Below are 135689 nucleotides of genomic sequence, written 5' to 3'. Positions count from 1 at the left end.
AATGTCCCTTCCCCTAAACTACAAATCTCTGGATTCTATAGGACAGAACCTTGGCAGTTAAACTGGAATTGTAGCAGTATACCTATATAGTGTGAAAAACCTCCTCAACATGGGGATAACTAAATATGGACAGGCTCCCAAGGAAAGGGGAAACATGAAGAGAGTTTTCAGGTGGATTTCTAGCAGCTCAGAAGCAAAGCAAATGCTTTGAAAACAGAAGGTGACAGAGTCAATCTCAGGCATCTCCATTTAAAAAAAAATAGGGGGTGGGGGAGAGAAATAAAGTAGCGGCTAACTGGAAAGTCCTCTGCCTAATACCTTGGAAATCCAAAGTGGGCATTACTTGATCTTAGTGGACCATTGGTCTGATATAGCATAAGGCAGCTTCCCATGGGGGCTGCTGATTATGTGAATTGAATCTCAGATGGATTTACAAGTACCAAACTAAAAATCTCACTGAATGTGATGAAACAGCAGAAAAGGTCATTGTACTTGTATACATTCAAAGTGCCATACACTTCAAGGGCACACAATACAAAATTAGTCCAAAGCTTAAGGGCCCAGCACCATTTCTACTGAATGCAATAGGGGAACTAAGGACTCTTCTGAATGAGCTGTTCTTGCGACAGTCATGCTACTAAAATAAAATGGGAACACACCATTCCCAAGGCAGCCATCATCACACCTCATTCACATTACTGGGGCTACTGTCCCCATCATGCTTTCTGCCTGCCTTAACCCCACCTCCCTGCTTTTTGCCCTACCCAGCATGCCTGTTAGGGATTTTTTAAAAATCAGACTTTTGTTCCTGCTATTCTCGAGCTCTCCTACCCTGACTGAAGTCAAAAGAAAAAAAGAAAAAAACATAGGTAAAAAAATTAAAGGTACTAAAGCTAATCCAGAATAGTGAAAGGGAGGGGGACACTGACTCCATGTAATTCACAATCACACAATTTCCCTAGGAGTGATGTTTCACACCTGGGAACTTGAGCAACTGACAGGTCATTGATGGGTTCCCCCATCCATGAAAATGGATAGGTCAGGGACAGTGTAGCTACAGATCGGAGGCATCATCGTGCAATGATTACGGCTAATGCTGCTTCTTTCCTGGTGTGATTGCAGTTTAAAAGCTGCATGTAGTAATGTCCCAAAAGAAAATGGCAGCAAAGATATGGGGAGCAGGCAGTAGGTGGCATAACAGAAACAATAAATACCACCACCATGCAGCCATACCTCTCACAGAAGACACAGGAGCCCTCCACATGCAGAGATAAACACTCAGTCTCCCTCAGAAAGCAAAGAGAGAAGGATGGAGAGAGAAAGCATACTCACACAGAGTACATACACACAGAGAAAGCCTGTCACTCCCCAGCTTCATTTACACACCCACCATCTCCTTTAATTTTTATACCAATTTACCCATGTCCTGAGTCTACATGTAAGTATACTATGCAAATTGGTGTGCATTTTTGCACATTAGCATTGACAGTCATTTCCACTTTCCTGTGCAAATTCACTTCTATTTGCATCTATTCACCCTCTCTGCCAAAAATACTCAGCCATTCAAATGCATGCACAGCAAACGAATGTGCATTTCTGTAGATTTCAGTGGATTCTCTGGTTAAAAATGGCAAAGCCTTTTCCTACTGAGTTTAGGGAGCTTCCTATAGGGGCACAAAAAGCCAAAACTCCTGAGAATTGCCTGTGGCCAGATGACATTGTATCCGAATGGAATGAGGTTTGTTTTAAATGTGTAGACTGAGCCAGTGTGGTGTAGCTGTTTGAGTGTTGGACTGCGACTCTGAAGACCAGGGTTTGATTCCCCACTCAGCCATGGAACTTACTGGGTGACCTAGGGCAAGTCACACACTCTCTCAGCCTCAGGGGAAGGCAATGGCAAACCTACTCTGAACAAGTATTGCCAAGAAAACGCCATGATAGGTTCACTTTAGGGTTGCCAAAAGTCAGAAATGACTAGAGGGGGAACAACAACAATAACTTTACTAGCCACTGGAGAACCCAAAAGGCTACACCAATTTTGCTTTGAAAATCTGTTCCTAACAAGTCACTAATCAGAAGCAACTAGGATTAAATTACTTTTGAACAAAGTAACGCTAAGTCTAACGCATTCATTTTTGCAATAACATTTCCAAGCTATAGGCATGTGAGATTCAAATTTATCACTTTATGGGAGGCAGGGAGAATGTTTCTTACCCATGCCTTGCCTTCTCTGCTCCTACATCTGCTTTCTGGGTTTCTCCAAATCACTGAGGGAGTACAATGAACATGCACTGCCCTCGTGAACATAATCAATAGCTCTTTGGAAAGAAAAGGAGCCTCAGGAAGCAAGCTGGGGGAAAGCAAAAGGAAGCAAACTAGACTTTTCCCCTCAGATTATAGGGAGGTCTGTGAAAAAGTGAAAACATAATATAACATTGGGCTATCTCTTCTGTTTCTAATGAATCAATCCTGGGGAGGGGGGTATTAAAAAGAAGACACCTTTATTTTTTTTCTCTCTCTCTTTAATTAATTTATACTCTGCCTTTCCACCCCAAAAACTCCTCAAGTAGTAACCTGTTGTTGTTTTGTGTCTTTAAGTCATTTCTGATTTATGACAACCTATCATTGGGTTTTCCTGGCATGTTTCTTCAGAGAGAGTTTGCCATTGCCATCCTCTGAGGCTGAGAGAGTGTGACTTGCCCAAGGTCACCAAATGCATTTCCATGACTGAGCCAGGATTCAAACCCTAGTCTTCACAATCATAGTCTGTGGTCAAATCAATATACCACATTAGCTCAGTAACTTCTAAGTGAAGCTATTTTTTACTCCACATAGGGTATGGTAAAGTTAAATGGACTTGTGTTTTCTGTTCAAGACATCAGTATCATAACAACCTGGGATTGGCCCTGTCCACTTAATAGCTTTTTACTGATTATTCCCTTTAAAAACCTAATTGACCTAGTTCTTGTATATATTCATTGATCATAATTAAATGCATTAAGCTTCTTAACATCCCTGAGAAACAATAATGAAGGCACAGCAGCCATGAGCAGCTGTCAACCTTATAGGGACAATACGATGAAGAAGGAATAGAGGGGGAAGTATGGATTATATCTTTGATTTGTTAAAGAAAAAAGTGTTAAAATGCATTGTAATGGGAAATGTTATGAATGAGTACAGGTGAACTATGTGAGAAGAAAAAAAGAATCAGGCTTAGTGTCCCAGCTGAATTATACAGTAACTACCTGTAGGACACAGGCTTGTCACGTACATTCACAGGCAGACATGCTTTCTGGCCTTTATGTAGCACCTCTTGTTTAAGATTAGAATTTGAACATGCAGAATGAAGCTAAGCAACGGCAGAAAAAAGTAGTCTACTGTCTGCAGTGAGTAGGTTTCAAGAGACACACCTCAGTCTGTCTTGACGCTCCAAGCCGATCCATACACACACACTTACCAAAGTGTATTGGAAAAAAATCCTCTCCAAAAATTAAGCAGCATGCATCTCATCACAAACTTTTCACAACGGGACTTTTATCGTGAATGACAATGTAAGCCTCTACGTTGCTTGACAACCTTTGGCCAGAGAAACACCTGGACCATTCACAACAGCAATAAAACTTGAGGCTTACTATCTTCACACAAGTGTGAAATATTGAACTAGAGCAAACACTGTGCGCTCTGCAGATGTCAGCTGTCATGGTGTTTTTTTTAAAAAAAAAGGAGAGAGAGAGAGGAGAAAGAAGGAAGGAAGGAAGGAAGGAAGGAAGGAAGCAAGCAAGCAAGCAAGCAAGCAGGCAGGCAGGCAGGCAGGCAGGCAGGCAGGCAGGTCATTATGGGTTCTATACTGAGAGAAAGACATAATAAAAAAGAAAGAAAGAAAGAAAGAAAGAAAGAAAGAAAGAAAGAAAGAAAGAAAGAAAGGCCTGTTACAGACTGCCAAAATAAAGCTGCTTCGGGTCTCTTTGGAGGTATGCTGTTTAAATGATGCATGCATCCTAAGAATCTGGAAGCTGCACCAAAGCTGCACTCCAGTGCTTAGGAATGGAGTGTGGCTTTGGCGCAACCTCCGGACTCTTAGGACCCATGCATCGTTTAAATAGCATACCTCCAAAGAGACCCGAAGCAGCTTTATTTTGGCAGTCTGTAACAGGCCAAAGAAAGAAAGAAAAGTTAAGGCAGACTTCAAACTGGGCAAATATGAAATCTTAAGAAGACAGTATCCTGCTTCTCCTCCCAGCAGTTATACAAAATAAGGAAACATTTGCATGTTTCCTGACATTATATGATCTATACAGACTGTGGAATTCAGATTTGTTTCTAAGCACAGAATAAAGGTTACCTGGTAAACAAGAAACAACAGTGTTTTTTTTAAAAAAAAAAAGTCGTGTAAGACAATCATGGGGAGCCAGTGTGGTCTGAGCTTTGTACTAGGACTCTGGAGACCAGAGTTCAAATCCCTGCTTAGCCATAAGTCTGAAACAACTTGAAGGAGCACAATAACAATATACAGAAGCATGTTGCTGTAGCATCTGTGTTGAACTAACCTTAGCCTAGAGCAGACCAAAGTAGTAAAAGCAGGAGAAAGGGCTGCCTAAAACTGGAGAATTTCAGGAGGAACTAGTTAAACAGGAAAAAATGTCAAGGCAGAACACAAACGGCATCTTCACCACTAGAGTCCTTGGATAATGTGAAAGAGAAGTAACCATGCCTTTACACACCCCGTTCAATACCCAGTGTTACTCCAATAAGTGGACAGAATTCACAGCAGAAGTATTCTTGCTTTGCTTTGCAAGAAGCAAGTTTCTTGCTTCAGACAAGTAAAGGAGGCTGCAGATCGGGGACACCTTGAAAGGAGAAAACACCACCACCATTTAACAAGAAACAGGGGAGCTGCCAAATTAATTTGTTTAGAGCAGCAAAACAGTTTGAGGGACAAACTGCATGCTGACTGAATGCAAGGAAGAAAGAGAAACCTGAACAGCTCCTTCCCCCAGCATGAAGAGGAGAGGTTTAACTCTCTTTACCGCCAGCTTTGCAGTGGGTAGGGAATATGTCTTAAAAGTCGCTATTAGCATTCCAATGACACTAATGGGACAGGTGAGTTGGTCCCCCCTTGCCAATATTAGCAGTTATCAGAAGAAAGATACACATTCTCCCCATTACAGAAAACATACACATCCATTCCATTCACTCTGTGCCTACCTGCCTCACATTCAAACCCTATGCCTTTATTACTGTCATTATGTGTCTTGATTCTGACTTATTCTAAGCTTTTCTTGGCAAGATTTCTTCATAGGAGGTTTGTCCTTGCCTTCATCTGGGGCTGAGAAAGTACGGTTTGCCTAAGGTCATTCTGGGAGTTCCTGTAGCTGAGTAGGGATTTGAACCCTTGTCTCTCAGAGGCCTGTTCCAACATTCAGACCACTATACCATGCTGCCTCCTATCTCTTTAGACTGCATTCCTCTAAAGTGGCTCATCACAGCCACACGCACATCTTCGATGCACCTCCTCCCATGACTGCCCTATAATAAACTTTTTGTTCACACACTGGCACACGTCCCATTTTGTTTCACCCACCTGACTGGCACTGGTGCGACAGAATGAGCCCAGATTCCTTTCCAACAACTGACCATCCCATCCTTTCGTGCACAGCCAGTGTGTGTGTGTGTGTGTGTGTGTGTGTGTGCGCGCGCGTGTGTGTGTATAAATAGTTGGGAAAGTTTTTCAAGGTCTAAGGCCCTGTGCCCAAATGTGCTAATGCTCCCAACCTGAACCAACAATAAAATGTGCACAACCTCTAAGAATGCACCATGTGCTTTTGCCTCTCAGGAACCACAAACACCTTGTTTTGCACATCTACTGATCACGGCAAGGAGCTCTGGATGATGAGGATGTAACTTCAGATAAACCTGTGTACTCCTCAGTGTTGGAAGCATCGCAAGAGCAGTTTTGAAATAAAAGGCAGGCCTTTTTAAAAATAAATAAATAAAAAAATCTGCTGCCAGCTGCAGCCGTCCTTTGCCCTCAGTGCTCTAAGCAACCTCCACCCAGTAGAGTTTATATTCAGTTCAGTTCATCAGGATCCAACCTGGATTGCCTCCTCAACACGGCTGTCCTCGCACAAACACATTAGGTGTATTCACATTGCAGAATTAAAGCAGTTTGGCCCCACTTTAACTACCATGACCTTACCCTACAGAATTCTGGGATTTTTGGTTTGGTGAGGTATTGAGTCCGGTCTGTCAGATTGCTTTGGTGCCTCATCAAGCCACAAATCCCAGGACAGAGTGGTGGCAGTTAACGTGGTGTCAAACCTTTTTAATCCTGTAGTGTGGCTACACCCATTAGCTTACTTCAAGACACTACCTGACCAGTCCTGAACTTCTATTAGATTGTGAGACAAGATAGAACCATCATGGGAGAGGGAGCCCACCCAGTGTAATACTTTCAAGTTGGCTAAAGGGAGAAGGTGTGCCTCTGAGCACATGCAGAGAGTCGTTCTGCCCACCCCCTCGAAGCGTCAGCGGGATGATGCCCGGCTTCCAAGGATGCCAAAGGGATCTTGTACCCCCTTTGAGACTAACTGAAGGAAAGAAAGAAACTGGGTGCAGGAGCTTTCCTGGGCTTGAGATGACTTCCTCAGGAGAAGGCAAAGGTACCAAAGCAACTCAGCACTAATAATAATAATCTTGAAGCCCCTTTGAGAGGGAGAGGAAGAAGCTGGGAGCCTGAGCTTTCCTAGACTTGAGTCTGCTTCCTCAGGAGAAAGGAAACGTACCAAAGCAACTCAGCACTAATAATAATAATAATAATAATAAGGCATCAAAGCAGCACAGCACTAATAATAACAACCATAATAAGATATCAAAGCAACTCAGTACTAATAATGTTAGAAATAATAAGGCATTAAAGCAACTCTGCACCTATAATAATAATAACAATAAGGTATCAAAGCAACACAGTGCTAATAATAATAAGGCATTAAAGCAACTCAGCACTAATAATACTAATAATAATAATAATAATAATAAGGCATTAAAGCAACTCAGGGCTAATAATAATAAGGTATCAAAGCAACACAGTGACGATAATAATAATAATAAGACATCAAAGCAACTCAGCACTAATAATAATATTAAAAATAATAAGGCATCAAAGCAACTCAGCAGTAATAATAATAATACTAATAAGACATCAAAGCAACACAGCACTAATAATAACAATAATAGTAAGGCATTAAAGCAACTCAGCCATAATAATAATAATAAGGCATGAAAGCAACTCAGCACTAATAAGAGGAATAGTATGGAAAGGGAGCTTGTTCTGGGGTCTCCAAGAAGAAGCAGAAGCGGAAGCCGAAGCAGAAGCGCCCTGGTGTAAAGCGCCTCACCTGCGGCGAGAGGGGCGCAGGCGGCGGCCAGGAGGGGCAGCAGGAGCAGGGGCGCCCGCCGCATGGCCCCTGGCTGGAGAAGGAGAGGCAGCAGCAGCAGCAGCAGCAGGAGCCCTGGAGCTGGGGCCAAGGAGGCGAGGGAGCCAAGGAGGCAGGCAGGGCTTCCCAGGAGGAGACGCCGCCTCCAGCTCCCTGCCTGCAAGCCCTTTCCCCCTTCTCTTGGTGGCCAGTGCCTTCAGAGAGAGTGGGGTCGTGACTTGCCCCTCAGTGGGATTCGAACCCTGCTCCCCAGAGCCAGAGTCCAAGGCGGAAGCCACTGCGCCACGCTGGCTCTCTCAGCGAGCTTTCTCCAGGCTGAGGAGGGGCAGCCAAGGCAGGTGGCCGGGCAGCCTCCTTTGCCCCTTTGCCAGCTGATGCCCAAGGTGCCCAGAGGTCCTCCTTTTCCTTTTCCACTGCGCGGGAAGGCAAAGGACCACAAAATGGAGGGCACTGAAGAAAAAGAAAGGAGGGCATCACCAAAGGAAAAGTGACAAAGGGGGCTATAAAGTAGGAGTCCATGCTTCTAGGTCCTGCTCCAAATGGAGGACTCCTCCTGGCAGAAGGTTGAAATGGAGGACAGCTTCTGGGCACCCTGCATGCCCTTCTATCCAGCAGGAATCCCAAAATGCCCTCCATTTGGAGCATGGCAAAGAAGCATGGAGCTATAGTTCTGTTATAGTGTATAGTTTTGTTTATAGTTTAGCTTTTCCTTTTTAAAAAAACATCCTCTCTTTTCCTCAAAGGCCCTCCATTTTGTAGTGACTTCTCGTTTTGAAAAGCTCAGCCGTGTAAACCCTCAACTAGGTGACCTTGGGCAAGTCACACTCTCTCAGCCTCACAGGATAACGACAAAGAAGCCTGCCAAGAAAACCCTATGGAATTTATCACACAAAGGAGATTGGGAGTTTACCCTGTGAATATCCCGGGGGGGGGGGGGGAATCACGTAATTCCATGTAACAATTTCACACGACAGCACACAAACCCCGCCATTAAAGTGGTCACAAAGAATCATCAATGCACATCTTTTTACTTTTGGGATTTCAGTGACAATACATTTCCAATATCACTTTATTTGCCAAATCATGTGTGATAATCATTCATGCAATTACTCGCCACTTTTGCTTTATTTGCAGGATGCTTTAATGCGCTTTAATGCCGAAATTAGCCCCAGTGTAATAAACTCCTATGATAGGGCTGCCATGAGTCAGAAATGACTTGAAGGAACACAACAACAACAACACAAAGTTGTTTATGTCACAACTATTGCCCTTACATTCAGTGTGATATACAGGAATTGCAATTGATGAGGAACATTAGTGCCAAAATAACATTATTAAGGATTCTCTATGCTCTCTGAGGGGAAGGCAATGGCAAACCTCCTCTGAAGAAATCTTGCCAAGAAAACCCCATGATAGGTTCACCTTAGGGTCGCCATAAGTCAGAAGCAACTTGAAGGCATACAACAACAACATGGTGTGGTACAGGAAGAGGTCAATGAGGAGGGTGACACCATGAGTTACTGCACCAAGTAACTAACCTTAGTGATGCCCTGGTCCCTGTACCAATGAGCAGGAGTTTCTATCAACAGCATTGGCCTTTCCAGTTAAGGAAAGGATGAGGACCACAAGGCTCTCCAAATGTTCTTCCTGCATTGCAGTCAGCATTCTTCACCTTTGGTTATGCTGGCCAGGGCTGCTGAGACTTGCAGTCCAAGAACTGGAGGGCTGCTTGATTCCCATCCATAACCTTTAGCTTTCTCCCTTCCCCACCTGTTCAGCCAAATGCTGAATATGCAGGTAAAAAGCTTCCCTAGAGACAAGAAAGTGCCATTGGTCCAAAAGACACACTGCAGAAAATAATCCAGTTTGAGACCGCTTCAACTGCCTTGGCTCAGTGCTATGTAATCCTGGAAACTGCAGTTTATTGTAGCACCAGAGCTCTCTGGCAGAGAAGGTTAAATGTCTCACAAAACTACATCTCCCAGGATTCCCTAGCATTGAGCCAGGGCACAGCAGTCTCAAATTGGATTGTGTCTGCAGTGTGTTTTAGTGTGGTGGAATGGTTGTGTGTTGGTTTAAGACTCTGGGAGACCAGGTTCAAATCCCTTCTCAGCCATGGAAACCTTCCTTGGACAAGTCACACCCTCACACATCTGCAGAGCTCATGCTTGCAACTTCCTTCCGTTCTCTCAGAGGTGCTACAAGATTGCATACCGACCAGACTAACAAGGCTATGCCTTTGAATTTTGCCAGGAAAAAACTGTGATAGATTCCCTATAAGTCTGCATCAACGTGACAACAAAGAAAAAACAAATCTGAAGTGAAAACGTATTATACAGTAAGCCCTCCACATTCGCTGGGGTTAGGGGCCTGCGAAAGAAAAGCCACAAATTAAAAACCCACTTTTTTTTTAACCTGAGAGAATCTGTAGGTCCTCCAGCGCAACTCTATGTCATAAATTGACGATAGGATTACACTGAAGGACCTACAATGCTAAAAGAAGTGTTCTCTCTAGGAATCTAAGTCCTCCAATGCAATTTATGATGTATATGACCATAGAGTTGTGCTGGAGGACCTAGAGATTCCTAGAGAGAATATATTAATCAAATCCATGAATAATCAAAGCTGCAAATGTGGAGGGCTGACTGTAATCCCGAACAGTCTTATTACAGAAGTCTCCCAACGATACTCTGTTGCATTCTCCTATCCCTCATTATATAGATAGGGATTCCCTCTCTCATTCTATCTATCATGTGGCTCCTGTCATTCAGTCTTGGAGACAGTTTAACAGCTCTCTCCCAAGATTCTAAACTGCCAGTAACTAGGGTTGCCATAAGCCAGGACCTCCGAACCGGGACAAATGTAGGACAAATGTAGGACAACATCTTCAAATGTAGGACACGTTTTTTTATAAAAATGGAGGACACGCAAAAAAAATTGATGCTTTTTAAAAAATGTTAATCTAAATGCATGTTTCTAAGGCATGATCAAAATGGAGGACATTTTGGCATTATTCCTAGACAAAAAAAATAAAAATCAAGACAGGGGTGTATATATTTAAAAATAAAAATAATGAAAAAATAAATAAAAATCAAGATGGGGGTGTATATATTTAATAATAAAAATAATGAAAAAATAAATAAAAAACGAGACAAGGGTGTATATATTTAATAATGAAAATAATGAAAAAAGCAATAATAAAAATTAATAAAATAAAAAACATGAAATAATAAAAATTAATAAAATAAAACCAAGAAATAATAAAAAATAATAAAATAAAATAAAATAAGTATTTTATATTTTTAAAAAATAATTAAAAAAACAAAAAAAAAACAAGGCAGACCTAATGGTCACTGACTCAGCTTTCCTCCTCCTCCTCCTCTGCCCCTATTCTGCCCTTCAAGGAACCCTTCCTCCGGCTCCTTCCTCCTCTTGCTCCCCCCTCCTTCTGCTCCCCCTCCTCCTCCTCCTTTTTATCAGGCAGGCGCGCGCACGCGGAGGGAAGCGGGGTAGGCGCCTGTGCGCAGTGAGAAGCGGGGCAGGTGCGGGCGGAGGGAAGCGGGGCAGGCGCGTGCGCTGCCGCTGGCCCCGCGCCGAGGAGCCCATCCCCTTTGGCCAGCTGGCCATTGGCCACCTGGCCAAAGCAGGGGACGAGCTCCTGCTTTAGAGCCCCCTGCGCGCGCGGGCAGGAAAGCCCTGGCCTTGGCGCAGGAGGCGCGACTGCTGCTGAGGAGGAGGAGGAGGAAGGCAGAGCTGGAGGAAGAGGTGGGTTGGCGCTGCCCATGTTCCCCCACCACTCCAGGAAGAGCAGGAGGAGGTGGTTTGGCGCCGCGGCCGGCCGCATTAGCAGCAGCGGCAATGGCCGCAGGAGCGGGCCCCGAACCAGGACCAAGGCACGGCTGGGGGCCAAACCATTCTGGGACCTGGAGGGGCCCCCAAAAGCGGGTTTTTCCCGGCGGCCACCGGGTTATGGCATCCCTACCGGTAACTGTAGTCAGCAGTCAGTAAGCAGTAAATTGTCCCATCTTCCTGCTATCTTAAAAGATAGTGAGATTTATTTCTCCTTATCCAAACCATCCCCAGTTAGATTAGGTTTTAGTTATTTTATGTATATATTTATTAAAGGCATTACTGCTTGTTTTTTAAACTACAAACTGTATGTTTGGTGTTGTTTTCCTGAGTAAGGGTTGAAACAGACTGCAGAAATAATCCATCTTGAAACAGCTTTAACGACCCTGGTTTAATGCTAGGGAATTGTGGGAACTGTAGTTTTGTAAGACATTTAGCCTTCTGTTAGAGAGCTCTGGTGCCACAACAAACTATACTTCCCAAAATTCTCTAGTACTGAGCCAGGGCAGTTAAAGCGGTTTCACGATGGATTATTTCTGCAGTCTGTTTCAGCCCTAATTTTTTAGGAAGACAGATTTAAATAATAGTCTGACCCACACTTTCATTGTTCTGCTGATGAAAGATGATCTCAAACAAGTTTAAATTTCAAACTTTCATATTTTTGTTTCCCTTTAAAAGAGTTAACACCCTGGTAAACTCAAATTGCACCCCACATACTCAATGGCTGTATTCGCACTGCAGAAATAATCCAGTTTGATACTGCTTTAACTGCCATGGCTCAATGCTATGGAATTCTAGAAAGTGTAGTTTTGTGAGACCTTTAGCATTATTTGCCAGAGTTCTGGTGCCACAACTAATTATGATTCCCAGAATTCCACAGCATCAAGCCATGGTGCTGTCGAGATGGATTATTTCTGCAGCACAGATACAGCCAACCTGAGCTTTACAGAAGCCATGTCTCACTTTTGTCTAAGTTGGGAACCAAAAGAAAAATATATTTTAGTCAAAATATATGTAAATTAATCAAGAAAAACAACAGAAGATTATAAGGCAACCTTAGCTGTGTTTCATTATCAACCATGGAGGCTAAATTAAGTGATATATTCTATAAATATAAATAATGAACACAGAGGAATGTGGGCTGATACATACATTAGTAGCAAACCTGTTTGCTCCAATGAATATGTGCATCTTTCTTTGCACATTACAATATATTCTGAAAGACAGAAAGTAAGGAAGGAGGAAAACCTTGGGAACCCCCCCCCCCATTGCAGATCGGGGGGGGGGGGTACAAAGCATGGCCCTGCTCTGTCCACGTTATAGCGTAGGATGACAATGGTGTAGGAGATGGTTATTAAAGGATTATGCTTATAAACAAATATGTTAAAATTATATTTTAAATATATTGTCAACCTTCTCAACTTAACTACATAATGGAACATTTAGGATCTAGTTGTCTAAGCTGTGAACATATATGTATTTTGATGGAATATAATACATTAGGATGCCATCCATTATTTGTATTATTGGGATTAGTGTCTTGAACTATCTGTGATTGCTAATTTTTGCTATTTGTATTAACCAGCCATGTGCTGTAAATAAAAGTCATTCATTCAAAACATTATATATGAATATAAGGTCTTATTTATCCCCCCTCCCCCCCGAAGCTCTCTGCCGTACACCAGCAACATCAGAAACAACCACTTTTCTCCCTCGGCAGCACTAGAAGCAGAAGGAGTACTGGAAGCAAATGGAGCAAAATTGCAGTGCCGCATCATGGAAAATGTGGCACCTTGGAAGTTGTGGGGTGGTGTACCGGGACCAAAGCAAAGTTGCATTCCACACCAAGACTAATTCGAGTTGGATTCGAATTGACCTTGGAAAAAGATTTGTGAATTTGCTAGTTCACCGAATTCACCTACTTCTGGAGTGACTTTGGATTGACTTAGGATCGGGCTCAGAATGACACCACATAGACATCAATCGCGTGTGATAATCTATCACGTAATAATGTGATTTCACATGATTGGGTCCGGAATGGCTTTGGATCGGAGTTCCAAAAATCGTGTGATAAGGGCCATAGTTTCATTCAGCCAGGTGTCCACCATCCTATATCTGTGCATTTCATTTTTCCTCCTTAAGTGCAGTACCTTACATTTCTCCTTGTTGAATTTCATTTTGTTAGCTTTGGCCCAGCTTTCTAGTATAATAATAATAATAATAATAATAATATTTATTTGTATCCCACCCCTCTGAGAACAATCGGGGTGGCTAACAAAGTTAAAAATACAAAACATATAAAATCCCTGGTACCCTCCCCTCCTTAAAAAAGTATTAAATCCAATGCAATATTTAAAAAAACAGAACAAACAACAACAAACAAACAAACATACAAGTTAAAAACTGACCAGAAGGTCAATAACTTCACACCAGCAAACAATCAGTCGGTGCAGCAGTATCTTTCCCAGACATTTTTCTAAGGCCGGGTTCAGGTCATTCAGGTCATTTTGAATTTTGATCCTGTCTTCTGGGGTGTTAGGTACTCCTCCTACTTTGGCGTCATCTGCAAATTTGATAAGTATGCCCCCAATTCTGTCATCCAAGTCATTGATAAAGATGTTGAATAGCACTGGTCCAAGGATAGAGCCCTGTGGGACCCCACTGGTCACTTCTCTCCAGGGTGAAAAGGAGCCATTGTTGGGCACCCTTTGGGTTCGGCCGGTCAACCAATTTCAAATCCATGTAACAGTTACCTTGTCTAGCCCACATTTTACTAGCATGTTTGCAAATCTTGCCAGGGTTGCCATAAATTGAAGTTGCCTTGAAGTCATGTAACAATGTTAGCCCTCCACATTTGCAGCTTGGAAATTTGCAGATTTATTTAATATGTTCTCTCTAGGTATCTCTAAGTCCTTCAGAACAATTCTGCTGGAAGTTGACCATAGAGTTGTTCTGGAGGATCCAGGGATTACTAGGGAAGTTTTTCCGCTTTCAAGGGGGTCCCATGCGTCTAACCCCAGAAAATGTGGAGGATCCACTGTACTTAGTTTTATACACAATGCATACAGTTTCATTTTAAAAAAAGCACAGTTCATCATAAGTAATAAATATACTATACGACAATCCTTTGGTTGCACTGTTTAAATTCCATCAAGTCACATGAAGAGGCCTTATTAAGCAGCTCTTGATTTCCCGGAATGCAGTTTTCCTAGAGTCATTTATTCTGGACATGTTATTTAAATCTCTTAAGCATCAGCTAGTAATATTTATTGTATCACCCCTGTTTCTTCCTGCCCCCTACTGGCCTCTGGTGTTAAATGAGCCTTCACTTCCATTTCCCCACCAGAACAGCAAAAACCTATTGCAGCTGTCACACAGCCATGGTTGTGTTACAGTGAAAGGTGAAGAAAGGTGCTCTCCTTCTCCCCAACATTTAGGCAAAACAAGGAGTGGTCTTAACAATGCAGTTGCATAACAGGCACACGCCATAGTCCTCTGAGAGGTCATGGATTTGTATGTAAATTTGTTTCTTGATTTATTGTGGGAGTAAAGTGCTAGCATGGCATAGAGAGCCAAAGTGGCATCATGGACCTTGACTCTGGAGACCAGAGTTCAATTGCCCACTTGGCCATGAAACCCACTGGGTGACCTTAGGCAAGTCACATTCTTTCAGCCTCAGGAAGGCAGTCGCAAACCTCTGAGCAAATCTTGACAAGAAAACCCCACAATAGGTTTGCCTTTGGGTTGCCATAAGCTGGAAACGACTTGAAGGTGCACAACACACACATGAGGTAAGTAGCTGTCGGGAAGGGGAAAATAATGCAGTGCTGAGATGGATGCCGACTGATTCAATATTTTAGGAGATTTGCATGAGGCAGTTAGCAAATGATAATTTTAATCTGAGTGAAGAGCAGTTTAGCCAGGGGCTTGAGAAGAGTGCAGCATGAAAAAGTGGTTGAAAAGGGTTTGAGTTAGACTAGGGTTGAAATGAGAGAAATGGGTTTGAATTGAGTAATTGGTAAGGGTCTGATTTAGCTTGACAGGAGAAAGTGTGGTGTCATAAATACAATAAATAATATGCTGTTTGATATTTAACTTCTGTAAATAGAAGTTTGTTTTTGTTTTTATACACTATTGACCTCTGGAAACACTATGGAGTTTATCAAACGGGAGGAATTTAAATTAAATTCGAATGTAAAGAAAGTGGGGCCAGAACGCATTCACTTAAAGTTGCTAGTTTCGCGCAATTATGTGAATATGCATTGTATTTGAACTGGCTCCCCATTGCCCGAAAATTGCATGCCATTGCCCGATTTGCATGTGGCAGTCTATCACGCAATAACGTAAAACCCCATGATTGCGTTCAGACTGACTTCCCATTGCCCAAATTTGTGTGTAGTGGGTTATCACGCAATAACGTTAAACCCCATGATTGCGTTCAGATTGCCATCGGATTATACTTCCAATTCCCCTTGTCTGATAAACTCCTATCATTCTGAGAGCTTGGTTTCAGACAACGTGTCTGTCTGTCATGGCAGCATTGAAGTTGGAAGGGTGGAGTATAAATCCTTATAGGAAACTTGAGGTCATTTAGACTGATCCTACAATTGGCGTCATACAAAGGGGACAGGGAGAAGTCCTTATGTGTAGTGGAGGGGAGGATCAAGAGAAGCCCTCACACTGATTGTTTACAGAAAACACTGGGAAGGCTTACTATTTGGTAGGTTAAGTGTAAAGACCTGCACATTTAGTAACAGTGGTGGAGAAGAATCCTCACAGTTCATGACACTGGAAGAATATAAGTTAACGTTTATTGTACTAGCCAAAGGCCATGACAAAATGAACTTATGAGTAAGCAAAGATCTCATCCCAAGTTCCTGAAGGGGTAGCTCAAGTACAGGATCAATCCTATTGTGAAGCAATGCGATGATGGCTTCAGGCTGCGAGTAGTACAGATAGCAGAAAATTGTACCTGTTTTTATTTTGTATTTATTAATGTATTTTTACTGCAGAGAGAAAGGAAGTGGAGCTTTCAGTGGGATTTTGGGTCTTGGTGCCCAAATAAATTGCTTGGCTTTGGGCATATACAGTTATAAACATCTGAAAGAGTTCTGTTAGTACACAGTGGTGATGGCTGTTAATTGCCATCAAGTCTCCTTTGGCTTACAGTGACCTTATGAATGAGAAACCTTCAAGACAGTCAGTCATCAACAGCCCTGCTTAGGTCTGCAAACCCAGGTCTGTGACTTCTTTGATTAAGTCTCTCCACATGAAATGTGGTCTTCATCTTTTTCTAGTGCCTTCCATTTTACTGAGCATTATTGTCTTTTCCAATGAGTTTTGCCATCTCAAGATATGTCCAAAGTATGATAGCCTCAGTTTGGACATCTTGGCTTCTAGGAAACGTTCAAGACTGATTTGCTCTAGGACCCATTTATTTGTCTTTAGTAGTCCATAGTATCTGTCAGTAGTGTCACTGGTTGGGTGCAGGGGGTGCAGAGTGCACCAAGTGAAACCCCACAAGAGGGATGACACCCTGGTGGAGTCTTCCTCCTGCTGTGGCAGAGGGACAAGTGTACCCCTTGTGGCTTTGCTGCAGTGAGCCAAGTCAGCGGTGGAGGGGCAAGTGTACTCTCATGGCTTTGTTGTGAGCCTGGCTCCCTTCCTGGGGAAGGAGTTGAAGCAGCAGCAAGCACTGTGGAAGGGCGACTGTACCCCTTGTGGGTTCATAGCTGGCCCAGGGCGGGAGCTAGATCAACAATGAAACCATGAGGGGCAAGCAGCAAGGGACAAGCCACTGCTACAGCCCCCCCGCCCCCCATGCTCCCAGACACACTGGGTGTCATAAAACCTGGTGACACCAGTGGTATCCATAGAACCTTCCTCCAGCGCTGTATTTCAAATGAGTTGATTCTCTTCCCGACAGCTTTTTTCAACATCCACCTTTCACAACCATGCATAGAAATCAGAAAGACGATGACATGAACAAACCTTATTTTATTATTTAATTATATATCTTTGCACTTGAGGATCTTTTCTAGTTTCTTCACAGCTGCATTTCCAAATCCTACTCTACAATTTCATTGTTGCCACCACTGCCATAGTGCAGCCCTTATAGCAAGTAGCAAGTACATTTTTATACTGCTTATCAGTGCACTTAAGCAAGCTGCCCCCAACAATCTGGGTACTCATTTTAGTGATCTCCTAGGAAGGATGCAAACCTGAGCTTGAGCCCTTTTGCTGGTATTGAACTCACAGCCTTAGGGTTTTGAGTGAGTGGATGCAGTACAGGCATTTAACCACTGCACCACCAGGACTCCTTCAGTTGGGTTCTTTGTTTGGTAGGACTCAATTTAATATTTCCACTGACAATGTAGTAGTCACTATTCCGCTCATTTCAAGACCCCTAGATACTTAGAAAACAAGAGGATAATTTGGGTCTATTGAGCTCAGGAGTAAGGTTGGAGTCTAGAGAAAATTCAAGCACGTTAGCATTCTGTGCTAAAAACTCCTTTCTCTTTCTTAACAGGAGAATCATAGAATCACAGAGTTGGACGAGACCACAGGAGTCATTCAGCCTAACCCCCTGCCATGCAGGAACACACAATCAAAGCACTTCTAACAGATGGCCATCCAGCCTCTGTTTAAAAACTTCCCAGGAAATAGAATCCACCACTATTTTATCTTGAGAAGACATTCCAAATATCACTCCTGCGGTCAGTTTCTCTTTCCTGTTCCTTCCTTCTACCCTTATGGCATCATACAGTGTCTCTTGCCTCTGGAAGGAAGACTGTGATTGTGGGTTGATATGGGTGGAGAAATCGCCACAGGAATACCATTTTTAGTATTGGCAGTTACATGATGGCATGGGTAACTGTTCCCACTGTTGATGAACTTCTGCATTCTAATGCTAAACGCTGGTGGTGGGAATTAATATCTAAGTCACAGCTATCCCTACACAATGAAAGCATCAGATCAGTTATCAATGACAGTGTTTTTCCCCAATGCACTATGCATCAAATGAAGTCCATTGTATCACTTAACAAGGCAACTGTGAGCTGTAATCGCAACCAACTGTATTAAAATTGGCCCTCAGAGGAAAGGTAGTAACAGCAGCAGCAGACCCAACAATTACATTCTCTTTCAAATCTCTTTGCTTCACTGCTTTGAAATGTGGTGAGAAACCACAGTCAGTCATCATAGAAATAAAAGTTGGAGTCTTTCATACCTCATAATTTATGGGAAATGTAAAGCTATGGTAATCACAAGTGTCCCTTAATAATAATAGTGCCTTGTTTAGTTCTGGCAATGCAAAAACTAGCAAGCATGTTGTAGTGGTTACAGTGTCAGACTCAAATGGGAAAGTCCTACATTCAAACTTCAACTTATCTATGAAACCCACTGGCTGACCTTGGACTAGTTTCTCTTACCTCATTTTCTTTCTCTTCCTGTCTCGCCTTGAGTCCCATTCTGGGAGAAGGCAGGATATAAATTGAATCAATAAACACAAATAAATCCATCTCATCCTATTTCACAGGATATTTGTGAGTATTGAAGTGGGCAGGATTGTAAAGAATGGAGCAGGATCCGCTAAACAGATATCCAACTGATATATTTGTGTAATGTAGATACACTCTTTGAATCTAAATTTTGGACCAAGGTAGGATGTCAACATTTTAAAATATCATTTTTAAATTCTAGTCTAGAAAGCTGCTGTCTCTAATTTATTATATTCCCCCAAAAAACAACTTACCCTTCCTGGGATAGAGTGGCTTCCAGGATGCAGCCAGAAATTATCACAAGAAACATGTCTTCAATGCCACCAGGTGACTGCATCCCGGTAGCATCCCGGCTCCCAGCTATGCTCAGCCAACCGATTTTCAAAGCCGGCTTTGAAAATCGGCTGGCTGAGTGCGGCTGGGAGTATAGATGGATGTCCCCTGGCGGCATCGGTGCCATTTTCGAAGCAATAATTCCTGGCTGAATTCTGGAAGTGACTCTATTCGGGGTAAGTCACTTTTTGGGGGGAATGGGATAAACTCCTTAGATTCCTTATAGGAATCCTGTGCCATTGCATGATGATATATCCCCATAGAAATTTTAAAATAAACTTTCATGAAAATGATTAAGTATAATGTTAACAATTAATGTATGTATAAGTCTAGAAATTTTAGTTTAAAAATTGATGCCAAAAACCTAGGTCGACTTATCCACAGGTCAATGTAAATACTATACTTTAACTCTTAATAAAAAGGAAACTATCCCCTGGTGAAAGGCAAAAATGCAATCTGTTCTAGAAGCACTGACCTCTCTCTACTTTCTCTTCCATCCAGCCTTTAGTGTGAGCCAAAACAGTTATGCCTGCCATAATTTTGTAGGTTCTTTGACATTGTTTTCCTTTGTTTTCTTTTGCTTCATCATTTAAACCCTTTGTTGCATGTCTTTAAGTTTTACCTCAGCTTATCCAAGGGTCATATCAATATTCATAATTTTGACCCCAAAACCTGCCCTCGACTTATACATGAGGTCAACTTATAATCAAGTATATAGGTTGTGTACATGTTTTACTAGAAAAATATATAGTCTTTTACAATCAATGTTTTTATTTTAAAAAATCCTCCTTTGATTTAGAAACATCCATGGATTTTAATAGATTTTAAAATTGCATTCTCATCTAACACAATTCCCTTGGATAATTCCTTTTGTTTGGCCGTGTGTGTATATGTGTGTGTGTGTGTACATATTTATATATTAAAAATTGTTTTATATGGAAACATTATATAAAATAATGACAGCATATTAAATACATCTATCATACTTATCAGAGGCTTTAGCCACTTTTTATGTCAATCATACTACTACTTCAAAACAATGAAAAATAACATTTTGTATTTTAATACATTAACTCAGTAGTTCCCAAATGGTGGAGCAAGACTTGGGGGGAGCTAGACTTAGAAGGACCTGATCCCTCTTCCTCTTCTTCTCAATTTTTCCTATCCCAGCGATAAGGGAAGGGCAAGGAGGGTGCTTGGAGATTCTGCCTTATATTTCCTTATAAAATGTTAAAATATGAAAATATATGAATGCCTGAAAAAAAAACACTAAACAAACAAAACAGTTTTATTCATCTACTACATCGAGCTGGTATGTGTGTGATATCTGCATGCAAATGTAAAGAGGGTCACAAGGGTAAAAAGTTTGAGGACTACTGCATTAACTTCTTTTTCACAATGGGCCCATTCCCACTAGGATAGGAACTGATTTCCTGGTTGATTTATATGTGTGTCATTCACACAGGGAAACATTTCAGACCCAATTGCGTTCAAGTTAGAGCAGGGGTTGGCAACCTCTGGCCCGCGGGCCGGATGCGGCCCGCCGAGGCCTTCCTACCAGCCCCGGCGTGGTCCTGCCGCCGATTGCCGCCCCGCCTCCGCACCGCTCCAGGCACCATTTTGTTTTAGAAAATGGCGACGGAAGTCGCACGAGACTTCACCGCCATTTTCAAAAACAAAATGGCAGTGGGCCTCGGGAGGCCCGTTGCGCTGGCCAGGGCCCTGCTACAGGGCTCCAGCGGCGGGCCTCCAGGAGGCCAGTGTGCTAGCCAGGGTCCTGTTACAGGCTTCCAGCGGCGGCAGCGGGCCTCTGGGAGGCCCGTTGCGCTGGCCAGGGCCCTGCTACAGGGCTCCGGCGGCGGCAGCGGGCCTCCGGGAGGCCCGTTGCAGTGGCCAGGGCCCTGCTACAGTGCTCTGGCAGTGGCAGCGGGCCCCTGGGAGGCCCGTTGCGGTGGCTGGGGTCCTGCAACAGGACTCCGGTGGTGGCAGTGGGCCTCTGGGAGGCCCGTTGCGGTGGCCGGGGCCCTGCTACAGGGCTCCAGCGGTGGGCCTCCAGGAGGCCAGTGTGCTGGCCAGGGTCCTGTTATAGGCTTCCAGCGGCGGCAGCGGGCCTCTGGGAGGCCCGTTGTGCTGGCCAGGGCCCTGCTACAGAGCTCCGGCGGCGGCAGTGGGCCTCCGGGAGGCCCGTTGCAGTGGCCAGGGCCCTGCTACAATGCTCTGGCAGCGGCAGCGGGCCCCTGGGAGGCCCGTTGCGGTGGCTGGGGTCCTGCAACAGGACTCCGGTGGTGGCAGTGGGCCTCTGGGAGGCCCGTTGCGGTGGCCGGGACCCTGCTACAGGGCTCCAGCGGTGGGCCTCCAGGAGGCCAGTGTGCTGGCCAGGGTCCTGCTACAGGGTTCCAGCGGCGGCAGTGGGCCTCCGGAAGGCCCGTTGCGATGGCCGGGGCCCTGCAACAGGACTCCGGTGGTGGCAGTGGGCCTTTGGGAGGCCCATTGCCGTTGCTGGGGTCCTCCAATAGGGCTCCGGCGGCGGCAGCGGGCCTCTAGGACTTTTTTGCTGGCCTCTGACAGGGCCTGGGACCCTGTCAGGGGCCAGCAAAGACGGGGAGGCCTCCAGCACTGGCAGCCCCCGCCAGCTTTTTTGCCAGAGGAGACCTCCAGCACTGGTGGCCCCCACCGGCTTTTTTGCTGGCCTCTAATGGGGCCTGGGGCCCCGTCAGGGGCCGGCAAAGAGGGGGAGGCCTCCAGAGCTGGTGGCCCCCGCCAGCTTTTTTCCGGCCTCTGACAGGGTCTGGGGCCCCGTCAGGGGCCGGCAAAGAGGAGGAGGCCTGGCCCCCGGAGGGTGGAAGCTCCACCCCTGGCACGCAGCCCCCCAGTTGTCTGAGGGACAGCAACCCAGCCCCCGGCTCAAAAAGGTTGCCTACCCCTGAATTAGAGTCATGTGCAGCAAAGAGGGGCAGCATTTCACCACCCGTATATACAGCCCCTAAGTCATCAAAAGCAAAGCATCAAACAGAGATGGTTCAATATACATAATAATTTTCTTACTATCAAAAGAGTTAATTATGTGGGGTAATTTATGTTTCCAAAGCCTTCAACTTTTGGTAAGGAGCAAAAATACTGAATATGAAAAATGTCAAAGCCAAGCCTGTTAGGGTCTAGCTTTAAATTAGCAGTGTAGCAGAAATGTGCTCTTGTCTAACTATGGCCAGTACAGACTGCTGGTTTGCGGCAGCCTGTGGCCAATTCTAGGGTTCCGGAGCATGTAGCATCCACACACCCAGGAACCCTAGCACATATGGGCGGCACCATCTTTACGCAGCACCATCCATACGGTGTGCATGTTCTTGACATGTCTTGTGTGACGCGTACAAAAGACGTGGTGCACAAGACATGTCACCGCGACACCCCAGGGCGCAAATGGCAGCTTGGCAACATCGCGGGAAGGAGCTCCATTTCAGAGCTCCTTTTTGCAGCAGATCACTGTCGCGGCTGTGCAATTGCCACAGCAACAATCTGGAGAAGAAAGTAACAGCCTCTGGCTACCACTTTCTCCTAATCTGTACCGGGCCTATGCTTTCCTAAGAACTGAGACTGACTCCAAAAAACAACAAACACGTGGTTTGTAGTTTAAAACAAAAGTTTACTTATGCCTTTAATCTATATTTATATAGAAGCTATATCCTAATCTAGCTAGTGAATAGTTCAAGAAAAAGAAATATTTATCCCATCCTCTTTCCAAAGAAAGTTGAGAGAGCAGGAAGATGGAAAAAACAACAGCTCATCGAAAATATTTTTATAGAAAAATGTATTTTAGTCTCAAAGGGGGAGTGACCTAAGTCACATGGCTAATTTGAATGAATGTATGCGAGAAAGAGATACAGAGAGTTTGCATGCAGGAATTCCCTATCTATCTAAGAGTGGGGCAAGAGAATGGAAAGATCTTCCAACAAGTTCCAAGATCATTTCATTTGAAATGTGGTGTAGAAGAAACATTCTATGGATACTGTGGATTGCCAATTTTTTTTTTACTGTAAATGGGTCCTGGAATAAATCAAACCTGAACTCTCCCCTAGAAGCTTAAGGGCTTGACAGACAGGCAGCTCCAAGCCACCAATGTTTGCCCCACATTGTTACCACAGCCACCAAATGGCGTGGCAATGATGCACTCCCTCCCTGGAGCAAAAAGAAGCTGCCTAAAGCTGCTTCCTGGAAGGGGCATGCTTGGTGTGCATGTTTGCCCCAATCATGTCACTTCGTGCCAGTGCCGTTTGGCCTCTGTGCGACACTCACACCATCATGGTGCCACCCATGTGGACATCAGCAAGCCATGATGGTGGCGGCTCACAGACTAGGGCTGCTGGGCATGAAAATGCCCAGCCTCATCTAGTCCTAGTTTACCGGGGAGGACTCTACAAACTGCCCGTCTGTACCAGGCCTTAGGTGAATAAATTGAGACTGTTGTACTTTGGCCATATCATGAGAAGACATGATTAGAAAAGAATAATGCATGGAAAAGCAGAATGCAGTAGGAAAGCAGGAATATGGCACTGCAGATGGATAGACTCAGTCAAGGCCATCTGTCGGGTATGCTTTGATTGAGAGTTCCTGCATGGCTGGGGTTTGGACTGGATAGCCCTTGTGGTCTCTTCCAACTCTGTAATTCTATGGTTCTATGATTCTAAGGAACCCATGGCTGCCTTGAATCTGCAAGACCTGACTAGGGCAGTTGAAGACAGGGTGACTTCGAGGTCTCTCATTTATGAGGTCACCATAAGTTGAAGTTGACTTGATAGCAGTTAACAAAAATGTCTAATTCCTAGATAAATAGCTTATCTACTTAAACAGAAATTATTCTTTACCAATGTTCACCTATATCTGTGTAATCAGAAGATGGTTTTTCTTGGGAGCTTTGTTTGTTACACAAAGAAAGTGTACAACAATAACAAAAATGACATGGATAAATAAAAAGTGGGGGGAGAGAAGCCATCATTCTGAGTTGCTATAAATCTGCCTTAAGAAAACACTGTTAACAAGTGACAAAGTTGGACATTGGTCCAACTATCCTAATAATGTCTAATCTGACAGGGAGAGGCTCTTCAGTCTCTAAGGCACAAGTATTTCAAAAATTGATTTTGATGGTCTTTTAAACTCAGGATGGACAACTTGTGACCTTCCAGATATTGTTGCTCTGCAAATCCCATTATCATTCACATTGACTATACAGATGGGGATGGGAGCTTCATTCTGAGAACATCTGCAAGTCCTAAATTGCCTATCCTTTTAAACTGAGTTCATGCTAAATGAAATGCTGAGTAGTATATACTAAGTTCCGATTTCCACTAAACCCAGACAGAGCTAGTTAGGGCACCATTTATACTAGAATTACCGGTTATTCCATTCCTCAGTAGTGTAGCAAGCACAGCTGTATCATGTCAATGCACAGAAATTCATTTATTTTTTTTTAGTATATAGTCCCGTCCCCCCCCCCCCCCAATTTTGTTTGTTGATACTGAAGCTAAGCATGACCCTTACCATGGGTTTTTATGACATTTCCCTTGTGTGTATTTCAGATGTACCCTGAAAGCAGGAAGAAAAAACTGCCAGAGTAGCTAATTAAAATCTGTGTCACCATTCAGTCCTCTAACCCATCACCCGCTTAGGTCTATGCATCTCACAGCCTTCCAAGAATGTCCTTTGTGGCTTGCTTACATGCAGTAGCAGAGGGTAGAACTTGTTATCTGGAGAATTAAGTTTCGGTGCTAGAGTTGGACACACAAAAGCTGCTTTGTATTCCATCTGCATGGGCTCTCCATCAGCTTCCATCTCAGGAAAGCAACATGCACATATTCATCTTAGACCTTAAGACTGGTGGTTGGATCCAAGTCTCCAGGAAAGCATGAAGTCTCTTTGGACATGGCTGCCTCTACTGCTGCTTGGAAACTGGCCAACTTAACCAAACTGTGGTCATAAAAACAAAAAAGTGCAGAGTTCAAACATGAGGCTCTTGAATGTATGTGTGTGGACACTTTCACCCACTGTGAAGAGTGGTCCTTTCAGGCTACAATGCTATTGCAGGCATACATATCATCAGATCAATCTTTATCTAGAATGGAGTTGGGCTACATTCAGCCTTTATGCTGGACTGCAACTCTAAGTCCTAGCACTCCTCCCCATCAGTTGTGCTGACTAGGGCTGCTGGGAGTTGCAGTCTAGCAGCATCTGTAGGGCTACCACATTCCCACCCTTGATGTTGACTTCATTTTCATGACTGTAGGACTTACTTGAGTAGACATGTATAGGAGTACAATGGTGACATGTGGAAGAGAGGCTTCACAGCTGAAGAAAGGATGTATGCACCAGATATAAAGGCAGCTGGTAAAATCTCAGTTACTTTAGCTGTCTCCATATGGCACCTGGGGAAAGTACTGTTACTGGTTGTCAGTCATCTGAACATATTTCCTTTTCTAGTTATGGTTGTTCCTTCCATGCTTCCCCTTCTTAGGGTGTTCCTATAAGAACAAAAGCATTTTAAAAAGAGGGGATATATGACCAAAAAAATTGAATTGAGGACATAATATGCACTCAGTTTGCATATGGTTACTTACATGTAAGCATGTAAATTTAGAAATACTTCAATTTAAAAAGACCGAGATTTGTGTAGTGTTGAGCTAGGAACTGAGCAGTTGTTGTTCTGTACCTTGAAGTCATTTCTGACTTATGGTGATCCAAAGGCCACCCTCTCATGGGGTTTCCTTGGAAAGATTTGTTCAGAGATAATTTGCCTTTGCCTTCCTCTTGGCTTGCCCAAAGTCACCCAGCGGGTTTCCATAGCTGAATAGAATTTGAACCCTAGAATCACAGTCCAGTGTTGACGCTGCTAGAGCACACTGGCTCTCTGGGAGACCTAATCCCATGGAAATCCACTGAGTGGCCTTAGCCAAGTCACACTTATATCAACCTTAGAGGTAAAGCTCCTCGGAATCAATGGTGTTACAGTGTGTGTGTGTGAGGGGTGTAGACTGTACTGGGTGATACCATGAGAGGGAGTGACACAGAAATGATGTCTAACCATTTATTTTATTGATAGTCAGTTTGGTCTACACCAACCTCCTTTCTCCAACCTGGGAAGATCCAGTCTACCTCCACCCAAGCAGGCCCACGTGAGTAGATTGGACTACGCCCTCACCACTAATTTTGTGGCTGGGTGCCTTGTACTGGCTGAAGGCTTTGGCCACATAGAGCTGCTTGACTTTGGAGAAACATTGTGAGTGGGGCTGCACTGGGGAGACTGCATTGGCTCCAAAGAGAAGGAGTGGGGGGGAAATGGTCAAAGACTTCAGGCAGAATGAGGTGCTCAACCATGAGATCAATGATGAGGGAACTAGCCAGGTCCTCCTAGGGTAGAACAGGTCCTCCCAGGTTGGTGGAAGCATGTTGGTGTAGACTTGGTCTACCCATTTATGTTTCTGCATATATGTGTAACAAACCTAAATAACTCTTGCCAAGAAAACCCTAGGATAGGGTTGCCATAAGAGGAAGTCAGCTCTTATACATAACAACAATTATTAAAACAGAGATACATCTCACCACAGTAGGAAAGACTGGACCAATGACCAAAGTGCCAGGGCAGCCCAGTTGGTGGTTAATGGACAACTTCCAGGGCTTTCTCCTCCACTCATATCTGTCTTTGTTGTGGCAAATAAAAAGTTGCCATGAAAAGTGAGTAAAGCATATCATGGTGGCAAGAAAAGTTTAGAAGGCTTTTTGTTTAGATGACATATGCTTAATGAACTGTGCCTATGAGTGGGAAGATATTTGTGAAATGCATTTATCTAACAACTGGATTCACAGTGGTTCGCAAATTTTGGTTCTCATCTTGTTTTGGACTTCAACTCCCAGAACCCCCAGCCAACTTGGCCAACAGAAATTCTGGGAGCTGAAGTCCAAAATATATGAAGGACCAAAGTTTAGGAACCACTGTGCTGAGATTCCAATTGATTCTTTCTAAAAGCTGGTTATATAAAAAAACTAATGCGGACTGCAGTCCTCATCAGAAATGATTAATAAAAGGGGTCTGCACCCACCAAAGCTTATGCCAAATAAAACTTTAGCTCAACTGGCATAGTAAATGTCAGATAGCAGGAACCATAAAAGACTGGATCTATTAGGCCTGAAATGTATCTCAAACCAAAACCTATAAGTCATCAACCAGGCTTCAGTTTCAAGAGCATTTAATCCCAGTTCCACATAGAGTCAGATGGTGTACACATGGAGGTACAGATAACAGTCTTCCGAAAAAATGTGTCTGCAAACGTTCAATCTCCTTATTAAAGGCTGGAATCCAGGTAAATATGCTGTAAAGTAATTGCGGTCTTAATTTGGCTTTGTAAATTTTTAAGGCTGCTAGAATATCCTGGTTGCCTTTTTTATAATAAAAAGATTGTATAACCACCAACGATCTTTTCCCTGTTTGTATTACTTTATCTCTCTGTTTACTCCATTGCCCGTTAAAATGAAAAAGGACACCAAAGTAAACATACTTTTTGACCTGCTCAATTGTTTGATTACCAACTTTCCATGTTCTAAGTACAAATCTCTTAGAAAATACCAATATTTTGGATTTCTCAAAGTTTACCAGTAGGTGAAATTTTGTCACAATCTTCAGAGAATCTTTTCAAGGCTCTTACCATACCCACCTGAGATAGAGAGAGTAATAAAGTATCGTCAGCATATTGGAGTACAAAAAGCGGACAATTTCCCAGTGAAGGTGGGTGAGAATCTACTGTAGTCATAAAGGTAGAGAGATCAGCCACAAATAGATTAAACAATTGAGGAGCCAACACACAACCCTGTCTGACTCTTATACCAGAGTAGATAGGGTCTGGTAATAGGCCCGATTCAGAAAATTTCACTCTACAATGATTATTTGTATGGATTTGGCTTAAAAGAAACAACAATCAAGGATCTATATTAAGCCTAGCCAACTTGTTCCAAAGTAAAGGCCCATGAATTGAATCAAAAGCAGATCAATATTCAGATCAATAAAAGCTGCATGTAGTTTACCTTTAGGGCATGCCAGGTATTTGTTTATGAGGAATAAAAGCACTGTTATGTGATCCACAGTGGACATATGTCTTCTAAAACCCACTTGCTCTGGACCTATCAAAGCTTGTGCATTCATCCAACTCTCTAATTTCAAATCCAAATAACTGGCATATAGTTTGCCCACTACAGATAGAAGACTTATTGGGCGATAGTTACCAGGATCCTATCCGTCCCCTTTTTAAAAGATTGGAATTATGATGGAATCCTTCCAATCGGCTGGAATCATGCCAGAGTTATTTGCAAGAGTAAACAAATTAGCCAATGCCCTTGTCCATTGCTCGGGGCAGAATTTCAAAATTTCTGCAGCAGGCCATCCTATCCAGGAGATTTGCCAAATTTTAATTTAAGGATCAATTGATGCACCTCATCAACCAAAACTGAGCTCCAAAAATTAGGAGGGTTTTTTATTAATAGATTATTATCAAATGTTTGGGTTCCCATTTTATTGGTAAAATACCAAAACCAAATCTGAGGAGATATACTAGGATGGACCATAGAGATGGCATTGTTCATATGTTTCCTAACTGCCACCCAGAAGGTTTTAGCGTCTTTGGATTTTAAAGTGTTATCCAGAGACGCCCAATTTTGTTGGAAAAATATCTTCCTTTTTCCCTCCACCAGATTTGAATATTCTTTATGGGCCTTGTAATAGGGCCCAAATTTAACCTCTGGATTGGCCAAAGCCTGATGGAACATTTATCTTAATTCCCTTTTACAGATAAGACAACTCTTATCAAACCATGTTCTTCTACCTTTAAAATGACTGAAGGGATAGGAGGCCTCATTTTGAAAGATAGTCACAATATCCATATAAGTCAACAAGGCATCATCTATCCTAGTGCTAGTAGTTAAAACATTAAAACCATTTAAAATCCGTACATTCTTAAAACTATTGCTAATAATATCTTCCATTTTAGGATCCCAATGAATATGCTTCAATCTCTCATATCTATGGGCTGTTAAATCGCTCCTAGAAGATGGAGAAACTGGCTCAGATAGACCAAAGGAGACATATAAAGGCAAATGGTCACTTTCAGTCTTGTGACAAATTCCAAAATCGACAATTAAACTCAACAAATCAGGATAATTATCACATAATCGATAGTGCTTCTCCCTATGGGTGAGTTAAATGTAAAACCATCAGTTTTTGTGAACCCTTCAGAGCCATTTAATATTTAAAAGGTGTAACTAATACAAAGATTAATCAGGAATGACCCATTATTATTGACTTTTATATTTTTTCCAACATGAGGGAGATTTAAGAGAAAGGGAGCAAACTTGGATCAATCATGAATTGCTCACAAAGAAATTCATTAGAGGGCCCAATTCTTGCTTTTTTTTTTAAATTTTATTTTATTGATTAAAAACAACATACATTGAAATTCCAACAATTTCAAATGTTTCTGTTACATCTTATTTTCTGTTGTCCCAGCCAATTACAATCACGTAAACCACATATAAACCATCCTTGCTTTCATTTCTCTTATTAACAAAATACACCATAATTCATCATTCTATTCATTTATGTTATCATCCTTCTGGATTTCTTTTTCACTCACGTATAGTAATTGTCATCATATTATTGCTTTCTATTTAAATGCCAGTATTTCTTCAAAAAGTCTTCTACAATCTTCCAATCATCCACCTCTTCTTTTTTGTTTTTTAATATCAATGTCAACTCGTCCATATTCTTTAAGTCCAAAACTTTTTGTAACCATTCCTCTATGTCCGGTATTATCTTATTCTTCCAATTTTTTGCTAGCAGTATTCTAGCAGCTGTTATAAGGTAGAGCATAATTCTCCAATATTTTTTTTCATTTTCTTTTCCCAAAAATACTGTCATATTCAATATGTAAATTTCCGGTCGCATAGTGTACTGTATGTCTAACATTATTTGTATCATATTATGTATCTTTTTCCAAAAGTACTTAATTCGGGAACAACTCCACCACATGTGATAGTAGGATCCCTTTTCATTTTCACATTTCCAGCATTTGTCTTTACTCAATTTATACATCTTAGCAATTTTCACCGGTGTAAAATACCAGCGATTATACACTTTCAGATAATTTTCTTTTAAGTCTTGTGCTACTGTGAACTTGGCAGTTCTTTCCCAAGAATTCTCCCAATTTTCCATCAAAATTACTCGCCCATCTCTTGAGCCCATGTCGTCATATTATCAGTAACATTTTCATTTTCTAATTCATATGCCATAAGGATCTTATATAACTTTGCAATTTTACCTTTATCCTTTCCCCATAGAATTTTATCCAAATTATTTTCTTTTGTTTCAAATCCTTCATTCATTACATCTTGTTTAAACTTAGATTTAATTTGTAAGTATCCAAACCATTGTGCATTTTTCCCTTCTTTTTCCAACTCTTCTTTAGTTTTTATGTCTATTTCCCCATTCTGTTTTATCTTTAACAAATACCTATATCTTAACCAATCATTCTTCGTTTCCCATCTACTAAAGAATGCCTCCTGAGTTGATATCCACAAAGGGATTTTTGAGTAGTATTGTTTCCTAATTATATTCCATATTCTAAATAGAGGTTTACGAATCGCATGAGGTAAAAAATCTATATTAATCTGATGTCTCTGGTACCATAGGTACGCATGCCAGCCAAATCGCATATTACATGATTCAACATTCAGCAATGTAGTTTTATCCACTTTTATCCAATCCTGAATCCACAATAACCCACAAGCCCAAAAATAAATTTTTAAATCCGGCAAGGCACATCCTCCTTTTTCACTTCCCTTCTTTAAAATTTGATGCTTAATTCTGGCTTTTTTTCCTTTCCATAAGAATTTTTTAATATCTTTGTCCCATTCTGTAAATACTTCATCTTTAACAATATTAGGTATGTTTTGATATAAAAACATAATTTTTGGCAATACATTCATTTTTAGAGTTGCCACTCTGCCCAATAGTGACAAATCCAAATTATCCCACATCAATAGATCTTTCTTAATTTGTATCCAAACTTTTTTATAGTTGTTTTCAAACAATTCTATATTTTTGTTGGTTAACCAAATACCCAAATATTTTACCTTCTTCACAACTTTAATTCCTGCTTTATTAGCCAATTCCATCTCCTTTTCCTTTTTCATATTTTTTGTAATCATCTGAGTTTTTTCTTTATTTATTTTGATACCGGAGTATTTTCCAAATTCTTTCAATTCCATTAACAAGCTGTCTATACTTTCTAATGGGTCCTCCAAAATTATAACCATATCATCCGCATAAGCGCGGAGTTTGTATTCACACCCTTTAATCTTGGTTCCCCTTATTTTCCTATTATCCCTAATCACATTGTTTAGAACTTCAAGAGTTGCTATAAAAAGTAAAGGGGAAAGCGGACATCCTTGTTTTGTTCCTTTTTCCACTGGAATATAGTCCGTTTTTTGTCTGTTTATTATTAATTGTATTTTCTGTTTTGTATATAAATGAGATATATTTGTCAAGAAGCGAGACTCTATTCCCATACTTTGTAATACTTTTAACATAAACTCCCATCATATACTGTCGAAAGCCTTTTCGGCATCAACAAATACGAATGCCATTTCTTTATCCTTATTAATTGTATAATATTCTATTATATTTATTATCGTTCTTGTATTGTATTTCAATTGTCTTTCCGGTAAAAAACCATTCTGATCATTATCAATAACCTTACATAATATCTTTTTCAGCCTATTAGCTAGTAATCCCGTAAATATTTTATAATCAATATTCAGTAAGGCTATTGGCCTATAATTTGACATATTTGTAATATCTTTTCCTTCCTTTGGAATAAGCGAGACGTTGGCCATATGCCACGTATCCGGAGTCCCTTCTTCTATTATATTATTGAATACTATATTTAATGCGTTTACCACTTCTTCTTCAAAAAATTTATAAAATACTGGTGTAAAGCCATCTGCTCCAGGGGATTTATCCTCCTTTAGTGATCTTATTACTTGTATCATTTCCTCCTTTCGTATGGGTCTTTCCAAATCTTCTATTTGTTCTTTCGTGAGTTTGTTTATTTTCTTCTTTTCTAAATAATTCTTTATTTTCCCGTCCATGTCACTATCGTTTATTTTTTCTTTAAATAATTCTTTGTAATACTCTTGAAATACTTTCATAATTTTATCTTGTTTAGTTATAATTTTCTCACCCATCTTGATCTTATTTATCCTTTTATTATCCCTTTCCTTTTTTAATTTGTATGCGAGCCATCTTCCAGTTTTATTTGCACCATCGAAATATTTTTGTCTTGTAAATTTTAACTTGTTGGCTAGTTCTGTATTTTTCCGTTGTATTTTATGTTTTACCAGGATATATTGTTTTTTAATTTTGTTGGTAGCTTTATTTTGTCCTATTGCTTCTTCTAATTTTTTTAATTCTTGTCTATCTTTTTCCTCTACGTTTTGTTTTTGTCTTTTTATTTCTGCACCTCTTTTAATTAACAATCCTCGTGCCACTGATTTAAATGTATCCCATACTGTTTTTGCTTGTACTTCTTCTGTAAAGTTTTGTTTAAAAAAATATTTTATTTCCTTCCTCATAGTTTCTTTAAATTTTTCATCTTTGATTATTCTATCATTTAATCTCCAATGCCATTGTTTCTTTTCAACGGGTAGTCTCAAAGTCAATTCTATTTGATTGTGGTCAGATAACACCCTAGGTGCGATATCCATTTTTTCTGTTTTTATAAGCATATTCCCAGTAACTAAAAATAAGTCTATCCTGGAAAGCGAGGTATATGATTCTGAACAGAAAGTAAATCCTTTTTTGTTCTCATATAGAAATGACCAAACATCTGTCAAATTGTATTCCTCTATCATCTCAGGTAACTTTCCCTGATTATTTTTAATTTTTCTTTTAGATTGCCTATCTCTCTTTGGTTTCAAAACTCCATTGAAGTCACCGGCCATAATTATGTTATTTCCAGTACATTTTATCAAGTCTTTATTTAAATTTTTAAAAAATGCATTCTTATTTTCTAGGGGAGCATATACATTAATTATTTCTATTTTTTCATTTCCAACTGTAATTTCAATGGCAACATATCTGCCTTCTTTATCTTTAAAGATCTCTGTTGCCTCGTATTTTCTACTAACAAATACTGCGACTCCTCTTCTCTTTTTTTTCTCATCAGAAGAATAAAAGAGACTTCCTAATTTTGGGTTTCTTAAGTATTTTATTTCATTGTCCCTAATTTTTGTCTCTTGAATACATATTATGTCCAATTGACTTTTTTCCAAATAATTAAATATCTCCCTTCTTTTCTGGTTTTTATTCAAACCTTTTACATTAAGGGATCCAATTTTAATTTTGATTCCTTTTGTCACCATCCTATAATCATATATCTCTTTCCAATCACTCTTCTACCAGGTTTACTTCACCTTCTTCCAACTCTTCTCCTATTGAACTTTGTCTTTCTAAATCAGTGTCAAGTATGTCTTCCTCTTCTCCTAATTCTGATGGCTCTATATCCTCGTTACTTTTATTCCTTTCTTCCTGAATTTTTTCTTTTTTTTCTATTCCCGTCTCTTTCTTTTATAGGGTCCCCCTCTTTCTCTTTTCTCATCTGTCCTCTTAATCTCTTAAAGAATTCCTTTGCTTTATCTATAGTGTTTATTTTATATCTTCTCTGTTTGTATGTCAATGTAATGCCTTCTACCTTTTCCCAACGGTATCTTATGTCTTTTCTTTGTAAAAGTTGGGTGAGGAATCTGTATTCTTGCCTTTTTTTTAACACATATGCAGGTAAATCTCGAAATACCTCAATTTCTTTCCCCTCAATCACTAACTTCCCTTCATAACTTGACTGACATAATCTCTCTCGAATTCTTATATTTGTAAAGCAAATTGCCACGTCCCTAGGCAAGTTTCTTTCCCTTGCAAATGTTGAGTTTATTCTAAATATTTTTTCAACTTGCATATCCAAAAAATCATCTGTCATATCCATGATTTTTGCTAATTCCGGTATCAGTCTTTCAAATAATTGCTCATTCTCTCTTTCTGGTAATCCTCTAATCTTGGCACTCCTTTCTCTGTATCTTACATCCTGCAATAATATATCTCTCTTGTCCTGCTCTCTGTCTTTTTTTTTTATTTTCTCTGTCTTTTTATCTAATTCTTTAGTTTTCCCTGTTAATTCCTCTACCTCCTCTCTTATTTCCATTACTTCTCTTGTAATCTTGTCTATTTTTTTCGCTAGTCCCTCAATTTCTTTATGCATGTCAGACCTAATTTCTTCCCTGGTCTCCTTGAGTTCTTGTCTACTCTGTGTTTTAAATTCTCTCAATTCTTTTAATATTGTCATTGTGATATCAGTTTGTTTAGTCGGTAATTCCATTGACCACCTTCTTGAATTTGAGTTTGAAAAAATTTTTGTTTGGCCAAATGTTTGCAATTGAGTTTGTATTTCAGTTTGTGTTTTAGATCTAGTGCCTGTTGCCATATCTTTGCTAGTTACCAATTTACTAGGCCAGTTTATCATCAAATCTTTCTTCTTATTTATGACTTTTCCCTTCCTTGCAGCAATAATATCATTCAAATCAACAGTCACTCAATGTTTATCCCAGTTTACACTAAGAAGAATGATTTACAGTCCGGGCCGTTTATCATGCAATTGAATTAGAACTTCTTTCCTTATTTCTTCCTTTCTTGTAGATGCTAAAAGTAAAACAGAAAAAAAAGGCAAACTGGAGCCAAAGGCTTTCTGCAGTGATAATGGCTACTCTGCGGCCCTCTCTACCTCCCCCACCAATTTCCCCATGAATATCAGTGTCAGGAAGGTAGCACAGGCCCCCTGCGAGCCCCCCAAAATAACCCCCCTTCGTGGGGCGGAAACCCAGAATCCTAGTAAGGACCTGACTTACCACTAACAGAAGGGCTAGTGAGATTATATCTCACATCACCTCTCGTCTGCCTTCCCAATACGTGGCACCGGGGTGGCTGATGTACAAAAGGGCGCCTATTCTCACCACTAAAACGTGGGAGATCGCTGGAGTCGGGAGCGTTGGGGGCTTTATGGCCCCAGCTGTTCTGGCCACACCTCCTCCCTCCGCGCCGCCGTCCACAAGTGCCGCCGCCGCTGGAGTCGGGAGCGTTGGGGGCTTTATGGCCCTGGCTGTTCCGGCCACACCTCCTCCCTCTGCGCCACCGCCCACAAGCGCCGCCGCCGCTGGAGTCAGGAGCGTTGGGGGTTTTATGGCCCTGGCTGTTCCGGCCACACCTCCTCCCTCCGTGCCGCCGCCCACAAGCGCCGCCGCCCCAATTCTTGCTTTAAAATCCCCCATTAAGATGCACCTCGAAGAACAAACCTAGTGGTGATATCTTCAACAAAGCTAAACAGTTGGTCCCAATAAGTGGCTAAATTAGGCTCTTTTGAGGCAGAGGGAATATAGATATTAAACAAAAATATCTTAACATTTCTTGATTGCAAAGAAATAACAAAAATATCTTAACATTTCTTGATTGCAAAGAAATAACTTGGGCTATTGGTGCACATAGTGTCCGTACTGTATACTTGAGACCACTAGAAAGTTTTTAAAGTATGGCCATTCCCCCCTTATATCTACCCCAGTTAGAGGACCTACATGCAGGCACATACAAATACAGTGGTAAGGCTTCCACCCCAGAACTGTCCCTCTCTATGTTTTTGGCTGAAAATAATGAAAAGTAGTGATGTGATAATCACTTCCAGTATGTGGCATCCTTGTGAATCTCACAAGGGTTCCACCACGCATCTTAGACTCCCTGTGCCTTACACAGTTGCCCAACCATGCACTAGAGTATCCTTTGTGTTTTATCAGCAACAGATTCACACAGATCTCTCCCTAGGGAAGAAGAGATGTTTGAAGAATGTTAATGCAATCATCCAATTGCCAATTTATCTATCATACACTCATAGAGAAGTAACAAAACATACACACATGCTCCGCCACTCACAATAAAATAAAGATGAGACAGAGAGGAAAAGGAAAGGATGAGGAATCCATGGACAGCAGGACCAAATAAGCTGGGGGTGAATCTGCACTGTAGAAATAATACAGTTTGATATCACTGCTATAGCTCCATCCTGGGATCTGTAGTTTTATAGTCTTTATTGGCCTTCTCTGCCAAAGAGTCCTAGTTGCTCAGAAAACTACCAATCCCAGGATTCTGTAGGATGGAGCCATGACAGCTAAAGTGGTGTTGAATTGCATTATTTCTACAGTGTAGATGCCGCCTGAGAAGGAGTAAATGAATGGCAACACCACATTACCCTTGTGTTTATTGAAACATTATTGCTCCTCTGCCATTGATTGTTGGGTAAATCACAACAGGACCCCTCTTGATGATGAAAGCACTACAATGTAATCCTATCGTGATGGCAACACAATCCATTTGTTCCTTCTCTACCCTGGAGAACATTAGCTAACTCCAGAAGACCTCCACCTCTGCCAACTGCTGCTAGCCTAAGAGGTGGAGTGGGAGCAATCAGGACAAGAGCTACTTGACATTTCTAGAGATGGATATTTGCAATCTTTTAGTCTGGAAATACTATACAAAATTCAGACTTGCCTAGAAGTAATCTAACAAACATACTTGGCCATCCAATGCATGGTTCTCCTGAACTCTTCACAGGTGCCACTTGACGTTTTCTACCTTTTTTACAAAAAGCTATGACTGGTGTTATACAAACTGGGGAACAAGTAAAACCTAAAGAACTGTCTCACACTGGGAAGCCTACATTAAAACCAACCATATTGACATTCCTTTTCTCTTACCTCATATATATGGTTTTCAGTAAATTAGATGTAGGTCCAAAACATATGGCAAAAATAATCCAGTTTGAGACTGCTTTAATTGCCCTGCCTCAGTGCTAAGGAATTCTGGGAAGCGTAGTTTTGTGAGACATTTAGCCTTCTCTGTCAGGGAGCTCTGGTGCCACAATAAACTACAATTCCCAGATTTCCCTAGCACTGAGCCAGGGCAGTTAAAGCGATGCTAAACTGGATTATTTCTACAGTGTGTTTGGAGAGACAGTAAAGGTTTAGACAGGTTGAGTCTCCCTTATCTGATATGCTTGAGGCCAGAAGTGTTTTGGGATTATTTATTTAGGATTTTGGAATACCTGTATTTACATATGCATACACAATGCACTATCTTGGAGATGGGTCCTAAGACTAAATGCAAAATTCATTTATGTTTCATGTACACTTTAAACACATAGCCCAGAGGTAATTTCACACAGTATTTTAAATAATTTTGTGCACGAAAGAAAGTATGTGTACACTGAAAGCAAAGATGTCACTATCTCTGCCACCCATGAAAAAAGTTTTGGGTCTTGGAAAATGTCAGATTCCAGAATTCTGGATAAGGAAGACTTAAACTGTATCGGAGAAAGAGGAAGTTAGGCAGTAGCAGTTCATGAAGCCAATCTGGGATGTTGTGAATGAGCAGCATATTGTTATTTAGCTGATACTTAATATATTTTTCCTACTGGGGAAGGAAGAACTATGGGGGGCTATTACACTCTCAAACAATTTCACTAGCTTTGGGTATTATACATCTGGATTGGTAAGGGATAATGTACATGTCATGCTCTGTCTCAGGCAGTAAAATATATTTCATCAATGGAATAAGTAGTCCACACATGACCATTTAATATTAATATCTGAGGTAGCTAATTACTTCAAAAATAATAAAGGGCATCACTTTAAATTTTAAATAATGAGCTGTTTCATAAATGCTCATAAATGCATCTTCCATTCGCTGCTGAGAAAATTTCCTTAAATGTAATCACCACAGAATAGCACTTGACTCAAGAAGCAAACAGGTTCTGTGCACTTTTACTTCTTGAAAGGAATAGTTGTACTTTTAAAATCCAGTACTTGATTTAGCATCATCAAAATGCCACTGTTGTCTCATCTGATTTGAACTGTAAGGCTTTTGGTACCCTTAGTGGCAAACCAACTGTGGCCATTTCGTACCCAACTGAAGGGTGGGCCATTTTCACAGGTTCACCTCCTCTCAGGGACTATGCTGCTCCTCTCAGGGAAAATTAAAGCAAAATTGTCACTTCTGAGGCCCCTTCACCCTAATTGATTCAACAATAGCAAATTCCCACTGATTCAGCTTTGACTACTGTGGGTGAATCTGGTGGAATTCTGGGATTTCTAGTTTGATCAGAGGCACGAGAGGAGCTTTCTGGCTGAGAATTTTCAGTAATCCTCCTGAAACTGGAAATCCCAGGATTCCTCTGAATGATGCCATGACAATTAAAATGGAATTATAGTTTTATAATGGTGTAGCGTGAAAGGGTTTCAGGTTTTGCTTTAGTTTTATTTTTGGCCCCATCTTCTTCACTGGGGGAAGCTGTAGGGACAAATGAAGGACAAACATACATTAGTGCAAATTTGGTCAATTTTGGTTTGGTCAATTTGAGGAAGGTTTTTTTTTTTTTAAATACAGTGCTACCTCGGGTTACGAAATTAATTCGTTCCGCGGCGCCGTTCGTAACCCGATAAATTTCGCAACCCGAAAAGGCGCTGGAAAGCCGCTGGAAAGCCGCTAGCCGCGCTTCCGATTTGAATTTCGTGCCGAAACGTGCCGAAATTAATTTCGTAACCCGAAAAATCTTTCGTTACCCGGAACAGTTTTTTTAAATCTAACTTTTTCGTACCCCGGAAATTTCGTAACGCGGTCAATTCGTATCCCGGGGTACCACTGTATTTGAAGGCTGAAGATCTTTCAGGTGTCCTTGGGAGTTGGAAGACCACAAAATGGGGGTTTAGGGGCTGCACTTTCCCCCACTCCCTGCCTTCAGCAGAGGTACAGCAACAGATCACCATGACAGTCTTAACAGGGTACCTATTGAAAACCTGTGATTGATCAGAACAGATATCACTCAATAAATATTTTTCAGAGACAGCCATGTTAGTCTGGAATATCAGTGTGCAAAGGGATCTTTTGTAGCACCTTTGAGACCAACTTTACAATAGAAGTTGTAGCATGAGTTTCTATAGACATGGTCTACCTCCTCAGATACATGGTCTACTTCCTCATATTCTACCTCCATATATATAAGGAGATGATGGTGCAGTAGACCGCCCAAAAAGTGCGACCTGCTGGCGCCTATTTTTCCACTGGAGGGAAGCCTCAACCGCCAAACTGTGTGACTTCCCACCGGCGGAAAAAGAACCTGCAAAAAGTGGGTTCTTTTTCTGCCACAGTGGCAGCTTAATGAGTTACATAAGTGGCATGTGGTGCCATGCAGACGCCATGTGGCGCTTACGTAACAATGGCGGTGCCCATGTAAACAGGGCGCCACCATTGTTATGCCCTCGTCACATGCGAGGGTTGCAGGGTGTGTGGTCGCTCTGCCCCCCAGGCAACCCTCGCACGTGACGAGGGTGCTGCAAAGCCTGTTATGTACCAGGTCCAAGTCTACAAAAGCTTATCTACAACTTCTTTTATACAGTTAGTCTCAAAGGTGCTACAAGATCCTTTTGTGTACTGACGCACCTTATATTTTTAGTGTACACATTCAGCATCTGAAGACATACTCTGTATAGTGTGTGTGTGCACGTGTGCATGTGTGCTTCTGCTCTACCCATCCCTATGAACTGAGAACAAAGATCCTAAAATGCTGCTTCTGCTTTGCACCAACATATAGCTCATAGGGGCCAGCATGGCATAGTGGTTTGAGTGTTGGACTAAGACTCTTTCAGCCTCAGAAGAAAGGCAATGGCAAACCTCCTCTGAACAAATCTTGCCCCCAAAAGCCCACAATAAGGTCATCTTAGGGTTGCCATAAGTCAGAAACAACTTGAAGGCAACACACAAGGCACACATATGGCTCATGCTTTTCACTGCATTAAGAATTCAGGAATCCCTTCTCACCATCCATTGGGGGCAGTCATTTGGACTCCAAGAACACTCCAGCTCTCCTGTGCAACTCAAGAGGCATTCTTAAAATGCTGTCTCCTTAGTGGCTGTTTGCAAATTTTCCTCAGTGAAAATGTCACTCCCCAAGATTTACAGCTTTGTGTATCTGCTCCAGCTAGCTAAGGGAATAAACCTTGGACTTTGGAGCCCAGAACAGTTAGGTTTGCCTGGCATCTTGGAAATAATGGTGTATTGATTTCCCCTATGAGACACATTTCTTATCAGTCTATTTGTTTTGGAAAGTTTCTGGTGGCCAATTCATTTTCTGCAAGCGTGCTATTCCCCATGCGTGACAATCTTGGGGCTGGGAAGGTATTTTGCAAATGTCAGTGATGAGAAGGGGCAGTTGCAGAACACAGAAAAAAAGAATTAGACAAAAGTTTGATTGCAAGATATTAGCTCATCAGGAATGCTGCACCACAGAGACCCTAGCTGAACATTTAAGTAGGACCACAGGCACTCCATATAGCCCCTTCATAAGAATAAGATTGATTGGCAGATGCTCTTTAAAGGCTGGCGCAATTACTAAAGGTAGTGTTGCACTCATTAACTCAACACTATTAATGGAAATTTGGACACATTGCACCCATAGCACCTTCAACTATTAGAAACTTCAAAACCAATTAAAAAAATAGCTTTGCATTATTGGGGAACATGACTAAATACATATGGGCATTATTTTATTTTTAAGATAGGCTCCCTGCCCCCCTTATTTCCAAGTATCCAACATCCCCTGGAGACAGAGAATAAAGTTTGGCAGTACAATTAAGCATGGCAGGGAATATTTGCTGGCTGCTTGTAAGCATTCATCCATGTACATTGGGGTTGGCATCTGCAATGGGTTCAAGAGCCAATTTTTTTTCCTCCAGCCCTCCAATGGGCATGTGGGTGCCAACAATGCAGCTCTGTGAATTTTTATTCCACAATTATTTTAGGTTTTATTTGGGGGGGGGGGGGGGGAATGGCAAATAAATGGCTAAAACTGCAGCACATATGCATGTTGTGCTTTTATTAATTCACATTGAATCAACTATGTTAGAATCCTGTTGGCAAACTGTATTAAGCAGGGTCAGCCCTGGTTAGTAGTTGGAAGACTGCCAACAACATCTAATGCTGTAGATTACATTTCAAAGTTCTGGCCTAAATCAGCAAGGTTGGTAGTTAATGACGACAGAGGCCTTGTAGGCATCCTTGAAGCCAGATGTTTCTAGCACAGGTACAGGAACTTTTTAAAAGTATCTAGTTACACCACTCATTGTTTGGATCAACCAACATGTTACCATTACTGTACTCAAAAAACCAAGTCAGAACACATTACTATTACTAATAGCATTGAGCCACATTAAAAAACAAAAATAAAAAATAGAATTCACTGTTTTGCCCATTTCAGATCATCATTCTGTGTGTACTATGATGTCTGGCTTTCTCCCCCACCAGGCACAACATATATCATGTAACTGCCATGTGCACTGCACTCAGATGCTTTGGAAGAGGGCACAGAAGCAATCAATTACTCTTCCTTGCCCATTTCCCTCTCCCCTAGACAATTTAAATGTCCATCCAACCAATGCAAGTTCAAGGCCGGTGCTGTTGTTTGGAGCGGCCCGCTTGCCAAGGCAACTGCTTCTCCTTATACTCACATTGTCTTTTTCTGGTGCCAGCAGCCGTTTCTTTCATTTGACCAGAATGGAATAAGGTAGAAAAGAAAATCTAACTTTAGAATAACAAGCAGAAAACCCTTTACGATATTCTGAGAAGTTGCAAATTATAGTCCTGGTGGTTACAGGCAAAAAAAAAGGAATAACATTCTAACTCATTATTGTAAAAAGCAAATAGTCACCAAAATAACTTGTTGCAAGTTAATACGTTATTTCCAACTTGTGGTATGTCACAACCAGACAACACAATAATCACTACATTAAAAATGAAGTTAAGTGGAGAGCTATATTTGTGGATCAAGCTGCAATTTCAGTGTGCACAATTTACACTAATGGCTATACTCTCCCCGCCTCATCCCCCAAGGCCCTTAAAAATGAAGATGAAGGGAAAATTACAAAACACAAACATTCCAGACAGCAATATATTCATCAGCATTTATCCTTTAACAACAAGAAGTGCCCACTCCAGTTAATAGAGCTATGAGGGCATGTTGCTACTCATTTTGCTGTCATTACCCTGTACATATTTTGGGAAATTGTCTCCAAAAGGCCTATCAGCAGTGGTTTCATGTTCATTTTTGATGGGATGATGCTCATTGTAACAGGTCCCATACCCAGGCTCCAAAGGAGGACACAAATGGAGGCAGTTTGGCTAATCTGTGTCAACAAATCAGTTCTAGCAGTTTTCTCTTTACCAGGGCCAGGCCCTTTCCTCAAGTAATTGGGTAATGAAATAAGATGAAGTTCGTTAGAATAACATGTGCACTTCCAAATCCAATAACCATACAAACAAGTTAAAAACTAAATGTTTATTATTGGGACAACCACTTCCCACCTCAAGGTTCATTATTATTAATCTGACAGATCATTTTTAAGGGATAATTTCAACTTTTTTATTTGGTTAAATTTTCACCAAAAACCAAACATATAACAGAATTATTTGGACAAGCGATCTCTCTCTCTCCTCAAAAACAATGAGCTGCATAGCAAAAGATGGAAATATTAAAATAATAAAAATAAGTATTAGGAACACATATGTCAACCCTAATTGTTCCTTGGACTTCTTCCAGGATGACCTTTCCCTACTTAGGCAGTTGCCTGAATGTGTTCTAAAATCACAGAACAAGTGAGCTTTCCCAATTATAGCACTACTATTCCACTTTAACTGCCATGGCAACATCCTGTGTTATCCTGGGATTTGAAATGTAGGGAAGGTTTGTTAGAAAGCTCAGCTAGAGAGTTTCTCTGGTGCTCCTCACGATTACAAACCCCATGATCTACAGGTTGTAGTTATTGCAGATAAATAAAGAATAAATAATAATAATAATAAAGTGAAATCATAATACTGTAATTGTGTAGTGTGAAAGGGCCCAGCTTTCACCATGCAGAAAAGCAACCATGCCCTTCCAAGACTGTACAAATTCAAATTATAGATTGAAGACTGTATGTTCCTGTGTGTTAAAATTAGTGAAACACAGAACCTAAGCTTTCAGGAAGAGATGGTTTTGCCACGTTTCTTCATGCACAGGTTTTTTTCAGGTGAGTGATCATTCCAATGAAGTGCAATTAATTCAGACAATAGCGTGTGATGATTTGGATCCACATGGTTCCATTACACACTGCAGCTGAATATGCAGTTTCCACTGAAGAACTGGACAGAAGATTACAGATATGAACCTCAGGACAGAAAATCATGACCTATGTTCCTAGGCCAAGATTTCATCTTCATTCAGTGACAATAAACAGCATAAATAAGAACTGTACTAATCAAGGCAGGCCCTTGCACACGTTTCCCATTAAGGCAGCTGAAGCACATAATAGAGAGGATGGGCAAAACAGAAGTCATTATTGCCCTGGCTCTTTTAAGACAACTCCATCTGAAATAAAGCTTTTCTAGCTTGCTTTTCAAGAACCATGTGGCACTGAGATAGTTTAAAATATCTAAATCACCCACAATTAACATTCAACTGGCTTTTACTATGGACATTTCATGAGGAGAACAACTTCTGCAGTTGCAAGGCAAGGCAAGGCACTGGGATCAAAACGTTTTGCTCAAGAAACTCAAAATTAAAAAAAAAAAACCATAGAATAACATGATCCATACATCATCATCACACAAGAATTCATGTCATTGAGAAGTCACATCTCCAGGAGGAATGCTCATTGGCACCATCACATGCATGAAGGATTATTGTGGAATTCCTTAGTGATGTTCCATCTACCTTGCAGGTCTGTTGAAATTGCATCTGACTTGCCAACATAGCAAACATCAGGAATTATACATTGATATATGCTGGTAATGCAAAATTGTATGGCCTTTCCCTTTAGCCGTCAAGAGGCACTAACAGAACTAGGGAGCACTGTCTTCAGTTTGAAAATATTCTCTTTTCTACACTTAACCACTAAATACAAAAAGTAAATTTTTTAAAAAATAACTTTCCCCCCTGACAGAGTTTAAAAGCATATCATATATAGCTTAGAAGAAAAATGCATCTTCCTATAAGAACTATGACATACCAATTCTACCATTTTCCTCTGTTGCTCCCCTCCACTAGAAGACGAATAAGGTACTAGATGTGGCATCATTTGGGTAATGGTTTTATATTTGAGATATATAATAATAATTATAATAATCATAATCATAATATATTTATATATAAACGTTCTGCATATTTTGAACTGAAAATATATGTTACAGACCACACACGTATAAAATGTGAAGCAATTAAAATGTGATTAAAATGTCTAATTGATAATATGGGTGGAGGGAAGGGGATAGAAGTGGGATTATTTCAGATTATACCATGTCATGGTAAAAGTCTGTAAGAAACAATGATAGAAGCCACATAAAAATAAGCTTTTAACTGTTTGCACCTTTTCTTGTTTTTTTTAAAAAACGTTAAGCGCACATCTAATAAATAAAATCTGCACGTTTCCTTATAAACAGTAATTCCTAGTGTCCAGCATTATTGTAAACAGTACACTTGTGTAAAATGCAGCTTAACAAAGAAAGAGAGAGAGAGAGAAGATAAAGAGCCAGTTACGGGTTCAATTCCCCATGTTGATTTCTTACTGTTAAAAAAAAAGATCAATGAGTACACAGCCAATCCTATTTTTGGCAAGTCATGTCTTTAAAAACTAAACAGTAACAGTGCAAGTAAGGAATGCAAAGAATCCCTAGTGCAATAAAGAAAAGAAGCGCAGGAAATGACGCTGATTATTGACCGCTTCCATGTGTTTTTAAACTTGGGAGCAACAAGGAAACACTTTGTTTATTTTTATGAAATTAAAAAAGCCACAATTAAAAGCCATGGTTTTAATGCCCCAGTTTTGTCTTAGAACTTTCTCTGTCTTACTCCCATAGGCCACTCCAGGTTCAGCATTAAGTCTTTAGAGATTGGCCATTTGTAAAACGTTGTGGACAGTCACCAATTAAGGCTCCATGGTTTCATTTCCTCTCAAATGGCTGGTTCAGGTAAACAACTTCATCTAGGCCTGAAGCCACGTAGGAGTGAATCCTAGAATCATCAGGCTGTAGTTTTGAGCTGGACACAACCTTTATGTCTTTGTAGGGTCATGTATTTTCAACAGTCAGCTTTGAGCTTATCTAGGGAATTATCAATTTTGGTCAAGGTCTTTTTAATTCGCAGAGCTGTTAATCTTGCAGATGGATTGTGATACCAGCATTCTTTCATCAACTTGGCAAGGGAAGTTAACGTCTGGAAAAGAAAAAGAAGTACACATTAAGAACATTCAGATTTCTGAACCACTGTCAGTGTTAATTTCACAGGTAGAAACTATTTAAGCCTAGTTCAGACATAGTGCCAACTATGCTGAATAAATCTTGATTTGGCATAGCTGAATTATCTGGATGAATGCCATACAAGTACTGAGAAACTAGAATCTGGCATAATTTCTGAACTGACAAACCAACAGAAAACAAAAAACACAAGTTACTCTAAAATGGTTTCTGCACACCTTGATTTGGCATTAGCTAAGCTACAGACAGTATGGTCTTCAGAAATTTCTGCACCAGCACCAATGCCAATTCACATAGCATCTTGTGGAAGAGTTCTCTTCTTCTTTTTCTTTGTTGTTGTCATCTTCTATTTCTCTGCACTGATTATTATAGTTCTTGTTCCTGTGTAAGACTCACTGAACAATGTAAAGTTGAAGGCTCTCATGGCCAGAATCCAGGTTTTTTGTGGGTTTTTCGGGCTATGTGGCCATGTTCCACAGATGCTGGCGAAACGTCAGGAAGAATCTTTTCTGGAACATGGCCACATAGCCTGAAAAATTCACAAAAAACTATTCACTGAACAGTTTATTTGAGGGTTCTTACCCTATTTCTGTCACTTTTTACTTTTGCTTCTCATCTCTCCTTAACTGCTTGAAGAGTTTCATCTGTTATCTGGTAAGGCTTCTCTTTCTTTTTGGCTGTGCAGTATCTTTTTGCACACCTCTCTGACAATTCCCATGGCTTCAGTCAAGTTCTTCTGGCTCTTGGTCAATTAAGCAAACAGTGCAAATCTATTATTTACATTATCTTTAAATTTTATGGTAATGTTCTTCAGGTTGTATTTGGGCACGATGGCTGATTTAACGTTCTTCTTTAGCTTTACTCTAATTTTTTTTTATATTAACAGTTCATGGTCTATGCCACAATCTGCTTCTGGTCTTGTTTTTGCACAGAGAATGGAGCTTCTCCATCTTCTACTTCTGATTATATAATCTATTTGATTGCTATATTGGTCATCAGGTGATGTTCATGTATACAGTCAACTCTTGAGTTGTTTGCAATGAACAAACAGTTGGCCTTGCAAAATTGAATCAGTTGCTCTTCTTGATCCTAGGCTAATTTTTCCTGCAACCTTGTTTATGTTTCATTTTTTGTTTTACTATGTTTAGCTTCCTCAGATTCATGCTTCTCACATTCCATGTCCCTGTAATATGTGTTGTGGAGCTTCAGACTTTCCTTTTACCCTCTGAGTCTGTCACCAGATGAACATCCCAGTTGTGACATCAGCCACAGTGGTATTCGTAGTTGTTCTGTGCCATATCCCAGTAGTACACTGAGTGCTCTCCAACCTTTGAGTCTCATCTTCCGGCACTCTCTCTTATTTCATTTTAGATTGTATCATCGTAAGGTCTTCATGGTAAAACACATTCAAAAGAAGTTTACTGGTGCCTCCTTGTGCAATATTAACAAGTGTTAGCTATGGTGCCATTCTGAGATCCTCTGTAAGTATCGCCCCACCCCTCTCTGAGAAAGGAGGAGAAGGCGGTGCTTCTCTTCTTTGTCCAAGACTTGGGGCAGAGGAAAAGCTATGACAAAGAGGAAGGTCACAACTGATGATAGTTTTGGCTATTTAATAGTGAAATGGAACAAATGAAAAAGCCAGGAAGATGCACAGACTTTTACCTAAAAAGGAGAAGACTAAATGTCGGAGTGCACCATATAAGAATCTCTAACCCTGCTGCAATGGAGGCACGAAGCTTGTGTCAAGTTAGTATCAATTGCAGAAGAATGCCTTTTCAAAAAACATAAGCATTTCATATTTAAAGGCAGAAACTAAGAAGGTTCTCAAGAGGGGCTCACTTTTAAAAAATAAAACAAAAAGACATGCGATCTCTTTGGTCCAAGAGTTTTCAAAAATATGTTGGGCTTTTATAAATAACTTTCCTCATTTACTGCCCGCTTAATGTTTGCTTTTGATGTTTATCACACTATAACCTTAAAGTGCCACAATTCCAGTTTGACTCTTCTAGCTGCCTCCTGTTGCATTCTGGGATTGGCAGTTTTAAGAGGGGTATTTAGAATTCTCAGGCAGAGAAACTGCAAATCCCAGAATGCAACAGGAGGAAGCTAGAGGAGTCAAACTGGAATTGTGGCACTTTAAGGGTATAGTGTGATAAACATCAATGTGTAGGTCTGCCACCTTCTTGATGACCTAAGTACATGCTAATAGATGCTACCTAATAAAGCCATAGATGTTTTAGAACTGTAAGGGGTTTTAACAGGGAAACAATAGGGTAGGGGACACTAAGCAATTTCTCTGTTCCCAGTTCCCCAAATGACTTTCCCAAAGCTTCCAAGAGCATGTTTACCACAGCAAACTTTTGAAATGGGGTAAGAATATTTGCTTTATATGAGAGCAGACATACAGGTGAATGTAACTGTCATTGTAACATTAGATTTGGCTGATAACTGAATAGGAAAATATAACAGGTGTATGTGTGTGTTTTAAAGTACTCTTAACAGATGTTCAAGTACAAGAAAATATGTTTGAACGTTATAATCAGGCATACTTACAGGGTCTGAAAACCATCTGTTGGGAATGTTTGGTCTTTGCTGATCCACACAGACTACTTTTCTCATATCTTCAAAACTAGGATCATTAGGAACTACGTCATAAAATGGAGGTTTGTAATCTTCAACGATACCTATGACCAAAATATAAACCAAAACAAGATTGACCATATTTTACTGGTATGTTTTGAAGTGTTCATTAGCAAGACAAAGTTCACTATCTTATTACAATAGTAGTAAGCTCAGCCAACATGAAGCACTTGTGACATTTAGTCAGTATTATGAAATGAAGTCCTTAATAGCACAATGCAGCTGAGGCATTTATCAACCAGTCGTCCCTGTGGGCTAGAACACAGTTCATTATTCTGCAAGCCAAATCAAAAGCACATGTACACAAGACAAATCAATTAGTTGACAAGATTATAAAGCCTTGTGGAAACTGAAGGAGAAAAAAATAGAATTTCTAAATGCACACTTTTGTACATGAAACAAAATTGGTGTGTACTGAACCATCACAAAGCAAAGGTGTTCTTATTGCTGCCACCCATGTGGACGATTTTGGGGTATTTCAGATTTCTGGATAAGGGAGACTCAACCCTCAATTATTAATCAAAAGAGAGAGAAACTCAATAGTTTCAGGCAATGTGACCTAATGAGGTTCATGTTGGTGCAGCAGTACATCTATAACAACTATAACGTTTTATTCTAAACATTAAATGACCTAGCCCCAAGATATGTTCGGTACTTTGGATAACTCCTTTAAAAGTATACTTCAGATTCTGCTTTAGAGTAACTCTTCAGTAATGTTCTTAACAATCCACATTGGAAAAAACATGGTAATGATAAACAAAAATCAACACTTTAACATAATGGAACTGACAGTTTGCTTTTAGTATCACTACGTTTCAAAACTTGCAGTTCATGATCAACTATGTTTTTTAAAAAAGTATTTGTCCAACAAAGTTTGATGGAGATAAACATACAGCTTTATTAGTTTACACTACAAATTTTGACAGACGTTGACAGTGAAAGAACATATGGTCTTCCCTGTGTGCTTGGGGGATGGGGAGGAACCCAAAACTGTATTTCTCATTAAACCTAGACATCTGGCATCCCATGAAAACCTGGGTATCTATAAACACAATATATTTTTGGGAAATGGGAGGGGGAAGTGACAAGAAATGTTGTGGCAAAAATGCATATCACTGCATATTTCCCAAAAATATCACTGAAAATATTTCTGTGAATCTTACTAGAACTCCATATTAAACTTTTCTGAATGTCAACTTTTCCTTTCCCAAGTACGGATTAAAGGCCCCCAATGGCTTGGGACTAGCATACCCCAGAAACTTCTACTTCTGGGAAGACATTGCTCTATGGGAAAGGAAAGCTGTTAACCAACAGAGGAAAACCTTTTAACTCCTAGCACCCATGCAGTAGAACAGCTTCCCTTAAGACCAGACAAGGCAGGCAATCATTTTTCTGTAGACATTGCAAATCGTGCTTTACATCTGGCCAGACTAGAATTATTGTTTAAAGTAGGGCAACCACAATGTAGGGCTTGAAACCCCATTCAACCCTCTTTGGTTATTTTAATGTATCGTTTTTAACTGTTGTTGTGTTTAATTGATATTTTAAGGGGAGGGAGGGAATAATTGGGTAACCATGTATGTAATGTATGGATTTTTAACTGTAAGCTGCTTCAATTGTCTTTGGACAGAGAAGCAGGGTATAAATAAAGCTTTTATTATTTATTATTTATTATTAAAAAATGAAGAACAACAGATCTGTCAACACTGGTCCTGCTCCCTGGATCACCCAGCACCTTCAGTCCCTGGCCCTGCCACATTAGATCTCCATACTTCCATTTGCCTGAACACAAATGGGGTGACATATGCTGTTGGCAAGCATAATAAAGGTCTCTCGGAAAGCCAAGATGACTAAACTGAGGCTATCGTATTTTGGCCACATCGTGGGGTGTGACGGAGTCACTATAGAGCCCTGGTAGCGCAGTGGTTAAATGCCAGTACTGTAGCCACTCACTCACAAACCACAAGGTTGTGAGTTCAATCCCAGCCAGGGTTCAGGGTCGACTCAGCCTGGCATCCTTCCAAGATCACTAAAATGAGTACCCAGCTTGATAGGGCAAATTAGCTTACACATTGTAAACTGCTTAGGGAGTGCTTAAATGCATTGATAAGCTATATAGAAATATACTTGCTATTACTAGGCAGATTTGATTTCCCAACAGCTAATCCTGGATCAGGCTGGCTGTAGGGGAGGGGCTGTTGTGGGAAGAGTGGGTATAAAGGGAGGCGTGAGTGATGGTTAACAATCAGTTGCGAGTCAGTTAAAGATGATTTTCATACCTGGCTCCATCGCTGGTCAAACGTGGCTCAAATGCCTTTAAACGATGGAGGAAGCGTGCACATCTGGAAGCCAGGCGCACTTCCTCAATCGTCGGGGCATTATCGCTCCCTCTAGCATCCCTGAATTGTTGCAAGGGGAGTAGATTTCCTATGAATGCAAAGCTTGCATTCGTAGGCAATCCACTCCCCTTGTGATGATTCAGGGACGCTAGAGGGAGCGACGATTCCCTGACGATTAAGGAAGCGCGCCTGGCTTCCAGACATGCATGCTTCCTCCACCTTTTAAGGATGTTTGAGCCACGTCTGACCAGTGATGGCGCCAGATATGGAAATCTTCAAAGTCAGCTGAGGTTGAGTACAGAGTTCCCTTGGTGGAATTCAGAATTCCGTTAAAGGAATAGGGAGTTGAGAGGCAGAAGAGAATAATTCAGATACTGAAAGGAACAGTTTGTTAGAGGAGTTTAGTGAAAAGAAATTGAGTAATGAAGTACACGCAACTGCTGAGTTATTGTAACTATTGTAACCATACCATCTATGAAACCATCCTGAATAAGCTACATTCTTGCTAAAGGTAAAGGTAAAGGTAAAGGTAGTCCCTTGACATGAATGTGTAGTTCTATCCAACTGTAGGGAATGGTGCTCATCTCCATTTCTAAGCCGAAGAGCCAGCTTTGTCCAAGAACTGCTCTGGTGGTCATGTGGCCAGCATGACTGCACCAAACACTGTTACCTTCCCACTGAAGTGGTACCAATTTACTTGCATTTGCATGCTTTTGAACTACTAGGTTGGCAGACCTAGTGACAGGAGCTCACCCCATCATGTGGCACTCAGGCCTCGAACTACCAACCTGCCGATCTTCCTATCATCAGAATTGTCATTTTAACCACTAAGCCACATGCCTGTAAATAAAGTTAATGTTTGTTTGTTTCAAGAAAAGCATTTGTCTGAGTGAGTTCCTAACCATAAAAGCACAAGAAACACACTACCACAAATGTAAAACTTGTAAGAGAAAAACACTGGGGACCCTAGCCCAGTGATGGTAAACCTATGGCACACGTGCCAGAGGTGGCACTCAGAGCCCTCTCTGTGGGCACATGTGCCATCGTCCCAGCACAGAGTTTGCCAGAGTTTGTTACTAGAAAGCCAGAGGGACATGGCACTTTGCAATTAATAAGTGGGTTTTGGGTTGCAGTTTGGGCACTTGGCCTCTAAAAGGTTCACCATCACTGCCCTAGCCCTTAAACATTTAAAATGTATTATGGGTGGATGTTGGGTCAGTGTCATTCACAGGGAGCTTCGGATGTTCCTGAGGTAAAACAGTGGCCTCGAGGCATTGGCAAAAAGAAGCCTTGTGGTATATGATGTCGGCAGCCATAACAAAGGGGTCTCTGGAAGCCAAAATGACTAAACTGAGGCTGTCGCATTTTGGCCACATCATGGGGCAAACTGAATCATTAGAAAAGACAAAGGTGGAAGACAGTAGAAAGAGAGGAAGGCCACACGCCAGATGGACAGGCTCAATCAGGGAGACTACAGATTTGGGCCTACTGGGCCTGGGCAGGGAAGTCAGTGACAGGGGATCTTGGAGATGCCTCATCCACAAGGATGCCATGAGTCAAAATCAACTTGAGGGCAGCTAACAACAAACAACAATATATTTATAATCTATGTGTCCCTTGGGTGTTTATAATCTATGTGTTCCTTCCTATGCTTCACATTTATTATTTTAAAACTGCCTTGTGGGAACAATGGCCCTCAGAAAAGTGGGTTATAAACGTTTTAAATTAAATTCTGTAGTATCTTTTCGCCTTTCATCCTATATGATAATTGCATTTTATCCACTGATCATTCATGTGCCTTTAAAAAAAAGTTCCTGTTAACTGTATTACAGTAATAGAAGTGGTCTAGCTTTTTCTCTAATTTAAGCAAAAAACAATTAACAAAGCCAAATTTTTATGCAACCTACAGGGACTGAGTTTGGATCCAGAACTACTAACAAAAGCCAGCAAGGCACCATAAAATATCATCTCCACAGCCCTTACAAACCTTTGACACATCTTTTTGTTCTACCAGAAAACAAGAATATGCATCATATTCCTTGCCATATTCATATATCTTTGAAGCCCACAAAATATAATCTCTAAAATCTCTAAAATTAGTACTAAGGAGAGTTTAAATGACCACACAATGTTTGCACCCTTACTGTAGGCAAAACCACTGTTCCTTAAAACTACATCTTAAGATTTCTGCATCTCCAAATATTAATCTTCCCTAACTACTCCTAATAGACTACTCAACACAGTGCAGAGGAGAAAGTCTGAAACTGAAGTCATCTAAGGATAGACGCTGCTGAACAGTATTGGCATCTTCTTTGGCCCGTCCACAAGGTCCTCTGGGTTTTTTGATTTCGCAGAAAGGATTGCAGCATTCATTCCAACACATCGAAAACCCAGGGGGAGATGACAGGTTGGCAAGAAGCCCGTGGCTGCTACTGTTCTTTCTCCTCTTATCTGGCCAACAATCCATCTCCTATACTGGAGGAATAGGAGGAGAAGCACCAGCTACAGCAGAATATCAAATAAGACTCACTGCTCAATGTTTGGTGTGATAAGGCTGCTATGCATGTTCAAAGGATGACAACCAACAAAACTTTTGTTCCATGCCCAAATTGAATCCCCAACCTTCATATCCACCCTCTCCCTCGGGAAGACCCAGACTAAATGGAAAGACTGTGAGGGTATCTAACTTTAATGTCTTAAATTCATGATGTCAGTATTGGTGTTAACTGCCCTCGAGTCAACCCTGTATCATGGCGAACATGTGGAGGAAACATCTCCAAGACCTAAGCACCATTGTTCTGATTAGGTCCTGCAGACTCAGACCTGTGCTCTCTTTAATTGAGTCTATCCACTTAGCATGTGCTCTTCCTCTGTTTCTACTTCCCTCTACTGTGCCACGTGGCATCTGGCATGTGGTCTTCCTCACTTTTTACTATTACTTTACCTAGCATTATTGTCTTTTCTAGTGAGTCATGCCTTCTCATGTGGTCAAAATATGACAGCCTCAGTTTTGTCCTCTTGGCTTCCAGGGACACTGTAGGCTTGAACTGTACTAGGATCCAGATGTATGACTTTTTGGCCATCCACTCTTATCCAGCACTACATCTCAAATGAGTTGATTTTCTTCCGATCTGCTTTCTGGTTTGAGGATTGTTACAGAGTAAGGATTCAACAAATTAATCTATTAATTTTGTATTATTTTCCATGTAACCTCTTGCTAATATATTTTATTCATTTTTTATGATTCAAGGTTAAAATGTTAGTGCTAATGTTAGATGCTTTCAAGCTCTGAGAGGCTTAAGTTACAAGTACCTCAAACATCTATTCTCCACTGCATAATTATCTGGGCAATTGTTTTAAGTAACAGAATTATTGCAATGAATTTCAGATGGATTTCAGAATCAAAAGCTCTGCACAACTCATTAATTACATTAAGCTTTGACAGATGACCCTTCGATTCTGTCAGAAAGGAGAGCAGTTTATCTTTTCTCCCATGACAGTAGGGCACAGAAGGTTGTGTACTACTCATGTCTGCCATCTTGAGTGACAAACAGGACCTACTATATTAGACCACTTGCAATTTCAATTGGTAGTGGGAAGAAATCAGAAAACTACCAAAAAGGGTGCTGGTATTTGTATTACTATAGTTTGTCAAACTGGCAGAGTGTGAAACAATTTCTTCCAGTCCTATACTATATCTGAGTTAACAAGACAGACTAGCCTAACATAAATTTTAAAAATAAAACACATAACCAACAATCCTCTCTAGCAAGTCTGATTTGTGCATTAGCTTTTCTGACTCTCTCTACACAAGCTGGCTATTTGTTTCAATTCTTCTTTTGTGATTTCCCCCTTTTTCTTGTAGATCATTTGTTGTACATAGTCCTTTCAAGTCCTAGCTCAGTTGAAAGTTCTTTAGACATCCATCCTGGTTTCTTTGGACACTTCCTATTTATCCTCACTGGAACTGTTTAAAATTGTGCCTTCAATAGCTTGTTTTTCAGAAATTTCCTTCCCTCATGAACCCCATTCTCTACTGTTATTCCTGATCATGGCATTGCCACCAGTATTTCCCTAAGTTTACTGAAATCAGCTTTCTTAAAGTCTAGAATGCATGTCAGACTAAGCTTGTCTTTTTGTTTCTGCTGTATCACGAACTCCAGGAGATCATGGTCACTCCCACATAAGGATCCTGCCAGTTCCATCCCATTAACTAGATCATCATGTTGGTTAGGATCAGATCTAAAATAGCTGATCTCCCAGTTGCCTCTTCCACCTTCTGGAAAATGACATTGTCTTCCAGGCAAGTGAGGAATTTGTTAAAGTTTTGGCTGAGTTTGACTTCCAGCAAATATCAGCATAGTTGAAATCACCCACCACTACTACATCTCTCCTTGCTGAATGTGTGGTCATCTGTTCCAGAAAGGTATAATCCAAGTCATCAGTTTGGTTTGGAGGTCTGTTATAGACACCTCACCATCACATCTCTGTTGTTTCTTTCTCTCTTTTTATCCAAATGGTCTCAATCTGGCCTCTAGGATTTAAGTCATGGATCTGTTTACTGGTGTACACCTCCTTAATATGATTCAAGGTTAACATGTTATAATGCTACTCTACTTTCCTTTCTGTTTGGCCTATTTCTCTGAAATAGGTTATGCCCCTCTATTACTACATTCTAGTCATGAGACTCATCCCACCAGGTTTCAATGATGTCTATCATATATTTGCTTTGCTGTGCTAAGAGTTCATCCTGTTTATTTCCCATGCTCTGTGCATTATTACATAGATATCTCAGACCCTGAGATATCTCATTAGTATCTCATTGGTACATGAGATATCTCAAACCATTCCCCTATGTATCTTTTTAAAGCTTTTCCCCTCTCATTGTTGGGTTCTTGTGCTATTTGCCTTGTTCTCTGTAATATTTGGGTTATTACCTCCAGCACTTGATGAGTTCCTGCCTTCAATAATACTGTCTCCCTCCTCCAGATAACTCAATTTAAAACACTCCTGTCAGATCTCTCAGACTGTTAGAGACTGGGGTTGCAGCTATATAGAGAGCTAGTGGCTGCTAGCTCCTCCCTACACCAAGTCTCTGACTCACTTCCTCTGAGCAAAAACCTTAGCTTTCATGATCAGGCGAGATCTGGTGTCTTTGGAGTAGTCAAGGACTCTCATATGTCAATGGGACTAGCCCCTATTTGAAAACACCTAAGTTAGTCACTGTCATCATATTGTATGGCAGTGAATTCCATAAATTGTGTACTGTATAAAGCAGAATTTTATTTAATCTTATTCAAGCATTCTGTAGCAGAGAAGAATGAATGTCATGGGGGTGCACATGCGCAAGGAAAGAGAATATAAGTTGATAAAAAGTGCAAGGCACTTAATTTGGACATTAGAAATTAAGATCCAGGGCAAGCTTTGAGAAGAATAGCAAGTGGAGAGAAAAGCTGGCTGTAGCATGATTTATGAACAACATGGAGACAGCAACAGTGAGTCCTCCCACAAAAATCTCACTAGAAGTCCTGGATTGTAAATTAGACAAGCTGTTTAGTGCTTTCCAAAGCGTTGAGAATACAATTAAAGTTGTCACAGAGCAGATAAGTGGAATAAAAAATACAGCTGAAAAAGCTAAGGAAAAAAACTGGAAATAATGGACAACAGATAGAGACGCTGAGGAGTGAAATATGAATGCTTCGGAATAAACTCATAGATGTGGAGAACAGACAAAGAAGGAGAAATTTAAGAATAAGGAACTTTCCAGAACAAGTTAAATCTATTGATTTAATCAATAAATTGACAACATGGTGGGAAAGCTATGATTTAAAAGTTTCTCCAGATGATCTAGAGAGAGCCCACTGGAGTTTGGGGGCAAAAGGCAGCACTAGAAAAGACATAATTATTGCTTTTGGAAGAAAAAATATGAAGGACATGGTCTTTAAAAAAAAACTGAGATCAATACACAATCTGGAATATAATGGACAAAAAATTCAGATTTATCAAGATTTGGCATCAGAGACTATTAAACAAAGAAACTTATTCTGAGATATAACAACATGTCTTAGAGAAGGAGGAATTAGATACACCTGGCATTTCCCTACAGCTCTCTTAGGCCTGTTACAGACTGTCAAAATAAAGCTGCTTCGGGTCTCTTTGGAAGTATGCTGTTTAAATGATGCATGGGTCCTAAGAATCCAGAAGCTGCACCAAAGCTGCACTCCAGTGCTTAGAAATGGAGTGTGGCTTTGGCGCGACCTCCGGACTTGTAGGACCCATGCATTATTTAAATAGCATACCTCCAAAGAGACCTGAAGCAGCTTTATTTTGGTAGTCTGTAACAGGCCATAGTTTTCAAGGACGGAACTTTGCTTAAGGCTTCTAATGTGGAGGAGGGTCAGTGATTGCTGCAACAGCTGGGACTTGGAGAGAAAAGCCAAAGAGGAACTCACAGTGGTGAGGAGAATGAAGAAGAAAACAGAATTATGCTGGCCAAGCGGGTGAAGGACATCAGAAGGAAAGACAAGGAGGAGAGATCTAACAGAAGAGAGAAATGTGACAGACAGTTGAGAAGCATGAAAGAAAGGGAAAACACAATTAGATGTACTCTGGGAAAGTTGTAAGACTATATAATGTAATAGCTGTGATATTATAATAGGAAAGTAAAAATAAACCTGAGTAATTATTAAACATGGAGTAATAAAGGTTAAAATAAGAAGGAGGGAGAGGGATAAGTGAAGAACGCATCTCCAAAGGGAAGGAAATCTGACATGGGTAAGGTGCTGCTGGGAAGAGCTCCTTGTGTCCCTTCCAAATGGGAGGGAGAACCTGAGTTCAGAAGAGGGAGGGAAACAGCAGATCAGAGGGCAATAAAAAAAGGAGAGTGGAATGAAAATGAGGGGAAACAGAATAGATTGAATGGTTGATATGAATATTATGTCATTAAATGTGAATGGATTACATACCCCAGTGAAAAGATACAGGTTAAATAAGATGCTTAAGGAACAACAAATTCAGATAGCTATGTTTCAGGAAACACATACAGTAGAGTCTCGATTATCCAACCTTCGATTATCCAACATTCCGGATTATCCAATGTCGCTGCTCAGTGATTTCTTTACATTTTCAGAGGACTGTTTATACATTACAATGTTATTCCTATAACGTTACTGCAACGTTACTTTTACTGTTGCTGCAATAAAACTTCAATATGTTTGCAATTCAAGGCTTTTCTTGGACCCTCTGGATTATCCAACATTTTCAGCTATCCAACTATCAGCCCACCCGTTTATGTCGGATAATCAAGACTCTACTGTATTTCAAGAAGAAATAGAGCTAAACTTTTTAATTATGGTGGATGGGATTTGCAGTTTGAATCAAGGGGGACAAACAAAGCCAGAGGAGTGGCAATATTAATGAAAGATGGAATAAACTTTCAAGTAGGTAAGATTTAAAAAGATAATAAAGGAAGATACATTTTTGTTAAAGGAAATATAAAGAAGATAAAAGTTATGTTGGCTTGCATTTATGCCTCAAATAAAAAACAAGTCGAATTTATAAATAAGGTGTTAACATTATTAGAGGATTTTTATGAAGGGGATTTATTTCTGGGAGGGGACTTTAATCTTGACATATTAAGATACAATATAAAGGGCAATATAAGGGGAAGAACAGGGGGAAAAAAAGAATAAAAATGAAAATCCTAAAATTAATTTGGAGAAATGGAATATTATTGACAGTTATGAAAGCACGGGCAACAGTAATTATGAAAATACATATTATTCAGCTAGACACAAAAAGTTAGTCATATAGATTATTTTTTTAGTTTAAAAAGACAATAGTTTGAAAATAAAAGAAATTAATGCAGTGGGTGTCTGGCTTACAGATCATGCACCATTATATATAAAGATCAAAGGAACAAATATCAAGAGTTGTAAAAAATTATTCTGAAGGAGAAAAATAAACAACGAATTAGTGAGGAAATTAAAAATTATTTTGATTTAAATGATAGGGGAAATATTCCAAAACATGTATTATGGGATGCGTTTAAAGCAGTGGTAAGGGGAAATGCCTATGCATGGAAATAGGAATTTTAAAAAAGAAAAATTTATATAGAAAGAAAATGATACAAGAAGTGGAAATGTTACAAAAAGAGTATAATAAATATAAGAATATATCTATAAAAGAACAGTGGGATAAAAAAAGCGAAGAAATTAAAGAACTGGACCAAACAACTATATTAAGAAACCAAATGTATATTAGGAATGAATTTAAGGCACGGCATACTAGAAGTATGACGAATTGGCCAAATCCCTTAAAGTGGAATCATAGTGCTATAACTATATAGTGTGAAAGGGCCTTTGGTCTTTCTATTCATGAAAGCTGCAATACATTGATTATTTTGGTTGCTTTTTTCTGCACCATGATCTGACCACATGACAAGAGCTTATCTAAGTTGCTCAAATGATAAACAACATCTATTTTATGGAGCCCTAGTGGCAGTGGGTAAATGCCTGTACTACAGCCGCTCACTCACAAACCACAAGTTTTTAAGTTCAATACCAGCCAGGGGCTCCGGGTTGACTCAATATGGCATCCTTCCATAGGTCACTAAAATGAGTACCCAGCTTGTTGGGGGCAATTAGCTTACACTTTGTAAACCACTTACATCGGTAAGCAGTATAGAAATGTACTTGCTATTTCAATTTTACTTTGAATTCATCAACTAGCTATTATCACATCAGCACAAACAAAATTTGTATCAGCATTTGGCTGTGCAGTGGGTTCAATTTCAGGCTGCTAAGAGAGCAAATACGTAACACATAAAATAGGAATGAGCAACTGTAGTAGGTTAGTGGGGCTCATTGGTCTGCCAGGAGGTTTTGGAGGTCCACACTCCCACCATACTGGACTCAGCAAAAAATTCAAAACCTTTTTGTGCTCCCAAAACCCTTCTGGGGGCATGGAAGACATTTTCACCATGTTTTTGGGTGTTCCTGGGCCATTTTAGGCCCAGGAGAGACCCTTTTCAACAACAGTAAGTGAGCTGGAGTCACTTTTTGTTCACCTTCAATTTTTTTTAAAGTTTTTCTGGGTCCTAAATTAGTTCATGGCTTCTCAAACATTTTGGAGCAAAAAAGTTTGAGAAATTTTGCAAAAAAAATTTTTGGTCTGCGGGGCAGGAACAGGGAACACCATACATGGTGGAAATGCTCACCATACATCCCAGAGCGCATTTTGGATGTTAAAAAAAAAAAAAACCCTAGGAGCCACAAACATGATCTTGGAGCTATGTGTGGCCCATGGACCACATTTTGCCCACTCCTGGCATAAAATAACTGAGTACAAGGTAGTTACAATAACAATACTTTCCCACTTAATGGGATAATTCATTGTTGAAATTAACTGAGCAGGTTTCAGAAGCAAGTATCTACATACCATTGCTAACCATGCGCCTGGCCACCTCCCAAAGGACCAGTCCAAATGCCCAAATGTCAACCCTTTTGTATGAATCGAAGCAGTCCACCTGGATTGTTTCATCCAAGACCTCTGGAGCCATGTAGCGCTTGGTACCCACACGGGGGTTGTTCCCCACATCCAGCTGATTGGTGCTTTGGGAGTGCATGACTGCAAGACCTGCAAACAAATGAGTCACAGTTAATGGACTATATGCTATAATTTCAGCCATGCTGATATGGAGGAAGGCAACTTATAGCAATTATCACCCCAATTTCTCACTAGTTACTTGGATGAAGTAGATGACTGAAATTCCTAAGAGGAAATGGAAGATGAAAAATAAATTGCATGTTCTACAATAATCTGAACCCAGGTTTTTCAGCCCATGACATAGTATTTTATTTTAATGATGGTCACATATTTTTGAGCTTAAGTTTGTAAATTTTGCCAATTAGGAACATGGATGGAGAACCACCCAAAACAATCATGGCAAAACAAGGGCATGAATAATGGGTTAGATATAAAGTGGAAACACAATTCAGCATTATGGAACAAAGCCTAGTCAGACTATGGTATTATAGTTTGAACTATATTCAGCACCCCCCCCCCAAGTCAGCCATGAGAGGGAGGAGTTTGCAAGCTTTCCCTCCATTTTAGATTAAAACATAGCATGACAAGGCTGAATAAGGCACTGTTAATCTTTATTATGATTAGTGGAAACAAGCCAGTTTAGTAGGATTGTAGTTAATCTTAAATAGGAGAAAAGCTTGTGACTGCAGTGGATGAGATGGGGTATGCACACAGGCCTGATGCTTGTTGCAGTTTTCCTTCACAATTTTAAATTGTGATTTTGCATTATATGGAAACTGAGCCACTGTTTGCATCCAGGAGGGCCTTTAAGTGCTCATAGTCCTAAAAGGCATGTTGGTCTTTTAAACATCTTTTAAACATGTCAGTGAAAGTTTTATAAAAAGTGCTACTTTAAAAAAAAAGCAGAACAAAAGGTATCGGTGAGTAAGATGAAAAAAATTAACATTTTCAGTCACAACATCTACAGATTTAGGATCCTAGAAATGGCTACCTTCAGTAGCATTCAAGACTGTAATGTTTTTAAGAATATAGGGACTTCAGCTCATGTGGTAGCTAAAAGGATATAACATTCCCTCCCTGCCCCTGGATACTGCTAGTCTAATCTTCCCTATAGTGCCGGTGGTGCTACATACTTCAATCCCCATGCCTTAAGGTGGTTCCAGCCTAGAGCAATTAGTTGAGAAATAGGCAAAATGGGAAAACCAAGAAGAAATGCAGGCTTGATCATCCAATAGTAAAGTGAAGCCTTTCTTCTACAGTCAAGCAGTGTCAGAAAAATTTTCATGACTGTGCCAGATTGCCACATCATGCCTAAATGTAAATGGTGAATGACAGTGTTGACTTTGCCACAGCCCTCTCATGGAGGTAACAGAATTGTGCCTGCCAATATGGTAGAAAAATCATGATGTGGGATTATACCAAAGCCAAAGACACTGCTTGACACTGGCTGGGACCCTGCATAGGAGGAGCAGCAGAAACCTAAACATGATCCTAGAAAATAACTTATGACGGTGATGATGAGAGACACAGCAAGCACTTTGGATGTTTTGAATAAAATGGCTGTTTCCCTTTGGACACATTTTGAGTTCCTTCCCCTCCACTTTTTTTAAACAGGCCCCATATAAGTCTGCAAAATTATGTGTAGTAGATATGCTTTACAGAACTATACACTCAAATATAGTAAGAAGTAAAAGATTTAGTGAACAGAAGGACTTTTAAAAAAAGTGTAGTGCCCTCTAGTGGTTGCTGAAATGGCTTTTCAAATCAGCTTTTCAGGAACTCCAACTGACAAAACGCTCTAAGGTTGTACCAGGTTATTTCTGTGTAGTATTATATTAATATCTAAAGTAATACCTAAAATAGATAAAAGAGAGGGGAAAAGATAGGGGAAACTCACTCACCCAGATCTGCTATGCAACACTGTCCATTTTTCTTTACCAGGATGTTTTTACTCTTCAAGTCTCGGTGTGCAATGGCAGGTTTTCCTTGGGTCCCAAAGATCTCTATGTGCAAATGTGCAAGGCCACTAGCTATGGACAAGACTATTCGTAAGCAGCTCACAGTGTCCAGTGTAGTGAGTTGTAGGTAGTCATATAAGGAGCCCATCTCATGGTAATGTGTTATTAGCCACAACTGAGTACTTGAGTTCCTAGAGGTCATATCTGAGGCAACAAAGCCTAAAAGAAGAAAAGAGTAAGCACATCCCTCTCAAAATATCAGAAAGACCCAAGAATTATTCTACCTTTTCAATGGTTTTCCTCTTTATCATTTACCCCTTCTGTGGAACTGCAAAATTCCTCTTCTTGCAGAAAACAAAAAAGGGGGCAAATGCATCTTGCTTTTAGGAAGAGAGTGGATAGAAAACATTTGATCTTCCAGATGATTTGGATTTCAACTCTCAAAACCCCAAATCAAAATGGTCAATGGTAATGGGATTCTGGAAATTCTAAGCATCTGGAGATCTAACCTAAAGTAGTAATCTCAATCAAGCACTGTATGTATTAATGACTTAATTAACATCCTTGAATGAAGTGAAAGGGAGAAGGAATCTCCCATAATACTGGTCAACAACGTGGATAGACAAAGATCCTCACATTTGGCCCTAACTTATTCTTTTTTCCCAGTTCTTTCCAATTCCAAATGAATGTTTATATCAATGCATACCAAACTTTATTGGCATCTTGACAAGCCTGGAGTAAAAGTCCATTTGGTGGCTTTTAGTCAACCAATAAATGCTTCATTTTATCTGCAAAATAAGGACTTCATCCCAATGAACAATTTAAGTTTTAATACATAGAATTACACAAAAATCCTTAAAATATGTCTAACATGGCAGACTGTTAAGGTCATGTTCACAAGTGCATTTTTTCTAATCAGGAATTAGATCTTGCAGTTGGTCTACACTAGTAAACAACTCTGGGATTTATTTTTTATTGTTTATTAAAACTGAAAGACAAACTCTTGTAATACAAGCATTCCCCACTTTTTGATGCCTTGGTTTTTGACAACCCACTCTTTTGTCTGTTCTAAACAACTACCCAGCATCTTATATTAAATATGTGATCCTCTCCTTTGTCAGGGTTTTCACAATGCTTTTACAAGCACAGGCTGCTTTTTTTCTTTCTCAGGCAACTCTCTGTTGCCTTAGCACCATTTTGTGTTGACAGAACCAAGTTCCTCTTTTTGACCATTTTCACTTTTTAACAATGCTCTGATCCCTAATCCATCCAATAAACGTGTGTGTGTGTGGGACTGTATAGCACTCTATGGACATGAGGCCCAAGATTGTTTCATCCTTCCTTGCCTACCTATCTAAAAAGCTACATTGTTTTATCTCCTCACCTAAAATGTTTTCATGCCTCAACAACACCGTATTGTATAGTTCTGTTTCTCTGAACCAGGACTTTTCATCTCGGGAAGAGAAGATCTTGACTGCCACATTTTCTCCTTGCCAGTGTCCTCGCCAGACCTCTCCATATCGGCCTTTCCCTAGAAAGACCAGTAAGATACAAAGGGTTTTAATGATACTTCTGAATTGAGCAAAAAGGAATACCAACAGCATCAAACCCACAAGCAGAAATGTACATGACTGTACCAACATGCTCCAAGTAAAGATTATCAGAACACTTCTGGATAGTATGTGTGAGCCTTTATGCACTTGAATGTGTGTGACTGTAAGAATGCTTTGTATGCCCACAACCTCCTTATCAAAGAATCACACAAGCCTAGGGGGTAGAAGATACTCATTTAACCTTTTCCAGGCAAGGTACAAGTGTTGGTTATTACCTTTAAAGCACTACATGGTTTGGGTCCAGGTTACCTACAAGATCTCCTCCTGACCTGAGAGAAGAGATCTGACAGCTGAACATGCTGTCCAAATTTAAAACAGCACTGAAGCTAATCTTTTCCAGCACATCTATCCAGATGATTGTTACATTGTAAATTTTAAATCATGAATTTTAAATGTGCATTATTTTAATATGTATATATGTCATTTGTCATTTCAAATTGATGTATATTTTAACTGTTGTGTTTTATCTGATATTGTTTATCTGTTAATTTTTGTTGTTCCCCGCCTCAGTCCATGGGGAGAGACAGGTAGGAAAGAAGAAGAAGACACTGTTACATGTTAATTGGTATGAGTTACAGTATGAGTGAACACCTGGCTTCAGGTAGCAATCAGGGGTTCCTCTATGCCAATGCAGCAGTGCATGTGACATCAGCAGGGCTGGTGCCACACACCCTGACCTCAGTGGCTCCCCAAATGAAGCATTAGTTGGAAACAGCCAGAGAGTCAACAGCCAGAGTCAGCTTTGCTCCTCCTGCACCTTCCTCAGGCAATGAAAGAGTGGGGGAAGGAGACATAAATCCACTCTCCAGCCTTGGAAATCCACAACACCCAAATGTAAACAAATGGCCCAACACATTGTTAAAAAGTATAAAAGAAAATCAAGGCAAACAAGGAAATGTCTGTGGACCAGACAGGGCATATCTGGCTTGGAGTTATGGCTTGAGCATTTATTAGTAGGTAAGCCCTTCCTCCATTCTCCAGCAAACAGACCCCAAATAGTAATGATGGTTCCAAAGTATCAGCGATACTGGAAAAACATCACTAATATTTAGTGTAGCAACATGTTCTAAGATCCTGAGAAAGAATTCAAAAGGAGTGATTGCCTAGGTGTTTGGAATTTTAATCACACCAATATGTCTAGTATGAGACAATGGCATTGTACACAGGAGTAGTATGTGAGCTGCCCACTAGAGACCCTGCGTGCATCCTGAAGGACTTAAAATAAGTTTAACTCAGTGCAATGCCACCTGCTCTCCTTGGCAGCACCACATATCTGAAGTGGATCTCTCATTTCTTTACCTTATTTTTGGCATGTGTTCATCAGTGACAGGTGTAATCCAGGGTAAAAGGGATACATGACACTTATGAGGCATTGGTGTTACACAGAAGGGACTTCCTGTCCAAAAATTCCAACTTACAATGTAATAAGAGCTGGCCATTTAACTGTCTGGTCTCTTAAAAGAGACACTGCCTGTCGTATAAGAGTTTGTTTCAAAGACACACAAACGCAGTGAGTTTTTAAAGAGAAAGAAAATAATAACAGGTAATACACAGGTAATATCACCAAGACTAGCTGAGACTATCCAAAACAATCTATACAGCAATATCAAATGTCACTAGATTTAACACTGATTGTTCAGCCTTCACATTTTCTCCAAGGGTGCATTGGATTTTTTGGGATTTGGAATACTGTATATACTCGACTATAAGTTGGCCCCATGTATAACTCGAGAGCAGGTTTTGGGACCAAAATAATGGATTTTGATATGACCCGTGGATAAGTCGAGGGTAAAATTTAGGAGCATGTAACAAACGATCTAAAGGATAAGCAAAGGAAAACAATGCCAAATAACTTACAGAATTCCAGCAGGCATAACTGTTTGTGTTCACACTAAAGGCTGGATGGATGAGAGAGTAAAGGGGGATCAGTGATTCCAGGACAGATTATACTCTTGCCTTTCACCAAGGGGTAGTTGCTTTTTTAATAAGAGTTAAAGTACAGTACTTACATTGACCCATGGATAAGACAACTAAGATTTTAGGGGTCAATTTTTTGACTAAAATTTCTAGACGTATTCATGAGTATATACAGTATTTATTCATATATAATGAGATATCTCAGAGATGGGACTCAAGTCTAAACATGAAATTAGTTTGTTTTGTATACACCTTATTCACATAACCAGAAGGCAATTTTGTGCATGAAACCAAGTTTGGGTACTTCAGAAAGTAAGGATGTCACTATCTCAGCCACCCATGTGGACAATTTTGAATTTTGGAATATTTCAGATTATCCGAATTCCTGATAAGGGAGACTCAACTTGTATAGTTTTGCCATTTAGTGAGCAGATCATAAACAAAGAGAAGGAGTGGGGGAGACAAAGTTAGTTAAAACAACTTGAATATATGGCTTCAGCAATAATAATAAATAATAAACTTTTTATTTCTATACCGCTTTTCCTCGAGATCAAAGCGGTTCACACACGATAGAATTATATGACACATGTCATATTACAGTATAAAAACAGTTACAACAATCTGATAAAAAGTGTTTAAAAACAGCATATTAAAACAGTCAGGACTATAAAATTTAAAAAACATCTTAATCTAAATGGGGAATACTTTCTCTAGAGAGAATCAGGAGGATATGCTTGCCGGAAGAGGAAAGTTTTCACTGCCTTCTTAAAGGCTTCCACTGTACCGCTAAGACGAATCTCTTCCAGGAGTGCGTTCCAAAGAGTTGGAGCTATCGCTGTATAAGCTCTTTGGTGAGTTGCTATCAATCTCACCTTGGGGTTTGCGAGTAACAATTTCCCCGTTGTTCTGAGAGTGCGGGGCGGATTGTGTAGGGAGAGGCATTCCCTCAAGTAACTTGGGCCCAAGCCATGTAGGGCTTTAAAGGTGATAACCAACACTTTGTATTGGGCCCGGAAGCAGATTGGCAGCCAGTGCAGAGATTTTAACACGAGTGTTATATGGTCCGACCTAGAGGTTCCCATGACCAATCTGGCTGCAGCATTTTGGACCAACTGAAGCTTCCGAACCTGGTACAAAGGTAGCCCCATGTAGAGCGCATTACAGAAATCCAAACGAGAGGTTACCAGTGCATGTACTACTGTTTCAAGGTCCTTTCGATCTAGACAGGGGCGCAGTTGGTGTATCAGGTGAAGCTGGTACCAAGCACTCCTGGCCATCACATCCACTTGAGATGATAACTGTAGAGATGGGTCCAGGAGTACTCCCAAACTGCGAACTTTGTCCTTTAGAGGAAGTGTAACCATCCAGGACTGGATGACAAATTTCCCTGTCTGGATTTGGAGCACCTATCATGAGTACCTCTGTTTTCTCTAGATTCAGCTTGAGTTTGTTTTTCCTCATCCAGCCCATTACTGATCCTAGGCAGGCGTCCAGAGGAGAGGTGCCATCCTTAGTCACTGTATCAGTCGGAGACATGGAGAGATAGATCTGGGTGTCATCAGCGTACTGATAACACCGTGCTCCATGGTTCCGGATGATCTGTCCCAGTGGCTTCATGTAAATGTTAAATAGCATGGGGGACAGAATGGCGCCCTGAGGGACACCAGATGTAAGTTCTCTTTTACGAGAGCAGCTGTCCCCCAGCCTCACCATCTGGAATTTTCCTGAGAGGTAGGACCGGAACCACTGGAGCACAGTGCTCCCGATACCCAACTCTCTCAGGCGTACCAGAAGGATACCGTAGTCAATGGTATCAAAGGCCGCTGAGATGTCCAAGAGCACCAACAGGGTTACACTTCCCCTGTCAGTGCCCAGACGGAGGTTATCACACCCAGAGGGAGATTCAAGGTAGCTAAAATACTGTGGCAACAGTTCTAGGAAATGACCCACTGAGTTTCCCATGTGACCCTCCATTTTAAAACATTACTGGAGTGACATCCACACCATTCCTATGATCCTGGAACCAAGGACTCCTTGTACTATGGCTGCAGCAAAAACAATATGCAGGATTGCACCGGCGGGGGGGGGGGGGCATCTTTTATTTATTCATTTATTGTATTTATAATAAAGACCAAGCAAGAGGGGAAAGGGTGGGCATTCCATTCTAGCTGTCACAAACAGAGTGCAGGTAACTCCCACAGCTATGCTCCTTCACACTGAGAACCTGCTTAAAAGTTTTTCTAAGAAATAGTATACAGCTGCCAAGTTTATACAACATATAACTAGAAATCTCCCAAGCAAGCATCTGAATAGCTGTCGATTGCTGAGATTTGGAACGTTAAGATTATACACAAACTTATTCAGCAAGGGGAAAAAGCAAGTTGTTAATGCCACACATGGTTTCCATTTAAATCCTAAGTGGAAACCCTCCATGCTTCTAACTACATTCCAATCAGATAGAGACATACATTTTTTTAGAGTAATGATTTGGTTACATAACTCACACATCTAAATGCACTCAACAGCTAGCAATCTTCTTTTTACATTCTTTTATTCTGTCTCAGAAGCTTGCCAGAGATATATTATGGGCTGAAATCAACCAAGTTTCCTTTTTCTCTTTAGTTAACATCTTGCTTTATTATGTATGTTCTTCCTTATCATTACCTGAATTAACCTTATTGCAAAAAAGAATTTCATGCTCAAAAAAGAAAGGAAAACCTGCTCAGACCTGCTGCCTTGTAGCATGATATAAATTTTTAGGTGGTGAAACTTTCAGTTTGTGCATAGCTCTTCTGAAAATGAATCCAACAATATTCTTTTAGTGTTTCCCACAATTTCAATGTATGGGTTTTATTCATAAACTATATGACATGCTGAGGAGACAGTGTGATAGAGTGGTTTGAGCATCTGAACTATGATTCTGGAGACCAGGATTCAAATTCCAGCTCAACCATGTAAACCCACTGGATGTCCTTGAGCAAATCACATTCTCTCAGCCTCAGAGGATGGCAATGGCAAACCCTCTCTGAAGAAACGTGCCATGATAGGCTCACCTTAGGGTTGCTATATATTGGAAATGAAGGCACAACAACAACAGCAAGATACCACGCACACAGGATTCTTCAGGAGTTGTCACTCTGCAAAAGAGCTAAGATTACTAACCTACACACTCCAGCAAAGTGATCTGACGAGCCACTGTTCTTTGTACTAGAAAAGGAAGACCAGAGCCACTCCCAGATGTACAGGAATGGTCTAACAAGTCCTATGAAGAAAAAAGAAGAAACACTGGTATTAATATTCAAATGTAGCAGAAGTAGACATTCCTTACCTTGCTCTTTTCAATGAGCCCATATTCTATTGGAAAAATCCAACTGAGAATTTCAATGTTTTCAAACAGTATTTTATGCCCAGGATGGTTTGTGGCATGTTCTGCTACTGCTGTTTGAAAACACTGAAATTCTGGACCATGCCAACCACTACCATGTCAGGATGCACAGGGAAGCCATTGAAATCCACAAACATCTGGATAATTTCAACCGGAAAGAGGAAACCCTTAAAGTGAACAAAATTTGGCTACCAGTCCTGAGGAATAGAAAAATAAGGACTCAGCAAATGCAAATGGGAAACCATTCAGAGTCAGGGGCTTTCCCAGCAGAAAATGATCACCAATTAGCAGACATTAATCCTCGTTTGCATTAGCCTCCCAGCCTGAGGCCTGCCATCGGCACAGAACAATACACATGCAAATCACTCCTGCATTCCCAGGCTCACACAGTATATATAGACCCACTTTTTCCAGGCAAGCATTATCTGAAGATGCCAGCCACAGATGCTGGCGAAACGACAGGTAGAAAATCTTCTAGAACATGGCCACCTAGCCCGAAAAACCCACAAAAAACATGGATGCCAGCCATGAAAACCTTCGACTTCACAATTAGATAAGTCCTTAGCAGTAAATTTGCTGGTTAATAGCAATCACTATTCTTAAAGCAAAATGAGCAAGAGGGTTCTGCCTTATTATTTACTGCTTGGGGTGATGTCAAGAAGAGGAAGGTAGCTGGAAAACACTGGGTGTATCAAAAATTGTAGATGGTTGGGTCTCTAGTCCTTGCATGTAAAACATGCACATTAGGGTTGATCTTTGCAGACCATGCTTCTTGCTACTGAGTGGGTAGGTAAAGGTTGCAATTATTCAACAGTGTTGCAAAATGCTCTGCATATGCTAAGAAGCAAGAAAATATTTCTGATTAAGAATTCTCTGCCCTTGATTCACCAACTCATCTTTGCTATCATTTGCTGCTGCACATCAGTGCTGCAGCTGTTTAGTGTCCTCTAACTGGAATGAATATACCAATCATGCAATTTTTCCAACCCAGGCAAATAATCCAGGATATCTGAAGAGTGAGTGAACAGCATACTTGGGAGAGAAAAGAAAACAGATACAAATCCACAATATTTTTTTAAAGAACACCCACAACCTGGCAATTTCCAGTTCCGGTTCTAGTAACTACAAATCCCTCTATCCCCCATCTCTTGTAGTCCAACACATCTGGAAAGTGCATAATAACAAATTCATTTTCAAGCCCAAATGTTTCAAGTTATGTACTAGTAATTCATTCTTTATCCTGTTAAAAACAAACTAAATAAGTTGATGTTACTATATACAACGAAGTCCAAGCTCCTATTTGGTGAATCATGTAATAATGGTCCATGTATTTTTTCCATTTAGAATTCACTTCTGTTCTTGTTGCTATAATCATTTGCTTCCTGCTTATTATCTAGCACAACATCATCAATGTATCTAAGAAGTAATCTCCATAGTACTATAGGGACAGAGCATGTAGTGATTCTTTTTTCAGATACCAACCACCTCCTCCCATATGTTTGCATATTTCTCACACACCCACCACATACAAAAATTGTCTGCTCTTAGGCCCACACATCTTCAGTGTAAATGTTTCGCTATGTTCTTTGCTTATTCAATTTTAAAGATGTCCAATATCAATTAACTTCATTAGCAAAAGCAATATGACATATATTCTCATTAATTGCAAATCTGCAATTGATAATTTCATAATTATTAAACCATTTAGCCTTTATATATATATATATATATATATATATATATATATATTTAATTTTCCTTTCTGCTCCTCTGGCATTAAGCTCCGATATATTTTGGACGGTAATTTACTGTCAATCTGAAATTGTGTTCAGAACATTCCAAATCAAGCTAGATGCTGAATCACACAATAATTCCTTGGTAGATGATCACCCCTGCATTAGAAAATGTAAGGGAGGCATCTCTTTTTATAACTAGGTTACAAGAGTTATGCAGCACCTTGAAAACATGATTTCTTAATTAAAAAGAAAATGTTATGTATGAAAGTCAGTGAAAATAGTATCAACTGGTGAAGTTGGGGTGGGGGCTTCCTTTATTAAGGAGAAAAACATGTAAGGATGCACATGTAAGGATGCACCTGAAAGGAATATCATTCCTGGACATTCTAGTTTTAACTGGCTTGTTAAAACTGAACTGTTAAACGTGCTAAATGGTTGAATCTCTTGCATAATTTGGTTACTAAACCAAAAGTTACTGAAATGTGAGAATTTTAAACATCCTTTCATTTTAGGAGGGAGTTGAATCAGATCTTCAAGTTATTCCTATTTAGGATAACTACTAATTGTTGCAAATGTAGAATATGCATTCTCATTAAAAAAAACTACCATATTTTGCTATTTGTCACATATAGTGCGATGCTATTTTAAAGCACTTATGCACGGCCACAAGATGGCAGCAAACCAATTTAGGAGGCCAATTTGCAGATATACCTTTAGTCACTTCCCCCATTTTCAAGCAGTAGATGAAATTCAGAAATCCACAATGGGATTTCGTTATCCAGGATGGGACATCCAGTCTGCCGGGGAGGTAGTACAGCAAAAAGGCAAGGAAAAGGAAGGGGAATCAACTTCTCACTCAAGGAATGGAAGCCTCACTTCTTTTGTTGTATTCTATCATTTAAAAGTTGGATGAAGAGCAATTTTACCACGTATAAATATCTTCACTAGTATCCTGATCCTAATTCAAAGTGTTTTGATCTTGCACTAGGAAGGACTTTGCAAATGTGAAGGACTTCATACAGGACAACAGTTTGTGGAAGAATAAATCCCTTCCCTGAGTGCTTCTGTGTAGTACAGCAAAAAGAGAGATTTTTAGGAGTGGTTCCCTTGGTACCTACTTTCAAATCTTTCTGGCACCATGTGAAGACCTTATTTTCCTGGGATTCAGAAGTTCAGCTATGGTTTTGTCTTCCTTTAATTCTCTGATTTTTATTCTTCTCCCCTTACTGTTACATTTTGTTTTTTCTTTGCCCTTTGTTTCGAAATGATCTGCAATTTTCCCCATGGTGTTGTTTCCTTATGATTTTGTTTTGATCCCTGTAAACTGCCCAGAAAAGTTCCATTGCTGCCACAGTTTATAAACTAAATGCACCTATGCACAACTTGGCACATAAGTTAAAAAATAAATGTGGAATCTCTTCTCTTTCTCCATGAAACAAAAGTGGCAGTACACACATCATTTATTCCCTTTCATCCTTGCAAGAGCCCTTGAAAAAGGTTGGCCCCTTTTTTAAAAAAGGGCTGGACGAGAAATTTTGATACTGAACATACCAGTCCAGGATTCTACCCACTAACCCATACTGGCTTCCCTGTATCTGTCCTATAAAGTGGATATAAAGAAGATTGTATAGTGTGCAGTATTTCACGAGTCGCATTTTTGGCAGTCCCACCAGAAACGAAAGCAGGGAAATGGTGTTACATGAATAGCAACAGATCACAAGACATGGTTTACTTACTGCCAGTGTGCTGTCACCAACATTCGAGGCTATGAGTCCCTCAATTGTTCCATATTCTGCATCTCTTGAGTTGAGTCTTTCCATATAGTGTTGTTGTACTTTCCGGATGATCAAAACCGCTACTGCGGAAAGTACTATCAGCATCATAACTGAAGCCAGTATAAAAACGATAAGTGTTTCCATAGTGTAACCTACAGCTTCCCCTTGAAGTGGATGCCCTTTACAAGAGAAACAAAAAATCAAAGTTTGTCAAAGTTGTCAGCGTCAAGTTTTATCAAGTAGCCCTGGTGCTGCAGTGGTTAAATGCCTATACTGCAGCCACTCATTCAAAACCACAATGTTGCGAGTTCAAGACCTGCAAAAGGGCTCAAGCCTGACTCAGGCTTGCATCTTTCTGAGGTCGCTAAAATGAGTACCCAGATTGTTGGGGGCAAATTAGCTTACAGTTGTAAACCGCTTAGACACTGCTTAGGCAGTATGAAGCGGTATATAAATGAAGCTTGTTTAAGTCAGTTGAAAAGGTAAATCCAAGGACAGGCAGCACACATTCGTGTATAATACTGTAAATCCTCTGAAATCTATTTACATGAAGAATCCAGCTGGTGCTGAATGACTCAGTATGATAAAAAGAGCTGCAGAAAGAAAAGGGAGGGGGGAGCCCAAGCACCTGGTCATTAAAAAAAAGGAGTAACCAGAATCTAAGAGCACAAAATATTTCACTTTAGTTCTGGCATTGTTTCCATCAGATTCCACATACTAAACAGACTATCAGGCTAAAGTGAGCCCAGCAACAACTCTTGATCTTGGCAAAATCAGTTCTTTCCTAATTTGCTCCTGTACCCACCAAATGCACTGGCTGGATCTTACAATCTAACAGAACACAATCTTTAATATTCCCTTCTTATGTCCCTCTCAAACTTTGCATTAACAATTGGAACAGATCCAGGAGCATGTTGTTCTGCAGACATTGCTGGACAGAAACTCCCATCAGTCTAACCAGCATAGTGAATGGTGGGGTATAATGGCAGCAGTGGAAAGTCATAACTCTAGGAACTAAAAGACTATTATGGCCATAAGATGAACCAACTTCTCATATCTGGCCTCTTTGTGGATGATAAAGAGCAATCCCAATACGCATCTTATTTTTTAGATTTGCTGTTTACTACTCCCTGACCCCATATCCTTCATTTCTTCACTCCAAACATCAGGTCCACCTCCAATACAACCCACATGGGCAATAACCATCATTCTGCCCTTTTAGTCCTGGATAACTATGGCTCCATACAGACAGGCCAAAATAAAGCAGCTTCGGGCCACTTTGAAGGTATGCTGTTTAAATGATGCATGCGTCCTAAGACTCCAGAGGCCACGCCAAATCATGCTTCAGTCCTTAGAATGGGAGCGTGGATTTGGCATGGCTTCTGGACTGTTGGGATGCATGCATCATTTAAACAGCATACCTTCAAAGTGACCCGAAGCAGCTTTATTTTGGCTTGTCTGTATGGAGTCTATGGAAGCTAAGCAGGGTCAGCCCTGGTTAGTACTTGGGAAAGGAGACTGTTAATGAATACCAGATGCTCTAGGCTATGGGGTTTATCGCACAGGCCCCTGGAACGGGCCTGTCGCGTTACAAAAGGGAGTATGATGGGAACGGGAGGTGGCATAGAATGCATCTTACTGCACAGAAAAATGCCACCACCAGAAGTTCCCATTGCGTTCTGAATGAGTCTCAGAGGGGCCGATTTTCAGGAATGCTTCTAACCATTCCTGAAAATCGCCTCCTGGAGAACGCATCTGGAATGCGATGGGAACTTTTGGCACCGGTGCTGGCATTCTCCTGCGTCCTAAGATGCATTCTATGCCATCTCCTGTTCCCATCACATCCCCTTTTGTAACGTGACAGGCCCATTCCAGGGCCTGTGCAATAAACTCCTATATTTCAGAGGAAGAAACAGGAAAGCCACCTCTAAGTATTCCTTGCTGAAGAAAACTCTATGAAAAATGCATGGGGTCACCATAAGTCAACAAGTCACTTGAAGGTGCGCACACATAGTTGTGATGAGTAAAGATTCTGGTTCTATAATCTTTCACACTCTTGTCTCAAGCTAGGTCACCGATGGAGAGAATCTTTGGCCTTCCAGAATTTGGCAAACTGTTCCTTCTAGTGTACCTCACTACTAGTTAGACTAGGGTTGATGGGAACTGGAGTCCAACAACATATGGCCACCAGTTTCCCAGCTTCACTCTGGTGGAAATTCTCAATTTGGGGCCTTGTACTGTAAACAGGATCTTGAAGCTATTCATACCAACCACCAACATACCAACCACCAACATTTCCCTACACATATTTCCATGTCTGTGTGCTCTTTACACATGGTCCATCAATTTCTACAGGGTCTCCAAATCCTAATCCCACATCAAGGCAGGGCTTTCTAAAACTAGCCTGAAAAATAAATGATTTTTTAAAAAAGGAAGAGAAGGGAGACACAAAGGAATTAATCTCTCACCTTTTGTTGGCAGCTGTGCCGTGATGTTCATGTTACACAGGTCTCCCTGGCAGCATTCAACTGCTTGGTCAGGAGATGGAGGCGTTTTGCAAGTCATCTTCCCTTGTTCATAGACTCGGAAGCATCCTTTCTGGGACACTTTAGCACCATTATTGATGCTCAGGGAGGCAAAGCACTGATGGCCTCTGCAGCGTACTCCATTCCCACATGACATGCCTTCACACACACATTCATAGTCAGCTATTAGTTTGAGCTCATCATCTGCAGGGTAGAAAGAAGGGAAACATCATTTCAGCAGGTCCACTAGAAGCAAATAAATGCATTCTGGTCTATTTCCAACAAAGATTTCTTTGGTTCAGCAACTCTGTCAGCATTACTCACTTCTCCCTCTTCCCTCCAGTAGTGCTAGAATGAGAAAGTAACTGCAAGCTGATCAGCATCTGCACAGGATAAAAGAGGACCCAGTGTACTCTGATGAATTGCATGGGGTGGGTGTTTCCACATTTGCAGGCTTTGGCCTGCACAGACTTTTACAAAAAGTTAAACAGAGTTCACAGCAAAAACATACAAATTGGCATGCAGGCTTGATTCTCCAGAACTGCAGAAACACTGACCTCTTCCCCTCACCACTCAACAGAACTGAAAGGCTTGGAAATAGAGTCGCAGCCCAACACTCAAACCACTACACCATAGTGGTTCCTATAGCTATTCACAAAATTCCCCCAACTGGACAGTGATTCCCAAACTTTGGTCTTCCAGATGTTTTGGACTTGATTGTTGATTAGGCTGGCTCGTGCTTCTGGGAGCTGAAGGCCAAAACATCTGCAGGATCCAAGTTTGTAACCCCCTCCTTTATAACAAAGCTGGGAAGGTAGGAACCTTTGGGCTTTTCAAATGTTTTGGACTCCAGCTCTCAAAAGTCCCAGCTGGCACAGACAAAAGTAAGGGGCTTTGGTAACTGTAGTTAACCACTTTGAAAAAGAAGGCAGTTTTCCTGATCTAAAACCTAACCATCATCCAAAGTGAACCATTGTTCTGTATCTGCCCAGATTCTGTTTTCACAACTGCACTCATATTCCCAAAGTGACCAGCATGTATTGGCAGATTAAAGTTCCTGTATGCTTTTCTTTTTTCTCCAGACTCTTCGGTGAGACCAGGACCACAAAGCTACCTTAGCAGTTTTGGTTTGGAAAGGAGGCCCTTTACCATTTAGCCATGGATTTTGTAACAGACTCAAGAAGCAGCAACCCACTTCATATTTTTTTTTTTATTTCGAGTATTTATACCCTGCTCTACAGCCACAAAGGCTTTCAGAGCGGCTCGACAGTTCCCTGCCTTCAGATTTTCGGTCTAAAAAGACATGATGCAAAAGGAGAAAGAAATGGCAGTGAGGAAGGGATTAGGTCCAGCAAATACTGCTGGTTCTTCTCTCCTTCCAAGGCCAAAGTGGTAGCTGTTAAGGAGGCTGGCCTTTCGTTTGCCTAGGGCCAAGGCACGGTGGGGCTGTACATGCCCCTTCTTCATATACTTCATATGTTACACAAGACCACATTAGCGCAACAAGTATCTTTAGAAAGGGATAAACCAAAGTGTACTCCCCTGCCTGGTAAAAGTTCCTAGTTTTTATGTAAGTTATGGAGAGACATGTATTGCACCTTGAGGGACAGGATATTCAAATAACGCTTATTTCAGAATGTGGCAAGGGGAGGGGGGGAGAGAATCCATGGTTTTATTAGAAAGAGACTCAGAGTAGCTACACTATAAAATTATACCAGTGTGATACCAGTTTAACTGCCATACTTCTGTCCTATAGAATTCTGGCTTTTATAGTTTGTTTGTGGTACTTAACTTCTTTGCTCTTAAGAGATCTGTGATGAGAAATGTCCAGAGAGCTCTAGAACTTTCCAGCAGAAAATATGAATTTTTATTTGGGAGGGGCTCATATGCTATCTAGGAATGTGGAGATATTTTTTACCAGCTTCGGCTGATACGCCAGCTGTGCCCTTTTCTGGAAGTAAGGGATCTCAAGACTGTTGTGCACGCGCTGGTAACCTCATGCCTTGACTTCTGTAATGCGCTCTACATGGGGCTATCCTTGTGCCTGGTTCGGAAACTACAGTTGGTTCAAAACATGGCAGCCAGGCTTGTGTCAGGAACATCTAGAAGGGACCATATCACCCCAGTTCTGAGGTCCCTCCACTGGCTGCCTATTGGTTTCCGGGCCCAGTACAAGGTGTTGGTTATTACCTTTAAAGCCCTAAGTGGCTTAGGTCCAAGCTATCTCATAGACCGCCTCTTCCCATACAATCCTTTCCGCGCCCTCCGGTCCTCTGGGAGGAACTTGTTGCAGCATCAAAAATCGAGGTTTGCTGCGACCTCCCGGAGGGCTTTTTCTGCTGTCGCCCCCAGGCTCTGGAACGACCTGCCGGACGAGATCCGTCAATTAACATCTTTGGACAGCTTCAAAAAGGCTGTCAAGACAGATCTCTTCAGGCAGGCCTTCCCAGACTGAAATATCCCAGCCTCAGGATCTCAGGATCTCCCCCCTCCTCAGTAATGTCTCCAAAGCCCCCTTTTCTTTTCTTTAGAACTGAAGTTGCAGTGGTTTGTTGGTTGGTATTGTTTAATTTATTGTTATTTTAACTAGTTATTGTGGTTTTAAATTAGATATGTAGTTTAATAACTTTTTAAGGGGGGAGGGAAATATATTGTTTTTATGCTGTATGTTATTTTAATGTTGTAAACCGCCCGGATTGGTTTGCCACAGGGCGGTATATAAATAAAAATTATTATTATTATTATTATTATTATTATTATTATTATTACCACCACATTTTGGGCCTGCTCAGGCCAATTTAAGCCCAGGAAATGCCTTTTTCTGTTGTTTATTTTAAGAGGCCTCTTCTGAGCCTAAAATGGCCCACGGCGACCTAAAAATGTGAGAAAAATGCCTCCCATTCCCCTCTATTCCCCCCCAACAAGCAACCAATATCATTTGGACAGAACAAGAGTTGAATAGCACACTTATGGTCACCTGTCCCCAACCCCACAAAGCCACTATGGATATATTAAGACACCTTTCCTTTCAGGAGTGAGTGAGAAAGTGAACGGGACAGAAACTAACACTGCGCTAATAGCAGTGTAATGCTATGGATGGAGAAGTATGATGTTGTGCACAATTGTGCACTTCTGATTTGGAGTAGCAATACGGAAAAGGGTTCAGCTCTTTAATATGCACAAAAGCCCTCTTTGAATCTTTACAGCATAGAATTTCCTCTCAAATAGGTCACAAGAAGAGCATTTTATGCAGATCAGAGTTGCAAGGTTCTGAGTCCAAAACAAAGATGAGAGACGGGTTCTTTCCATGCCATTTAAGACTAAAAAAACCCTTCTGAAAGAAAACTGTTTCATTTCTTGTACAGCATGTGTTCCTCTCTAGACTCTATAGCCCATTCAAATCTTTCCCATTTTAGGGTGATAGCATAATGGGAAATTGAATTATATTATGACAGTGATCAGAAATATAATGCAAGTTTAGAAAGAGGAATACATGCTACTTCTGTCCATGTTCTAGAGCAGTGGTTCCCAAACTTTGGTCCTCCAGATGTTTTGGACTTGAGCTCCTAGAATCCTTGACTGTTGGACAAGATGGCTGGGGTTTCTGGGAGTTGAAGTCCAAAATACCTGAAATACAAAAGTTTGGGAATCACTGTTCTAGATGCAGTGATTCAGAGTTCTCTACAAACATTGGGCTCCTTAAACTTAGAAGACAAGGCTTTTTACTAAATGGCCAGTGATACAAGCTAGTGCTGCAATATATAATGTGCCTGCACCAAGCGTGAAGTTGTCATCTGCGGTTTGAGTTTCCACGGAAAGCAAAACCTGGCTTTCTTAATAGGTACACATGCATATGGTGGCACAAACGGGAGCACTGAAAAGAATGGGACTTAAGGTCCTGCGTTTTTCACTATCCATGGGGGGATCCAGAACAGATAGCAAGGGTGCACTGTATTATTATAGACAGCAATTTCATCCTAATAACAGTCTTTATATTTTACAAATTTGACGAAGTTTGCATATAATTATGGCTAGAGTTCAGAGACATTACTTTTTGACTACAGCTCCCAGAATCCCCCATTTAGCTAAGCCGATAAAAAAAGGAAGTTCAATAACCTATGAAATCACAAGTTTGAATCTTTTCTATGCCACAAGCTCAAGGAGGAGAAGAAAATACTACTTCCAAGAAAGCCACACTTCCTCTCTTTTGGTACTTCTGTACTAGGGAAAAAATACCATCCTATTGAACAAGATTTTTGTTTCAGAGTTGTAACTACAGCACAGGAGTAGATCTAACTACAGCATAGGAAAATATACTGTATATCCACAGTACTCAAACAATGTACCTGCCAACAGTGTGTCCCACAAAAGCCACAGTTTCCTGGCTCCTTTGGAACATTAAACTGAAAGGTCTGTTGGGTACTGAATCCACCTGTGTTTTGGGAGGGCTATGACTATAAACTTTCACATTACCTGATCCTGATATTGAAAATGAGAAACTCATTGGGGAAAGAAAGAAATACAAGTTGGAATTGTCTGCTGAGGTCTGTGTTGCACAATTTCACACATACTTAACTGAGTAGCAGAGGGGCTAAGGAACCCTGTTAGTGACTTGAGAAGGTAAGTAATGGGACACTAGCATCGTGTCCTGATGTGCATTATCCTTTTCTGCATCAGGTCTCACTGTACACTGGGTCGTTAGATACAAGCATCACTTTGCTGGCTCCCCTACTATAACCTAACAGCTAAATGCAGACGTTGCGAAACTGCTTGTTCCTATTTCCTGATACCTAAGTCCACTTACAAAGACACAAGCCCCCAAGTGAATTCCAGCCACCATTATCAAGAAGGCATCTTCTGGCACTTTAAAGACGAAAAGGCATTGTTAGGGTTTTTTATTGTCTTTTTTATTTTATTACTCATTTCATTTTATTTTATCAGTTTTTAAAATGCTACTAGATTTTGTTTTGTTTTTCCTGCAGCACATTAACATGGCAAACACTCACTCTTGGGAGTAATTAATAAATAATCACTTCAGATAGAGGTGTAAGGCTTAAGACACTTGAGGAGAGAGGAATTATAGATTTTTCTGCTACAAGGGCATCAATGTGTCAAAGGACCTCCACAGAGAGACCAGATATCAGCATAAGACAGCAACAGCAATCACAGTTGATCATGCCCAAATCGTAACTTCATCACCTTTCTATCTCACCCTTGGAAAATAAATGTTTTAGAGTCACAGAATGACAGGGTTGAAAAGAAACCCAAGGACTGTCTAGTCTAACTCCCTGCCATATAGCAATATAGAACTAAAGCATTCCTGGAAAATGGCCACCCAACCTCTGTAAAGACCTCTGAGGAAGTAAGCACTGTGTTTCATTGTTGAACAGTGGTGTCACTGGGGGGGGGGGGGGGAGATGTGGGCCACACCAGGTGACACTCCAGAATGGGGGTGACACCCGGTCAGTCCCCACACACCATCCTCCACACTGTCGGCTACACATGCCGCCCTGTTCCCTAGGTGTGCACGCCTCTCCCTGCACATGCAAGTGCTTCCTCAGCGCACAAGAGCATCTCTCTGTCCACAAGCATCTGCTTCATCTCCCTGTGCGTGCTTTGTTCCCCAAGCACTGTTCCGTCCTTTTCCTCATCAAGAGAAGGATGGGCCGGCTTGAGGAGAGGGCGCTTTCCCCAGAAAGCTGCCCCAAAACGCACCAGAAGTCCCACACCGGGTAACACCTGGTGAGTAAACACCCCTGCTGTTGAACAGCTTTTACAGTCAAGTAGTTCTTCCTAATGTATTGGTAGAAACTCTTTTCTTGTCATTTGAACCCACCGGTTGATGTTTTACTCTCTAGAGAAGCAGAAAACAGAGTGGAGTAAAACTAAGGCACAAAACGAAAACAAGGTAGCCAAGGCTGTGCACTTCTGGCTAAGGTACAATGGGCTCTTAGTATCCATGGGGGGTTCCAGAACCTCCTGGTGATACCAAAAAATATGGATGCTCAAGTCAGTATTTAGCATTTCAAATAACTGGGGTGACAAGGTTCGAGCACGAGGAAGGCATTCTTCGTGCACTGTTTCCCACCCTCCCGTCAAGAAGTCTCTGCCAGAATTTACAGTAGATCCTTTTCTGACTTTATTTCCCACCTTTTCAACCTTCCCATCATGAAGCCTCTGCCAGATTTTAAAACTCTTTGCCACTGATCCACCTCAGGGAGGGACAGCAGTAGGAGTCAAGCAAGGTGCTGTATCGGCAGGAAAGGTGTTTACGTTCTGTCAGAAGCTTACTTGTGGGAAAGTAGTTGTTCAAATTCTGGTACACGCTACCTTGTGAGAAAGTTGGAAACTGAGTGAGACAGAAGTGTAAATTCTGGTGGGCTTCCGTGTGAGAAAGTAGGAAAGCAGGAATTTAAATTCTTGAAGCTTCCTTGTGAAAAAGTGGGAAACAGAATGAGGTAGTTCAAATCCTGGAAGAAGCTTCCTTGTAAGATGGTGGGAAACGGAGTGAGGTAGGGGTTTAAATGTTGGCAGCAGCAGAGGTTTAAGTTCTGACTGTGGCTTTGTGGTAGGACTGACTTCCAAGGTGGAGAGAGGCATCGGCTTACTCAGGTCTTGTCTCAGCCTCTGCTAGTGCCCTGGGACCGCTTCTCAGCAGGACCATCACATGTTAAAAAAAAATTAAAGGTTTTTCACTTCATTCCACAGTTGCTCAAATCCGCAACGTCAAACCTGTGGATACCAAGGGCCCACTCTAATACTCTTGTAACACATTACTTCTTAACAATTACCTGTAAAAGTGCCAAAAAAGAAAAAAATCACAGCTTCAAATCCAAAGCCATTGCTGAAAGCCACTGGAATTGATGGTAGCTCAATGATCAAACACAAAACTAAGTCTAACACACAGCAACCTTATACCCATCTCATGGATCTATGTTTGCAATACGGTGACACTATGAAATACCTGCTCAGGTTAGGAGATGAGGGGGAAGTGTACATAATCTGAATACACAAAAATTACTGACAACACATCAAGGACCCCCCCCCCCCCAAAAAAAAAAAAACTGGGGCTAAATCAGGGGGATGAGAAGCAGGAGCTTGGAGCTCAAGCAACAACAGATGCAGACCATTTGAAGTCAGCTTCTACAAGTTGCAGGACAGGAGGCCATGTCAAAACCTTCACTGATGGAAGGAAAGAGATGTGAGGGATTGCTAACAGAAATTCTATGCCTTAAGATATTCTACAAACACAACTGGGGTGAAACTACACAGTGATCTTTGTGCTGAAAGCGTATTTAGAGTGTTGCCATCCACATAGAGTAGCTTCACCAAATCCTGTAGCCCCAGAAAAGCTGGCTGGAATTAGAGAACAACTAATATAATGTTCCTTTTTGGACTACAGCTTCAAGAATCCCTCAGTCAATGCCTGGATTTGCGGGCCAGCAAGATTCCTGCGGGTATGTAGTCCAAAAAAGGTAACTTTTTCAAACTCTGCTCTGGAGTATAAAATTGCATTATAAAGCAGCAGCTGTTGTATTCTTTCCACCCTGCACCAGACCTAATGTATCTGTTGCTGCATCAACCACTTCACAGGGTTAGTTAGGTGCATTAAGCATATACTTTAAAAAATAATGTATTCAAAAAACAATATTGCTGGGATTCTGCTGGAAACAAACAGCTATTCAGCATAGTGTGTGTGTGTGTGTGTGTGTTAGTTCTGGAAGCACAGAACATTCAGCCAACTTTTGTTAGGACAGCAATGCAATTTTAATACATTTTTTAAAAAAATGTCTAGCTTTAATAAGAACTATACTGCCTTAAATATGAGATGGGAGGAAAGCAAATGGTCACTAAGCAAACCAACCTAACTGCACAAAGCAAGAATTTAAAAATAATTCATACCACAGATCCTCAATTCTCAGTGTTTCACTTTTGAGGATACAACCCACAATTTCAATGAGGTGTTATAAGAAAACTGCAACTCTTTCAGTATCATTCTTTCTTCTAAACCAGCTTCCATTTAGAGCCAATACCTAGCCATTCCAATACACGAATCAAAGCATGTGTCCCCATGCCAGGGACTAATAAGGATGCAATAAATCCACCCATACTTTTATGCTCTAGATTCCAAAGGAAGACAACACTCTGGTCTTTTTCATGATTGACATCTAGGGATGCCAGTTCAAGACTGTTGCAGGCCCTGAGGTTTTTAAGCTCAAACCTGAGACCCAGAGACAGCCCCTTATGAAGGCATTAAGAGTTATGCATTAAGAACCAATCATAGTTGTTTACAGTTTGTCATTCAAGAGAATGAGAGGCAGACAGACAGACAGAGAAAACATGTTTTCCTTTTTGGAAATTAAGAGTGTTAGCTAAAGGGGCCATTTCCAGATCAAGATGAAATTAGGGTATTATTCCTTCTTACATACAGTGGAGCCTTGTTATACACTGGGGTTTGGTTCCAAGATCTCCCGTGTATAACAAAATCCGTGTATGCTCAAGTCCCATTGAATATAATGACATAGCAAAATGGTGTCCCTTATAAAAAATGGAAAATCAAGGTTTGATAATTGAAATTTATACTTTAAAACATTTTCAAACTGTGTATGCTTGAATCTGTGTATAAAAAATCCATGTATAAAAAGGGCCGACTGTACTTAAGGAGGTGAGATGAGGAACATTTAATCTAGCCTACTTTCTTCTAACCAGGAGGAAGACATAGAGCAGACTTCTGCTGCCACAACAACTAGTAGAGTTAGGAGAAAGCTAACTAAGTACATCCATAGACATCCATAGGGAATCCTGGTGATGCAGTGTTTAAATGCCTGTACTGCAGCCACAAGGTTGCGAGTTCAATCCCAAGCAATGAGTTGGATCCAAGGTCCACTCAGCCTTGCATCCTTCTGTAGGTCACTAAAATGAGTACGCAGCTTGTTGGGGGCAATTAGCTTATACATTGTCAGCTGCTTAAGGCAGGCCTGCACAACATACAGCCTGCAGGCTGCATGCGGCCCGCAAGGATCTCAAAGACTTCAAGTCTCTTCCATTGAATGAAAGGCAAATAACAAAACCTGGCTACCAAAGCATAAGATTCTACACCACGTGATCAGAGCATTAAAGAGTTAAAGGGGATCACCATAACACACCAGGGAGAAGGCGCTTCTCTGCGTCCACTCAAAGGATGGAGGGTGGGCAGTGGAGGCAAGTGGGCATGAGTCCCTGCTAGCCATCCATACCTCCCTCCTTCTCTCCCTCCCTGAAGGACTTTTGGAGGCAGAGAAGGAGCCATCAACTGAACTGGGGCGTCCATGGCCAGTGAATGAGGGTAGCAGGGATTTTTCAGGGAAACCACGCTCAGCCTGCTTTTGTTTTTTGGGTGGGTGGGGGATCTGAAGGAGCACGGTTGGTGGGTGCATGTCTTTGTGTGCATATGGAGGAAGAAAGGCAAGTCCGGGGGATGCCTAGGGCTTCTCGGTTGATGGCATCCCAGGAGGAAGAGGAGCATGAAAACGTTTCCCAAAATGGGTGCCACTTTCATGCGCAGATTTGGCTGCCTGAATCCCCAAAGGGCCCTGCCAGAGGGCTGCCTCCAGTGCAGCTTCCCCCCCAACTTGCTTTGAGGCAACAATCCTCTCCAGACCTGCTCCCCGCAAAGAGCAAGGAAGGGGCCAAAAGGCAGTGGCGGAGGAGGGTGAAATTAATAATAATGATGTTAATTATAAATAATAATTAGTCATTAATGCTAATTAATTATTAATTATTAATAATAAGTCATTATAATAATTAATTTAAATGTATCTGCAGCCCAAAGAAGTTGGTGATTTTAATTTTGGCCCCTGCCTACTTCCAAGTTGTGCAGGTCTGGCTTAGGGAGTGCTTAGTTCACTGATAAATGGTATAGAAATGTACTTACGATTACTATTGCTATTGCTATAGACACACACACCTGGAAGACTCTACGCAAGTTGCAACAATGGATCAATTAATCATTGCAAACTGTAGCAAGCTACTGCTCTACTAGCAGAGTGGGAGATTTGCATACAACACAACTCCTCTTGCCTGGAGTTGAGCCCACCAAAACCAATGAATCTGCACCTCCATCTGCCGCCCAGAAATGAATACCAATGAAAACTGTTGATTTAGGGCCAGACCCTGAAAAGTGACAAGCACACTGACATGATCAGACAGAGCTATTGATAATTGAGGACATGATAGGTGACACAGGCATACCGTGAAGCCAAATAACCCTGAAAGGCTCAGCCCAGCTATTAATTCATAAGAGGAAGCAAGCACCTCTCTCAACCTAATCCCTTCTCCCCACATTCATGCCACTCTAGTGTTGATCTCATAGTAATTACAGATATAGTCCTATACTTGTTCAGGAGCTGTGCTGCATAAATGGTTAAAAGCATGTCCATTGGTGGGTATCCATCAGCAACCTTGTGGGTGGGTGGCAGCAAACAACACCCCTCTGAGAAATGCCAGTATATTGGTTCTAAGCAGCTCAGAACATGGGGAAAGGTTTTTCTGGTCTACAAGTCCAAGAATTCCCCCTTGTTGGTTGGCTGGAAAGATTCTGGGAGCTATAGGCCTGTTACAGACTGCCAAAATAAAGCTGCTTCGGGTCTCTTTGGAGGTATGCTGTTTAAATGATGTATGCATCCTAAGAATCCGGAAGCTGCACCAAAGCTGCACTCCGGTGCTTAGGAATGGAGTGTGGCTTTGGCGCGACCTCTGGACTCTTAGGACCCATGCATCATTTAAATAGAATACCTCCAAAGAGACCCGAAGCAGCTTTATTTTGGCAGTCTGTAACAGGCCATAGTCTCATAAAATAATGCTTCCAAGCTCTGGTAAAGTAAACATAAAGAGCTTTTTTTAAAAAAAATCTCAGCACTCAGCGGCTCAGAGAACATGAACATTCTCTCTATGATCCCCCCCCCCACGCACACACACACAAACACACATAAATGAACATTTTTTTATTTATAAATCTATGTACTTCACCTTTCTACTTAATTCATGAAGCACATAGGGTGGAATGAAATATTACATTAAGCAAAGTATGAATCTTAAATAATTATGAAATTTTCAGAATGGGATAAATGCTTTATGTATACTTCTTGGTAAATAAAATACAGGTTGACCATCCCTAATCCGGAAATCCAAAATCTGAAAACCTCCAGAAACCAAAAGTTTTTGCCGCCAGCCACCTGCTTCCCTCTTTGAGGTGGTGCTCCTGTTTGTCTCTTCGATCCTCAGTCTCTCCCTAGCCTCATGTCTCACACAGTTAATGAAGGAATAAGATGTGAGGCTAGACAGAGATGAGACTAGATAGAGACACGAGGATCTTGAAATGGCAGGCAGCATGGAGGCATGCCAAGTACTACACTTGGATTCCTGCCATTTCACAGATCCTTTGTCTCTCCCCAGCTACATTCCACTTCAACTTTGCATCTCTTGGGTCTCTCTCCAGCCTCACAACAACAGTATGCACCATGCTACTTGTGTTGTGTATTATGTATATGCACAGGTATTCCAAAATAAAGATACAAAACACAAAATACAAAATACTTCTGGCTCCAATCATTTTGGATAACTGATACTCAGCCTGTATTCACAAGCAAACAACCAAACCAAAAGCCTTCCAATACTACAAAGGTTTTGGGAAACACCTAACCTTGAATGAGGTTAGAACTGAACAGACCTCTAGGGAATGTCACATCCCAGAAACTGCTGCAAGGGAAGGGAAGTTGTCCTGCACGTGCTAAACAGTTTCATTTCTCAAGGCGGAGGGAAACACAGGAGAGCCTCTTCTGATGATTTGAGCAGACCAGGAGTTCCCAATGGCAGTAAAATAACATTCAGACCTGTTGGAAGCACTAAGCAAAATCACCAACATTTTGGATTGAGCCCACAAGCAGTTTAGAAGCCAAGTAAAAGAGATACAGTTATGAAGTAGCATGCAAAAATTCCCAACAAGTGAACAACCAGCTCTGATCACAACCCTGGCTATATCGTTTTTCACCAGCTTCAGCTTTCAAACACTCGAAGAAAGTCCTTGAAAGTAATCCATTACAGTGATCAAAACTAGGTGTAACTGGGGCTTGAGTGATCATAGCCAGGCCCATCTTCTCCAGGAATGATTGCAGCTGACACATCAGATGAAAACTATACAAAAACATTTTTGGCTACAGCCATCACCTGCACAGCCAAGAGCACATCCAAACTGTGTACAGTGGGCCCTTGCCTTATGTGGGGGATCTGTTCCAGACCCCTCCTCCCCGTGCGTAAGGCAAAAAAGCATGTATGCTCGAGCCCCATTATATCCAATGGGGCTCGGGCATGCGCCATGGCTGGGCACACGCGCCATTCTCCCATTTGCCATGCAACTTCAGCATAAGCTGAAAGCCACCTATAGTGAACCCGCGCATGGTACGAGCTTACTGTACTTGATTTTTCAATGGAAAGGTAACCCCATTCAACATGGATGTCATTCCCGGTACACACTTCTTACTAACCAAGACCATGTAAACTAAGCCTCCATTTTCCTACTTCCAGTCCCAGAATTTCCCAGGAAGCATTGCCACTGTGGTGACCCTTTCACACCACACAATTAAAGCTCAACAATACCTCTTATAACTATCATTGTTGCATCTTGTGCAATTTTGGGGCTTGTAGTTTGGTCAGAGTCACCAGAGGGGCCCTCTGGCTGAGGATTCTCAGTGACTTTCTCTAAGTCACCAGTTCCAAGATTCCAGAGAATGTTGTCACAGCAATTAAAGTAGAATCATAGCACTTATTGTGTAGCATGAAAAGGCCCTGACTGGTTCATTAGGAGAAAAAAAAGTAATCTTTCCAAGCTGTAATTCAGACACAGTTTCAGAAGTTCCATAGCCTCACTGGGGCACAATTAAAAAGAATGGTGGTGGAATTTGGTTTCATCATTATACTGATGGCACCAGACGCCAGATCTGTATCTAACTCGTAATTCTTGTTTAGGGTTTGTTGTTATTCTTGTATGCCTTCAAGTAATTTCTAATTATGGCAACCCAAATAATACCTATCATGGGGTTTTCCTGGCAAGATTTTGCAGAGGGGTTTGCCTGAGGCTGAGTGTATGTGACTTCCCTAATTTGAATCCCGGCCTCCAGAGTTGTAGTCCAATGCTTGAACCAGCACATCATGCTGGCTATATTAATAGATGACAACTGCTAGATCAGACCAAAAGTTCCCTGCAGCCCTGCGTCCTGTTCCCACAGAGATCAAGACCATGTCAATGGGATTCTTAGAAGCAGGACCTGAAGGCAAATTCCTTAAACATGAAACAAACATAACATAAGCATCTATGTAAATTAGATGATGAAATATTTTCCACTTTGATTTCTTTACTCAATGCCATGCTCTACCACATATAGAACCCTATGGTCAGAGGTGCTGAAACCTCATCAAACGTGCAGAAAGGAAAAGTATAACAAACCAATAGCCCGTTCCGTACGGGCAGAAAGTATGCGTTCCACACGTACTAGGGTTAGACAGGGGCCTCCCTTCCAGATGGTCCTAAACCTAGTACGCGCAGAGCGCGTACAAAATGGCGGCACCCGTTCTACATGGGCGGCACCATCTTGACGTCACGAACGCTTAGCGTTCGCATGGTGCACGGCACAAATGACGTCGCGAGTGCGCCATTGGCGCCTCACGACGTCACTAGCGCACTGCAATAAGAAGCGCCATTTTGGGGCTTCTTTTTTACGGTGCAGAGGAGCCACGCGGTTTGGCCGCTGGGGCTCCTCCACACTGCAAATGACGGCACCAGCAGACCGCTGATTTCAGGTGGTCTGTAATGCGCCAATGTGACCTTTCTCCTACAGTAGGTTTTTCTGTCACAACTGACTTCATATGTAAAATCCAACATATGGACATTTCTGATTTCTTAGGGCCAGTATAGGTTTCTTAGACCTCATACATACCACTTACATTCAAGGCATACTCCCAAAGTAAAGATTCTTGATAGATTAGTTTGTATTAAGACACTTTAGACAGGATTTTCTCCTTTGGTCCTTCCCTGCTACATATCTGGAGACATTCATCAGTTTCAGTAAATGCTTATTTTTTTAAAAAATGAGGGTTTACAGAGACAGAAGACACATGCAAGCAAAAAGGCTACATTTTCAAGTATGCATGAGTTGTGGAAGCTATGTCACAGGAGACTGCTAAAGTAATCTGTTTTGTTTTTCCTAGTGTATTATTTTCTATGACATTTATGAGTTCAGATGGTATGTTAGAACAAGTCATGTAGTTGTTTAAGCCTAGTTTTAGCATTCCATAAATTAACAGCATGATAAACACAAGCGGAATGTCTTTTACAACTTCCTGCCACCTAGAAGAAGTGGGTAAAAACTTATCCAGGTGTTCTTTTATGAAGGAAAAAAAGGAAGGAAAAAAACAGGGCAAAGAAACAATTTATTATTTAACACTTCACCTGGGCAACAGATCCTAGGATATAGCACTACCTCATTATAAGTTAATTGTCAATGCATTTTTGTTATGAGTCCTCACCAAAATTCTAGTAATCTGAACAGATATATAATTGATATTGGAAGGAATTTTCCTTTCATGCCGGAACTGTATTTACTAAATATGACAACGATAATGGACGCTGTACATGAAAAAAGATATTGGAGGATATTGCTGTATTTAGTTACAGGCGCAAGAACACTTGTAGCTAAATATTGGAAGTCGACACATGCTCCTACTCTGGAGGACTGGTTGTTTAAATTCTTGGAAATCAAAGACATGGATTGTTTAACGGCAACAATTAAAGGTAAATTTAAAGAAAGAACAGAAGAAGATTGGAACCCAGTTAAAAAATACCTAGTAGCAAGATGGGAGATTAAAGAAGATTTGATTTTATGATATTGAATTTCTATTTTTGATTTTGTTGTAGGAAAGGGGAGGGAAGTTGGTTATTTTTTTTTAACATATGGAAGGTTTGGAGTAGAGCCCAAAAGATAATATGACACAGTGTTAAATAATTATGATTCAATTTATAGGCTATGTAAAGTGATATTCAAAACAGTAAGAGGGAAGCGTTACTGGTACCATAGCATGTAAACACAGGAACTGCTGAGGATAATATATTTTATGTTTTCTGGATGTGTATAAATTACTTGCAAATTATCTGTAATATGAACAATGCAAGTTATAGAGAGGCTACAAGGTAAGCCCGCTGTAAAGAAATCTTGCCAAGAAAACCCAATGAAAGGTTAACCTTAAGGTCACCATAAGCTGGAAATGACCTGAAGGCACACATAAACAACCACCAATTACAATGTGCCCATGCCATACATGGTGCACTATGCGCGGTTTCAAGCTTACACTGAAGTCACATGAGAATAAAATATATGGTGCACACGCCTCTGGCACGCACACCGCCACAAGCACACGCCCCATTGTTTTCAATGAGGCGCGAGCATAAGCGTAATTCCCCTTACGCAGGGGGATCTGGAACGGATCCCCCATGTAAGGGAAAGGCCCACTGTATCAGCAGATATTTTGGTGCCTTCCAAATTCATGATACAAAACCCATGACCTAACTCCTACTATTAGTCCTGACTATAGTAGACCCACTCAATCAATCAGGTTTACCTAAGGGTTGTTTTGCCATTCAACAACTTCTTCTACTTGGGACTAAGGTTGGTGCCCTAATAATGCAGTATAAAAATAGGAAATGGTACAGCAGAGGATAAATAACTGAGTCACAATCACAGAACATTTTTAATTCAAATTATTAGAACCACTCCTGGCCTCAAGGGACTGACAAAAAAGAGAAAGAGTGAAGCTCTGCCTCATCCATTTGGTTTAGCTTTCTATTACTGAAATGACATTGTGTATTGTTTGTCTGAATTATCTGGCTATCCCTATAGCACCTTGCAATTAAAAAAAAAGAATAGGTATAAATATGTAATACTCTTGCAACAATTACATGACTGACTATAAAGAATATTAAAATATCTCAACCCACTGAATGGTAAGGCTAACCAGTCATAAAATATCATGGTCATGAATAATTTCAGAACAACAGGCCCACTTTGCAAATGTAAGGAAAAGATTGTCATAGGAACAGGGCAGCCATAGTGAGCTGTTCTGCACTGATGGAGTAATTCAAAGAAGGGGAAGATTTTTCCCCCCTACAAAGGGCTGTGGACAATGAAAATACAGAGAACATGGACGGAAGGTCAATGGTACTCTAAACCACCTATCATCTTAACAACCTTCACTCCTGCAAATATGTGAACTCCCCTCCTCAGGCTGATACCAAATGATAATGTTAGCATATGTGGCAAAATCTTTCAACCTTATTATGGTGTTTGCCTTATTTTCATTCCTTCAGGCTACTTTTTCTGGAGTTGCTTCACTAATTACTTTTCCTCATCATACAATTCCAAAACTTCATGGTTTGTTTGTTTTTTAAATTTTTGTAAAAAAGGTGTCTCTCTTTATCTCTGAGGTTAAGTAATGCCTGACCTTGCAAACATATAATATCTAAAAAGATAACAAGAAGACTGCATAACAGAATCTACTGGACATTCTTGGCCTATCGAAGACTTTCACTTATGTTCACCTCTGAGTAAAACAAGCCTGTACTTAAAAGAGTAAGTGTTATCACTAAAAGCAGAGTGGAGAGGGGAAAATAAAGATATACAAAGCTCAGCTCACACCACAGAAATTGACTGTCTGGAAAGAGAACAGAATGTTGGACTCCTGCTGACCTAAATTTTCCATCTACTTTTCCACTGCTGTTGACTACAAACCAAGAACTTGTTGCTTCAGGTCTCCCGCTTTCCTTGCAGCTTTGTAAATGACAAAGTGATGTTTATGTCAATTGTCTGTTTATACAGCCTGAAACGCTTACTTAGGTGGGATGATCTCATCTTCTTCCCATAACAATTCTCTTTCAGCAGAATCAGCACATGCATACATAAACTGTAACCAAAATCCCCTCACCCCAGGCCTAAATTTGGTCTGACAAACCTGTGAGACTAACAGTTATATATGGGGAGAAGGAGAAAGAGATGTGGTCCCCCAGAAATTGCTGAATTCACATTGTTCTTCACAAATGGCTAGACTGCATCAGGCTGATGGGATGTGTGATCGACATCTAGAAGGCCACATATTTTGCAGTCATTACAGAGTAACAAACAGACAAAACCTGGAAAATTACTGTTCACAACAATCTATTCCAATCATTAGTGGCTTTTTTTTAAAGCAATTAATTACATTTTGCCTTTTTTGTTTTAAAAAACAACCTTATGATTAAGAAGATCTGCATGCTTCTTCTTTTTACCTCTTACTTTTGAAGTAATTTGAAAAGTAATTAGAAAACACAACTCATTCCACTGATAAAGTGATGTTGTTCCCACTCATGGCATTACTTTTGAAATGTGACTTTAATTCTCTTGTTACCAAAGAGATTTGCTTGTGCCTGTTTGGCTTGTAACTTAGTGCTTCCAAACTCTGGGAAGGGGCACAATCACACTAATCTTAAAATTCACAAGGTCTCTTATCTCAGAGAAAACAGTATTAAATGCTGGTTAAAAAGGAAACAATTCACTGCAGGTTTTTTTTAAAGGGCCCATTAAATAAACATAGGTGTATTAACATTTTAACTGCTCAAAAATAAAGCAAAAGGCAGGCATGATGGGAGTTGGAATCAAGTGCCTCTTTAGTTATTTTGTGACTGTAAATCCCAGTATTTTTTATTAGTGGTTATGTTGGCTAGAGGAGATGTGACTTGCAGTCCTATAAAGTACTGTATATGGAGGCTGCATGATTCCCACACTTGCTCTAAATCCAACTGTTTGTCCTAACTAAAGAAGATCTTATTATTATTATTATTATTATTATTATTAACCTTTATTTATAAAGCGCTGTAAATTTACACAGCGAGGTACATACAATCTTTTTAATCTTCTGAGTTAACGGGAATTTGGTAAGTAAACAAGTCTAATCTGGTTAGGATGAACAACCCTGGGATTAAAATGTTTTATGTGGAAATTTCTGGCTAAGAAAAAAAAATTAAAACTATCATATGCAAAGGCTGGCCATATTTTTTTCACCTTCTGTCCCGGTCATGTTCATTATTTAAAGCAGCACTTTTGAAGCTGTTACTGGCACAAATGGAGTATGTGTTTATGTCTCTGACCATGAGCTTTAAGGCACAGCCACACACATTCTGGTATATCAACATTCATTCCTCTCTGCAGTTTACAACCTTCATCACAACTTCTTCCAGTTCCCAAATAAACAAACATGGAAACTTTTGTATGTCAGGAAAGGAGTTCCTATGACCACCGCATAAAAGAAGCTTCTTTCCGACTCCATAACATAAAAGGGGGTGGGGTGGGATTATGAAGAAAGCAGTCGCTTCTATAGCCTTCATATGCTTTTTAACTTTTATATGCTCTTAATTCTTAACTACATTTACTTTAACTATTGCAAGCCACCTCTGAGTCCCAAACTGGGGGAAAGAAGGCTAATAGATAGATAGATAGATAGATAGATAGATAGATAGATAGATAGACAGACAGACACATTTATTTTCTGTGCTGCCTTTCTCCCAGAAAGGGACCCAAGGTGGCTCATGAGATAAAAACACTTTGAATTTTTTACAAGAAAAAATTAAAAATAATTAAAATAATCCAGTTAGAACAATATAAAATTAACACTTAAAATATACAAAAAAATTAAAACATAACTAAAACACACACCCCATATAAAAGCCACCATGTCATGATTTTAAAAGGTTTTTACTTGCCGGCAAAAAGAGAGCAAGGAGGGGGCCAGACTAGTCTCCCATGGGAAGGAGTTCCAGAAGGTGGAAGCAGCCACCAGAAGGCTCTCTCCCGTAGCAGGTTCGTATGGGAAGATACAGTACCTCTTACTTAATATCCCTTACATAATTTCCCTTACATACACACACAAGTCCATACTTTGGAAAGCAGCAGAAAATGATACAGAAAATAACTGTAAGAGAAGTGTTGGTCTCATTTATGGCTTCCTTGCTTCTGCTTAAATCTGCTCTCCCAGAAACACATCTTCTTTGTGTCCCACACTGGCCAAGGGAATAATAACGGAACAATATAGGCAAGCACCCAGTGACCAATAAGCATTAAAGATCACCTAGTGTTTCTGCAACAATCAGCCACTAGAATTACCAGCCCAAGTTTTTTATCCCACAAGTACTTACCTTGTATGCTGGGTGATGGAAAGAACACCATCGCTAGTACAGGAATTATCATAAGTCCATTTATCATTGTAGACCTAGAGGAATTTAAGAAGAGAGATGCTTTAAAAATAAAATCAAAACTACTGAACCCAATTTCATTACCTAAGAGCAAAATCACCAACTTGTGAATATCAATTGCCCCTCATGGAAGTACACTGTTTAACCAGGACTTTCTCAGCTTCATTCAGCAATTACTTCCTGGACAGACTTAGTTGCTGAAAACGGCCAAGTTCTTCAGAGACAAGAATATAAAATCCCTAAGCAACTAAGCACACAAAAGAAGGTTTACAAGTCATAAATGGCTGTACATATTCACAAACAGATCTGTTGGCTTGTCAAGCAACTTGTATGGCAATTCATATAATCAGAGCCTTGAGCAAGCATGCAATATTTGAGCTCTAGTGCCACAGAACGATTAAAGAGTAAGCACTACCAAACTCTATAATGTTAACGAGAGGAAAATGAAAGGAAAACTGATCTCTAGCAGGGAGTTTATTGTTCAAAAGTCATTCCAAACAATCCCAGAAATATGACATTTACAAGTTTTCATACCTGTGAAGCACAGGGGTACAGAATGTTGCAAAAAGAATGAGATCCAATAATATTTTAAGTCACTTAAAAAAAATATTTCAATGAATTTCATAGTACAGTACCTTGTTCCAAACCTGTACACATGGGGATGTCTAATTCATTTGCCACTCACATACATATTTTTGTAATCCAGTTTCAAGTAAAAAAACAAAAAACAAAACTGCACTCTCTTTCATAATCACATCAAACAGGGTTAGGGGTTACTGTGTCTGCCTTCGCTTTTCCTATTTCCTACACACATCTCCACTGTTTGAAAAACCAGAGACAAATGTACCCATCTACAGTGCCTGAAAAATTGGAATCAAACAATCTGGCACTGTACTCATTAGTTACTATCCACTCGAAATGGGTGTCAAATCTCAGCAAGGGAAAGACATGTTTAACAAGAATAGGAGAAAAACTGCATGTACCATGAAAAAGACCAGCTCACTTTCACAGGTTCATGCCCTCCACCCTTGTTGTCACTGTATAGATAATTTCACAAAGCCACAGTTGGCCTGATTTGAAAACAGTACTTTAAGTGTTGTTGCTTTTGTTTTTAAAACATCAGAAGATCAGGTAAGCCTTAATTCGATCCTAGAGACGGTTCCAAGATCCACTCAGCCTCCCATCCTTTCATGGATCGGAAAAAGGAGTACCCAACTTGTTGGGGGAAATTGGGTAACACACTGTAAATCGTTTAGGGAGTGTTAGTTCACCAATAACGGTATTAAAATGTACTTACTATTGCTACTTGCTATTGATGACCTCCCAATCCATGTATACGGAACATGGCTGATGGTAAAATCTCCCTAGTTCACCCTGGCGCAGACAGCACTTAAAAATGAAATAAACATGGGAAGAATTTGCCCGCATTTTGTAGAGCCACAACTCAGTGATACAGCACACACTTTGCTTGCAAATAGTGCCAAATTCACCTTCTGAAACATACAGTGAACTTTTAGTATCTACTGGGGTTTGATTCCAGGACCCACCCACCCTGTACACCAAAATCTGTGAATGTTCAAGTCCCATTAACTATAATGGCATAGAAAAATTGTGTCCCTTATTTAAAATGACAAAATCAAGATTTGCTTTTGGGAATTATTTATTTATTTATTTATTTAGGAATGCAGCAGCCCTGTGTATCCATGGATTCTTGGTATCCAAGGGGGGTCCTGGAACCAAACGTCAACAGATACCAAAGGACCACTGTATTTTCAAGGTGTTGATTGTTGAATCTGTGGATAAAGATTCCATGTATATGGAGAGCCAACCATTCAGGTAAAAACTGAAAACACTCCCACTTAGAATCTTGCCCATCACTCTGAGCCAGATGGACCTGTGGTCTAACTTCATAGAAAGCACTTTTAATCTGTTCTCCTTTGCTATAACATCAAGCAAGAAATTAAAAGTGGTTCTAGATTTCTTCCAACCCTCAGAATACAAATCACTCAGTAGACTGTTCTTTTGAATTAAAAAATAATACTCCAAAACAGTTTCCATGCTGTGAAAAAGTGTCAAATATGTGTGTGTATGTGTGTTTACAAACTGCCATGAAGATGAAGTTGAAATAGCTGCTTAGTAGATCTGCACTCCACCCCCACCCCCCGTAAATTAGACAGCTTGTTGTTGTGTACCTTAAAGTCATTTCCCACTTACGGCAACTTTAAGGTGACCCTATCATGAGGTTTTCTTGACAAAACATATTGAGGGAGTGGGGGGTTGCCATGACTTTCCTATGAGGCTGAGAGGTCATCCAGGAGATTACCATGGCCAAGATTCAAGCCCTGATCTCCAGATTTCTAGTCCAACACCCAAACTGCTAAACCATACTGGCTCTCTAAAGCAGTACAAACTACAACACTGGAGGACTGCAGGGTGAATGTGCTAAAGAGCCCAATGTGAGGATCACATTGGATTAAATCTAGCTTTCCAGCTTGCTTTTTGCTGTCTGCATGGTTTGTTGAAAAGCACCATGCATAATTACAACCACTGGCAGAATGTATCCAAATTGGCAGTAGTGTTTATGTATCCTGAATCCTACCGACATGCCCCTCAATGTGGAGTGACTGCACTGGGCTTGCACCAGAAGCAGCACACAAAAAAGAATTAGGAGGAATTTTCAACATTAACCTTCCTGAAATGCACTGCCTATTTCCAAAGGTATATGACAAACTTTTTTGAGGGTATTCCCTCAAAAAAGGGTGACATTGTTTTCTCAAACTACTGTCCAATTGATGAAATATCAATTGTTTAACAATACTCTAAAAAGTGTGGTGGAGAAATGTGCTCTTGCCTTTGTTCCAGGAAGAATAGAAATAAATTAAAATGCTTAATACAACAGTAAAATCAAGGTCTCTACTGTTTTTTAACATAAGCCATGCTGTTTAGGCACTTGAAATTCAGCCAGAAAACTTTGAAAGGGAAGTGAACATCTCTTGTTGGCTGCCATTTTGCACAGAGAATGCAGGATCCGCTGTTAGCCTGTTAATTCAAGCTAGTTAAAAATAAACCTTGAAAGAAAACCTCGTGATTTCACTCTCTCTCTCTCTCTCTCTCTCTCTCAACTTGGCAAACTGATGTCAAGAATTTAAAACAAACAATGAAGTTCTACTGCTGCCTTTCACCCAGATAAAAATGGATCATTCAGAAATATTTGGAGGAGGAGGACAACCCCCCCCCCATACAAAACAGTAAATGAACAGTGTTTTACAGCAAAAGACTTGTTCTGGGATAGGTGGAAGAAAGCGAGATTGCCAAGAGGAAGGAAGAAGTGGCAGTGATCGATCGAAGGCACGAAGCTTAGAAGTGCTGTTCAGTAGTATTTTGAATTCAAGTGACCTGGCACATTAGATATATCCTCCTTTAAGCATCTCACCAGCTAAGTACCAATCTCAGCAGGGGTCATATTGACTGGATTCCCTTCCCTTCCATTTTGGCATTTGTCTTTGGCAACCAAACTCATTATCAAGTCTGAGAGTTTTCCCCTCCTAGCACTAGCATTGCTTTGCAGTCAGTGCTGCCTCCATTCATTCCCAGCCAACACCCACAATCCTTTTCAGCCCACTCCCAATTTAAATACATACCTTTCTCAATATTATATACCGTTTTACAAATCTTAAGTACAGGCTGACCTTGTCACTGTTGTTGTTTTTTCCCACTAGGAAAACAGTAAATAAAGGTGAAGGAAAAGCTGATTTACTAAATTAAACTCAAAACATTTGATTGGCAAGAGTAAATAAAATATAGTGAAAAACACTGTCAACTGAGGAATGCAACTATCATTCTGCAAATTGGTTGATGAATGAAATAAAAAAAGGCAGCGTTTCCTAAGGACATGCTTGCAGCTCTTGAAGAGAATGGATTAGGACTCCCTGATTAATTTCTAACCAACGCTGTGTACATATCCTTCTTCCCTTTCCCCACCTGAGGAGTGACTGGGAGTCTGATATGAATGAAGGGTCACCTTCAAAGTGCATGGTTGTTGTTTTTCTGGCCTACCTGCTATGGTCTAGAGAGGCAATGTGGCGTAATGGTTTGAGTGTTGGACTATAACTGGAGCCAAGGGCTCAATCTACCGCTCAACCATGTAAACCCACTGGGTGACTTTGGGCAAGTCACACCCTCTCAGCCTCAAGGGAAGGCAATGGCCAACCTCCTCTGAACCAATCTTGCCAAGAAAGCCCCATGATCGGTTCACCTTAAGGTCGCCATAAGTTGGAAATGACCTGAAGGCGCACACAACAACAACAACAACAACAACAACAACGGTCTACTCTAGCTAGTTCTGCAAATTTAGACTGAAAACCCTCAAAGAAGAAAACACACAAGAGATGATTTCAGAATGGATGTGTAAGAGAAGAGGGGAATCAATATATGAACTGCAGGAAACTAGTTTTGTTCATAATGCCTTTTTCCAGGCTGAGGGGAGATACTGGCTTGAATACTTGCGTAGCTTCATAAACAGAAGCAGCTTTCATTCATAAGAGGAAAACCAGGTTCACAGTAGGGATCTTTCCATGAACACGGCTATTATGAAAATTTAGAATCTTGTACAGTTCAAGACATAGATTTGACCACTCGTGTTAGATCATGATATTCCTCAAAAGAAAAAGATCACTCAGCCGGCACCAGATGTACCTTTGATTCAGTTTGTGTGGCATTCTCTATATAATGCTCCTTTAATAAATAAAACCTTACTTTGGTTGTTCAAATATCATAATGCAATTGCCCATGGTTATAGTTGTGTGATATTACTCCATGTAAGTGTCTAGTCTATTGTGTTTATTTGCAGTACTATCTGCATACAGACCAGAAAATCAAACATAAACCAACTCAGGCATGCCTGGACTCTGGAGCATACTGTACCACAGTACAGCTATTACAGAAAAGGCATTATGTTCCCTTGCTGGAATGGATACAACATCTGCCATAAACCTTACTACTTATCAAATGAACACTAAGGTTTTGAATCACTTGTTTTCCCCAAAATCTCCCCATACAGCTGCCCATTTAATTTGCACTACAATTGAGAGTTCCAGTGAAAGCAGAAAAATAATCAGACTAGGAAGATTCTAATCCATAAAAATGTTTGCTGTAATACATCTAAACTGCCTCCACGCTTCAGAAGTAATCCAGTTTGACACCACTTTAACTGCCATGACTCAATGCTACGGAATTCTGGGAATTGTAGCTTTGTGAGACTTCTATCCTTCCCTGTAAGAGTGTTCTGGTGCCGCAAGAAACTACAGTTCCCAGAATTCCATAACACTAAGCCAAGGCAGTCAAACTGGTGTCAAACTGGATTATTTCTGCAGTACAAATGCAGTACTAGTAAATCTTTCTTAGTGCAGAAAAGGCTAAAACCACAACCTTCTGGAAACTCTTACCCAGATGATTCCAAAATTATAACAGCAACATAAATCAGAAGTGGGAAATCAAGCAAGTTTCCGGATGTTCTTGGCCTGGAAATCCATACAGGTCTAGCCAATGTAGCCAGTGGCACTGTTTTTACACATACACAAAAGCTGTAGGGGAAAAACCTGAGAGTTTTTCAACATGATATTAAAATCAGTGCCTTCTAAAGAACATGACGGCATTTGGTACTGTAATTGTTCGACTATTTGTGGTCATTTGTAGAGTTCCTCTCCCTCCCCACTGTAAAAAAAAAAGGATCTTGTAAATTCCTGTATTAAAAACTCCTTCTATTTCCTACTTCCAGACTCTTACATGCTGGTGGGATCATAGGATGCTATACTTAGGTGGGGGACTATTACTCTAAATGTGTGGGACTAGTAGAACCTCAACTACCAGCAGCAATCTTTAATTAGTTTAGGGAACACTCAACCTGGCTAAGAGAAAGGAGGCAACAGGTTTGGCGGGACAAGCTATACCAGTAATAACTGATTGAGACCCCAGACATGTGATACTATATGAACTTTTGTTAGAAATATAAAGAGCACGCACGCACCCGCACAAACCTCGTTCAAACAAGCCACACACAGAGCTAACTAAAAAGGGGAGCAAAATAAAATAAAAAACTTAAAGAGGTTTAGGATAGGGGGTATAATTACTGACCCTGAAGGAAAAGGTCATGAAAAGCAGGGAACTAGAGAGACTCAAGCCACCAGAAGGCAGCCTCAGCTCCGTTTTTGTTTACTAAGACTTTCAAGAAGACTAGCCGTACTTATCTGATGCTTTCAAAAGAAAGAATCTTGTACAGTGAGGCCCCTGGTCTCCCCTGGGGTTTGGTTCCAGGTCCCCCATGGATACCAAAATCCATGGATGCTCAAGTCCCATTAAATACAGAGTAAAATGGTGTCCCTTATATAAAATGGAGCTATGGAATTCTGGGAATTGTAGTTTTATGAGACATTCAGCATTCTCTGACAGAGAGATTTGGTGCCACAACAAACTACAATTCCCAGAATTTCGTAGCATTGAGTCATGGCACTTAAAGTGGTGTGAAATTGGACTCTTTCTATAGTACAGATGCAGCCTAAGATCACTCAGGGCTTAAATGCATTGCTCCTGTTGTAAGATGAATTCATGCTCCTCTTCCCTGGTCACCAATTTCTTTTTACCATTAAGGAGGGATGAAGACTTGTTAAGTTGAAATGACCATGCCATGTGAATATGGTCCTACACACTGTTGAATGGAGAAAAATACTGTATTTTCTGGTGTATAAGACTACTTTTTAACTCAGGAAAATCTTCTCAAAAGTCAGGGGTCTTATACGCCGGGTGTTGTCTTATAGGGCAGGTGCTGAAACCTCCAAGCCAGACTGGAGAATCTGCGGTTGCCACATATGGTGGGGGGAGTTCAAAATGGCCACGGCTGCATCCCCACCATATGTGGCGACTCACCAGGATTCATGGAAAGAAGTGACTTCACGCAGTCCTGATGACAAGGTGAGGGGCGCCTCACCGGGAAGGTGTAAGTGAAGGGTGGAGCAAGCTGCAGGTGTCCAGTACGCCAGGGGTATGGAAAAAAGAGCTGTGTTTGCACTACCGCTCTGACAGTCTTGAAGACACGGAAGGCTGGGCAGACAGGGAGAGCTGGCCAATCCAAACAAGTTTTGTATAAAACAAGTTTTCCTGCTAAGTACCTGCATGTCATAAACATTGCAATTAAAATTACCATATTGAAATCAAATCTCATGTTTTTAATTTTTTATTTGGTGTGCACTGGAAGAGGAGTAGTCTTATACGGCGAGTATATCCCAAACTCTATATTTTAACTGGAAAAGTTGGGGGTCGTCTTATACGCTGGAAAATACAGGTAATAAGTGAAATCACTCAGCTGAACATGCAACCCAGATGTTCCTTTCTTGACCAGGACACAACACTTTTTAACACTTTTTAATCACATTTTATCACATTACCTCAAGTTTCAGAAACAACCCAACACACACAGCAATTATGTCACTACTGGTTTTGGCCTAGTTACACCCCATGCTGACAGACTAGCACTTAAAATAAACTCTCCCATTGGTATTTGCAATCTTTACCAAGAGCCTAGACATCCCTTCAACCTGCAACGCTTTGAGTCATCAGGCAAAAAGCAGCACATGTATACATGAAGGACATACTATTCTAACCACCAGGATTCGTAAAATGTGTTAACAATGTGTTACATTCACACTTACAAGCAAACCGTTGCCATAAATAGACAGCAGGAATATTTCTAGCTTATGGAATCTCCTCCCTCCACTTCCAAGAACTTATCAGTTGCTATCTTTGTGTCTCAAGAGTTTGCGGAAGATAATACACCGGAAAAGCGACTGCATTCTGGGTTTTTTGTTTATAAGAGAGAGAGAGTGTAATGCAAGAAATATTTTGCCTCCGAGCGTGTGAGGTGTTATGTGCCTTCAAGACACCTGTCAACATATGCCGGCCCTATGAATTTCCTAGGGCTTTCCTAGGCAACGAATACTTCAAAGATGGTTTTGCCAGTTACGGCCTCTGAAATACAGCCCACAGCACCTGTATTAGCCCTCTAAAAGGGTACAATATAGCAAGGAAAATGGGCTCTTGTAAATAGAAGTTGGAAGAAAGTGCCTATGAGCTACTTTGAAGCACAGACTCATTCAACAGATGACTGACCCCTTATTTCAACTGTATATCAATTACCTATCTTTCTCCACTATGTGCGCTTATATATTTGGAGTATTTATATCTCACTCTTCAGCCACAAAGGTTCTCAGACAGTTCCCTACCCTCAGGCTTACTATCTAAATAAAACACTGCGTGTGTGTTGTGTCCCTTCAAGTCATTTCCGACTTATGTTGACCCTAAGGTGAACCCATTGTGGGGTTTTCTTGGCAAGATTTGTTCAGATGGTTTGCCATTGCCTTCCCCTGAGGCTGAGAGCATGTGACTTGCCCAAGCTCACCCAATGAGTTTCATGGCAAAACTGAGATTCACTCTGGTCTCCAAGGTCGTAGTCCAATGCTCAAACCATTAAGTCACACTGGACACTACACACAAAAGGAATAGCAGTGGTGGAAAGGGTTAAGTCCAGCAGATACTGGTTGCTCTTCTCTCCCTCCGAAGCCAGGGCACTGATAGGATGGATGGATGGAGTGAGTGAGTATGGGAGGGTCTTTCATCTGCTTCTGGGCTTGCACACGACCTCACATAACACTAAAACATCTTCCAATATTTCATATTTTAGTTTCAAAATGAAGCTTTTAAAGCAAGTACTTAGTGGGTTCCCCAGATGTTGTTCGACTGCAAAACCGTTCATTCCTGGACAGAAGTATGCTATTTATGGCTGGAGGGAATTCCAGTGGACTACTGACCTTTATTTATCATATTTTGTCATGGGATTTATCATATTTTTGTTCTTGGGTATCATTATTTTCTCTGCACAAATACTTCATTGCCAGATTTAGGATTGTGTGTGTGTGTGTGTGCATGTATGAGCCTTTAAGTCGCTTGTCAACTTGTGGCAACCCCACAAATTTCATAATGGTTTCTTAGGCAAGGAATACTTAGAGGTGGTTTTGCCAGTTCCTTCCCTCGAAATATAACCTACAGCACCTAGTACACTGAGCCCGTGCCATATACGGGCTTCACTTATGCAGCTTTCAGCATACGCTGAAACCACAGGAGAATTTTATCAATGGCATGTGCCCAGCGCCATGAGCATACGCCTGTGACATAGTTCCTTCCTATTGTGGCAGGCACCTGGGACTTTTATTATCCCACCACTGCCACCAATTTATGCAACGGTACAACACTCCTTCTGCTTATGGCAGTCCTATGGGATTTTCTTTTCTCACCCCGCTGCCACCCAATTTATGTAATGAACCCCCTTTCTTATGTGGCAGGTTCCCAGTATGATATAATGTAGTAGCGTGGATACAATATATATGCCAGACCAGCCTTTGGATAAAACAAAATATGAACTTTATTTAATAAAAGGTTTGAACAGATACTTCTTGAACTAAATGATATTAAATAACTGTTAGTTCAGGCACGTGTACACCGTCCTTATTGCCTACTTTCCTAAGTTTAAGCACTACAGTATTGCCTCTCAGATTTACTATAATCCCACTTTAATTAGAGTCCCTAACTGGTTACAGGTCCCTCTCTCTAGACTATAACCATGTTCCCCTCTGGAACAGATTCTTCTTCTGTCTCCTCAACTCAACTCCCGCTTCAACCCTCAGGATTCTAAAAATCCAACCTCATCTCTCAACATTCTAAGGCTCCGTAAAGGGGGGGTGCGAGGCTCCGTAAAGGGGGGCATTTTATAGACAAATGATACTATTTACAGTCACGCGGGGGGCGCGAAATGTTTTCTTCTTCCTGGGGGGGGGGGGCATGACAGAAAATAATTGAGAAGCACTGCCCTAAGCTGAGGCTGAGAGTGTGTGATTCACCAAAGGTCACCTAGAGAGTTTCCATGGCCAAGCAGGGAATCAAATCCTGGTCTCAAGAGTCACAGTCCTATGCTCAAACCACTTCACTACACTGACTCTACCATTTGTCAAACTGAAGTAGACCCAAATGTTTCCCCCTCCTCTAGTTAATCTAGGAGCCCTGGTGGCGCAAATCCAGAGGCAACTACATCTAATTGTGTGCAGTGTGGGGCTAGACCTAACATTAGATAAGAGCTCTGGAAGTGCAGTGGTTAAATACTTGTAATGCAGCCACTCACTCAAAACCATAAGGGTGCGAGTTCAATACCAGCAAAAGGGCTCAAGCTCGACTCAGGCTTGCATCCTTCTGAGGTCGCTAAATGAGTACCCAGACTGTTGGGGACAATTAGCTTACAGTTGTAAACCTCTTAGACACTGTTAGTTCAGTATGAAGCAGTATATAAATGAAGCTGTTTGTTTTAATAACCAAAGTTTAAAAGCAATACTGATTCAACAACTTGCACATGAAGCCATTACACTACGGTCCCCCTTCTATCCTCCTCCCTCTCCAACCCACCCGACTATACCACAGGGAAATTGGTGGAATTTTCTTAGTTCAGCTGGAAGAGTGTTTTATCTTATTGCTATGGAAAAGACTGGAAAATTTGCAGCGTGACTCAGACACACAGCTGTTCATTAAATATGTCCACCAAAAATACAAATACAAGCAGGGGAACGACAGCATAATGCCTTAGGAGACAGCAAGCAGCCTAACTGTACAAGAATATGGGGAGGGGAAAGTCAGTTTAAAAAGGTTGCAACATGTCTCCAGAGAGGAGGCCATCTGCAAATATGATAGACTAAGCCAAGAATACATTTAGAAAATCTAAACCAAACATTGCTGTGTAGTCTGGATATGTGTGTGTTCCCTTACTCTCCCTGCACCTGAAAATAAACTGCACTCTTTTTGTTTATTTACAAGGATTTGTTTGTTTGTTAGAGGAAAAACATCAACTTCAGAGATACAGAAGGGAAACATTCCATCTAAATATTATATTATCAGGTTAAAACTCAAGGTAGTGGCTATGCGGGATTTATTCCTTAAAAATTTGCAACGTAAGTAGTTATCTAACAAAAGGATTAGATTTTACATTCACATAAATCCACATTATATTTCCATTGAACTCCAAATTTCATACTTTGGCAGTTTCATACTTCTACCAGGAAAACACACTGCAGCACATCACCAAGTACCACAGTGCTGAACCAAGGTGGGCCAAACAGAGGTGGAAAACCCCAAAACAAGATGGTCTGGCAGAGTAAATTCAGAAGTGATATGGAATTGAAATAGGAGTGATCTCTGGGGATGGGATTACAGGATCACAAACGGACAGATTTTATTATACAAATATTACATTAACCTCCCTGTGCATGCAGGAGCAAAACGGCTGCCAGGATGCAAAACTGCTATTTATTTTTGGTTAACATCCATTCATCCACTTTCCTAAAGATCTCCACATGTCTCTAATTGCAAAAATAAATTCCTCTATACATGTTCTTTTGAAAGCACTGAATCCGATTTACCTTGGCCAGAACAGAAAGCTAAATTCAACATTCTGCAAGAGGGACTTTCAGAATGTTCTTCCCTTCTCTTTCCCCCTACGGCCTCCAAAAATTGGACTTGGAAGGATTTCAAGCCCTCAAATTTGAAGTGACTATGGAGGTTGCAGGGCCGGATCCCACTGTTCTGCTAGGAGAAACTCACAATTGGGTCCTGCCTAAAATACATTTCCTAGGAGCACATTTCAAGAAACCAGTCCCTCCCAAGAGGTGCAGTTTCTGAATAGTGCATTTATCCAAACATAAAAGAAACCTCGCTTCAAAATGCCTTTCTACAAACATCCTCTGTGTTTTTGAAAGAACATTATTAGGATTGCCTCTGTTTTTTAAAAGGACAAAAATTACAGTCAACCCAGAGTGGTAAGTTTAAAGTATTGACCTTTACTGTAATGTAAGGAATCTTTTCACAATCCATCAAAAGCTTTTAAAACCATACAGCTACTCTGAGTTCCAACAAAACCTATTAGTCTTGATTGAGAAGTCATAAAAAAGAAGCCAAGGTGGGTGAACAGGGGTGGAAACCCACAATACAAATACTTATATTAGACTATTTTCATAGATAGATATAAATGAATTTGTTGGCTATCTAACCAGTAAAAGAAACAGTGAAGTATTGAAATCAGAACACTGGCACATTTTTGTAATTACAAAATTCAAAGTAAATTACCTGATAAAACACAAATTTAATCCTAAACACCTGTAATTCATTAGTATTTGTTTAACAATGAAGATTTTCACACGGGGCTTGTAAATGTTGCTATAGCGTTAGTATATTGGAATTGGCAAGAATGATATAAAAGCGATTTCAAAAACTTACTTTTCACACACACTTTATTAACTTTTCAAGAACAGAAAATAGTGCATTTGCTGTTCACACGTCGACAGCCTTTAGCATTTGCTAAACAACAGGTTTGTCATAACAAAAAAATTACTTAAATAATAATGGCCTCTATTCTGAAAAAAACAAAATATTTACCTACATTTATTTTTTTGTTGGAATTCATGACCTTCAAAAGACATTTTGTTGTAATTGAGAGAGGTTTAAAAACTGGTTAATCTCCCGCCACATACTTAATCCTCCTGTGACACACAGGAAGGGAATGCCCAGATGGAGTTGTGAAATGTCTTTATATCATCATGGAATTGTACTTGCTTTTCAGACATTCTGCAAATGCACAAACAAATTGCATTTGCCAAGCCATTCACCCTTTTAAAGCGTAAATGGCTTATTCCACTAGCACAACACTTCAACAACGCTGAATGGCTCAATGCTACAAAATTCTGGAAATTGTAGTTTGTTGTGGCAACAGATCTCTCTGTCAGAGAAGGCTAAATGTCTCATAAAACTACAATTCCCAGAATTCCATAGTATTGAGCTATGGCAGTATAAGTGGTGTTAAACTAGATTATTTCTGCAATGTGGATGCAGCTTAAGTCACATTAATAGGAGTAAAGCCCATTCTTCTCCTTTCTGTGGTGCCTCTCTCTGGTGGTTCTCACACTGGAACAAAATGGGTAATAGCCCCCATTCTGTTCCCATCATGCCCCAATCCCATCCCCGGGGGCTTTGTGGTAAGCTCCTGAGTTTTTTTGTTGTTGCTGTGTGCCTTCAAGTCATTTCAGACTTATGCCAGACCCTATCATAGGGTTTTCTGGGCAAGATTTCTTCAGAGGGGCCTTGCCTTCACTTTTCCCCCCTTCGATCTTTCCTTCAAAACACCTGCTTTCCCCTTGGCAGTCAGGGAGTACAGGAGGGAAAATCGCAATAAAGAATAATGGGAATTGTAGTTTGTAAGGAGGGGAATCTCATGGCCGAACTGGAGGTGCATTTCATACTCATGCAAATGTGAATTGGCTGCAAATTTGCAGTGGAACAGGATTTATAAATACAATGTTTTTCCGAATTTAGCTATTTCTGGGATGACTCGTGATTGCATTTGGATTGCTTTTGCATTGCCTGCGACATTTTTTGATATTCTCTTGCGAAATAACATGAAATCCCATGGATGACCCCGGATTGAGCTTTGTTTAACCTTCTAATTTTCCCCATGTGAAAAAGTCTCAGGATTGGTAAGGGTTTGGGTATTGGTAATAGAAACTATATACAAAAGAAGCTAAAACATCATGACTTCTAAATATCAGTAAGATTTACAGATACTTATATAAATTATCTCACTACATTAATAAACAGTAGAGAAACTGAATTCTTGCAATGAGTTCTGCTTTGACCTAGAAATTTGGCAAGTAGTAGAATTAGCACATTTTACATACTATTTGAGAGCCAGCGTGGTGTAGTGGTTTGAGTGTTGGGCAAGAGCATTGGGAGATCTGGTTCAAATCCCCACTTGCTCATAGAAACCCACTGGATAACATTGGGCAAGTCACAATCTCACAGCTTCACAGGAAGGCAAAGACAAATCTCCTTTGAACAAAGTCTGGACCCAGAACTGGGCCCAGTATTCTGGATGGGGCTTAACCAGGGGAGAAAAGAGTGGTAGCCTGACCAAAGCAGAGTACCATTCTGTTCTGCTTTGATCAGACCTCACCTGGAATACTGTGTCCAGTTCTGGGCACCACAATTCAAACAGGATGTTGAGAAGCTGCAGATTGTCCAGAGGAGGGCAACCAAAATAGTGAAGTGTGAAACCATGCCTTATGAGGACAGACTTAAGAGAGCTGGGCATGTTTAGCCTGGAGAAGGTTAAGAGCTGATATGATAGCCTTGTTTAAATATTTGAAGGAGTGTCATATTGAGGATGGAGCAAGCTTGTTTTGTGCAGCTCCAGAAACTAGGATATGGAGCAATGGATTCAAACTACAGGAAATTAGATTCCATTTCAACATTAGGAAGAACTTGATGTCAGCAAGAAATGTTGGAAAGTGGAACACTCTCCTTCGAAGAGTGGTGGAGTCTCCTTCTTTGGAGGTCTTCAAACAGAAGCTGAATGACCATCTGTTGGGGTTCCTTTGATTATGAGTTCCTGCATGGCAGGGGGGTCAACCGGATGGCCCTTGTGATCTCTTCCAACTCTATGATTCTATGACCCTCCATATCCATGGATTTTACATCCACGAATTAAACTCTCCAGAGTTTGAATATAACTATTTTTTAAAAAAAAACCAAAATCAAACCTTGATTTTGCAATTTTATAGAAAGGACACAATTTTATTATGAACTTGAGCTTCCATGGATTTTGGCATCCATAGGGGGTCCTGGAACCAAGTGGCAGCAGATGCCAAGGGCCCACTGTATTCATTTCTGTACCCATGCTTGCCAAAAAATATACACACATTAAGACAGTGGTTTTCAATCATTGGTCTTCTATATTTTCTGAACTTCAGCTTCCAGATGACTCAGTGAGGATTCTGGGAACTGAAGTTTAAAACATCCGGAGAAACAGATCCTTCTCATCTGAGAGGTTTTATTGATTTTAAAAAAACCTCTCAAGTCATAGGTGGGAAAAAGTTGGCAGTAGCAAATGTGCAGTGATACCATCTTTTGCTGGTAAATTATTTTTTAAGTCAGGAATCTGAGCAACACATCACTCTTTTTACTGAGGCTGTCCCATAGTTATGTGGGAGCAAGCTCCATTTAACAATAATGATGCTTATTTCTGAATAAGGATGTATGAAACTGTGCCATGAGTTATTCAGCCTATCCCAATAAAGTTTGCTTGAAACTGTGGCTCACAGCATCTAGAAATTCTTTTCATTCTATTTTGGAAGCACCTTCTATTGCAGTTATTATTGCCATTAAATGAAACACTTACTTCTTTTGAGGCTAAGATAAGCAAGAAAAAGGACATTAATTTGCATATCACAGTTGTCAGTTGTTTCAGCTTGCTCTATCCGAAACCACTTCTCTTATACATGGAAAAGTAGAAGAATAATGATGCATGCTTTTGTACCATTACTGCATTTGCACTTCAGTGGTGCTGGTTCCTGTGCTTGCTTTCTCACCCTGGAAATACAACAATTTACACCACCCTGTTTGCTCAACCTCTTGCTCCATGATTAGTGGATGTTGTTTTTTTTACTAAATGGGAAGTTGTAATTCTGCAATTGCACAATTATATAATGATGGTATTATGGATAACATCCTAATCAAGAAAATGAATGTATAGAGTATTACTTCCACCCTCTTTATATGTTTTTCCTGGTAACCAACACTTGCCCAGGTATACTTTTGTAGATTACTCTTTAAATGTTTATATATTTACTTTTTATTTACTCTTTAAACCCTTCCTGAACACTGTTGTTTCTCTGAGAATTAATCCTTAAAAAGGGTTATAGCTCCTGGCTCTGTGTGAAGCAGGAGTGGACACTTCTTTCAGTCCAGAGGCCAAATTTTGTACATTTGAACTATTTCTGGAGTTTGGAGGGGGGCGTCCCACTTTAATAACCAACACTGCAACTTCTGAAGGCCTCAAAGTGCAAAGTAGTTTCTGTTTTTAAAAAAATGGCACTGAGAAGCTTTCAGTGCCACTTGTGCCTCTCCCCTCGCCCAATGTGCCTGTGTGTGTGTGTGTGTGTGTGTGTGGTGAGAAAATAGCGGTGTTTTTTTTAAAAGTTTTTTTGGAGGGGGGGATCCAAAACAACTAATTGTAATTGTTTTGTTTTAATTTAAAACTAGAATGTTTTTGGTGAGCAGGGTGAGAAAGAGCGGTGTTTGCACCGCTCTTTTTCTCACTCTGCTTTCATGTAGATCTCTTCTACGGATGAAAATATATTCAAAGGTGGAAGTGAGAATCAACTCAATATTCTAATCTATTATTTCCACATAAGAACCAGAGAAATAAATGATAAATGTGCAAACCTGAAATGGTGAAAAATCCAAGTGTGAAGACTCCTCTTAAGTCATTAAAACTTTTCCCTTCTCATCCTCTATCCTTCACACACACACATACACACACACAACTTTCATCAGTCTGTGCAGCTGTCTTCTTGTGCAGTTGGCACTAATCACTGCCAATCTGGGACTTATTTACAGTGAAGACCACATTGTTTTATTAGCTACTTAGGCAATGTATGCACCATTAATAGAGTTTTATCTCTCCATTTCCCTCACAGAGCAGAAGCAGCCAGTCTGACTCTGTTATTATCATTAGGAAAGACTCCCCCCCCCCCCCATTCACTATCTTTAGTCCAAACAACATCTGGAATTATAACTGTTCCCAGAGAAGGAGGGTGGGAGGGAGAGCCATGAAAGCATTAAGCTTTTAGAGAAACAAACAAGTCTATGCTTTTGTACATACACAAATGATTAGATAAAAATATTTCCAGTGAGCCAAACACGTTTTTGAAAAGTACTTATTTCACTTTTACCTCCTGATAAGATTCTCAAGCCACAACCCCTCCTCCCTATCAACTCCAAAACCATCTCCAAGGAAGAACAGAGAAAGAATAAAATATTTCCACCTTTAACACCAAAATTACATCCATGTGCACAGTTTGAAGAGGGAGGAGCCCTTTGAAAACTGAGTAATATGCCAAGGACTTTAATAAAAGGAATTAAAGAGCCCTTTACTGAAATGTTATTATTAATGTGCACATTGATGAGAAAGCTGTCTGGCGCCGAAGTAGCCAGTATAGATGTCCCACTGTAACAGACAGCTGTCTCCACCGTCATTTAAGTATGCTTTTGGTTCGACTAGCCAATGCTTTGTGCTTCTCAAGAATCAATACAGGAAAAAAACGAAGCCATACCTACAATGCTCACACACAACCAGAAATCCTCCTCTTTATTTTATTTATATTTAATCTGCAAGCTCTTTTTCAAGGGGAGAAAACAGTCCAAGCTATGCAGTGATCACTCAGCAAATGGCAGTCACCCGCTACATTTCTTTACAGTCCGCCCTTAGTATACGCTGGGGTTTGGTTCCAGGACCTCCTGAGGATGCCGAAATCCATGGATGCTCAAGCCCCATTACATACAATGACAGAGGAAAATGGTGTCCCTTACATAAAATGGCAAAATCAAAGTTTGCTTTTTGGATTTTATTTTAATATTTCCAAGCCACGGATGTTTGAAACCGTAGATAAAAAAATCCATGGATATGGAGAGCCAACTGTACTTACTGCAAAAACTCACCCAGCCCGAACCTATATATGCTTACTGAGACACAAGCCAAGCAAGTGTTCATATGTTTGCCACCTTAGGCCTATTGGGAAATGTCCTAATGATCTGAAATAAATGCCTTCCCTCTTTCCAAAGATATATATTTTAAAAAGTGGGATGACAAAGCTTTGCTGTGAGATGTTTCACCATTGCCATTCTTCGCTGCAGAAGAAATCAAAACAGTTCAGGAAAGCTAAGTCTGCACTTAATTTTTCTAAGGAGTCTACCTCTATGAAGTCCTTCAGTTACCCACATTACAAGTGTGTGTTGGGTGTGTGTGTGTGACCACAATGCTTTATGGCAAAGCAACTTTTAGGAAACCACTTCAGAGCACAGAAGATTTTTCTCTCTATTGTTCAACTGAAATGCCTACAGTCTGAGCCACAGGCTCCTCTGCTGAGTATCATGCCCTGTGGTTAATGACCGCCTGTGTAACCCGATTCTCTCAGTGGGCGTTTGGAGGAAGCCCTTCCCTTCATTTGATCTTATTGTCCGATCCTACTGTGCCAGCTGTTTCTGACAGCCAAATTGCTGCACACTAAGCAATAAATGCTGTCAGAAAGGGGATTTTTTCATTTTTGTAATGCACAAGCCTTCCTGGACAAATTATATAGTCTATAGTCATAGGCTGCAGGGAACTGCTTTAGGGTTGACAAGCTGCCAAAAATACAGTTTTTTAAAAAATTGTTCAGTTGACAATTGCATGAAAAAAACCTGGATGACCACAGCAGAAACAAAATACCCATCTACAACAGAAAAGATGGAGCCTTATCTAACGCTATCCTCATAAAGAATCTTCCATCACATAAATTAAGAATCTGAGTATCCAGCCTAATGTAGTCTGTGAATAACTCCAAGAGAAAATTGGCTTCAGTAGGTGACAAATGCACATTGGCATATTTGTGTAGGGCCAACCTTGACTTGATAGAAAAACTAAATTCTCATCCAGGTATATGCAGTCTACCTGACTATATGCATAAAGGTATACCACCATTTCAAGCATTTCCTTTACAAGAATTCTACTGTAAAAAGGGGGGGAAAGAATTTATTGAAATCTAATATAATATTTTTCCATTTCTACCCACAGAGATATACCAGCAATCAAATGAAGTGCAGCTGTATGCTTTATTTGGCTCAAATCAAAAGCATATGTTAGAGGCTATCCTACTCTAATAGTTTTCCATAAACACAATTCCATATAGTCTGCTGACAGATGACACTGCCCAGCATAACACTTCTCTTCTTAAATTCTAGCCTGAGACACTGTCCAGCATAACACTTCTCTTAAATTCTAGTCTGAGATTCCATAAATGCTGGCAGCTCAACACAGATGAGTCATACAACGAACTTGTAAAAGCAGGACTTCTCTTGAGCCAAATTTGCAAATTGCAACAGTACAAAAAATTACTGCATTGTTTTTGTAACTGGATCTGATATTATCAACTATATAATCCATGAAACTCACCCCATAATAATTTTGTTAAGGTGCCACATATTTTTGTATTGTATTAAAATAATGTTCACCACTGAAAAGGGTTGTGATACATCCTCTATCCTTAAGAAACATTGTAGCCAACACAAACTGATGTAGGACATGTTTTTTTCTGCTACACAAGTCGACAATGCTAGGGATGTATAAATTACCTTCCTATTGCCTGGTCTCAATTAAAAGGTTCTTAAAAGCGCCCGTGTGTTTGTGCACACACATGTACAAGTGTGCAAAAGCTACGAGAATGCAGTGTAAGACAGCTGACTTAACTTATACAGCTCTTGCAAAGGTAAGCGCTTTAAGCACACCAACCTCATAATTTAAAAAAAGAGGGACCTCAAACATTAAGGTGATCATCACACGGAGGCTTACCATCACTAAAATGTCGCTAAATCATCTATAAAGCGTGTCAGTGTGATCACCAGCCACACTTGCCCCTGTGATTAAATCGTCAGGGAAGCATCCCACTCCTCTTCCGTCATCAAAGCGTTTGTGCAGCAGCCATTTCCCCAATAACGGGAACTTCCGCTATTGGGGAAATTGCTGCTGCACAAACGCTTTGATGACGGGAGAGGAGTGGGACACCTCCCTGACGATTTAATCATGGGGGACAAGTGTGACTGGTGATTGCACCGTTGTGCTTTAGGGACTTTTTAGTGATAGTAAGCCTTCATGTGATAATCTCCTACACAGTGGAACTTCTTCTAAGAATAAAAGCCTCATTGCAGAGAGGTTTACAGTGTCTCTTTGCTCATTCAGAAAGGGAGAGGTGTTTCTTCAGCTCACACGCTGCTGACTACAGTCATGAAGGTGGAAAATCTGGTGCCAAATGTTGACATGTTGCCTCACGCACTGCGCAACATCAAAAGCATTTTAACAATTTTTGCCACTCTGGCACATTTACTCTAAGAAGTTGGATACTTTGCACTCTTTCAATCCACGCAAGCAGATGAAGTCTACAATGGAAGTAAGGTATATGTGATACAGAATACAAGACATAATCTTTCAGCCACAGCATGGCTGGTTCCTCAGAACAGTCAAAGCATCAGTTCAACCAACAATGTTCACTCTGATGAAAATGAGTAGAACTGCTCATCTTAGAGCAGCTCAATATGGGTAAAAGCCAAGTTCATGTAAAGGCAGCCTGAGCATTCAGATGCACATGGCTGCCAACCCAGGCCTATACAGAGTTCCCACATATACTTCGTTATTTTAAGGATATTTGTCTATTTACACAATGTGTGAATGCACTACTGATACACCAGTTACCCAGTGTGGCAAAAGAGATCATGGAAATTCTTTCTGGGTGGCCAGGCAAGAGCCCAACTTACTGTATATACTTGTCTATAAGTCTAAAAATTTATGCCTAAAAATTGACCCCAAGATCCCAGGTTGACTTATTTACGGGTCAGTATGGTAATGTGATAACAGCTCTTTCAAATTTCCCCATGCGGTGAAGATAAGTTTCTTTTTCTCTTGAGCCAAGCAGACATACACACACTGAAGAAGTCTCCAACTTGTACCCTTGACTGATCCATGGGTCATGGCAAACTCCATAATTTTGGCCCCAAAACCAGTCCTTGGCTTATACATGAGGTCAACTTATAATCAAGTATATATGGTAGATCTGCCTGGCAAAAGGACTGCAGAATCTGAAAAGCTACTAGTCAACATGGTGGTCCAAATTAGTATCACCATTTCCTTGCAGAAACTTTCCCAAACTCCCACATTATGAAGTCACTTATAAAGCATGGAAAACAAATGACAAGTAAAACAGAGAACTGACTGAAAGTTTCAAATAAGGTGCTAGCTAGGCCACAAGTCGTATTTTCACAGGAAATCTGGAACACATTCCATTTTGAAAAGATATTTCTCAGGATTAATGAAAAACAGTAATTCAGAAGAATAAGTATCTATCTATTCTTCATAATAACACAGTTGGTTTGTGGGTGGTGTGGTGTGTGTGTGTGTGTGTGTGCAAGTGAACAATTTCAGACACAACACAATTGACTCCTGCAGTCAGAATGAACCAGGAAGAAAGTACATGCAGTGTGTTTAACACTGTAGAAGATGAGAGAGAGTTCAAGGACAAAACGTCCCCATACAACTTTTGTTCAGCTCTGGCAAAGTTTCCATTGCTTTTATAAATTCAGACTCTAAACCTATACTAAATGTTACAGCTCAAAATTATGTACAGTCAGCCCTCCGTATCCATGGATTCAACCATCTACATACTGAAAATATTTTTAAAATATATACATTCCAGAAAGCGAACCATAATTTTGCCATTTTATGTAAGGGACACCCTTTTGCTACACCATTATATTTAGTGGGACTTGTGCATCCATGGATTTTAGTATCAACAGGGGGTTCTGGAACCAAACCCCAGTAGATACCAAGGGCCCACAGGGAGCGTGCAAGTGAACAATTTCAGACACAACACAATTGACTCCTGCAGTCAGAATGAACCAGGAAGAAAGTACATGCACAACAGAGAGAAAGAGAGAGAAGACAGAGAGAGAGAAACTACATACCATTTGAGGCTACTCTGGATTACAGTAGCATAGCAGCCTGGTCAGAGGGACAGACAGCTGTGTTGAAACTTGATCTCATGACTCAGTTATAGCTGCAGCTCAGACGAGGCCTAAGGGCCTGTTCTCACCAGCAGCTCAGCCATATGCGAGCACAATTAGAGAACACCAATGTTATAACATGTTTTTGTTTGTAACAAGGATGCCTCGGCATGCTCTCAGTCTGCTTTATGGCTTTCAACCTGCTCTGCACCAGACTGTTATATACATATATACATTACCCACCCCAAAAAACACAAAACCATGATTATGACATAAGCACCCCATCCCTGCCAGTGCACAACCAAATTCCAAATGTAGATTACAAGACAGAGCCATCTATTTTCCTGTTGCTGCCACCGCCTTTGTTGGTACTTGCAAATGTGTGAAAATCATGCTTCCCATGTCCACATTTTAGAAGAACCTGACACACACTTCACCAGCTCCACAAGTCAAAAACAGAGTTCTGGCAAATCCAAGTATTACTAACCCCATAAGTATCCAGCCTTTGATTCCCCCCAACTCATCTTTTAGTACCAAAGGCCAACGGCTGTGTCCTAGAGCAGATCAGGCCCAAACTCCCTCTGGAAGCAAAGTTGACTAAACTGAGGTTATCATATTTTAGCCATATCATGAGAAGAAAGGACTCAAAAGACTGTAAGGCTTGGCAAAGTGGAGGGCAGTAGGAAAAGAGAAAAAACACATTCCAGGTAGATGCAATCAGAGAAGCCACAGCTATGAATATGCAGGAGCTGAGCAGGGTGGTTGAGGATAAGAATGACTTGGAGGCCTTTTATACATAGGGTTCACAATTGGTCTAAGTTGTCTTGAAGGCAATTAACAACAACAAACATCTCTTAATGTATATATTTAGTGTGTGGTTACTATATAATGCACATCAACGCCACTCATAGGAGCCATATTAATGATCAGTGCTATGGAGCCTCATAATTGTATAGCCATTTATTACTCTTCCTGTAAAATGGCTGGACTTTGTCACTGGTACCTTAATAAAACAGTTCTTGTCTACCCTGCCATATTAAAGCAACTGCTCTGTACTTTACACAGGCCAAACCAGACCTACTAATAGCAACTGCATCCTGTTCACAACAAATATTAGTACTTTACCTTACCATTTTTTTCTAATATTGTGAAGTCTACAAATAATTGCAGAATGCAAATATCAGATACCAAACATAACAAGGTTACCAGCAATGATAGCTGCAACATACCTGGGTGATATAACTGTATCATATGTATACATGGTTTCCTATGTAAAAACAGAAGGTATTCACACATGATCTTGTGTTAGTGAATAGCAATGATATGAAAAGACCCATGTACCAAAACAAAATATTGGCAAATCATACAAAAAAAAAAAAATTAGGTGAATGGACCAAAGCATTTATCCCACAGTAAAACAGAGGCAGAATGAAAACCAACATAGAACAAATGCCTTTGTTTTGCAGGGGTGGGAATCATGCAGCCCTCCAGATGCTAGCAGACTACAACTCCCAGAATTTCTCACCTTTTGTCAGAGGTAGCACACACTGGATCAGTAATTAAGTTCTGAGCTCATCCAATAAGTCAGACAAACAAACCACTTGCAGAGTTGCAATTCTTTCTTTTCCAGGCATTTATTCCTCAGAAAAATATCTCAAGTCTCCCACATAGTCTACCTATATGCAACTAGTGTGCACAAATGTGGGTGGAGGGGGTGGAGAGAACAAGCAGGATGGAAAATTATGACACAAAATCTGCCTAATCTAAAACATTCTAAAATGTATCCTGTTCTATTTAGGGCACCTAAATAAAAACTGGAATCCTTCCAGAAAATCCACTTCACTACAAAATTTTCTAGTTCAGTTTAAAAAGTGGTCTTCAAGGAACCTGGATAATCAGCTATGGTAGAATCTTGATACAGCCAGGCCTCCTTATCCATGGAGTTTTTTTATCCACTCATTCAAGCATCCACAACTTGAAAATGCTTTAAAAATATAGAAATTCCAAAAAGCAAACCCTTGATTTTTTTTCCATTTTATATAAGAGATACCATTTTTCTATGCCACTGTATCGAATGGCACTTGAGCATCCACAGATTTTGGTATCCACAGGAGGCCCTGGAACCAAATCCCAGCGGATAACAAGGGCCCACTGTACACACATTATTGGGGAGGGGGGCACAGATGAGCTACTTCTAACACCTAATGTAACATAGTTTGTGTTCATGCTTTACCTCAATGTTAAATAATGTCCCGCTCCCCCCAGCCATAGCTGTTACTTTTAAAATGGAGGATCTCATGCAATTCCTCAGAGTTCTTTCAAGGACAAACACAATACAGACCATAAAGCACTTTGATCTTACACAAAATCAGTATAATGTCAGAATTTTACTTGGCACTGATGTTGCTATGGGGTGGGCAACTGTATAAACCTAGGGACTTCATTAGCCCCTAGGAGATCTTGGAGGGCTACATCTGCTCCCACAAAAAGAAAATGCTCTCCAATGTCTGTCAGAGATATGGAGGGGGAGGGGATTTTCACCATCTTTGGGATTTAGAAAAAGACTTCTCCTGAGCCTTAAGTGGCTCAAGGACCACACTTTGCCAACCTGTTCTACAAGGTAAAAAAAAAACAGTTTACATTTTTAAAAATAAAAAAGGAGCACAGAGATCATTCCTAATCACCATCTCGCCATGATGTAACACTTAAAATTCACCAAGGAACATGTGTCTATACACATTTATAGTTTTTCCATAAACTAATCCCTTTCAGCATGACTCCACATTGCCAGTTGCCCTTTCACCTGTGGCAAGATGTAAAATACAAATTTATTGAGCAGATTAAAACAAGGCACAGAAAGAAGCCAAAAATATGGGAAAGTTTCATAAAGAGGCCAGTTTAATCATTCTTGGGTGGAAAGTTTTCAACTTTTCAACCCAAGGAGCAGAGTTGATAGGGCAGGACACTCCTAATTCTCAGCAACAAAAAGCATTAATTGGAGCACAAACAACTCCTATTTGGACTTTGAATGTGTGTGTGTGATTTTTTTAAAGAAGGAAAAAGGTCAAGATATCCATTCACCATTTTCCCCCAGTCTAATTCCAGCAACTGATGGAGCCAAGGCTGGTTCCTGCCCTATGTAAAAATACAGCTCAGTGCCAGGTCCTGCTGATTACTCCATTCAGACTGACTGTTCTTAGAATCCTGCAGCCTAAAGCCAGAGGAGTAAATCAGACAATGAGCTGTTTATTAGTCACCAACTGGAAAGGGTAGTTTCAAAAAGAAAGAATATACTAGATCAGGGAAACAATAAAGCACTGTCACTGTCACTGCTCCAAATGCTTACATGAACCAGGCTGGCTATTTAAAGAACGCAAACCAAAAGATAATTAGTACTTGCCCTTTGGAGAGCCAGCCTGGTAGTGGTTTGAGTGTTAGACTAGGACTTTGTTGACCAGGATGTAGAGATCCTGTAGCACGTTTGAGACTAAGAGAAAGAAAGAAGTTGGCAGCCTGAGTTTTCAGACTTTAGTCTACAAAAGCCCATGCTGCCAACTTCTTTCTTTCAGTTAGTCTCAAAGGTGCTACAAGATCTCTCTACGTACAGATTTTACAGACTAACATGGCTATATCTTTGAATTCAACCACTCTGGAGGCCAGTGTTTGAATCCTGGCTTGGTCATGGAAACCCACTGGGTGACCTTGGGCAAGGCACACTCTCTCCGACTCAGGATGGCAATGGCAAATCCCCTTTGAGGAAACTCGCCAGGAAAACCCCATGATAGGTTTGCCTTAGTTGCAGGTTGCCATAAGTTGGAAACAACAACAACAAAAGCACAAAACAACAACAAACTTGCTCTTTATCTTTTCCCTATACTGCCTTACCACGACAGCCATTGTCAACAGATCAAAAGTTCAAATCCACTTCCTGCTCTGATAAAATGGATATTTAGTCAACAGCCTGCATCATTTCTTCTTCTGGCTTTGAGCACAACTTGCTTTTTACCTGAACGTAGCTCTTTCCAGATTTCATTAATAGCTCAAACAAAATAATCTAGAAGAATCTGAAAACCACAACCTATATGTTTATGTATTTCACTTCCCAGCATAGCTCACCACTGGCTCTGCCATCTAGGGTTGCTGGGAGCAGCAACTCAGCAACACCTGGCAGGCTACGCTTCTCACCCAGGGCCTACGTTGTGTACATGCTAAGTCTGGAGAAGCATCAGAAGCTCACAGGCCATGAATGCAAAGAGAAGACATCTGATTCCAAAAATATGGTTGTTGTTGTTCTTTGAGCATGCTGGTCTTTATAGCTAAAAAGGCTAGTTTTAAATGGAGTAGGCAGGTCATGTGCACTGAAATCTTCATTTTGATTTTCTTGATGTTACCTGCCTTTGAGTCACCTTTGACTCATTGTGACCCTGGGAATGAGACACCTCAAAGACCCCTATCCTCACCCCTCTGCTCAGATCCTGCAGGCTCAGAGCCATGGCCTCCTTGATTGAGTCTATCCATGCAGTCTACCTCTCGTTCTAATACCCTCCATCTTTCCTAGCAATATTTCTTTTGTAGCGAGTCATCTCTTAGGATGTGAACAAAGTACAACAGCCTCAGTTTAGTCATCTTGGCTTCCAGGAAGAGTTCAGGTTTGATCTGTTCTGGGACCCACTGCCATCCTCAGTATCCTGAGCACGCTTCTTACAAAAGGCAAATGATGGAATCCGTGCCATTCATAGCTCCTCACCCTATCCCATGAACAGCCAAAGCAGAATACATCTGATCCTCCATATCCGCAATTTCTGCATCCACAGATTCAACTATCCATAGCTTGAAAATACCCCCCATTCCAAAAACCAAATGTTGATTTTACCATTTTATATAAGGGACACCATTAGCCGGGGGGGCAGGGGGGATCCTAGAACCAAACTCCAGAGGATACAAAGGGCTCACTGTAATAAGTTATTCCAATGTGGCAGAATTGGGGAAGAGATCAAAATTATGAATTTATGCTTACCATGAATAATTTATTCAGGCCACAGAAGTGAGCTTTTTGTGGTGAAAAATGTCACATTCATTTGTGTGGAAAGGAGGTGTAAACCTGAAGTATGAACATCACTATCACACCATCCAACGTCTGGACAATTTTGTTCAAGATTGACTCTGATGGTTTGGTGCAATGAAGTAATTAACACTACCAGGATGAGATCTGGGGGAAATTAAAGAATAAAGACATCTTAAGAACAAGTTGTTAGATCTATTGAACACAGCTCATGTGACATTAATATAGCTCCAAACCTGCTATTCTTTATGAAAAGGACTATTCTGTCAAATACCTGCCTATTTAGGATAGACGGACAAGCACATCAAACTCTAACAGCAGAAACCACAAATACTGAATGTCATAGTCAAGGGAAGGAGGGACATCTTTGATCAACTAAATGTTTTTAGAAATCATCATGTCAAAGTCCAATTTACATTCAACATATCTTTTTTTAAAAAAAATCATATCTAAGGAAGACATTTACTGGCTCTAATAAATACTTAAGAGCATGAAAATGACACTGGACTCCAATCAGCCTTTGTTTTAACAATCAACATGAATCACCTAGCCTACTCAAGATTCCCATACACATGTATGGAAGCTGGCAGCTTTTTGTTAAATTAGTCCAGTTTGGGGACTTCCTCCCAGGCAGGTAAGGTTGGCTTCCTCATTACTGGCCTTTGAATGGCTGCTGAAAAGGAGATTGCTCTCCTAGCTTTCAGGTGATTAATGACACGAGCTTAGAGGGTTCCTCTCTTCTTATTCCAACCAGGATTTTGTCTGCTCCTTTTTAATGTTTTAGCTATATCACTAAAGCAATGATTGTTCCTCACAGCAATTAAATAATTATTTTTTAAAAGCTATATGATAATGGTAACAATGAACTTAATGGAAGAAACAAGGTGTAAACCTGTTGCTGGAGCTCTTAGTGAGGTGCCTCTGCAGTCATCTGCCAAACTGACAAACAGACAACTCAAAACAAAGTGAATACTTCAAGAAATTCAGCAACTTCCTATATCTGGGGAAGAAGAATTCTCTGGCAGCCAATACATTGTGTTCCCAGCCCAAGCACAGAATGAAACAGACCCAAAAACCTCCAGATACCTTAGGATTGATTCAGACATGTTTACTGCTCAACATGAAGTCACACTATGGACAAAAAAATATCTGAGAAAGCAACACTTGACCTGGCAGGTCCAAGAAGGCAGCCACTGCCACTACTTTTCAAGGTTAATTTGTTCAAACACTTCCTGCTTACAGTACACATATTCATGGAGAAAGCCAGTGTGGTATAGTAGTTTGGACTATGACTCTGGAGACCAGGGTTTGAATATCAGCTCAGCCATGGAAACCCACTGGTGGCCTTGGGCAAGTCATACTCTCTCAGCTGCAGAGGATGGTAATGGCAATTCTCTGAAGAAACCTGCCAAGAAACCCATATGATAGGTTCTCCTCATAAGTTGGAACAACCTGAAGGCACACAACAACATATATGGACAGCTCAGTTTGGATGTTGCTTCCTCATACACCCTGGGTTCCCAAGGCTGCTCTATACAAGACAGTTTACACAATTCCTCAATCAGCTTTGGAGTCTATTACAACTTAAGAGTCTATAACAACTGGTTGGGAATCAATGGGTCCTTCAGATGTTGGCAAACTACATTACTGAGCATGCTGAAAAGGGCTGCTGGGAGCTTCAGTCCAACAACATCTGGAAGAATGTATTTTGCCTCCCCCATGTTTTACAAAATATCAGTTATCCTAGTAGTGGTTCCCAACCTGTGATCCTCTAGAAGTTTTGGACTTCAGCTCCCACAACTCCTTACTGCTGGCCAAGTTGGCTGGGGCTTCTAGGAACTGAAGTCCAAAACAAATGGAAGGCCAAAGGTTGGGAACTACTGTCCTAGAGTACCCATGTGCACAACCCCATTCTAATCTACAGTAAAATGTTTTAATAATACCAGAGTTTTATCAGTTCAAAAGTTCAAGATTACCAGTCAGTTCAAAAAAGTTTTTAATATTTTCTCTTATTTAAACAAGTGTTTGAACTAGGAAGAAAGTAGGAGAAGAAGTTAGGACACATCATGGTTCAAAAACAGTTCCTGTGTAAGCTTTGAGATTTCTTCAACAAGAACTGAGTCAGCAACATATTCTAGGTTAGCCTCCACCTCTCGGAGGAGGTTTTCCATAGCTGCCCCAGCCCTTTGGAATGCGCTGCCCATAGAGCTCCGCTCGTCTACTACCCTGGCCCAATTTAGGAAGGACCTTAAAACCTTCCTATTCCAACAGGCATTCCCCGAATAAATATCCTGTGGGCCTCCCTCCTCTTTCGTGGCCAAGAGGTTGGGCTATGGGGCTTTTTATTGTTGGTTTGTTTTTACGTGTATTTTATTTAGTGTATATTTTAATTTGTTGTATTTTAATGTGTTGTAAGCCGCCCTGATCGGAGGAAGGGCGGCATATAAATAAAAATTTTATTTATTATTATTTATTATAACAAATCTGTCTGACATCACCTTCACCAAATGCCCAGGACATCAAAAACCATCAGCCATCTGCTTGATAGGAAGAATGTGGAGCTATTAAATACATTTCTGTAAAGGTTAGACACAGACGCACATGCTCAACTAGGATTCCTTATGAACTGGCAAAAAAATTGGCTTTTCTATGTCACAGCTTCTATAAAACAGCATGTAAATGACTAAAAATCAATCTTGCAAACCAACATTTCTAATGAAAAGTAACATCCTTGATCTATTTTAACCTTCTTTACGAATTATTTGCTGTACTTTTAGTTTTTCCTTTAACTTTCTGCTGCACCTGAGAAAATGCTCAGTAACTCCTAATAAGCAACCTATACCATTTTCCTCTACAACTTTTCTGCAGTTTTGAAGAGTGGAAGCCCATGAAAGAATCAACCAGTTCAGTATTTCTCATACTGGCCTGAATATATTTTCACCACAAAGGTACTTGAACAACCATCAGGAACAGCACAAGAGGGGGAAAGGCTTGTATGCTCCACCCAGTATGTAATCCCAGCTCCAAGACATATTTTCCTACAGACAACCACAAGCTGTTGTTGTTACTGTGTGCCTTCACATCATTTCTGACTTATGTCGACCCTAAGGAAAACCTATCATGGGGTTTTCTTGGTAAGATTATTTCAGAGGTTTGCCATTGCCTTCCCTTGAGGCTGAGAGTATTGCTTCCCCAAGGTCACCCAGTGTGTTTTATGGCTGATCTGGGAATTGAAAACCCTAGTCTCCTCAGTCGTAGTCCAACACTCAAGCCACTACACCATATTGGCTATCAACCACAAGCTGTCATGAGGAATGCACTTGCACTTCGTATCTGTGGGACAGTGGGAAGGCCAAAAGGGATGGTGGTAAATGTCAGAGGCAAGAATAAAGTCAAAGGTATGATTATTGGCAAAGTGAGGGACAAAAGGAGAGTGAAGTGGCTGGATGCAACCCTATACACTAAGAAGGATAATTGTGGGAAGAGGAGTACACCAGAGTAGGAATTGTGAAAGATTTATAACTTTAGGTAGCTGATATGTCACATCTGGGGGAAACATAACCCCACTACCATTATTTCCACTGAATACATCAATATAAAAGTAACAGTTTCTATTAAGAAAGGGTTTAATTCTGTAAGATGGTTCCAGAAATTAGCAAACCACCAAAAAACAAAACAAAACCCACCTCTACAACATAATCCAAAAAGCTTGGGTATCAATGAATAAGCCAGCCACTCTCTGCCTCAGCCTCACAGATTCAAGAATACATTGACAGTAGTGTGAGGTGTGTGTGAAATAATGCTTGTACAGTACCCGTAGCTCAAAATTCACACTTGTCTGTCTGTCCAAAGCTTTGTATCCATGAAAATTCTTACATTAATAAAGCTATTAGTGCTATAAGTTCCACTGAAACACAACACTTTGCTTATTTGTGGAAGCAAGATTACACTACAGTGTGCCCGCGTTATACGCGGGTGCATTTTACGCGGTTTCCAGCATACTCTGGAAGCTGCACCGGAAGGAAGGGAGCCGCGTGCTGGAAGAAAGCAATGGCACGTGCTGCCACCGTGCCACCATGGGCACGAGCCCCATTCATTTGCATGGGGCTTGAGCATCCGCGTTTTTCCCTTACGCAAAGGGGTCCGGAATGGATCCCCCGCATAAGGGAAGGGACGACTGTATAACACTTTTAAAAACTGCTATTTTTATAGGCTCTTCAAAAAAAAAAACTTTTGGGATTTCCAGCAATAGTTTACACCCCTTTAACTTCACAGTGTCTGCCAAGAAAACCCCATAATAGGTTTGCCTTAAGATCACCATAAGTCAGAAATGACCCGAAGATACACGAAAACAACAAAAATGTTTTCCAAGCATTTAAGATATGGAATGAAGCAGCTTGCTACAAATTCTTAACATAATCCTCTTGCAAGGTCCAATTCACAAGACCACCAATGTGCATGGTAGCCACATGGAAAGCTTGCATGCCGTGGAGTAGTGGTTTGAGCATTGGACTATGAGTCTGGAGAACAGACGGCAATGACAAAACCCCTCTTTAGAAACATGCCAAGAAAACCCCATGATAGGTTCACCTTAGGGTCAATAAGTTGAAAATGACTTTAAGGCACACAACAACAAAACAAGCAAGCTGCATGAATCCACACTAGGACAGAGCTTTGGCATAACAAAGTATACAGTTCTTCTCCAAAGTAATCAGAGATCCAAAAGAAAGGCACTTAATTCATACAAGCTTTCCAAACATTGCATCCTGTGGTTGCACATGTGAACATTTAAATATTCAAAACAGATGAGAGCCCAGGTGACACGTGAACCTTTGTCCTTTCAATGACATGGACACTTCCCAAATCCAAATTTTTGTCCAGAAGCTGTAGTGTCTCAATATACACTATGTAAAAGAGAGAAAGTTTACATGACCATAAGGACCCACTCTGAAAGCCATTTCCAATATAGCTTTGTTTGATTTGTCTGTACATGTGCACTTCCTGTGAAGCACTGAAGCCTGCCAAAGAACATCTCTACACTGAAATATCAACACAAAGACCTATCCCATACAATTTCAGGAGAGTGACCCAACCATATACCTCATCAGTTTTAAAATGCTACATAGCTAGAGCCAGTGTGATGTAGTGGCTTGAGCATTGGACTATGAGTCTGTAGATAAGGGTTTGAATCCCAGCTTAGCCATGTCAACCCATTGGGTGACCCTAGGCAACTCACACTCTCACCCTCAGAGGACAGCTACTCCACCACTGAAAAAGCTTGTCAAGAAAACCCTATGATAGGGTTGCCTTAGGGTCATCTTAAGTTGGAAATGACTTGAAGGCACACAACAACAAACACATTCATAACTTGAATGAGAATAAGAAACCTACATGGTTCACCTTTCTTTACAGCACACTTTCCTAACCTGGTATCCATCAATTGTGTTAATTTACAGATAACATGAGCAACGGCTTTGCAGCCCAAAGCATATGCAGAGCACAAGGATAGTCATAATTTATATTGAATATGCATGCCAGGGCACAAAATCTTTCACAACTCCACCAAAGTGCACAACATCTTGAGGGACAAAGGTTCTCCATCTCCTAGTCCACAATACACCTGCTGTATCACAATCTTTGTGACTGTGTATCCATAATGGCTTTAAACAACAGATGCATTGCACTTCCAAGACTTTGAGATACTGCATGTCCAGTTTTAGGGAAATACAATAGCTCTACAATGTGAAGTACAACCCAAGGAAAGCCATCTAGAATATGAACAACTGCCAGCAAGTGCATATACTGCACTCAGATTAATTTCGACTGAGAGGCCCAAATCTAAACTATGAATGAAACATCTTCAGTGTGTAGCCAAAACATGCAACCGTTTTCTAAAGGTAGTCATGACTGTAATATAGTATAATGAAAAGTCTCCCTGGCATGATAACAGTATTAAAAGCACTGCGTTGTGTCTGCTAACACACGGCTGTTGTGTTTCTGGAGGGGCAAAAGAGACAGATTCCTTTTAAGTAGCAAGAAACCAGAATACTGTTTATTCACAGCAGAGGCAGCTCTTTCAGACAACAGGATTTGGGAGCCCTTAATAGCAAAGTGAAGCTAACACGGTGTAATGGTCTGAGTGTCAGACTTAGAACTTTGGGAGACCAGGGTTCAAAGCCCCTCTCAGCCATGGACACCTATGGGTGTGTCAAAGTCAGTCTTTGAGGAAGGCAATGCTAATCTCCTCAAGTATCAACAAGAAAACCTGATGAGAGGATCACCATAAGTCAGAGTAAAAGAAAGACAGATTTAATCAACAGGGCAAAATCCGTCAAGAAGTTCTTGTCTACAAGCCCACTAAACTCATGATCCTCTTCATTTTTATAAGGCTTAAATATAAGACATCCCATTATGAATTGTACAGTTATAAACATGCCAGGTACCAAAATGTGGGGCCTGTCCTAATTCAGATCCTTCCTATTCCCCCCCCCCCCATATCCCAAGTATGCTGGTGCAGTTCAGACAGCGTAAACCTATGATCTGCCACACTACAGCTCCCATTGTCTCTGTCCACTTGCCATGCCAGCTAGAGTTATTGTGGCTAGCTAGAGGGCTACCCATTTCCCAGACAGATTTACATGTTCCAGACAGACTGATAAGTCTGCCAGATCTTCACACCTTTTGAAGTGTGGAGCAAGCAGTCCACAGCTTTTCTAGGTGATGTAAACTACAGTTGTACAAAACAAACCTATGTATTTCAGATAGTAAGATCTGTCTCTTAACCCCACTCTGCAAATGAATACAGTCTACCCTCTATATCTGCATTCTTTATCCACAGATTCAAGCATCCAAAAATTGAAAGGATTAAAAAAAAAAATCCCAAAAGCAAACCTTGATTTTGCCATTTTATATAAGGGACACCCTTTTACTATGCCATGGTATGTTATGGGACTTCAGTATCCACAGATTTTGGTATCTACGGGGGTCCTGGAGCCAAACCCCAATGGATACCAAGGGCCCACTATATACAGCAAATATTTTCGTGACGAACAATATTGCTACACAGGTCCATTTTTCTATACAGTGGGCCCTTGGTATTCACTCAGGTTTGGTTCCAGGACCCCCTGTGGATAACAAAATCCATGGATGTTCCTAGTCCTATTACATACAATGGATAATAAAATGGTGGCCCATATATAAAATGGTAAAATCAAGGTTTGCTTTTTGAAAATGGTTTATTCTTTGGGTATTTTCAAGCTCTGATGCTTGAATCTGCAGGTAAAGAATCTGTGACTAGAGAGGGCCAACTGTTTATCAAAAGAATACACAGAACAGATTTTGGACCACTGTCGTTGATGCGAGAGCAAAGAAAACTGTCAACAGCTTTCATTTCAGTTAATGAGGGAGCAGTTAAGGGAAACAGGGTTAACCTGTGTTACTCAAGGCTGACTACTTAAGATGCAGAGAAACAAACTATGTCATGTCTGCTTTCATTATGCTTACAGATTATCACTAGTCTTTAAGAAGTGCAGTACAGACTTGTAACAAAATGCAAATTACTATGGATGACTTATAAAGATCAAAGAGCCAGTATGTCTGGGAACACTATGACAGAAATGCAGTATAAAAATGTTGTAAGCAATTTTTTTTGCAGACAATAATCTGTTTAAGGTAGCATGAAATGCATCTGACCAAGTGGCCTATTGCCTCCAAAACCTACCAAAAAGGTGTGTTACTGTGAAACAGAACTATTCCAGTTAACAACATTTAAAATGTGGCTGTATAAAGAACACATCCATAGAGTAAGGAGAATCAGTGGGCAATTGGTGTTGGTAAACTTGCTGGGAAGGAAAAGAAAATAATGGCCCTGATATGGGCACACAAAAGCCATAATAAACTTCTAGAACTAGAGCACATGAGGTCTAAGAGTCACAGAATATGCGGATCTACTGCACAGATCTACTATGCACTGCTGTTATTGTTGCTGTGTTCCTTCAAGTTGTTCCCGACTTATGGCAACCCTAAGATGAACCCATCACAGAGTTTTCTTGGCAAGTTTCTTCAGAGAGGGCTTGCCAGTGCCATCCTCTGAGGCTGAGAGTGTGTGACTAGCCCAAGGTCATACAACAGGATTCAAACGCGGCTGTCCAGAATTATAGTCCAAAGCTCATACCACTACACCACATTGAATCTCCTGTGCATACAACTCCTAAAAAGACCAAAGTATTTCATATCTCAACATATTCCTAACTAAAATATTGGAAAGGCTGCCAGGTAAGCACCAATCACCATGTAGTATGATGCAGCAAACTATTTCTTTTAATACTTTTGCTACATCATACATTTAATACAGCTGAAATCACAAGCCCATAGAGGACAATAAAACAAACCAAAAAGAAAAAAAAAGACTTAGACGTTCCTCAGAGAACCAGATTAACAGCTATTAATGCACATTAGCATTTGCACAGTTTCCCAGCAGCACAGGCAAATGAAGCTGAAGTATGCAAAGTCATGCATAGGGTTGCCATTTTTAAGAAAACAACTTGGCGAAGCAACTTGATAGGAAAACTCCCATCTCCAGGACTTTATAGGCATCAACCGCCTCCAGTCTCAAGTCCACATGGTCCAGACCAAACCACACTTTATAAAAATAAAAAGCAGCATTCTCAGCTCAAAATAAATTACATATCAACTCGCCATTTTTATTTATGATTTTCCCAAGCTCTTCTCTCTCCTGTGTGTCTCTCAACAAAAAAAGGTTATGGCATGAAGAGGGGAAAGGCTTCCACTTGGCAAAGTAATGAGGAACATCTGTAACCACAATTGCCCTGCAGGCATCCCAAGATGAATCCCACATTCCTTCCTTTGAAGACTGAAGCCAGAGGAGGAGGAGGGAAACTATGGAAAGTTTACAGATTTTTCTTTCCTCCTTCTCTCCCTGCCTCCTTCCTTCCTTCCATCTTTCCTTCCCTCCTTGTTTGCTTGGGATTAAAGCAGCAGATATAAAACTTGGGTCTTCTGGGTATGTTGGACTTCAACTTCCAGAAGCCCCTATCAGCCTGGCCAAAAGCCAGGAATTCTGAGAGATGTAGTCCATTTGGAGGACCAAAGTTTGGGAACCACTAGATTAAAAGGATGACTTTGTTCCACCTCATCTTGAACTAGGGGCCAAAACACACTGCAAAAATAATCCAGTTTGAGATTGCTTTAACTGCCCTAGTTCAATGCTTGGGAATTCTGGGAACTGTAGTTTGTTGTGGTTCCAGAGCTCTCCAACAGAGAAGGCTAAATGTCTCACAAAACCACAATTCCCAGGTTTTCCTAGCATTGAGCCAGAGCAGTTAAAGCAGTCTCAAACTGGATTATTTCTGATATAAAACCTTCATGCTTCTGAGTCCTGGAGGATCTTCAAGGAAAAAGGGAGGACATGACCAAATTGAATAAGCTCAGAACACTCCGATACAATGTGAATTCATGCTCAAAATGGAGGATTTCCAAGGAAAAAAAGGGAAGACATGACCAAAATGAATCTCAAGGCACTCATATAAAATTTTAAGTCATGCTTCTGCTCAACATGGAGGACCTTCAAGGAAAAAGGGAGGACAAGACCAAATAAAAAGCTCAAAACACTCCCATAAAATCTGAATTTATCTTTCTCATGCTCAAAATGGAGAACCTTTAAGAATCCCTCCTGGGCAGAGACGGTGGAAATGGAGGGCAGATCCTGGAAAAGGAGGACCCCCACACCTCTGGCCGCCCTGCCCTCCTAGAAATGTAAATCCATGCTTCTGAGTCCTGCTCAAAATGGAGGACATGCCCAAAACAAAAAGCTCAAAACACTCCTATAACACATAAATGTATTCTTCTGATCAAAGTGGAGGACCTTCAAGGGAAACAGGGAGGACATGTGCAAATTAAATGAGCTCAAAACATTATTATAAAATCTGAATTGATACTTCTGCTCAAAATGGAGGACCTTAAGGAGGAATAGGGAGGACATGTACAAATTAAATGAGCTCAAGACACTCCTATAAAGTCTGAATTTATATTCCTGCTCAAAATGGAGGACCTTCGGGGGGAAAGAGTGGACATGGCCAAAACAAATGAGCTCAAAACACTATACACAAACACACAAAACATCTACAAAGTCTGAATCTGTGCTTCTTAGTCATGCCCAAAATGGAGGACCCTTTGGAACCCCTCCTGGGCAGAGAAGCCTTGAAATGGAGGACAAGTCCTTGCAAAGGAGGAGGAGGAGGAGGAGAAGAAGGACTTAAACCTGGCCACCCTGACCTTCAAAACCCAAAAAGAGAGGGGCAGCCCCCATCTTACCTCCACATAGCAGACAACAAAGGCAGGCTGGGAAGGCGGTGGTAGCAGTAGTAGTAGTAGTAGCAGAAGTACTAAGGGATCCACGGTGGAGCTAGAGGAGGAGTAGTAAGAGGAGAAGCAGGAGGGACTCCATGGGCTTGGCTGTTCCTGCAGCAACAACAACAGCAGCAGCACTGGAAGCAATGAGGCCTCCCAAGCTCCTCTATATCAGTGCTTTTTGCAGGGCTGCATCTCCTCCAAAGGGAAAAAAAAACAGGGGACCTGGTGGGGCTGGAGCAAAGTTGGCTGGAGAGGAAAAGGACCCCAAGTCCCAGACAAGGAAGGAAAGAAGGAGGGAAGGAAGGAGGGGCAATCCAGCTGCAAAGAGAGGGAAGGAGGGAGGGAGGAGGAAATGGCTGCTGCTGCTCCTTGCTCTTCCAATGAGAGTCTGTCTGGAGCTGTAATTAAACCAGGCTCCACCAGCAGCAGCATCATTTCCTCTTGGAGCAAAGAAGGAGCACCAAGGCAAAGAGGCTTACCCCTGCTGCAAGGGAAAAGGGGGACATATAGGCACCCCCAACCCAAGGGGGGTCCTCCTTTTTCCAAGACCTGCCCTACATTTCATCCTTCTCTGCCTAGGAAGGACATTCTAAAAGGGCTCTTCATTTGGAGCAGGGTTAAGAAGCATGGGTTTATATTTGTACATGAGATGAGGGTGTTTTTTTTTATATGAGTGGTTTTTTAAGCATTATTATTATTATTATTATTATTAGGGCATGGCCTCCATTATTCTGGAAGGATCCTCCATTCTGATCATGGCTTAGAAAGCATGGCTTTATCTGTGTTTTCTATGAGTGTTTTCAGCCTTCTCTGCCCAGGGAGGGACATTCCAAAAGATCCTCCATTCTGAGCATCACTAAGAAAGCATCGGTTTATTTTAAATGTGTTTTGAACGTTTTTCTTTGGGCATGTCTTACATTTTTCTTGAATGTCTTCCATTTTGAGCATGACTAAGAAGCATGATTTATTTTTTTTCTAGAAGTGTTTTTAGGTTTTCTTTGGTCATGTTATACATTTTTAAAGGTCTTCCATTTTGCAGTCCTTTGTCCTCCTTTGCATATCTGGTCCTCATCTCATACCTCTAGAGAGAGTGAAAGGAAAGGGGGGAAGCGTGAGGGCTTCTCCAACTAGGCCCCCACTATGGCCCACAAAAGAAAAACTGAGGATGCTCAAATCCCATTAAACGCAATGGCATAGTAAAATGGTGTCCCTTAAATAAAATGCAAGGTGCCCTTCTTTTCCAGGCCCTGTCCTCTATTTCAACTTTATGTAAAGGACGGATTCCAGAAGGTCCTCCCCATGGAAGAGGATTACACATCTCATGAATTTATATTTCTATGAGTGTTTTGAGCTTTTACAGTCAGCCACATTTTTTTATCCATAGATTCAACCATCCATGTCTTGAGAATATGTTTTGAATATATAAATTCCAATAAGCAAACCTTGGTTTTGCCATTTTATCAGGGTGACCAGATGTCCTAACTGCAAAAGAGGATAAGGTACTGCAAAATGTAGGCTATTTCAAGAAAAGCATAGGGCATGATCAAATAAAAACTAAAATAAATAAAACTTTTATTTCTATCCCGCTTTTTGTTGAGACAATCAAAGCAGTGTACAAAGATTAAAATACTTCAATATATACATAATGTCTCCCCCCCTTAAAAAGGATTAAACAGTATAAGGATAAAAATTCAACAGTTAAAACCAAACAATAACCAATACCAATAGCCAATAAACATGAGCTGAGTCATCACCTGTGTGGGGGAGTCTTGTGTGGGTGAGTCTTGTGTGGCCGAGTATTTTAGTCCAGGAAGGCATGTCAGAAGAGAACTGTCTTAACAGTTTTCTTAAAGCTGTCTGAATTAGTGATTTGACGGATCTCATCTGGCAGGCCATTCCATAACTTGGGAGTGGTTGCAGAAAATGTCCTCTGGGAGGTCGCCATAAGTCTCGTCTTCAAGGGCTGTAATAAATTTCTCCCAGAGGACCTGAGTGTACCGGACGGATTATATGGAAGCAGGCTATCCCTTAAATAAGTTGGGCCCAAGCCATGTAGGTCTTTAAAGGTGATAACCAACACTGTGCCCAGAAACTATCCGGCAGCCAGTGGAGTGACTTCAGTATTGGTGTTGTATGGACACTCCTGGTTGTTCCTGTGATCAGCCTGGCTGCCATATTCTGTACCAACTGGAGTTTCCAGACTAGGCACAAGGGTAGCCCCATGTAGAGTGCATTGCAAAAATAGAGTCTTGAGGTTACCAATGCGTGTACTACAGTTTCAAGATCCCCTGGATCCAGGAACAGGTGCAGCTGGCGTTTCACCCAAAGCTGATAACAGGCGCTCTTGACCGTTGCATTCACCTGATTCCTCATCTGAAGTGATGGATCAAGAAGCACCCCCAGACTGCGAACACAGTCCTTTGAGGGGAGTGTGAACCCCTCTAGGACTGGAGGTTGCAACTCGATACATGGCTTAGGGGCCCCTACTATAATAATAATAATAATAATAATAATACTATTTATTTATAGCCTGCTTTTCCAAAAGAGATCAAAGTGGGTTACAACAAGAGCACAAAACAATGTACAATTTACAACAGTATCCACATCATAAAAACACACGAAACTACACCAAATTTAAAACACGATTTAGAAACACGATTAAAAAAATGCAAACATTAAAAACCTCAACAAAAACTAGCTTAAAAGTGCCAGTGTAATGGGGGGGGGAGAACACATGTCACAACGCATGGGGTAAAGCCTGTTGGAAGAGGTAGGTCTTCAGCTTCTTCCTAAACAGGTCAAGGGAGGTAGCCGAGCGGAGCTCGCCGGGAAGAGAGTTCCAAAACTGCGGGGCCGAGATGGAAAATGCCCTCTGTGCAGTCGAGATGTACTTCGTATTAGGAACCCTCAACAATTGCTTCCCGGTCAATCTGAGAGTGCGGGGTGGATTATATGGGGAGAGGCGGTCCTCCAAGTACCCTGGGCCCAAGCCATTTAGGGCTTTATAGGTAATAACCAACACCGTGTATTGGGCCCGGAAGCGAATGGGCAGCCAATGAAGATCTTGCAGAATGGGTGTTATGTGGCTAGTCCTGGGGCATTCAGTGACTAACCTAGCTGCCATATTCTGCACTAATTGAAGCTTCCGGGTTTGGTACAAGGGTTGCCCCATGTAGAGCGCGTTACAGAAATCCAACTGAGAGGTTACCAGAGCATGTACCACCGTTTCAAGGTCCTCCCGGCCCAGGAAGGGTCGCAGCTGGCGTATCAGCCAAAGCTGATAACAAGTGCTCCTGACTGTTGCATCCACCTGAGATGTAAGGAGGAGCGACGAGTCCAGAAGCACCCCCAGACTGCGAACTGAGTCCTTCAGGGGAAGCGTGACCCCATTCAGGACAGGTGGACAAATTTCCATCCCCAGGCCAGATGAGCCTATCACAAGTACTTCCGTTTTCTCTGGATTCCAGCTGAGTCTGTTTTCCCTCATCCAGCCCATTGCTGACTCCAGACAGGCATCTAGAGGAGAGTTGCCATCCCTAGTCACTGCATCAGTCGGAGACACAGAGAAACATATTTGGGTGTCATCAGCGTACTGATAACACCGCACCCCATGTCTCCGGATGATCTCTCCAAGCAGTTTCATGTAAATGTTAAATAGCATGGGGGACAGAATGGCTCCTTGAGGGACACCAGATGTAAGTGCCCTCTTATCGGAGCACACGTCCCCCAGCTGCACCATCTGGAATTTGCCCAAGAGGTAGGAACGGAACCACTGGAGCGCAGTGCCCCCAATACCTAACTCCCTCAGGTGTTCCAGAAGGATACCATGGTCAATGGTATCGAAAGCCACTGAGATGTCCAAGAGCACTAACAGGGACATGCTACCCCTGTCCATGCCCAGACGGAGATCATCGACCAGGGCGACCAGGGCAGTCTCAACTCCATAGCCCGCCTGGAAGCCAGTTTGAAATGGGTCTAGAAAATCCGTATCATCCAAGACTGCTTGAAGTTGGAAAGCAACCGCCCTCTCGATCACCTTCCCCAAAAAAGGCAGCAGCGAAACAGGCCGATAATTACTTCGTATCAGGGGGTCTAGGGAGGGCTTTTTTAACATTAACTATGAATACCTCGGTTTTGTCTGGATTCAACTTGAGTTTGTTTTCCCTCATCCAATCCATTACTGCCTGAAGACACTGGCTGAGGGGAGAATGGCACCCTGAG

The 135689-nt window shown here is 40.9% G+C and overlaps 1 protein-coding gene across 1 annotated transcript; it reads right to left on the bottom strand.

Annotated features, from left to right (window-relative positions):
• Window positions 1–42598: 42598 nt before the first annotated feature.
• Window positions 42599–131756, bottom strand: ACVR1 (activin A receptor type 1). Its single transcript, XM_089519980.1, has 10 exons — window positions 131430–131756; window positions 94256–94329; window positions 74950–75210; window positions 72443–72660; window positions 68748–68847; window positions 63440–63586; window positions 61999–62274; window positions 59990–60187; window positions 48126–48256; window positions 42599–45531 (listed from the first exon to the last, which is right to left on the bottom strand). Exons 1-10 carry the CDS (start codon window positions 131435–131437, stop codon window positions 45397–45399), a joined length of 1548 nt encoding a protein of 515 aa, XP_089376106.1. The 5' UTR covers window positions 131438–131756; the 3' UTR covers window positions 42599–45396.
• Window positions 131757–135689: the final 3933 nt, after the last annotated feature.

The sequence above is a fragment of the Sceloporus occidentalis genome, unplaced genomic scaffold (assembly GCF_023333645.1).
Source record: "Sceloporus occidentalis isolate IW3139 unplaced genomic scaffold, rSceOcc1.0.p SCAF_4, whole genome shotgun sequence".
Classification (NCBI taxonomy): Eukaryota; Metazoa; Chordata; class Lepidosauria; order Squamata; family Phrynosomatidae; genus Sceloporus; species Sceloporus occidentalis.
This window is presented reverse-complemented; position numbering and strand designations above follow the sequence as displayed.

What these genes read in the sequence shown, in the direction of transcription:
- ACVR1 (XM_089519980.1), bottom strand. An exon ending in CACTTTGCTGGAGTGTGTAG is followed by an intron (nt 63,587 to 68,747) that starts GTTAGTAATCTT and finishes TGGTCTTTCTAG; the next exon opens with GGAAAGGCCGATATGGAGAG. An exon ending in GTGTTGCATAGCAGATCTGG is followed by an intron (nt 60,188 to 61,998) that starts GTGAGTGAGTTT and finishes ATTTGTTTGCAG; the next exon opens with GTCTTGCAGTCATGCACTCC.